General features: G+C 45.8%; 25 pseudogenes; 18 read left to right on the top strand and 7 right to left on the bottom strand.

Annotated features, from left to right (window-relative positions):
• Positions 18,114-18,433, bottom strand: Rcrg1-ps15 (Riken clone 5830469G19 related pseudogene 15; annotated as a pseudogene).
• Rcrg1-ps20 (Riken clone 5830469G19 related pseudogene 20) lies at positions 18,116-18,435 on the top strand (annotated as a pseudogene).
• 2901a1a2 (class I gene fragment 2901) lies at positions 21,177-21,655 on the top strand (annotated as a pseudogene).
• 2646a1a2 (class I gene fragment 2646) lies at positions 21,177-21,655 on the bottom strand (annotated as a pseudogene).
• Rcrg1-ps14 (Riken clone 5830469G19 related pseudogene 14) lies at positions 21,683-21,973 on the bottom strand (annotated as a pseudogene).
• On the top strand, positions 21,684-21,974 carry Rcrg1-ps21 (Riken clone 5830469G19 related pseudogene 21; annotated as a pseudogene).
• On the bottom strand, positions 26,147-26,383 carry 2641a1 (class I gene fragment 2641; annotated as a pseudogene).
• On the bottom strand, positions 29,337-29,683 carry 2661a1a2 (class I gene fragment 2661; annotated as a pseudogene).
• Positions 29,339-30,121, top strand: 2747a1a2 (2747a1a2 pseudogene; annotated as a pseudogene).
• 2795a1 (class I gene fragment 2795) lies at positions 42,147-42,386 on the top strand (annotated as a pseudogene).
• On the top strand, positions 44,364-44,561 carry 2705a1 (class I gene fragment 2705; annotated as a pseudogene).
• Rcrg1-ps19 (Riken clone 5830469G19 related pseudogene 19) lies at positions 47,200-47,508 on the top strand (annotated as a pseudogene).
• Positions 50,320-50,838, top strand: Nerg-ps12 (EST221625 related pseudogene 12; annotated as a pseudogene).
• 2927a1 (class I gene fragment 2927) lies at positions 54,628-54,896 on the bottom strand (annotated as a pseudogene).
• On the top strand, positions 54,630-54,898 carry 2781a1 (class I gene fragment 2781; annotated as a pseudogene).
• 2920a1a2 (class I gene fragment 2920) lies at positions 61,899-62,687 on the bottom strand (annotated as a pseudogene).
• Positions 61,904-62,686, top strand: 2846a1a2 (class I gene fragment 2846; annotated as a pseudogene).
• 2860a1 (class I gene fragment 2860) lies at positions 75,749-75,985 on the top strand (annotated as a pseudogene).
• 2865a2 (class I gene fragment 2865) lies at positions 80,781-80,978 on the top strand (annotated as a pseudogene).
• Rcrg1-ps30 (Riken clone 5830469G19 related pseudogene 30) lies at positions 83,629-83,919 on the top strand (annotated as a pseudogene).
• 2869a1a2 (class I gene fragment 2869) lies at positions 83,948-84,424 on the top strand (annotated as a pseudogene).
• Positions 87,062-87,370, top strand: Rcrg1-ps31 (Riken clone 5830469G19 related pseudogene 31; annotated as a pseudogene).
• On the top strand, positions 90,182-90,698 carry Nerg-ps11 (EST221625 related pseudogene 11; annotated as a pseudogene).
• 2953a1a2 (class I gene fragment 2953) lies at positions 101,131-101,914 on the top strand (annotated as a pseudogene).
• 2959a1 (class I gene fragment 2959) lies at positions 107,616-107,852 on the top strand (annotated as a pseudogene).

Here is a 117,601-nt window from a genome sequence, read left to right as displayed (position 1 = left end):
CAGACCCAGTCAGGTGATCAGCTCTGTACAAGGTTCCCCTGTTCACAGCATCCTCATAGGGCAGTTTGGGAGGCACTGATTGCAGATCATTGCTCTCTGCATCTCTGTTGTTGGAGACATTTAGGATGTGGGTGCAGACTCTGATTTCTTCCACAGGGCAAGGGAATCCATCGCCATCCCTGACAGCTGAGACAGGAGGAGTAACTCATGTTCCCTGTAGATAAGGAGGGTTTTTCTGGTTAGATCTCTACAGTCAGAGGCAGAAGCAGCAGGCTTCTGGTGGGTGTTATTTCCCCATGTAACCTTAATGAGGGTAGCACACACCTTACTCTGGTGGGACTGTGCTCCACCCAAGGGAACCAATTGAGCCTGGGGACATCCTGCCATGCAAATGTATTGCAAATCTAACCCAGTTTACTCAAGCATTCAATTTCTCATACCCAATTTGTGTGTGTGTGTGTGTGTGTGTGTGTTTGTTTGTGTGTCTGTATGTGTGTATGTGTGTTTGTGTGTTTGTGTGTGTGTTTGTGTGTATGTGTATGTGTGTGTGTTTGTGTTTGTGTGTATGTGTATGTGTTCGTTTGTGTGTGTGTGTGTGTGTGTGTGTGGGGGGGGGTTGTGGGTGTGTGATTGCTTGTTTCCTTTTGTTTTGTTTTTAGAGACAGAGTTTTTCTGTGTAGCTCTGGATCTTGTGGAATTTGCTCTGTAGACCAGGTTGGCCTCAAACTTAGAAACCTACCTGCCTCAGCCTCCCAATTGCTCAGATTAAAAGTATGTGCCCCCAGTGTCTGCCATAAGTAGATGTTTTTTGAAATTCATTTGTTTATTTGCTTACCTATTCACGTAATGTATGTGAGTACTCTGTCTCTCTCTTCAGACATGCCAGACGATGGCACTACACATGGTTGTGAACCAATATGTGGTTGCTGGGAATTGAACTCAGGACCTCGTGAAGAGTAGTCAGTGCTCTTAACCACTGAGCCAACTTTCCAGCCTGCATAATCAGTATTGTATATACCCAATTTTTAACATTGTTTTATGTGTGACACACTTGAAGTTTGTTTTCTGTTACTTTCTTCAGGTTTAGTTTTGACAACATAAACAGAGAGTACACCCGGGAGATGTAACTGGTCTCTCTGCAACTTTGTCTCTGTAAGTCAACCACTTTTTTACTTAGTGTGAGTAGAGATGTAGCTCTGAACACATTAAAACGTTGGATCACTTATAAGGTGATAAATTATGTTATGTGTTAACTACAGCTTACAATAATATAGTAACCTTTATAAGATTAAAATTTCATTACTTATACCTATTACGTTTGAGATTTACAAAGTATAATGTTTGAATTGAGGAGTCATCAGTATCAGGATAAAAAAGTTCTTTTGAGGCAGGGTCTCTCTATTATGTAGTCCTCACTTTCCTGGCACTTGCTGTGCAGACCAAGCTAGGCCAGAAGTCACTGAGATCTGCTTGTCGGTTTCCCAAGTGCTGGGATTAAAGATGAAGGGCTACATTGCCAAGAGGAGACTCTTCTGGATTCTTCCCCAGGGAAAGTGGAGATTTTTGGACAGGAGTGGCTGACTCACTGCTCAGGCCAACCTCCCCACTCTTGCTAACTTGCATAGTGTGAGAGACTTAGCTGGGGCTCTCAGAGGTTCCCAGTGCATAGCCTCCTTCTTCCTTGAGCCTGTTGCTACCTTGTCCACTTAGTTTATTCTGGATACTTAACCTGACAGTTCTGGAAGGCACCTGTTTCTCTTTCATAAGGCCATCCGGTGTTCTCATCTGGATTTCTCTTGTCCTCCACTTTGCTGGGTTGGTGGCCTCTCAGGCTCAAAGAACCACTCACATCCCTCACCAAGGCAGGCTGCCTGGGTGCCTGCATGACTGGACCCTTAAGCACTCACTTCCACCACAGGACAAGGGTCTTGGGCTTTGTTGAGGTCCTCTAGGCTAGTGTTCCACAGGCCAGAGCCCTGTCCACCAACTACCTCTGATTCTAGTCTCTGAGGTAGGCTCAGTGAAGGAGCCTGGAGACTGCTTGCTGTGAGGACCAGCCCTGAGGGAGGAACCAATTGGGATCAAGTTTAATTAATCCAGACAAGTGCCTCAGATTTCTTTTGTCCCCTGCTCTTGGGATTTCACTCCAGATGCAGGTTTATCTCTGATAAATATTTTAAGAAGCAGCCACTTGTTGGTCCCCTCACATACATCAGCAGACACTGGGCAGACAGGCTCCTTCTACAGACTGGAAATTCCTCCCCTCTGTGCTAATAGACAAATATCTAATGCACAAAATACCAGCAAACACAGACCCCTGTGTCCCGAGCACCTCCTCCTTTCTGCTCACTGTAGAACAAAGCAGTGCCTGAGGCAGATGAACAGCTCAATTCCACCTGGACACTCTATTCTGGAGTCCAGGAGGAGAAAGAGAAACAAAACAAAACAAAAAAACAGAAGAGAATCTTCTAGATCCGTTTAGAGAAAGTTAACACCTTTTGCAAATTTCAGTAAAAACGAAATAGAGAAGTTGAAATGGGGAAACGTCAGGAGGTTGGGAAGGGGAGACTGAAAGACAGAAAATCATGGAGAGAAGAGGAGGGATGGCTCAGTGGTTAAGAACAAACTTCTCTTTCTTGCAGACAGAGCTGGAAGCCCAGGATCATGGCTAATTCCAGTTCCTTGGAATCCAAGATCTTTAGCTTTTATGGTCACCTAGTCTTGAGTGCACACACAATTAGACATTACAAAAACAATTTAAGCAGAAATGTGTATTATAGGCAGACTTCACCTCATAGGGTAGACACAAGAATTTTTCCTGAGAGCCTGTTTGGAAGTTCTAGCAGGGGACATCGACTGTCTTACTTATATTCATGGAGAGCCATAGTTTTCCTCTGAGCCTGCAGTGTGGGTTAAATGCACGATTCTGGAGAGGTGAGGAAGGTAGGGGACATCCTTAGAGCTAGTTAGATCAGCAGAGTCAATCGACCCTGGTGATCAATGTGTAGACAGATATTGCAGCCAGCTTGTCCTCACAGTTACAAAATTCTTCCTTCCTTCCTTCCTTCCTTCCTTCCTTCCTTCCTTCCTTCCTTCTTTCCTTCCTTCCTTCCTTCCTCACTCCCTCCCTTCCTTTCTCTCTTTCCCTTCCTTCCCCCTCCCTTTGCTCTTCTTTCCTTCCCATACTTCCTCCTTTTCCTCTTCCTCCCTCACCCAAAGTGACTAATGGATGAAAGATTTTCTTATGGCTCTAGAGGCAAGAGGGAGGCATAACCTCCAGAACCCAGAGTGCAAAGTTGAGAGCTCAAATCTTCAGTCACCAATGAACACTAAGGACAGAGCAGACTGGAAGTGGCTCAAGGCTATGAACTCTCAAAGCTTGCCCACAGTGGCTTACTTCTTAAGGAAGGCTGAAATCTAAAAGTCCTGACTCCCAGTACTACCAACTAGGGGCCAAGTGTTCAAATGCTTGAGCCTAGGGAATGCATTTCTAGATCACTAGACAATCATGCTGCTATCGAAGCAATAGACTCATCCCTCCTGAATGGTTGGTATTACACTAGTGGACAGATCCAAGAGTGGACAGGTCTGAGGTCTGAGGGCAGGGCTTGGGTTGGGCAGTACAGACCTGTGGGTTCACTTCGTGCTGTCTTCTTCATTGTCAGATGGTTTCCAAGCCCTCACCGTCCTGTTGAGAGCAGGTGCCTAGAGAATGCCATAAAAGTCTCTGTGATTGCAAGTTACAAAGTCTAGGAGTTTATACAAGTGCTTTTGGCTCACCCTAACCTGAGGATGGGAAACATGGTGCCCAGCGCCCTCATTCTCCACTTGGTTGCCTTGCCAGGCCAGAGCCAGATCTCTTCTACTTGCCTGAGTGCTTCCACCTCGAGTACAATGAACTAAACCTCTGAAACTGTCATCAAGCCCCAGTAAAATGGTTTCTGTTGTTGTTGTCATTGTCATTGTCGTTTATGCTGCTGCTGCAATAGTCCCAGTGTCTCTTCACAGCAAGAGTACAATAACTAAGACACAGGGTGAACTTTTAAGAAAATGTATTATTGTAAAGTCTATTTAGTGACAAACTGGGAAACTTGTATCTTCTTTCCTTCTATCGAAGGTATAAAGTTGCTTTATCGAACTAAAGCTTTACAAAAAGAAGATCTCAGCTGGAGAGAAGGCTCAGAGCTTAAGAGCACTGTCTGCTCTTCCAGAGGTCATGAGTTCAATTCCCAGCAACCACATGTTGGCTCACAACCATCTATAATGAGATCTTGTGCCCTCCTGGCGCTCTCGTGCACATGCAGTTGGAACATTGTATACATAATAAATAAATAAAAAAATCTCTAAAAATCCGTCTGACTCACAGCATGCTGTAGTAACTTTTTATTTAGAGTGAGTATTCATAGATTTGCAGTTCTGCCCTTTCCTGGCATGAGATTAATCCCATCCTCTTAGGTGCTCACTGCTTTTCCTTGACAGAGATGAGCTGGAGGTATGGTCATGTCTGGGATTAGCTAATGGGCATATTGCACACATTCTGTAATATCCTCTCATTCTCTCTCAATCTCTCTCTCTTTGTGTCTCTCTCTCTCTCTCTCTCTGTCTCTCCCCCCCCCCCCTCAGTGAAGGTTGGCCCTGGGAAATTCAGATGCTTTGTCAGAGCAGTTTCAAAAGTGACCTAGGTAAATAGGGACAGAGGGCTCCTGGGTACAGACAGCAGGAACCTGAGTCCTTTCCAGCTGCCATATGAGGAAGCCATATGTCATGTGACTCCAGCTCTAGTGAAGCCTTGAGAACACACAGGAACATGAAAACTAAACTGTGACCTGGGTGAGGTCCTGAGCCAGGGTCACCAAGCACTCCTGCTGTCACACACTGTGGGAAGTGTCAGCTTGGAGTCTCCAGAGGCTGAGCTTGGCTGCTATGCTCCAGTGCAGCAGATTCCTGAGAAGTGCAGGTCTCCAACCATCTTCCTGGGGAAGCCAGAGAACTGTGGGCTGAAGCTACAATGCTCAAAGATGAGGAAATATCCTATCAGGCCTTTCTATCTGCCCTAAGCTGTTATAGGGCAGGCCTCTTAGCTTTTTATTTCAATTTTAAATATTCGAAGTAAAGTGTTGTTCACCAGGGAGGGGTTGGGCAAACCCAGGGCTGGGGACTCTGCAGGTTCCCACTTTCACTTCAGATTGTAACCTGTTTCATGTCCTTCTGCCTGGATACTGGTGATTGTCCCACAGGTTTCATCCTTATTAGGTCACAACAGCCTGGGGAACCAACCAGCTTCTCTTAAGGCACTGGTTCCAACTAGTTTCCAGTTTCCCAGAACCCAGATGGGGGAGAGGGGTCAGGGTAGCTGCTCCTGCTGCTGGCTGCCTCCCTGGCCCCAAGGCAGACCCAGGCAGGTGAGTGCGGGGTGGGAGGGGAATGGCCTCTGTGGGGTGGGTTGGGTCCTCACCAGGAAACAGGGATCACAGTGTCACACACCAGACCCCCTGCCTCTTCCCCACGTGCAACCCAAGCCTTGTGACCTGCTCCCCTCCAGGCTGGGCACCCACAGGGGGTCCCAGGTGGAGGTGGGGTCTCAAGGTGCGCCTCTCCCAGGCTCACACTCGCTGCCCTATTTCTCTACAGCAGAGTTCCATCCAGTCTCTGGGAGCCCTGATTCATTACTGTGGGGTACATGGATGGCACACAGTTAAATCGCTTGGATAGCGACCCGGAGAATCCCAGGATGGAGCCAGGGATGGGGTTGATGGCCGGCCAGGGTCAGAGTATTTGGATCCCGAGAAGCAGAGAGCAATGGCTGTGGACCAGAATTACCTGATGAATTTGAGGACAGCCCTGCACTACTACAACCAGAGGAACCAGAGAAGCAGTGAGCCAAGGCTGAGGACTAGAATTACCCTGAGAACTTGTGGACAGCCCTGCAGTACTACAACCAGAGCAAGGGCGGTGGCCGCTCCCTTTCACTTTGCACTGGAGTAATAGGACCTATGTGCCCTGTCTGAGTTTGTCCCAAACCTGAGGGACACAAGGGGACCCAAGACCTGGGACCCACTTTCACTTTAAGTGAAGGGATTCCTAGGTCTGGGCTAACCCAGGAGTCCCTAGGGCTCTCACACTCTCCACAGCTTGAATGGCTGTGACTTGAGGTCTGACCAGAGCTTCCTCTGAGGGTAATGGCAGCTCGCCTATGACTGTAATAGCTTACATCGCCCTGAAGGAAAACCTGAAAGTATGGACCGCGATGAACACGGCTGGACTGATTACAGGACACAAGTGGGAGCAGGCTGGTGCTGCAGAACTTTACAAGGCCTACCTGGAGGGCTAGCTCCTGGGGTGGATGAGCACTTACAGGGAGCACTGGAAGGAGAAGCTGCTGTGCACAGGTAAAGGGGACCAGGGATTCTCCAATCTCTGCCCTTGGGCTGGGGCTCAGTCCTGGGGAACAAGAAGCCCTCAGCTGTGGTGTTGCTGCTGACTCCTCCTGTTTTGCTCTTTGGAAATGTTACTTCCTTGGTCTTTAATTTCTTCAGTCCTTTGTGAAGTGGGGGCTTTATTCCCTTGTGTGCAGTGCAGCTGGTGCAGAATTTCTCCTGCTCTGGCCTCTGTTCCCTCTGCTGGTCCTGTCCTTTTCTGTGTCGAGAATTTATGACCATGCTGACACAGGACCTCATGAACTCCTGTGCACTGCTATTCTAGCTCAAGTCCTTCCCCACTCCATTACTAAATGGTGTCCCCTAGGTTTTCTGTGGGAAGTTTTTCAATTTTTAAGCTAAGGTCTTGAGTGATTTCAACTTTAATTTTGAACAAAGTGAGAGGTGAAAATCTAAATTCATTTCTTCAGAACAACTATCATGAAATTATATCTAGTATGGGATATTTCCCCCCATATCTTATCTTGTATGCTCTGTGGAATATTGAGAATGCATATCGTTGATAGTTCTTGTCCAAAATCTCTACCCATGGCTTTGATTTTCCTGTCGTTTTTATGCCAATTCCACCTTGTTCCCATCACTACAACTCTGCCTTCCCTGTGAGGCTGAGACTGAAACCCCTCCAGTCTGATTCCTTAGACTACGTGGCTCTGTGTAGTCTTTTGTAGTATTTTCTAAATCTATCAAATGAATGAGAATCATAAATTAGTTCATTAAGTCTGCAGGGTTCTTTAGTAGAATGGCCATTTTTATAACATTAACTGCCAGTTTTTTTGGGGGGGGCCCAATTTATCAGATACAATTTACAACCTAACAGTATAAAGCCCAATACACCTCCCTCCCTTAAAAGCATTTGAAACAAACTGTGAAGGTCCAGCGGGGAATCTTAACCTGACCTGCCATGTTGTCCTCTAACTCTGCCAGTCTTGAAGCAAGGGCTTTAGCTCCACCTTCAGACATCCTCCTGACTGATTTCCTGTCACAGTACCTTAACGTCAGCAAGGTAGACTTCTGTCCTTTCCTTGGTTTGATGGATCCCTGACCTCTTAATTCTTTCAGAGATATTTTCAATGGCATGTTTTCCCTCATGTCCTCCTCTGAGAAAACACTGTTGTGTAAGGGAAGGCTACGTGTTTTTACATTGATTTTGTGTCCTTAAACAATAGGATTTTCTTAGGTCCAGGATTTTCCCGTGATTCACCTGGGTCTATAAGTAAAGGATCCTCCTGTTTGGAACAATAGTTAATATGACTTCTTCCTGTCCTATACTGATCCCTTTTAAACCTCTCTTTTGCTTAAGACTGAAACAAGTGTAATTTCCCTCCTTGTGTTTGGCTTTTCCATCTATTATCCTTTGTAGGGCTGAGTTTGTAGAAAGATATAGGTAACTTTAGTTTTGTCATAGAATATCTTGGTTTCTCCATCTATGTTAATTGAGAGTTTTGCTGGATACAGTAGCCTGGGCTGGCATTTGTGTTCTCTTAGGGTCAGTATGACATGTGTCCAGGAACTTTTGGCTGTCATAGTCTCTGGTGAGAAATCTGGTGTAATTCTGATAGGTCTGCCTTTATATGTTACTTGACATTTTTCCCTTACTGCTCTTAATATTCTTTCTTTGTTTAGTGCATGTGGCATTGTGACTATTTTGTTATGGGAGGAATTTCTCTTCTGGGCCAAATTGGAGTTCTGTAGGCTTTTCCTCTGTTTATGGGCATCACGTTCTATGGGTTTGGGAAGTTTTCTTCTTTAATTTGGTTGAATATAGTTATGTGCTCTTTAAGTTGGGAGTCTTCTCACTCTTCTATACCTATTATTCTTAGGTTTGATATTCTCACTGTGTCCTGTTTATCCTGTATGTTTTGGGTTAGGAGTCTTTCCATTTTGCATTATCTTTGATGATTGTGTCTATGTTTTCTATGGTATCTTTTGCTCCTGAGATTCTCTCTTCTATCTCTTGTATCCTGTTGATGATGCTCGAATCTATGACTCCTGACCACTTCTCATGTTTCCTATCTCCAGGGTTCTCTCACTTTGGGCTTTCTTTATTGTTTCTATTTCCATTTTTATCTCCTGCGTGATTTTGTTCAATTTCTTCTCCTGTTTGGTTGTTTTCCTGCAATTCTTTAAGGGTTTTTTGTGTTTCCTCTTTAAGGGCTTGTACTTGTTTACTTGTGTTGTCCTGTAATCCCTTAAGTGTATTATTTGTGTCCTTCGGAAAGTCCTCCATCATCATGATAAAATATGATTTTCACATCTTGCCTTTCTGGTGTGTTTGGATATCCAGTGTTTCTTTGGTGAGGGAACTGGGCTCTGAGGATGCCAAGAAGTCTTGGTTTCTGTTGCTTGGGTTCCTGCACTTGCCTCTCACCATCAGGCTGTCTCTGGTGTTAGCTTGTCTTGCTGTTTCTGATGGTGGCGCTTGACCCTCCTGTAGGCCTGTGTGTCAGCACTCCTGTAGACCTGTTTTCCTGTTTTCTTTCAGCCATATAGTCACTCCTGGCAGCTGGTTTTCAGCTCTCAGCGAGGGCAGCAACCTTAAGACTCATGCCCATCTCTGGTCCTAGGTCCCTGTGCACAGGGGTCACAGATGACACAAGGCGTTTTCCTCTTGGATCAGTAATATGGGCAGAGAGTAGTCTCCTCTGGTTTTTCAGGAGTACCTGCACTTCTAAGGGTCCAGCTCCCCACCCTCCCCACCCCCAACCCCCCTGGAATTGGAGTGCAGGGAGCTGTTTGACCACTTCAGTTCAGTTCTTGATGCACACTAGAACCACAGGTACTGGCAGCTTACTGCTCCTATATTCCTGTATCCAGAGGCACTTAGCAGTTTCCTCTTGGGCCAGGGATGTTGGCAAATGTAGGCAGAAGTGGAAGTCTGTCCTGTAGTCTCAGGATTGTCCCCACTTCTGGGTGCTCAGCTCTATTTCCCTAGGGTTTGGGAATGGGTAGTTTTGGCATTGGGCCGTCAATGGTCTTAATCTCAGAGCCATCATTCCAGGATGTCTAGTCTTAATGAGAACATATGTAAACATTCTCGGTTTTAAGCTTCTTATTCAATGTATAATTTGAATATATATTTGAGCTTTTAGAGAACTTTTTTTTTATATTAACTTGAGTATTTCTTATATACATTTCGAGTGTTATTCCCTTTCCCGGTTTCCGGGCAAACATCCCCCTCCCCCGTCCCCTTCCTTATGGGTATTCCCCTTCCAGCCCTCCCCCCACTGCCACCCTCCCCCCAACAGTCTAGTTCACTGGGGGTTCAGTCTTAGCAGGACCCAGGGCTTCCCCTTCCACTGGTGCTCTTACTAGGATATTCATTGCTACCTATGAGGTCAGAGTCCAGGGTCAGTCCATGTATAGTCTTTAGGTAGTGGCTTAGTCCCTGTAAGCTCTGGTTGCTTGGCATTGTTGTACATATGGGGTCTTGAGCCCCTTCAAGCTCTTCCAGTTCTTTCTCTGATTCCTTCAACGGGGGTCCTATTCTCAGTTCAGTGGTTTGCTGCTGGCATTCGCCTCTGTATTTGCTGTATTCTGGCTATGTCTCTCAGGAGCGATCTACATCCGGCTCCTGTCAGTCTGCACTTCTTTGCTTCATCCATCTTGTCTAATTGGGTGGCTGTATATGTATGGGCCACATGTGCGGCAGGCTCTGAATGGGTGTTCCTTCAGTCTCTGTTTTAATCTTTGCCTCTCCCTTCCCTGCCAAGTGTATTCTTTTTCCTCATTTAAAGAAGGAGTGAAGCATTCACATTTTGATCATCCGTCTTGAGTTTCGTTTGTTCTAGGGATCTAGGGTAATTCAAGCATTTGGGCTAATAGCCACTTATCAATGAGTGCATACCATGTATGTCTTTCTGTGATTGGGTTAGCTCACTCAGGATGATATTTTCCAGTTCCAACCATTTGCCTACAAATTTCATAAACTCATTGTTTTTGATAGCTGAGTAATATTCCATTGTGTAGATGTACCACATTTTCTGTATCCATTCCTCTGTTGAAGGGCATCTGGGTTCTTTCCAGTTTCTGGCTATTATAAATAAGGCTGCGATGAACATAGTGGAGCACGTGTCTCTTTTATATGTTGAGGCATCTTTTGGGTATATGCCCAAGAGAGGTATAGCTGGATCCTCAGGCAGTTCAATGTCCAATTTTCTGAGGAACCTCCAGACTAATTTCCAGAATGGTTTTACCAGTCTGCAATCCCACCAACAATGGAGGAGTGTTCCTCTTTCTCCACATCCTCGCCAGCATCTGCTGTCACCTGAGTTTTTGATCTTAGCCATTCTCACTGGTGTGAGGTGAAATCTCAGGGTTGTTTTGATTTGCATTTCCCTTATGACTAAAGATGTTGAACATTTCTTTAGGTGTTTCTCAGCCATTTGGCATTCCTCAGCTGTGAATTCTTTGTTTAGCTCTGAACCCCATTTTTAATAGGGTTATTTGTTTCCCTGCGGTCTAACTTCTTGAGTTCTTTGTATATTTTCGATATAAGGCCTCTATCTGTTGTAGGATTGGTAAAGATCTTTTCCCAATCTGTTGGTTGCCGTTTTGTCCTAACCACAGTGTCCTTTGCCTTACAGAAGCTTTGCAGTTTTATGAGATCCCATTTGTCGATTCTTGATCTTAGAGCATAAGCCATTGGTGTTTTGTTCAGGAAATTTTTTCCAGTGCCCATGTGTTCCAGATGCTTCCCTAGTTTTTCTTCTATTAGTTTGAGTGTGTCTGGTTTGATGTGGAGGTATTTGATCCACTTGGACTTAAGCTTTGTACAGGGTGATAAGCATGGATCGATCTGCATTCTTCTACATGTTGACGTCCAGTTGAACCAGCACCATTTGCTGAAAATGTTATCTTTTTTCCATTGGATGGTTTTGGCTCCTTTGTCAAAAATCAAGTGACCATAGGTGTGTGGGTTCTTTTCTGGGTCTTTAATTCTATTCCATTGGTCTATCTGTCTGTCTCTGTACCAATACCATGCAGTTTTTATCACTATTGCTCTGTAATACTGCTTGAGTTCAGGGATAGTGATTCCCCCTGAAGTCCTTTTGTTGTTGAGGATAGCTTTAGCTATCCTGGGTTTTTTGTTATTCCAGATGAATTTGCAAATTGTTCTGTCTAACTCTTTGAAGAATTGGATTGGTATTTTGATGGGGATTGCATTGAATCTGTAGATTGCTTTTGGTAAAATGGCCATTTTTACTATATTAATCCTGCCAATCCATGAGCATGGGAGATCTTTCCATCTTCTGAGGTCTTCTTCAATTTCTTTCCTCAGTGTCTTGAAGTTCTTATTGTACAGATCTTTTACTTGCTTGGTTAAAGTCACACCGAGGTACTTTATATTATTTGGGTCTATTATGAAGGGTGTCGTTTCCCTAATTTCTTTCTCGGCTTGTTTCTCTTTTGTATAGAGGAAGGCAACTGATTTATTTGAGTTAATTTTATACCCAGCCACTTTGCTGAAGTTGTTTATCAGCTTTAGTAGTTCTCTGGTGGAACTTTTGGGATCACTTAAATATACTATCATATCATCTGCAAATAGTGATATTTTGACCTCTTCTTTTCCGATCTGTATCCCCTTGATCTCCTTTTGTTGTCTGATTGCTCTGGCTAGAACTTCAAGAACTATATTGAATAAGTAGGGAGAGAGTGGGCAGCCTTGTCTAGTCCCTGATTTTAGTGGGATTGCTTCAAGTTTCTCTCCATTTAGTTTAATGTTAGCAACTGGTTTGCTGTATATGGCTTTTACTATGTTTAGGTATGGGCCTTGAATTCCTATTCTTTCCAGGACTTTTATCATGAAGGGGTGTTGAATTTTGTCAAATGCTTTCTCAGCATCTAATGAAATGATCATGTGGTTCTGTTCTTACAGTTTGTTTATATAATGGATCACGTTGATGGTTTTCCGTATATTAAACCATCCCTGCATGCCTGGGATGAAGCCTACTTGATCATGGTGGATGATTGTTTTGATGTGCTCTTGAATTCGGTTTGCCAGAATTTTATTGAGTATTTTTGCGTCGATATTCATAAGGGAAATTGGTCTGAAGTTCTCTTTCTTTGTTGTGTCTTTGTGTGGTTTAGGTATAAGAGTAATTGTGGCTTCGTAGAAGGTATTCGGTAGTGCTCCATCTGTTTCAATTTTGTGGAATAGTTTGCATAGTATTGGTATGAGGTCTTCTATGAAGGTCTGATAGAATTCTGCACTAAACCCGTCTGGACCTGGGCTCTTTTTGGTTGGGAGACCTTTAATGACTGCTTCTATTTCCTTAGGAGTTATGGGGTTGTTTAACTGGTTTATCTGTTCCTGATTTAACTTCGATACCTGGTATCTGTCTAGGAAATTGTCCATTTCCTGAAGATTTTCAAGTTTTGTTGAATATAGGTTTTTATAGTAAGATCTGATGATTTTTTGAATTTCCTCTGAATCTGTAGTTATGTCTCCCTTTTCATTTCTGATTTTGTTAATTTGGACGCACTCTCTGTGTCCTCTCGTTAGTCTGGCTAAGGGTTTATCTATCTTGTTGATTTTCTCAAAGAACCAACTTTTGGTTCTGTTGATTCTTTCTATGGTCCTTTTTGTTTCGACTTGGTTGATTTCAGCTCTGAGTTTGATTATTTCCTGCCTTCTACTCCTCCTGGGTGTATTTGCTTCTTTTTGTTCTAGAGCTTTTAGGTGTGCTGTCAAGCTGCTGACATATGCTCTTTCCTGTTTCTTTCTGCAGGCACTCAGCGCTATGAGTTTTCCTCTTAGCACAGCTTTCATTGTGTCCCATAAGTTTGGGTATGTTGTACCTTCATTTTCATTAAATTCTAAAAAGTTTTTAATTTCTTTCTTTATTTCTTCCTTGACCAGGTTATCATTGAGTAGAGCATTGTTCAATTTCCACGTATATGTGGGCATTCTTCCCTTATTGTTATTGAAGACCAGTTTTAGGCCATGGTGGTCCGATAGCACGCATGGGATTATTTCTATCTTTCTGTACCTGTTGAGGCCTGTTTTTTGACCAATTACATGGTCAATTTTGGAGAAAGTACCATGAGGAGCTGAGAAGAAGGTATATCCTTTTGCTTTAGGATAGAATGTTCTATAAATATCCGTTAAGTCCATTTGGCTCATGACTTCTCTTAGTCTGTCTACATCACTGTTTAATTTCTGTTTCCATGATCTGTCCATTGATGAGAGTGGGGTGTTGAAATCTCCCACTATTATTGTGTGAGGTGCAATGTGTGTTTTGAGCTTTAGTAAGGTTTCTTTTACGTATGTAGGTGCCCTTGTATTTGGGGCATAGATATTTAGGATTGAGAGTTCATCTTGGTGGATTTTTCCTTTGATGAATATGAAGTGTCCTTCCTTATCTTTTTTGATGACTTTTAGTTGAAAATTGATTTTATTTGATATTAGAATGGCTACTCCAGCTTGCTTCTTCTGACCATTTGCTTGGAAAGTTGTTTTCCAGCCTTTCACTCTGAGGTAGTGTCTGTCTTTGTCTCTGAGGTGTGTTTCCTGTAGGCAGCAGAATGCAGGGTCCTCGTTGCGTATCCAGTTTGTTAATCTATTTCTTTTTATTGGGGAGTTGAGGCCATTGATGTTGAGAGATATTAAGGAATAGTGATTATTGCTTCCCGTTATATTCATATTTGGATGTTAGGTTATGTTTGTGTGCTTTCCTTCTCTTTGTTTTGTTGCCAAGATGATTAGTTTCTTGCTTCTTCTAGGGTATAGCTTGCCTCCTTATGTTGGGCTTTACCATTTATTATCCTTTGTAGTGCTGGATTTGTAGAAAGATATTGTGTAAATTTGGTTTTGTCATGGAATATCTTGGTTTCTCCATCTATGTTAATTGAGACTTTTGCAGGATACAGTAACCTGGGCTGGCATTTGTGTTCTCTTAGGGTCTGTATGACATCAGTCCAGGATCTTCTGGCCTTCATAGTTTCTGGCTAGAAGTCTGGTGTGATTCTGATAGGTCTGCCTTTATATGTTACTTGACCTTTTTCCCTTACTGCTTTTAATATTCTTTCTTCATTTTGTGCGTTTGGTGTTTTGACAATTATGTGACGGTAGGTGTTTCTTTTCTGGTCCAATCTATTTGGAGTTCTGTAGGCTTCTTGTATGTCTATGGGTATCTCTATTTTTAGGTTAGGGAAGTTTTCTTCTATGATTTTGTTGAAGATATTTACTGGTCCTTTGAGCTGGGAGTCTTCACTCTCTTCTATACCTATTATCCTTAGGTTTGATCTTCTCATTGAGTCCTGGATTTCCTGTATGTTTTGGACCAGTAGCTTTTTCCCCTTTACATTATCTTTGACAGTTGAGTAAATGATTTCTATGGAATCTTCTGCTCCTGAGATTCTCTCTTCCATCTCTTGTATTCTGTTGGTGAAGCTTGTATCTACAGCTCCTTGTCTCTTCTTTTGGTTTTCTATATCCAGGGTTGTTTCCATGTGTTCTTTCTTGATTGCTTCTATTTCCATTTTTAATTCCTTCAACTGTTTGATTGTGTTTTCCTGGAATTCTTTCAGGGATTTTTGTGACTCCTCTCTATGGGCTTCTACTTGTTTATTTATGATTTCCTGGAATTCTTTCAGGGATTTGTGCGATTCCTCTCTGTAGGCTTCTACTTGTTCTCTAAGGGAGTTCTTCACGTCTTTCTTGAAGTCCTCCAGCATCATGATCAAATATGATTTTGAAACTAGATCTTGCTTTTCTGGTGTGTTTGGATGTTCCATGTTTGTTTTGGTGGGAGAATTGGGCTCCGATGATGCCATGTAGTCTTGGTTTCTGTTGCTTGGGTTCCTGCGCTTGCTTCACCATCAGATTATCTCTAGTGTTACTTTTTTCTGCTATTTCTGACAGTGGCTAGACTGTCCTATAAGCCTGTGTGTCAGGAGTGCTGTAGACCTGTTTTCCTCTCTTTCAGTCAGTTATGGGGACACAGTGTTCTGCTTTCGGGCATGTAGTTTTTCCTCTCTACAGGTCTTCAGCTGTTCCAGTGGGCCTGTGTCTTGAGTTCACCAGGCAGGTCACTTGCAGCAGAAAAGTTGGTCTTACCTGTGGTCTTGAGGCTCAAGTTCACTCGCGGGGTGCTGCCCTCGGGCTCTCTGTGGTGTGACAGAGAAGCTGACACTGAAACATGTTCAGTCAGGGACAAGGAGTCCAGCCACATGGAAAGGCATAAATTGACCTTCAGAAAATCCAGCAGGATTGAAGAAATTATTTATTCAGGTCAACGTTAAATGTAGACTGTTCTGGTCAGAATTGATCTTGCTCATGACAGTATCCAGAGTACCTAGGGACGTAGGCTGACTGCACACCTGAAGGAATTATCTAGAGTGAGTTACGCAGGCTGGAGAGATGGCTCAGAGGATCACAGCACTGTCTGCTCTTGCAGAGGTTCTCACTTCAATTCCCAGCACTGACATCATGGCTCACGACCATGAGTAATGCGATCCTAGGCCATCCTCTGGTGCACCGAAACACAGTACACTCATACACATAAAATAAATATACTCTTATGTGGATTGCTCTCTACATGCTGCTGACGGTGGGCAAAAGATGAGGCTACAACCTGAGATTGGGCAGTGGGAAAGGAAGGCGGGCTGACAGTTTTAGAGATGGGACAGAGAGACAGAGAAGACACAGGGTTGAGAGAAGATGGGGAAGAAGGATCCACTTGACTTGAAGTAGCCACAGGTGACTATGAATATCACAGAAGAATAGAATAATACAGCACATTTGCCCCATCCAGGAGTGCAGCTGGTGTTTCTGTCAAATGAGTTTTGTGATCTTTGAGTGATCATTTTAGGTTGAGTAATTACTGATGTAAATCTGACTGGTAAATTGCAAGCCTCTAGAGTTTTGAATTTACTGGGTTCTGGGGATTCTGGACAGCAGCCACAGGGGGCATATGGCTGGAAACATAAAAGACATTCAGAGGCAGGAAAATGGAAGGGAGAAAAACCATGGTTTACAAAATCAATGAGGAGGGAGACTGCAGACTGGACTATAGCCAGCACTAGTTCAGATTTTTATCTTAAAATTTTTATTGGATATTTCATGTATTCACATTTCAAATGTTAACCCATATCCTGCCCCTCTCACTCTCCTCCCTCTCCCCCTGCCTCTATGAGGTGCTCCCAGTCCCACGCACCCACTCCCACATCAACATCCTGGGGTTTTTCTTCACAGGAACCAGGACTTCTCCTAATGATGACAGACAGTGCCATCCTTTGCTACAGAAGAGTCTTGGGCCATGAGACCCTCCATATCTACTTGTAGGTTGGTGGTTTAGTCCCTGGGAGTTCTGGAGGGATCTGTTTGGTTGATATTGTTGTTCCTCCTATGCGGATACAAATCCCTTCAGCTCCTTCAATCCTTTCTCTAACTCTTCCATTGGGTTCCCTATGCTCAGTGACATGGTTAGCTGCGAGCATCCTCATCTGTATCAATAAGGCTCTGGCAGAACCTCTCAGGAGAAATCTACTTCAGGCTCCTGTCAGCCAGCACTTTTTGGCATCAGCAATAGTGACTGGTTTATGTGGCTGCTTAAGGGAGGGATGCCCAGGAGCGGCAGATCTGGGTGACTTTTCCTTCAATCCCTGCTCCACTCTTTGTCCCTCTATTTCCTCCCATGAGTAATTTGTTCTCCTTTTGAGCAGCACTGAAGCATCCACATTTCAGTCGTCCTTCTTCTTAGATGACCTTAATTTTTAATCCAATTCTTAGTATCTGTGTACCTGGGACAAGCTACTGAACAAAGTGCCCGCTGCTCTTGGGCCCCTTCATCCCACAGTGAACTCCAGGGTCACAGCACCACATCCCTAGTGCCTAGCACACAGGAGCCTCCGATAACCACTGCCAACCGAATGCCACCAAGGACATCCTCCAGCTTGCTGGCTGTGAGAATTAAGTGAATAGTTTAAAAACACCTGTAGGACCATGGCATCTACTGCTATCTACTCCAGCCTCCCAGGGAAGGACAATACTGCTTCTCAAGCAGAGCCTGCTAATTTATGAGAAAAAAAACACTAAGAATGTACCATTAATTTCTACTGTGGCTTAGTGGGGTCACGCCTGCCCTCCTAGCAGTTAGGAAGCTGCATGAAGAACACCACAAATGCCAGCCAGCATTTCAGTTCCAGGATACAGAAAGAGACCCAGACCCCAAAACTACTGTTGTGTGAACTTCCTAGCTTCAAGTCTTATATTGAATTTTCATGTAATTCTATACCCTTTATCACAAAGGGTATATTGTTTAACTTTCTGTATTCCCAACATTTTTTGGTAGGAGGAGCACTAGAATTAAACTGAGTTCTTCTTTCCAGGAGGCAGTGCTCTACCACTGAGCTGTATTCCCAGAACTGCTTACTATTGTGAGATTAAGGTGTCTTAAAGTTTCACACACTGCCTTTGACATCTCCATCCTCTGACGTCTTACAGCAAAGTAGCTGAGGTCACAGCCCTGCGAACCAGACTCTGCTTCCTTCCTCATTTCCACTGACTTTCTATGAGTGCGTCATTAGATATAAGGTCTGTACCAAGTACACTCCATCTTGAACCCCACTTCAGCCTACTCACACACCTATGCTTTTAACACTTGGAAGACTAAGGCAGGAGAATCAGAGTTCAAAGCCAGCCTGTTCCAAAGAGAATGAGACCAAGCCTGAACTACAAGAACCTATCTGGAATTTCTAAAAGTATACAATTAAAGAAATGCAACAGAAGAAATAATTCGACAACTCCCGTATAAAAAGTTCATTAACAATTCCTCCTATTATGAGATCTGAAACTAAAAATGTCAGGATCAGAAAACAAAGCTCTGATACTGTGAGATCTTCTGTAGTCTTAGTCTCCTCTGGCCAACTAACAAGGGTGAGCTTCTCCCATGTCCTGTCTGAAACTGCTCAGTGACACAGAGCTGGGAAAGAAGTGAATACCACAGACCAATCCAGTACTAGTGACTGCAAACTGAAGCATTCACTGACTGCCTATGGCGATGCTACATTAGTCACTTTATTCTTTCAGACAAACGCAAGGACAGAAGAAAACTGTGGCACTTCTTTATCGATGTTTAAGACCATTTCTTAGGTGCTTTCGCTGCAGAGCTGGGGATTGAGCAATGATAGCAGGAAGGGGAAGGACAGAGGAAGTGCCTCTCTCCACAGCCAGGTGGGCAGGACTCCACCCCAGCCCACACTTGGACCCAACATCCTGCCTCACCCAGAGGCACCTCAGGGCAAGCAGTGGTTCTGATGCAGGAGTCCTGGTGGCTACTGAGTCCCCTTCCTGCCACTGCCCAGCTGCCCCATCTAAGATCACTGCAAATTGGTTCTGCCTTGCCCCATAAGTGATGGCTGCTGCTTATACAGCAGCTTCCAGAGGAACAACACTTACCAATTTGGAAGATCACAATTGCTGCTCTGTGCCTGTTTTTGAATTATTACATGCAACACGGACACATAAAATTAATCTTAAAAAACGAAAATATATATTTGAAAATGAAAAGAAGAATGGCCTGGGCAGCCTCTCTTAGTCTTGTAAGGTATCTTTTGTAAGACTTACAGTGACAAAATGATGAAAAATCATGTTGAAGTCATCTTTTCCACCCTACATACCCTTCACACACTGTCCACAGTGCGCCCCTCTTCCTTTCTTTTGTCTCCCTTAGATGTTGAAGAAAAGCTAAGAGGGCTACCTACCCAGAACAAACAGAGGGCTGCAGATCCCCACGCTCCTGTCACAAACACAATGACTGCAGTCTCCCAAGGTCTACGACTGGAAAAAGACCAAAGAAGTCTCAGCCTGAAGGGAGAAATATCCTAAGGGCAGAAAAAAAAAATCAAGAGTTAGGAAAGCGTCCCTTGCTTCATAGAGAAGGAAGTTCTTAAAGACAAGGCAGAGTCCAGGGAAGGAAGGAAGGAGCAGGCGTCTGCTTTGTCAGCGGGACAGTGGAGGCCACCATGATCACTCAGTATCATATCCATTGCCTGGACCTCCCCACAAGGACTTTCATACAGCTCTTTACAATTGAAAACTAAAGACCAGGTTTGTAAAATAGACAGGAGGTATGAGGGACCCTGCAGACTGACCTTAGAGGAACACCCATGTTACTAAGGGTGCCCATAGTGTCTTCTGTATAGGAAGTGAGGGTCCTGCAAGGAGGCTCAGAGCTCCAGGACAAGAAAAGGCAAGTGTATGAGAGCTGAGACCTGCTAGTCAAGGGAGATTGCAGAAAAGAAATGCTGACCTCCATTAGGAAAACTTCATTTGACAACTGTCCTGCATGGGACTTTGACCTGTCTCCACCCAAAACTGACTTTATGGGCTGGGCTTTCCCACCTCATATAGACCCCAGGTCTGCTTACCAAGAAGAAGAGGTTCTGGTTCATGGTGAACACTAGATCCTTTCAACCTGCTCTAGAACAGATTACAGGACCCTGGCTTTCTTGCAGATCACTTCCTTTACATTGGATGAAGTGCAGTGTTCAGCCTATAATATGGTTTGGTGACTAATGTTACCCCTGACAAGTGGTGATATTGGCAACCTTATTAGGAAATGGAGGCGGGAGACACCAGTCACACAGTCTTTCTCTTTTTGAACCTCCTCTCCACAGAACAATTGGACTTCCTCATATTTTGTCATTACACTAGGAGAGAAATTGCTCGAATCTCAGGGTCTTCTTACATTTTTTCCGTTGCCCACTGAGCCCAGTTGGATCTGAGTTGACCAAGCAGCCACCATTCTCTACGGAAGGCAAATCTTGGAGGGTAAGAACAACCCTGACCTACAGTCATGGGAACCCATTTCACTCTAGATCATCTTAGAATTCCCTCAACCACCAGAATCATTTTTAGTGTGATTAACTAATTAAATTTTATCTCATAAGAGTGTGTCCAAGGGGGGCTGGAAAGATGACTCAGGGTTTAAGAGCACTGACTGCTTCCAGAGGTCCTGAGTTTAATTCCCAGCAACCACATGGTGGCTCACAACCATGTGTAATAAGATCTGATGCCCTCTTCTGGTGTGTCTGAAGACAGCTACAGTGTACTCATATAAAATAAATAAATAAATTTTAAAAAAAGAATATGTTCTAGATAAACCAAGAACGTGGTCTCTGGTACTTGAAGGAGAACTCCTGTTCTAAAGAAAAACACCCTTGGAGCTTGGAGGACAAGTTCAGTAAAGCAGTGGGGACAGCACTTTCCACCACCACTGACCACCCTAGTTCTATTCCTGAGCCCCACACAGTGGAAGGAAAGAACCAGGTTCTGCACTGGATAGTGAGATCCTAAGAAAATAACCAGGATTGCTGGGTGCACTGGTTGAGACGTCTGCACAGAGCTGCCCTAATCAAAGGTGTCTTGAATCTGTGATCTGCCTGATGGAACCCTGAATGCTTCTCCTGCTGCTGAGGGCAGCCGTGGCCTGGAACCTGACCAGAGAGGTCAATGTGGTATCTGGTCTAAAGAGGGGAGAGTCTGAGGGGGTGTGCTGAGGATGGGGTGGGGTGTGCTGGGGCTGTGGTGTAGGGGTGGTAGAGTAGAACCAGGGTAGCTGCTTCCCCATGTTGCCCATGAGCCCCAGACCCTCTGGTGGAGTCTTGAGCTCTGCACCTACCCCCACTCCCAGAATGCACTCCTGCCTGTGGGTTCTGGAAGAGGTGGGAGTTACACCTTGTACTGCTCTCAGGCTCTCACTTATTTTGGTATTTTGTCACTACCCCATCACCAGTGACACATAGTTCCTGTGCGCACTGTGTCCACAGTGATGACAGTGATGCAGGAAGTCTCAGGATGGAACCTCTCACGCTGCTGGTGGAGCACAAGACTCCAGAGTTTTGGGAGCAAGAGACACACAGTGGAAAAGGTGAAGAGCAGACCTTAGGAGTGAACCTGAGGGCCCTGCTGAGTTACTACAACCAGAGCCAGGGCCAGGATCCCTCTGCTTCACTAGGTAAGGGACTGAGGGGCCTCATGACCCATGTCTGAGGTTCTTCCCCACCTTTAGGGACCAGGGGTGACTCAGGACCTGGGACCCTCTTTCACTTTCAGTTGAGAGGATTTCTAGGGAAGGATGGCTGGGCAGGCATGTCCTTGGGCTCCTGGGGGCTCCCACACAGTGGAAATCTGACTGTGACTTGGGGCCCAAAAGGAGTCTCCTACCCAGGTACCTGCAGTGTGCATACAATGGCCCCACTTACAGCACCCTAAATATTCGTTCCTATCATCAGATCTGATTCTAAGAATGTCAGGATCCAAAAACAAATCCTTGGTAATGTGAGTTCTTCTGTAGTCTTAGTTTCTCTTGTGTACTAACAAGGCTGAACTCTCCTGTCCTGTCTGAAACTGCTCAGTTACACAGAGCAGAGAAAGGACTACTAATCCAGTAATAGCGACACAAAACTGAAGCATTCACTGAATGCCTAAGGTGATGGTAGATTAGTCACTTTATACTTCGAGACAAACCCAAGGACAGAAGTAAACTGTGGCACTTCTTTATCGATATTCATGACACTTTCTTAGGTGCTTTCTCTGGAGCTGGGGACTGGGCATTGGTAGCATGCAGAGGCAGGAGCTAGGATAACCCATTTTCCACAGTCACTTTAGTGGTGGCCATGACTCCACCCCAGCCTGGGGACTGAGCTGGAACAACAGCTGCCCCACCCACCCACCCCGTGGGGGTGGGGGGCAGCAGAGCAAACGGGGCAGCAGAGCAGGCCAGGAGGCAGGGTGGGGCAGGTGATGCCTCATTTCCAAGACTCTGGCTAGCTGCTTCTTTGGGGACCAGGGTCCACTTGGCTGCTGCTGCCACACTGCTGCTGAGTCCCTGTGCCCTTGCTGCTGCTCCTGACACTGCTACATGCATTGCAAGCTGACTGCTCCTTGCCCCTTGAAAGGTCACTGCTGCTGCTGCTGCTGCTGCTGCTACATCAGCCCGGACAGTCAACACTTACAACCTGGCAGATGGTAAATCTGCTGCGCTCCTGTTTGTTAATTATTATGTGCAACACGTACAAATAAAATAAATCTTAAAAAAACAAAGTATATATTTGAAAATAACAAGAACAATAACAAGAAGCCTGGGCGCCCTCTCTTTCTCTTGTAAGGACTCATTTCTAAGGCAGTGACAAAATGCCTGAGAATTCATCTTGAGCTCAACTTTTCCACCCCACAGACCCTTCACCACCATTACACACTGCCCTCCGCAAGGCCCTCTCCATTCTTTATCTCCCTTAGATGTAGAAGACAAGCTAAGAGGGCTACCTATCCAGCACAGCCAGAGGGCTGCAGTTCCCAACACTCCTGTGCCAACCACAATGGCTGCAGTCTCCCGAAGCCTAGGACTGGAAGAGGACTGAAGAAGTCTCAGCCTGCAGGGAGAAATATCCAAAGGGCAGAAAGAAAAATCAAAACTTAGAAAAGCATCCCTTGCTTCACAGAGAAGGCAGATTTTTTTTAAAGGAAAAGAAATATAATACCACCACAGTTTCTTTGGAGACTTATGACATAAGGATCCAAGTATAGCATTACATCACCTAGAACATGCTTTGTGCCCTGGACTTCCTACACTCCTCCATCCTCAATCTCCGAACCCCTGGAATTGCAGGCACAAACCACTGTTCCTAAATCAATTAATTCTTTTCCCACTTTGGTTTTGTGAGACAGGATTTCTTTGTCATACAGAGCCCTGGGTGTCCTGGAACTCACAGAGGTCTACTTGCCTTTGGCTCCTGAATGCTGGATTATGATGATGTACCATCATGCCTGGCTCATATTAATTCTTTTATCCCCAGCTTTATTAAATTGGGTATTTCTTATTTACATTTCAAAGGATATTCATTTTTCTGGTTTCCATGCCATCCCGTAACCCCTCGACCTCCCTTCTACATGGGTGTTCCCCTCCACATCCTCCCCCCATTACTGCCCCCTCCAACAATCCTGATCACTGGGGGTTCAGTCTTAGCAGGACCCAGGGCTTCCCCTTCCACTGGTGCTCTTACTAGGATATTCATTACTACCTATGAGGTCAGAGTCCAGGGTCAGTCCATGTATAGTCTTTGGGTAGTGGCTTAGTCCCTGGAAGCTCTGGTTGGTTGGCATTGTTGTTCATATGGGGTCTCAAGCCCCTTCAAGCTCTTTCAGTCCTTTCTCTGAATCCTTCAATGGGGGTCCTGTTCTCAGTTCAGTGGTTTGCTGCTGGCATTCGCCTATGTATTTGCCATATTCTGGCTGTGTCCCTCAGGAGAGATGCACATCTGCTTCCTCTCAGCCTGCACTTCCTTGCTTCATCCATCTTATACAGTTTGGTGGCTGTATTTGTTTGGGCCACATGTGGGGCAGGATCTGAATGGCTGTTCCTTCAGCCTCTGTTCTACACTTTGCTTCCCTATTCCCTCCCAAGGGTATTCTTGTTCCCCTTTTAAAGAAGGAGTGAAGCATTTGAATTTTGGTCATCCTTCTTCAGTTTCATGTGTTCTGTACATCTAGGGTGATTTGAGCATTTGGGGTAATATCCACTTATCAATGAGTGCACACCATGTGTGTTATTCTGTGATTGGGTTACCTCACTCAGGATGATATTTTCCAGTTCCATCCATTGAGAAGGCAGTTCTTAAAGCCAAGGCAGAGTACAGGGAAGGGAGGAAGGAAGGAAGGAAGGAAGGAAGGAAGGAAGGAAGGGGCAGGTGTCTGCTTTACCAGAGGGACAGTGGAGTCTACCATGATCACTCAGTATCACATCGATTGTATAGACCTCCCCACAAGGACTTTCACAGAGCACTTTGCAATTGAAAACTACAGACTTCATTTTCAAAATAGACAGGAGGTATGAGGTACCCTGCATGATTGGCCTTAGAGGACCACCCATGTTACTCAGGGTGCCCATGATGTCTTCTGTATAGGAAGTGAGGGTACTGCATGAGGCTCAGATCTCCAGGACAAGAAAAGGCAAGGGTATGAGAGCTGAGTCCTGCTAGTCAATGGAGATTTCAGAAAAGAAATGCTGACCTCCACTAGGAAAACGTCATTGAAAACTTGGTTGCATGGGACTTTGACCTGTCTCCTCCCCAAACTGTGCTTTCCTGGTTTTCCCACCTGATATTGACCCCAGATCTGCTTGCCAAGAAGAAGAAGCTCTGGTCATCGTGAACATTAGATCTTTTAACTTGCTCTAGAAAAGCTCTAGAAAATAGGTCCCGGGAATCCCTGCAGATCATTTGCCTTGTGCTGCACCAAGTTCTGTCTATGACTGACTGTTTAGTGACTGACATGACTCCAGCAAGCTTGCTTTGTCAATCTCATTAGAATATGTGAGATGGTGTAGGCCAATCACAGTGACTGCTGAGAAATTAGCATACAAATATTCAAGAGCTCATTGGTTGGTCACCAGGTTTCCCACTAAGCTTTTTAACCTCCCCTGCTTCTTCCTTTAACTTTATGGTTTGTTATTCTAAGATAGAAAGTGCTGAAGGCTCTGGAGCTTCTGCAAATGTTCCCTTGGTCAGTGAGTTGAGCTAGGGGTGGGATGCCTGGTGCTGAGTTGGGCAGGCATGCCACCATTCTGCAGGGCTGGACAATTTGGGTGGGCAAGAATGACTCTCACCTCCAATCATGAGAACTCATGTAACCCGAGATCACGTTACAATTGCTTCAACCACCAGTCATTTTTAGTGTGATTGACTAATTAAACCTTACATTAAAAGAAAGTGTCCTTGGTAAACATAGATCTTGCTCTCAGGTGGTTGAAGGAAAACTCCTACAGCTCTAGAGGAAAACATATATGGAGCTGGAAGACAAGTTTAGTGGCTTAGTTTAGAAAGCACTTGTCACCAATGCTATCCCAGAGATCAAACCAGGTGAATGAGAGAACCAGGTTCGGCAATTTCCCTCTGAAATCCACATCTGTGCTGCAGTCAGATGATGGCTGGGAACACATGCAAAAAGACAGACAGATAGACACGCACATACACTCACATACACACACGCATACACAAAAACATGTATGTACATGGGCACATGCTCATACAGTAATGTAATTAACTTTAAAATCCAGAGTTTGGGGTCTTATGATAGGAAGGGAAAGAAGAAGAGGAAGGAGGAAGGAGATGAAGAAATAAGATTTTCCTGTAGGTCTCCTCTCAATTCCAGATTAGGAAAGGTGTGGGGAGAAGGGGACATGCCAGTGCTCTCTCCAGCATCACAGGGTCTGGACAAGTCTGATGTTGAGGTCTGGGATGGAGTAGACATAGCAAGCTATTTCCCATCTCCCTAGTCTCATGCCCCATCCCCACCCTCGGTGAAGACCTTCTGCACTGGCACTGATGACAAGTTGGGTATAATGACCGGCATTCGATAGGGAGATTCTGACAAAGCAGCCAGCTTGTCTACGGGCATGAGTTATAAAGTCTGCACAGATCCCCAGGAATCAAACCTGCCCTACATATCGAGATCTGCTTACCTGGTGGCTTCCCTGGTCCCTATCCAGTATAGCACCTGTGAGTACAAGCAGGGAGGGGGAGGAAAATGGTCTCTGTAGAGCAGAGGGGGAGTGGCCACTGGGGAAGCCACGCCCCTACGTTTCTGACCACACCACCTGACACTTTTCTACCTGTGTCCCCAGTCATGTGCAGTATTCCCCTTCAGACCCTTGCATTCCCTTGGAGTCCCTGGAGGAGGTCTGGGCCTCACCCCTACACTCCACAGGATCACACTCACTGTGGTATGTCCTCACTGCCCTGTCCTGGAGGAGCCCTGGTCCTTGGAAGGCTAGGGGGACAACAACCATTTGGTGAGCTTCCACATGGACAAGAGATTACGAACCTAGGGCTTCCTGGATATGGCAGGAGGAGCCTGAGTACTGGGAGCTGGAGATAAAGAGGGCCAAGTGTGCAGAGCAGATTTTCCTACTGGACCAGAAGACCCTGCCTGGCTCCTGAGACCAGCCCTTTGTAGTCAGCAGCTCAGCTGCAGGCAAGTTTAGTTTCTGGCTCAGCGTGGACCAGAGCATCTCAGTCCTTAGTTGCTTCTTTCCACCCTTGACACCTAGCTCTGTTCCTCCATCTCTCCTTCCAATTTTGTGAGTTCACTGTGCAAAGGCGTCTTTCCCTGGACATTCCCTTCTCTAGTGTTTCCAGAGACACTCGGTCTCTGCAGACTCCTCTCCAGCCCTCACCTCAAGGGAGCCTCCATGACTATCCTGGGCTACAGCACTGCAGGCTGCAGGGGGGAGGCAGCTTCAGTCACAGCCATGCTTCAGGATCTGCTCCTGGATCTTGTTCTGCAGCCATGGCTCCTCCCCCTGACCTGGCAGCTCATAGATGGACGAGATGTTGGGGTGGACTGACTCTACCTGCTGGATCTGAACCTGGATGACAGCAGAATTGGTCAGCCTGCACGCGGCAGTGGGTCTTCTTCTATATCTCTTTTAATTTATCAGAAAGATGGTGGCTTCATTTACAAAGCTTTCAGCTGCTTGTTCCTTCTGCATTTTCATTTGTGTTAACCTTGATGTTTCTTATTGACTGTCTCTTAATGATTCCGAGGCATTTGTACAGTATTTGGCACCTGTTAGGTTCTCTTGTGGCCCCATGGATGGACGCTCTTTTGAGGTACAGGAACTTCTCCTTCTGCACATTAAGTCTTGTCACCTACGAAGGTTGACAGTGTTTCTCGGCCCCCGACTGGTGATCTCTGAAGGGGAGTCATACACATAAAATTGTAAAAACAATACAGAGGGCCATCAAGAGAGGCTCTGTGCCACACCTGAGGACATGGGTGTGATCCCAGGGATCCACAGGAAGGAAGAAGCCAGTCTCTTGAAATGTCTTCTGAGGCTGTCACAAGCGCTTGGTGGAATGCATGCACACACCCTCACTCCCCACCATCATAAAATAATTTCACACACAACACACAAACACACAAACAACAACAAAAACAACAAAGCAAACCAGAAAAAAAACCCACCGGGTTTTGTTCCAAATATCTCTTTATGACACTTATGGGATAAAGAGTGGTGTGACCACATCCCCATCAGCCCTCACCTGCCCACCTACCCCTTCCTATATGCTAATGGTCAGGAGTAGTGTAGGCACAGAAAGGAGTCTGGCTATAGCAGAGTGAAAAGGGAGAAGGAGTCCTCAGAAGGATGGCTTGTGGCAAGACACTCTCCCCAGGAATGAACCCACAGCCTCTCCACCCCAGGCCAACCTGACAAGAGTCTGACCTTTTAGCTGTACCCTCCCTGCCCTTCAGTTCCCTTGACTGTTGATTGACTATTGGTGAGGAGGACTTGGGACTGAGGACAGAAAGATCTGCAGACCCAGAGAGACTTTCTCCTGTTTCTCCTACTTGTGGTTCATGAGCCACAATAAATGGCTTTCTTCAACTGCGAATTCGAAGCGATGTTGGAGTTTTCTCTGCAGCTGGCACTTGCTCTTGAGATTTTTCCTGACTTATTTGCCTGACTGGCAGAGAAAATAAACCAGTCAAGACTTTTTTGGACTGTGTCAATATTAGGGGAGGATTAAACTCTACATTCAATATCTTGATGCTAAAACTGTGGGGTTACTTTTATTTTTGCAAATTCATTAAAGGTTTTGCATGGGTGCACACACAGCAGAGTGGCAGCAGGACAGCGGTTTCTCTGGTGAGTGGATCTGACTTCTCAGCACTGATTAGGCTCACCTTCCACCTATCTGGAACCTGGACAGAAAGAAGGTTGAAAGAGAACTATCCCTATCCCTACTCCTCAATGAGGATCAACAGAACCTCTCTCTGATATGTTATTAAGGGCCTGCACTCACCTGGGGTGTGAACACACAGCAGACACTGAGTTTGTCTCAACAGGAAAAACCATGCATCACTTGGAGGAGCTGAGGCACCAACACCAACCTCCCCATCTGCCCTAATCTCCAGCTTTTGCAGGATTTGATTCCCTGCTGAAACACTCGCCCTCCACAAGGGTTTCTTCCTGGGTCCCTGTTTCACTGTAAAGCAGCTAGCCCTTTCTGCTAAGTAAAGTATCCTGTCCTTTTCTCTGCAGTAATTTACTGACTTTGAGTGAAATTGAGAGGAAGAGAAAGGGACACTTTGAAAAGTTATATTCATCTTTATTTCTACATTCTTCTTCTCTAAAACCTCTTCAAATATCCACTCTCCAGAAATTCTCCAAAAACAAAAAAAAAACCTTAATTTCAAAATTCCCTTTTAATTTCTAAATTATTCTACTTGTCTTTCCTTCTCCTTCTTCCTCCTAATCTTGCTCTCTCCTCCTGAATCTTGCTCTCTCCTCCTGCTTGGAGTAATAATGCCATGCAATGTCATCCTTGTTAGTTTTTTCTACTTTTCTAGAGGAATAGATTCTATGACTTTTCCAAGCATCGTTTTTTTTTAATTACAAAATTTCTCGAGAGAGAGACCCAACTGCCTGGTCAGGTGGGCACTCCTGAGGCTGCAGAGCGGAAGAGACCACCAACACTGCCCACCCCTGCCCACAACCCTGGCCCAAGAGGAAACTGTATAAGGCCTCTGGGCTCCCGTGGGGGAGGGCCCAGGAGCGGCAGGACCTCTGCCTCTTCCCCACCTGCATCCCAAGCCTTGTGACCTGCTCCCCTCCAGGCTGGGCACCCACAGGGCATCCCAGGTGGAGGTGGGTTCTCACCATGCCCTGCCCCCCCCCAGGCAGACCCAGGCAGGTGAGTGAGGGGTGGGAGGGGAATGGCCTCTGTGTGGCCCTCTGGGTCCTCACCAGGAATCTGCAATCACAATGCCACAATCCAGACCCCCTGCCTCTTCCCCACTTGCAGCACAAGCCTTGTGACCTGTTCCCCTCCAGGCTGGGCACCCACAGGGGTGTCCCAGTTGGAGGTGGGGTCTCTCGGTGCGCTGCCCCCAGGCTCACACTCGCTGCCCTATTTCTCTACAGCAGAGTTCCTGTCCAGTCTCTGGGAGCCCTGATTGATTACTGTGGTGTACATGGATGGCACACGGTTAAATCGCTTGGATAGCGACCTGGAGAATCCCAGGATGGAGCCAGGGACGGGGTTGATGGCCGGCCAGGGTCAGAGTATTGGGATCCCGAGAAGCAGAGAGCAATGGCTGTGGACCAGACAACCTGATGAATTTGATGACAGCCCTGCACTACTACAACCAGAGGAACCAGAGAAGCAGTGAGGCAAGGCTGAGGACTAGAATTACCCTGAGAACTTGTGGACAGCCCTGCAGTACTACAACCAGAGCAAGGGCGGTGGCCGCTCCCTTTCACTTTGCACTGGAGTAATAGGACCCATGTGCCCTGTCTGAGGTTTGTCCCAAACCTGAGGGACACAAGGGGACCCAAGATCTGGGACCCACTTTCACTTTAAGTGAAGGGATTCCTAGGTCTGGGCTAACTGAGGAGTCCCTAGGGCTCTCACACTCTCCACAGCTTGAATGGCTGTGACTTGAGGTTTGACCAGAGCTTCCAATGAGGGTAATGGCAGCTCGCCTATGACTGTAATAGCTTATATCGCCCTGAAGGAAAACCTGACAGTATGGACCGCGATGAACACGGCTGGACTGATTACCCGACACAAGTGGGAGCAGGCTGGTGCTGCAGAACTTTACAAGGCCTACCTGGAGGGCTAGCTCCTGGGGTGGATGCTCACTTACAGGGAGCACTGGAAGGAGAAGCTGCTGTGCACAGGTAAAGAGGACCCGGGATTCTCCAATCTCTGCCCTTGGGCTGGGGCTCAGTCCTGGGGAACAAGAAGCCCTCAGCTGTGGTGTTGCTGCTGACTCCTCCTGTTTTCCTCCTGTTTTGCTCTTTGGAAATGGTACTTCCTTGGTCTTTAATTTCGTCAGTCCTTTGTGAAGTGGAGGCTTTATTCCCTTGTGTGCAGTGCAGCTGGTGCAGAGTTTCTCCTGCTGTGGCCTCTGTTCCCTCTGCTGGTCCTGTCCTTTTCTGTGTGGAGAATTTATGACCATGCTGACACAGGACCTCATGAGCTCCTGTGCACTGCTGTTCTAGCTAAAGTCCTTCCCCACTCCATTACTAAATGGTGTCCCCTAGGTTTTCTGTGGGAAGTTTTTCAATTTTTAAGCTAAGGTCTTGAGTGATTTCAACTTTGATGTTGAACAAAGTGAGAGGTGAAAATCTAAATTCATTTCCTCAGAACAACTATCATGAAATTATGTCTAGTGTGGGATATTTCCCCCCATATCTTATCTTGTATGCTCTGTGGAATATTGAGAATGCATAGCGTTGATAGTTCATGTCCAAAATCTCTACCCATGGCTTTGATTTTCCTGTCGTTTTTATGCCAATTCCACCTTGTTCCCATCACTACAACTCTGCCTTCCCTCTGAGGCTGAGACTAAAACCCCTCTAGCCTGATTCCTTAGACTACGTCGCTCTGTGTAGTCTTTTGTAGTATTTTCTAAATCTATCAAATGAATGAGAATCATAAATTAGTTCATTAAGTCTGCAGGGTTCTTTAGTAGAATGGCCATTTTTATAACATTAACACTGCCAGTTTTTTTTTGGGGGGGCCCAATTTATCAGATACAATTTACAACCTAAAAGTATAAAGCCCAATACACCTCCCTCCCTTAAAAGCATTTGAAACAAGCTGTGAAGGTCCAGCGGGGAATCTTAACCTGACCTGCCATGTTGTCCTCTAACTCTGCCAGTCTTGAAGCAAGGGCTTTTCTCCACCTTCAGACATCCTCCTGACTGATTTCCTGTTACAGTACCTTAACGTCAGCAAGGTAGACTTCTGTCCTTTCCTTGGTTTGATAGATCCCTGACCTCTTAATTCTTTCAGAGATATTTTCAATGACATGTTTTCCCTCATGTCCTCCTCTGAGAAAACACTGTTGTGTAAGGGAAGGCTACATGTTTTTACATTGATTTTGTGTCCTTAAACAATAGGATTTTCTTAGGTCCAGGATTTTCCCGTGATTCACCTGGGTCTATAAGTAAAGGATCCTCCTGTTTGGAACAATAGTTAATATGACTTCTTCCTGTCCTATACTGATCCCTTTTAAACCTCTCTTTTGCTTAAGAGTGAAGCAAGTGTAATTTCCCTCCTTGTGTTTGGCTTTTCCATCTATTATCCTTTGTAGGGCTGAGTTTGTAGAAAGATATAGGTAACTTTAGTTTTGTCATAGAATATCTTGGTTTCTCCATCTATGTTAATTGAGAGTTTTGCTGGATACAGTAGCCTGGGCTGGCATTTGTGTTCTCTTAGGGTCAGTATGACATGTGTCCAGGAACTTTTGGCTTTCATAGTCTCTGGTGAGAAGTCTGGTGTAATTCTGATAGGTCTGCCTTTATATGTTACTTGACATTTTTCCCTTACTGCTCTTAATATTCTTTCTTTGTTTAGTGCATGTGGCATTGTGACTATTTTGTTATGGGAGGAATTTCTCTTCTGGGCCAAATTGTTTGGAGTTCTGTAGGCTTTTCCTCTGTTTATGGGCATCACGTTCTATGGGTTTGGGAAGTTTTCTTCTTTAATTTGGTTGAATATAGTTATGTGCTCTTTAAGTTGGGAGTCTTCTCTCTCTTCTATACCTATTATTCTTAGGTTTGATATTCTCACTGTGTCCTGTATATCCTGTATGTTTTGGGTTAGGAGTCTTTCCATTTTGCATTATCTTTGATGATTGTGTCTATGTTTTCTATGGTATCTTTTGCTCCTGAGATTCTCTCTTCTATCTCTTGTATCCTGTTGATGATGCTCGAATCTATGACTCCTGACCACTTCTCATGTTTCCTGTCTCCAGGGTTCTCTCACTTTGGGCTTTCTTTATTGTTTCTATTTCCATTTTTATCTCCTGCGTGATTTTGTTCAATTTCTTCTCCTGTTTGGTTGTTTTCCTGCAATTCTTTAAGGGTTTTTTGTGTTTCCTCTTTAAGGGCTTGTACTTGTTTACTTGTGTTGTCCTGTAATCCCTTAAGTGTATTATTTGTGTCCTTCGGAAAGTCCTCCATCATCATGATAAAATATGATTTTCACATCTTGCCTTTCTGGTGTGTTTGGATATCCAGGGTTTCTTTGGTGAGGGAACTGGGCTCTGAGGATGCCAAGAAGTCTTGGTTTCTGTTGCTTGGGTTCCTGCACTTGCCTCTCACCATCAGGCTGTCTCTGGTGTTAGCTTGTCTTGCTGTTTCTGATGGTGGCGCTTGACCCTCCTGTAGGCCTGTGTGTCAGCACTCCTGTAGACCTGTTTTCCTGTTTTCTTTCAGCCATATAGTCACTCCTGGCAGCTGGTTTTCAGCTCTCAGCGAGGGCAGCAACCTTAAGACTCATGCCCATCTCTGGTCCTAGGTCCCTGTGCACAGGGGTCACAGATGACACAAGGCGTTTTCCTCTTGGATCAGTAATATGGGCAGAGAGTAGTCTCCTCTGGTTTTTCAGGAGTGCCTGCACTTCTAAGGGTCCAGCTCCCCACCCTCCCCACCCCCAACCCCCCTGGAATTGGAGTGCAGGGAGCTGTTTGACCAGTTCAGTTCAGTTCTTGATGCACACTAGAACCACAGGTACTGGCAGCTTACTGCTCCTATATTCCTGTATCCAGAGGCACTTAGCAGTTTCCTCTTGGGCCAGGGATGTTGGCAAATGTAGGCAGAAGTGGAAGTCTGTCCTGTAGTCTCAGGATTGTCCCCACTTCTGGGTGCTCAGCTCTATTTCCCTAGGGTTTGGGAATGGGTAGTTTTGGCATTGGGCAGTCAATGGTCTTAATCTCAGAGCCATCATTCCAGGATGTCTAGTCTTAATGAGAACATATGTAAACATTCTCGGTTTTAAGCTTCTTATTCAATGTATAATTTGAATATATATTTGAGCTTTTAGAGAACTTTTTTTTATATTAACTTGAGTATTTCTTATATACATTTCGAGTGTTATTCCCTTTCCTGGTTTCCGGGCAAACATCCCCCTCCCCCGTCCCCTTCCTTATGGGTATTCCCCTCCCAGCCCTCCCCCCATTGCCACCCTCCCCCCAACAGTCTAGTTCACTGGGGGTTCAGTCTTAGCAGGACCCAGGGCTTCCCCTTCCACTGGTGCTCTTACTAGGATATTCATTGCTACCTATGAGGTCAGAGTCCAGGGTCAGTCCATGTATAGTCTTTAGGTAGTGGCTTAGTCCCTGTTAGCTCTGGTTGCTTGGCATTGTTGTACATATGGGGTCTTGAGCCCCTTCAAGCTCTTCCAGTTCTTTCTCTGATTCCTTCAACGGGGGTCCTATTCTCAGTTCAGTGGTTTGCTGCTGGCATTCGCCTCTGTATTTGCTGTATTCTGGCTATGTCTCTCAGGAGCGATCTACATCTGGCTCCTGTAAGTCTGCAATTCTTTGCTTCATCCATCTTGTCTAATTGGGTGGCTGTATATGTATGGGCCACATGTGCGGCAGGCTCTGAATGGGTGTTCCTTCAGTCTCTGTTTTAATCTTTGCCTCTCCCTTCCTGCCAAGTGTATTCTTTTTCCTCATTTAAAGAAGGAGTGAAGCATTCACATTTTGATCATCCGTCTTGAGTTTCGTTTGTTCTAGGGATCTAGGGTAATTCAAGCATTTGGGCTAATAGCCACTTATCAATGAGTGCATACCATGTATGTCTTTCTGTGATTGGGGTAGCTCACTCAGGATGATATTTTCCAGTTCCAACCATTTGCCTACAAATTTCATAAACTCATTGTTTTTGATAGCTGAGTAATATTCCATTGTGTAGATGTACCACATTTTCTGTATCCATTCCTCTGTTGAAGGGCATCTGGGTTCTTTCCAGTTTCTGGCTATTATAACTAAGGCTGCGATGAACATAGTGGAGCACGTGTCTCTTTTATATGTTGAGGCATCTTTTGGGTATATGCCCAAGAGAGGTATAGCTGGATCCTCAGGCAGTTCAATGTCCAATTTTCTGAAAAACTCCAGACTGATTTCCAGAATGGTTTTACCAGTCTGCAATCCCACCAACAATGGAGGAGTGTTCCTCTTTCTCCACATCCTCGCCAGCATCTGCTGTCACCTGAGTTTTTGATCTTAGCCATTCTCACTGGTGTGAGGTGAAATCTCAGGGTTGTTTTGATTTGCATTTCCAGTATGACTAAAGATTTTGAACATTTCTTTAGGTGTTTCTCAGCCATTTGGCATTCCTCAGCTGTGAATTCTTTGTTTAGCTCTGAACCCCATTTTTTAATAGGGTTATTTGTTTCCCTGCGGTCTAACTTCTTGAGTTCTTTGTATATTTTGGATATAAGGCCTCTATCTGTTGTAGGATTGGTAAAGATCTTTTCCCAATCTGTTGGTTGCCGTTTTGTCCTAACCACAGTGTCCTTTGCCTTACAGAAGCTTTGCAGTTTTATGAGATCCCATTTGTCGATTCTTGATCTTAGAGCATAAGCCATTGGTGTTTTGTTCAGGAAATTTTTTCCAGTGCCCATGTGTTCCAGATGCTTCCCTAGTTCTTCTTCTATTAGTTTGAGTGTGTCTGGTTTGATGTGGAGGTCCTTGATCCACTTGGACTTAAGCTTTGTACAGGGTGATAAGCATGGATCGATCTGCATTCTTCTACATGTTGACCTCCAGTTGAACCAGCAGCATTTGCTGAAAATGTTATCTTTTTTCCATTGGATGGTTTTGGCTCCTTTGTCAAAAATCAAGTGACCATAGGTGTGTGGGTTCATTTCTGGGTCTTCAATTCTATTCCATTGGTCTATCTGTCTGTCTCTGTACCAATACCATGCAGTTTTTATCACTATTGCTCTGTAATACTGCTTGAGTTCAGGGATAGTGATTCCCCCTGAAGTCCTTTTGTTGTTGAGGATAGCTTTAGCTATCCTGGGTTTTTTGTTATTCCAGATGAATTTGCAAATTGTTCTGTCTAACTCTTTGAAGAATTGGATTGGTATTTTGATGGGGATTGCATTGAATCTGTAGATTGCTTTTGGTAAAATGGCCATTTTTACTATATTAATCCTGCCAATCCATGAGCATGGGAGATCTTTCCATCTTCTGAGGTCTTCTTCAATTTCTTTCCTCAGTGTCTTGAAGTTCTTATTAGACAGATCTTTTACTTGCTTGGTTAAAGTCACACCGAGGTACTTTATATTATTTGGGTCTATTATGAAGGGTGTCCTTTCCCTAATTTCTTTCTCGGCTTGTTTCTCTTTTGTATAGAGGAAGGCAACTGATTTATTTGAGTTAATTTTATACCCAGCCACTTTGCTGAAGTTGTTTATCAGCTTTAGTAGTTCTCTGGTGGAACTTTTGGGATCACTTAAATATACTATCATATCATCTGCAAATAGTGATATTTTGACCTCTTCTTTTCCGATCTGTATCCCCTTGATCTCCTTTTGTTGTCTGATTGCTCTGGCTAGAACTTCAAGAACTATATTGAATAAGTAGGGAGAGAGTGGGCAGCCTTGTCTAGTCCCTGATTTTAGTGGGATTGCTTCAAGTTTCTCTCCATTTAGTTTAATGTTAGCAACTGGTTTGCTGTATATGGCTTTTACTATGTTTAGGTATGGGCCTTGAATTCCTATTCTTTCCAGGACTTTTATCATGAAGGGGTGTTGAATTTTGTCAAATGCTTTCTCAGCATCTAATGAAATGATCATGTGGTTCTGTTCTTTCAGTTTGTTTATATAATGGATCACGTTGATGGTTTTCCGTATATTAAACCATCCCTGCATGCCTGGGATGAAGCCTACTTGATCATGGTGGATGATTGTTTTGATGTGCTCTTGAATTCGGTTTGCCAGAATTTTATTGAGTATTTTTGCGTCGATATTCATAAGGGAAATTGGTCTGAAGTTCTCTTTCTTTGTTGTGTCTTTGTGTGGTTTAGGTATAAGAGTAATTGTGGCTTCCTAGAAGGTATTCGGTAGTGATCCATCTGTTTCAATTTTGTGGAATAGTTTGGATAATATTGGTATGAGGTCTTCTATGAAGGTCTGATAGAATTCTGCACTAAACCCGTCTGGACCTGGGCTCTTTTTGGTTGGGAGACCTTTAATGACTGTTTCTATTTCCTTAGGAGTTATGGGGTTGTTTAACTGGTTTATCTGTTCCTGATTTAACTTCGATACCTGGTAACTGTCTAGGAAATTGTCCATTTCCTGAAGATTTTCAAGTTTTGTTGAATATAGGTTTTTATAGTAAGATCTGATGATTTTTTGAATTTCCTCTGAATCTGTAGTTATGTCTCCCTTTTCATTTCTGATTTTGTTAATTTGGACGCACTCTCTGTGTCCTCTCGTTAGTCTGGCTAAGGGTTTATCTATCTTGTTGATTTTCTCAAAGAACCAACTTTTGGTTCTGTTGATTCTTTCTATGGTCCTTTTTGTTTCGACTTGGTTGATTTCAGCTCTGAGTTTGATTATTTCCTGCCTTCTACTCCTCCTGGGTGTATTTGCTTCTTTTTGTTCTAGAGCTTTTAGGTGTGCTGTCAAGCTGCTGACATGTGCTCTTTCCTGTTTCTTTCTGCAGGCACTCAGCGCTATGAGTTTTCCTCTTAGCACAGCTTTCATTGTGTCCCATAAGTTTGGGTATGTTGTACCTTCATTTTCATTAAATTCTAAAAAGTTTTTAATTTCTTTCTTTATTTCTTCCTTGACCAGGTTATCATTGAGTAGAGCATTGTTCAATTTCCACGTATATGTGGGCATTCTTCCCTTATTGTTATTGAAGACCAGTTTTAGGCCGTGGTGGTCCGATAGCACGCATGGGATTATTTCTATCATTCTGTACCTGTTGAGGCCCGTTTTTTGACCAATTATATGGTCAATTTTGGAGAAAGTACCATGAGGAGCTGAGAAGAAGGTATATCCTTTTGCTTTAGGATAGAATGTTCTATAAATATCCGTTAAGTCCATTTGGCTCATGACTTCTCTTAGTCTGTCTACATCTCTGTTTAATTTCTGTTTCCATGATCTGTCCATTGATGAGAGTGCGGTGTTGAAATCTCCCACTATTATTGTGTGAGGTGCAATGTGTGTTTTGAGCTTTAGTAAGGTTTCTTTTACGTATGTAGGTGCCCTTGTATTTGGGGCATAGATATTTAGGATTGAGAGTTCATCTTGGTGGATTTTTCCTTTGATGAATATGAAGTGTCCTTCCTTATCTTTTTTGATGACATTTAGTTGGAAATTGATTTTATTTGATATTAGAATGGCTACTCCAGCTTGCTTCTTCTGACCATTTGCTTGGAAAGTTGTTTTCCAGCCTTTCACTCTGAGGTAGTGTCTGTCTTTGTCTCTGAGGTGTGTTTCCTGTAGGCAGCAGAATGCAGGGTCCTCGTTGCGTATCCAGTTTGTTAATCTATGTCTTTTTATTGGGGAGTTGAGGCCATTGATGTTGAGAGATATTAAGGAATAGTGATTATTGCTTCCCGTTATATTCATATTTGGATGTGAGGTTATGTTTGTGTGCTTTCATTCTCTTTGTTTTGTTGCCAAGACGATTGGTTTCTTGCTTCTTCTAGGTTATAGCTTGCCTCCTTATGTTGGGCTTTACCATTTATTATCTTTTGTAGTGCTGGATTTGTAGAAAGATATTGTGTAAATTTGGTTTTGTCATGGAATATCTTGGTTTCTCCATCAATGTTAATTGAGAGTTTTGCAGGATACAGTAACCTGGGCTGGCATTTGTGTTCTCTTAGGGTCTGTATGACATCAGTCCAGGATCTTCTGGCCTTCATAGTTTCTGGCGAGAAGTCTGGTGTGATTCTGATAGGTCTGCCTTTTTATGTTACTTGACCTTTTTCCCTTACTGCTTTTAATATTCTTTCTTTATTTTGTGCGTTTGGTGTTTTGACAATTATGTGACGGGAGGTGTTTCTTTTCTGGTCCAATCTATTTGGAGTTCTGTAGGCTTCTTGTATGTCTATGGGTATCTCTATTTTTAGGTTAGGGAAGTTTTCTTCTATGATTTTGTTGAAGATATTTACTGGTCCTTTGAGCTGGGAGTCTTCACTCTCTTCTATACCTATTATCCTTAGGTTTGATCTTCTCATTGAGTCCTGGATTTCCTGTATGTTTTGGACCAGTAGCTTTTTCCCCTTTACATTATCTTTGACAGTTGAGTCAATGACTTCTATGGAATCTTCTGCTCCTGAGATTCTCTCTTCCATCTCTTGTATTCTGTTGGTGAAGCTTGTATCTACAGCTCCTTGTCTCTTCTTTTGGTTTTCTATATCCAGGGTTGTTTCCATGTGTTCTTTCTTGATTGCTTCTATTTCCATTTTTAATTCCTTCAACTGTTTGATTGTGTTTTCCTGGAATTCTGTCAGGGATTTTTGTGACTCCTCTCTATGGGCTTCTACTTGTTTATTTATAATTTCCTGGAATTCTTTCAGGGATTTTTGCGATTCCTCTCTGTAGGCTTCTACTTGTTCTCTAAGGGAGTTCTTCACGTCTTTCTTGAAGTCCTCCAGCATCATGATCAAATATGATTTTGATCTAGATCTTGCTTTTCTGGTGTGTTTGGATAGTCCATGTTTGTTTTGGTGGGAGAATTGGGCTCCGATGATGCCATGTAGTCTTGGTTTCTGTTGCTTGGGTTCCTGCGCTTGCCTCTCACCATCAGATTATCTCTAGTGTTACTTTGTTCTGCTATTTCTGACAGTGGCTAGACTGTCCTATAAGCCTGTGTGTCAGGAGTGCTGTAGACCTGTTTTCCTCTCTTTCAGTCAGTTATGGGGACAGAGTGTTCTGCTTTCGGGCGTGTAGTTTTTCCTCTCTACAGGTCTTCAGCTGTTCCTGTGGGCCTGTGTCTTGAGTTCACCAGGCAGGTCACTTGCAGCAGAAAAGTTGGTCTTACCTGTGGTCCTGAGGCTCAAGTTTGCTCGCGGGGTTCTGCCCTCGGGCTCTCTGTGGCGGCAGCAACCAGGAAGATATGCGCCGCCCCTTCTGGGAGCTTCAGTGCATCAGGGTTCCAGATGGCGTTTGGTGTTTTCCTCTGGCGTCCGAGATGTGTGTGCAGAGAGCAGTCTCTTCCGGTTTCCCAGGCTTGTTTGCCTCTCTGAAGGTTTAGCTCTCCCTCCCATGGGATTTGGTTGCAGAGAACTGTTTATCCGGTCTGTTTCCTTCAGGTTCCAGCGGTTTCTCAGGCAGGGGTCCTGCTGCTCCTGGGCCCTTCCCCACGGGAGCCCAGAGGCCTTATTCAGTTTCCTCGTGGGCCAGGGATGTGGGCAGGGGTGGGCAGTGTTGGTGGTCTCTTCCGCTCTGCAGCCTCAGGAGTGCCCACCTGACCAGGCGGTTGGGACTCTCTCTCGAGAACTTTTGTAATTAAAAAAAAACTGATGCTTGGAAAAGTCATAGAATCTATTCGCCTAGAAAAGTAGAAAAAACTAGCAAGGATGACATTGCATGGCATTATGACTCCAGAGCAGGAGGAGAGAGCAAGATTAGGAGGAAGAAGGAGAAGGAAAGACAAGTAGAATAATTTAGAAATTAAAAGGGAATTTTGAAATTAAGGGTTTTTGTTTGTTTTTGGAGGATTTCTGGAGAGAGGATATTTGAAGAGGTTTTAGAGAAGAAGAATGTAGAAATAAAGATGAAAATAACTTTTCAAAGTGTCCCTTTTTCTTCCTCTCTATTTCACTCAAAGTCAGTAAATTACTGCAGAGAAAAGGACAGGATACTTTACTTAGCAGAAAGGCTAGCTGCTTTACAGTGAAACAGGGACCCAGGAAGAAACCCTTGTGGAGGGCTAGTGTTTCAGCAGGGAATCAAATCCTGCAAAAGCTGGATATTAGGGCAGTTGGGGAGGGTGTTGGTGCCTCAGCTCCTCCAAGTGATGCATGGTTTTTCCTGTTGACACAAATCCAGTGTCTGCTCTGTGTTAACACACCCCAGGTAGTGCAGGTCCTTAATAACATATCAGAGAGAGGTTCTGTTGATCCTCACTGAGGAGTGGGGATGGGGATAGTTCTCTCTTCCACCTTCTTTCTGTCCTGGTTCCAGATAGGTGGAAGGTGGTCCTAATCGGTGCTGAGAAGTCAGATCCACTCACCAGAGAAACCGCTGTCCTGCTGCCACTCTGCTGTGTGTGCACCCATGCAAAACCTTTAATGAATTTGCAAAAATCAAAGTAACCCCACAGTTTTAGCATCAAGATATTGAATGTAGAGTTTAATCCTCCACTAATATTGACACAGTCCAAAATGGTCTTGACTGGTTTATTTTCTCTGCCAGTCAGGCAAACAGGTCAGGAAAAATCTCAAGAGCAAGTGCCAGCTGCAGAGAAAACTCCAACATTGCATAGAATTCGCAGTTGAAGAAAGCCGTTTATTGTGGCTCATGAACCACATGTAGGAGAAACAGGAGAAAGTGTCTCTGGGTCTGCAGATCTTTCTGTCCTCAGTCCCAAGTCCTCCTCACCAATAGTCAATCTACAGTCAAGGGAACTGAAGGGCAGGGAGGGTATAGCTAAAAGGTCAGACTCTTGTCAGGTTGGCCTCGGGTGGAGAGGCTCTGGGTTCATTCCTGGGGATAGTGTCTTGCCCCAAGCCATCCTTCTGAGGACTCCTTCTCCCCTTTCACTCTGCTATAGCCAGACTCCTTTCTGTGCCTACACTACTCCTGACCATTAGCATATAGGAAGGGGTGTGTGGGCAGGTGAGGGTTGATGGGGATGTGGTCACACCACTCTTTATCCCATAAGTGTCATAAAGAGATATTTGGAACAAAACCCGGTGGTTTTTTTTTTTTTTTCTGGTTTGGTTTGTGTTTTTTTTGTTGTTTGTGTGTTTGTGTGTTGTGTGTGAAATTAGTTTGTGGTGGTGGGGAGTGAGGGTGTGTGCATGCATTCCACCAAGCGCTTGTGACAGCCTCAGAAGACATTTCAAGAGACTGGCTTCTTCCTTCCTGTGGATCCCTGGGATCACACACAGGTCCTCAGGTGTGGCAGCAATGCCTCTCTTGATGGCCCTCTGTATTGTTTTTATAATTTTATGTGTATGGCTCCCCTTTAGAGATCACCAGTCGGGGGCCGAGAATCACTGTCAACCTTTCTAGGTGACAAGACTTAATGTGCAGAAGGAGAAGCTCCTGTACCTCAGAAGAGCGTCATCCATGGGGCCACAAGAGAACCTAACAGGTGGCAATAACTTTGCAACTGCATGGGAATCATTAAGAGACAGTCAATAAGAAACATCAAGGTTAACACAAATGAAAATGTGTAAGGAACAAGCAGCTGAAAGCTTTGTAAATGAAGCCACCATCTTTCTGATAAATTAAAAGAGAAATAGAAGAAGACCCACTGCCACATGTAGGCTGACCAATTCTGCTGTCATCCAGGTTCGGATCCAGCACGTCGAGTCAGTCCACCCCAACATCTAGTCCATCTGTGAGCTGCCAGGTCAGGGGGAGGAGCCATGGCTGCAGAACCAGATCCAGGAGCAGATCCTGAAGCATGGCTGTGACTGAAGCTGCCTCCCCCCTGCAGCCTGCAGTGCTGTAGCCCAGGATAGTCATGGAGGCTCCTTGAGGTGAGGGCTGGAGAGGAGTCTGCAGAGACCGAGTGTCTCTGGAAACACTAGAGAAGGGAATGTCCAGGGAAAGACGCCTTTGCACAGCGAACTCACAAAATTGGAAGGAGAGATGAAGGAACAAAGCTGGGTGTCCAGGGTGGAAAGAAAAAACTAAGGACTGAGATGCTCTGGTCCATGGTGAGCCAGAAACTAAACTTGCCTGCAGCTGAGCTGCTGACTACAAAGGCCTTGGTCTCAGGAGCCAGGCAGGGTCTTCTGGTCCAGTAGGAAAATCTGCTCTGCACACTTGGCCCTCTTTATCTCCAGCTCCCAGTACTCAGGCTCCTCCTGCCATATCCAGGAAGCCCTGGGTTCCTAATCTCTTGTCCCTGTGGAAGTTCACCAAATGGTTGTTGTCCACCTAGCCTTCCAAGAACCAGGGCTCCTCCAGGACAGGGCAGTGAGGACATACCACAGTGAGTGTGATCCTGTGGAGTGTAGGGGTGAGGCCCAGACCTCCTCCAAGGGAATGCAAGGGTCTGAAGGGGTATACTGCACATGACTGGGGACACAGGTAGAAAAGTGTCAGGTGCTATGGTCAGAAATGCAGGGGCATGGCTTCCCCAGTGGCCACTCTCCCTCTGCTCTGCTGAGGCCATTTTCCTCCCCTTTCCTGCTTGTACTCACAGGTGGTATACTGGATAGGGACCAGGGAAGCCACCAGGAAGGCAGATCTTGAGATGCAGGGCAGGTTTCATTCCTGGGGATCTGTGCAGACTTTATAACCCATGCCCGTAGACAAGCTGGCTGCTTTGTCAGAATCTCCCTATCCAATGCGGGTCATTATAGCCAGCTTGTCATCAGTGCCAGTGCAGAAGGACTTCACCGAGGGTGGGGATGGGGCATGAGACTAGGGAGATGGGAAAGAGCTTGCTATGTCTACTCCATCCCAGACCTCAACAGCAGACTTGTCCAGACCCTGTGATGCTGGAGAGAGCACTGGCATGTCGCCCTCTCCCCACACCTTTCCTAATCTGGAATTGAGAAGAGACCTATAGGAAAATCTTATTTCTTCATCTCCTTCCTCCTTCCTCTTCTTTTTTCCCTTCCTATCATAAGACCCCAAACTCTGGATTTTAAAGTTAATTACATTACTGTATGAGCATGTGCCCATGTACATACATGCATTTGTGTATGCGTGTGTATGTGAGTGTATGTGCGTGTCTGTCTGTTTGTCTTTTTGCATGTGTTCCCAGCCATCATCTGACTACAGCACAGATGTGGATTTCAGAGGGAAATTGCCAAACCAGTTCTCTCATTCACCTGTTTTGATCTCTGGGATAGCATTGGTGACAAGTGCTTTCTAAACTAAGCCACTAAACTTGTCTCCCAGCTCCATATATGTTTTCCTCTAGAGCTGTAGGAGTTTTCCTTCAACCACCTGAGAGCAAGATCTATGTTTACCAAGGACACTTTCTTTTAATGTAAGGTTTAATTAGTCAATCACACTAAAAATGACTGGTGGTTGAAGCAATTGTAACGTGATCTCGGGTTACATGAGTTCTCATGATTGGAGGTGAGATTCATTCTTGCCCACCCAAATTGTCCAGCCCTGCAGAATGGTGGCATGCCTGCCCAACTCAGCACCAGGCATCCCACACCGAGCTCAACTCACTGACCAAGGGAACATTTGCAGAAGCTCCAGAGCCTTCAGCACTTTCTATCTTAGAATAACAAACCATAAAGTTAAAGGAAGAAGCAGGGGAGGTTAAAAAGCTTAGTGGGAAACCTGGTGACCAACCAATGAGCTCTTGAATATTTGTATGCTAATTTCTCAGCAGTCACTGTGATTGGCCTACACCATCTCACATATTCTAATGAGACTGACAAAGCAAGCTTGCTGGAGTCATGTCAGTCATTAAACAGTCAGTCATAGACAGAACTTGGTGCAGCACAAGGCAAATGATTTGCAGGGATTCCCGGGACCTATTTTCTAGAGCTTTTCTGGAGCAAGTTAAAAGATCTAATGTTCACGATGACCACAGCTTCTTCTTCTTGGCAAGCAGATCTGGGATCAATATCAGGTGGGAAAACCAGGAAAGCACAGTTTGGGGAGGAGACAGGATTGATTTGTTTTTGGATCCTGACATTCTTAGAATCAGATCTGATGGTAGGAATTAATAGTTAGGGTGCTGTAAGTCGGCCATTGTATGCACACTGCAGGTACCCGGGTAGGAGACTCCTTTCGGACCCCAAGTCACAGTCAGATTTCCACTGTGTGGGAGTCCCCAGGAGACCGAGGACATGCCTGCCCAGCCATCCTTCCCTAGAAATCCTCTCAACAGAATGTGAAAGATGGTCCCAGGCCCAGAGTCCCCCCAGGTCCTTAAAGGTGGGGAAGAACCTCAGACATGGGTCATGAGGCCTCTCAGTCCCTTACCTAGTGAACCAGAGAGGTCCTGGCCCTGGCTCTGGTTGTAGTAACTCAGAAGGGACCTCAGGTTCACTCCTAAGGTCTGCTCTTCACCTTTTCCACTCTGTGTCTCTTGCTCCCAAAACTCTGGAGTCTTGTGCTCCACCAGCAGTGCGAAAGGCTCCATCCTCAGACTTCCTGCATCACAGTCATCACTGTGGACACAGTGGGCACAGGAACTATGTGTCACTGGTGATGGGGTAGTGACAAAATACCAAAATAAGTGAGAGCCTGAGAGCAATGCAATGTGCAACTCCAACCTCCTCCAGAACCAACAGGCAAGAGTGCATTCTGGGAGTGGGGGTAGGTGCAGAGCTCAGGACTCCACCAGAGGGTCTGGGGCTCATGGGCAACATGGGGAAGCAGCTACCCTGGTTCTACTCTACCACCCCTACACCACAGCCCCAGCACACCGCACCCCATCCTCAGCACACCCCTCAGACTCTCCCCTCTTCAGTCCAGATACCACATTGACCTCTCTGGTCAGGTTCCAGGCCACGGCTGCCCTCAGCAGCAGGAGAAGCATTCAGGGTTCCATCAGGCAGATCACAGATTCAAGACACCTTTGATTAGGGCAGCTCTGTGCAGACGTCTCAACCAGTGCACCCAGCAATCCTGGTTATTTTCTTAGGATCTCACTATCCAGTGCAGAACCTGGTTCTTTCCTTCCACTGTGTGGGGCTCAGGAATAGAACTAGGGTGGTCAGTGGTGGTGGAAAGTGCTGTCCCCACTGCTTTACTGAACTTGTCCTCCAAGCTCCAAGGGTGTTTTTCTTTAGAACAGGAGTTCTCCTTCAAGTACCAGAGACCATGTTCTTGGTTTATCTAGAACATATTCTTTTTTTTTAATTTATTTATTTATTTTATATGAGTATACTGTAGCTGTCTTCAGACACACCAGAAGAGGGCATCAGATCTTATTACACATGGTTGTGAGCCACCATGTGGTTGCTGGGAATTGAACTCAGGACCTCTGGAAGAGCAGTCAGTGCTCTTAAACCCTGAGTCATCTTTCCAGCCCCCCTTGGACACACTCTTATGAGATAAAATTTAATTAGTTAATCACACTAAAAATGATTCTGGTGGTTGAGGGAATTCTAAGATGATCTAGAGTGAAATGGGTTCCCATGACTGTAGGTCAGGGTTGTTCTTACCCTCCAAGATTTGCCTTCCGTAGAGAATGGTAGCTGCTTGGTCAACTCAGATCCAACTGGGCTCAGTGGGCAACGGAAAAAATGTAAGAAGATCCTGAGATTCGAGCAATTTCTCTCTTAGTGTAATGACAAAATATGAGGAAGTCCAATTGTTCTGTGGAGAGGAGGTTCAAAAAGAGAAAGACTGTGTGACTGGTCTCTCCCCGCCTCCCTTTCCTAATAAGGTTGCCAATATCACCACTTGTCAGGGGTAACATTAGTCACCAAACCATATTATAGGCTGAACACTGCACTTCATCCAATGTAAAGGAAGTGATCTGCAAGAAAGCCAGGGTCCTGTAATCTGTTCTAGAGCAGGTTGGAAGGATCTAGTGTTCACCATGAACCAGAACCTCTTCTTCTTGGTAAGCAGAGCTGGGGTCTATATGAGCTGGGAAAGCCCAGCCCATAAAAGTCAGTTTTGGGTGGAGACAGGTCGAAGTCCCATGCAGGACAGTTGTCAAGTGAAGTTTTCCTAGTGGAGGTCAGCATTTCTTTTCTGCAATCTCCCTTGACTAGCAGGTCTCAGATCTCATACCCTTGCCTTTTCTTGTCCTGGAACCCTGAGCCTCCTTGCAGGACCCTCACTTCCTATACAGAAGACACCATGGGCACCCTTAGTAACATGGGTGATTCTCTAATGTAAGTCTGCAGGGTCCCTCATACCTCCTGTCTATTTTACAAACCTGGTCTTTAGTTTTCAATTGTAAAGAGCTGTATGAAAGTCCTTGTGGGGAGGTCCAGGCAATGGATATGATACTGAGTGATCATGGTGGCCTCCACTGTCCCTCTGACAAAGCAGACGTCTGCTCCTTTCTTCCTTCCCTGGACTCTGCCTTCTCTTAAAGAACTTCCTTCTCTATGAAGCAAGGGATGCTTTCCTAACTCTTGATTTTTTTTCTGCCCTTAGGATATTTCTCCCTTCAGGCTGAGACTTCTTTGGTCTTTTTCCAGTCGTAGACCTTGGGAGACTGCAGTCATTGTGTTTGTGACAGGAGCATGGGGAGCTGCAGCCCTCTGTTTGTTCTGGGTAGGTAGCCCTCTTAGCTTTTCTTCAACATCTAAGGGAGACAAAAGAAAGGAAGAGGGGCGCACTGTGGAGAGTGTGTGAAGGGTATGTAGGGTGGAAAAGATGACTTCAAGATGATTTTTCATCATTTTGTCACTGTAAGCCTTAGAAAAGATACCTTCCAAGACTAAGAGAGGCTGCCCAGGCCACTCTTCTTTTCATTTTCAAATATATATTTTCTTTTTTAAGATTAATTTTATGTGTCCGTGTTGCATGTAATAATTCAAAAACAGGCACAGAGCAGCAATTGTGATCTTCCAAATTGGTAAGTGTTGTTCCTCTGGAAGCTGCTGTATAAGCAGCAGCCATCACTTATGGGGCAAGGCAGAACCAATTTGCAGTGATCTTAGATGGGGCAGCTGGGCAGTGGAAGGAAGGGGACTCAATAGCCACCAGGACTCCTGCATCAGAACCACTGCTTGCCCTGAGGTGCCTCTGGGTGAGGCAGGATGTTGGGTCCAAGTGTGGGCTGGGGTGGAGTGCTGCCCACCTGGCTGTGGAGAGAGGCACTTCCTCTGTCCTTCCCCTCCCTGCTATCATTGCTCAATCCACAGCTCTGCAGTGAAAGCACCTAAGAAATGGTCTTAAATATCGATAAAGAAGTGCCACAGTTTTCTTCTGTCCTTGGGTTTGTCTGAAAGAATAAAGTGACTAATGTAGCATCACCATAGGCAGTCAGTGAATGCTTCAGTTTGCAGTCACTAGCACTGGATTGGTCTGTGGTATTCACTTCTTTCCCAGCTCTGTGTTACTGAGCAGTTTCAGACAGGACATGGGAGAAGCTCACCCTTGTTAGTTGGCCAGAGGAGACTAAGACTACAGAAGAACTCACAGTATCAGAGCTTTGTTTTCTGATCCTGACATTTTTAGTTTCAGATCTCATAATAGGAGGAATTGTTAATGAACTTTTTATAAGGGAGTTGTCCAATTAATTCTTCTGTTGCATTTCTTTAATTGTATACTTTTAGAAATTCCAGATAGGTTCTTGTAGTTCAGGCTTGGTCTCATTCTCTTTTGAACAGGCTGGCTTTGAACTCTAATTCTCCTGCCTTAGTCTTCCAAGTGTTAAAAGCATAGGTGTGTGAGTGGGCTGAAGTGGGGTTCAAGATGGAGTGTACTTGGTACAGACTTTATATCTAATGACGCACTCATAGAAAGTCAGTGGAAATGAGGAAGGAAGCAGAGTCTGGTTCGCAGGGCTGTGACCTCAGCTACTTTGCTGTAAGACATCAGAGGATGGAGATGTCAAAGGCAGTGTGTGAAACTTTATGACACCTTAATCTCACAATAGTAAACAGGTCTGGGAATACAGCTCAGTGGTAGAGCACTGCCTCCTGGAAAGAAGAACTCAGTTTAATTCTAGTGCTCCTCCTACCAAAAAATGTTGGGAATACGGAAAGTTAAACAATATACCCTTTGTGATTACCCTTTGTGATAAAGTGTATAGAATTACAAGAAAATTCAATATAAGACTTGAAGCTAGGAAGTTCACACAACAGTACTTTTGGGGTCTGGGTCTCATTCTGTACCCTGGAACTTAAATGCTGGCTGGCATTTGTGGTGTTCTTCATGCAGCTTCCTAACTACTAGGAGGGCAGGCGTGACCCCACTAAGCTTGGGTAGAAATTAATGGTACATTCTTAGTGTTTTTTTTCTCATAAATTAGCAGGCTCTGCTTGAGAAGCAGTATTGTCCTTCACTGGGAGGTGGGAGGAATCAGTAATAAGCGCTAAGGTCCTACAGGTGTTTCTAAACTATTCACTTAATTCTCACAGCCAGCAAGCTGGAGGATGTCCTTGGTGGCATTTGATTGGCAGTGGTTATCAGAGGCTTCTGTTTGCTAGGCACTAGGGATGTGGTGCTGTGACCCTGGACTTCACTGTCGGATGAAGGGGCCCAAGAGCAGCGGGCACTTTGTTCAGTAGCTTGTCCCAGGTACACAGATACTAAGAATTGGATTAAAAATTAAGGTCATCTAAGAAGAAGGAAGACTGAAATGTGGATGCTTCAGTGCTGCTCAGAAGGAGAACAAAATACTCATGGGAGGAAATAGAGGGACAAAGAGTGGAGCAGGGATTGAAGGAAAAGTCACCCAGATCTGCCACTCCTGGGCATCCCTCCCTTAAGCAGCCACATAAACCAGTCACTATTGCTGATGCCAAAAAGTGCTGGCTGACAGGAGCCTGAAGTAGATTTCTCCTGAGAGGTTCTGCCAGAGCCTTATTGATACAGATGAGGATGCTCGCAGCTAACCATGTCACTGAGCATTGGGAACCCAATGGAAGAGTTAGAGAAAGGATTGAAGGAGGTGAAGGGATTTGTATCCGCATAGGAGGAACAACAATATAAACCAAACAGATCCCTCCAGAGCTCTCAGGGACTAAACCACAAACCTACAAGTAGATATGGAGGGTCTCATGGCCCAAGACTCTTCTGTAGCAAAGGATGGCACTGTCTGTCATCATTAGGAGGAGAAGTCCCTGTTCCTGTGAAGAAAAACCCCAGGATGTTGATGTGGGAGTGGGTGGGTGGGACTGGGAGCACCTCATAGAGGCAAGGGGAGAGGGAGGAGAGTGAGAGGGGCAGGATATGGGTTAACATTTGAAATGTGAATACATGAAATATCCAATAAAAATTTTAAGATAAAAATCTGAACTAGTGCTGGCTACAGTCCAGTCTGCAGTCTCCCTCCTCATTGATTTTGTAAACCATGGTTTTTCTCCGTTCCATTTTCCTGCCTCTGAATGTCTTTTGTGTTTCCAGCCATATGCCCCCTGTGGCTGCTGTCCAGAATCCCCAGAACCCAGTAAATTCAAAACTCTAGAGGCTTGCAATTTATCAGTCAGATTTACATCAGTAATTACTCAACCTAAAATGATCACTCAAAGACCACAAATCTCATTTGACAGAAACACCAGCTGCACTCCTGGATGGGGCAAATGTGCTGTATTATTCTATTCTTCTGTGATATTCATAGTCACCTGTGGCTACTTCAAGTCAAGTGGATCCTTCTTCCCCATCTTCTCTCATCCCTGTGTCTTCTCTGTCTCTCTGTCCCATCTCTAAAACTGTCAGCCCGCCTTCCTTTCCCACTGCCCAATCTCAGGTTGTAGCCTCATCTTTTGCCCACCCTCACCAGCATGTAGAGAGCAATCCACATAAGAGTATATTTATTTTACTGTGTTTCGGTGCACCAGAGGAGGGCCTAGGATCGCATTACTCATGGTCGTGAGCCATGATGTCAGTGCTGGGAATTGAAGTGAGTACCTCTGCAAGAGCAGACAGTGCTGTGATCCTCTGAGCCATCTCTCCAGCCTGCGTAACTCACTCTAGATAATTCCTTCAGGTGTGCAGTCAGGCTACTTCCCTAGGCTACTCTGGATACTGTCATGTGCAAGATCAATTCTGACCAGCACAGTGTACATTTAACGTTGACCTGAATAAATAATTTCTTCAATCCTGCTTGATTTTCTGAAGGTCAATTTATGCCTTTCCATGTGGCTGGACTCCTTGTCCCTGACTGAACATGTTTCAGTGTCAGCTTCTCTGTCACCTCCTCCTGCTTTCTTGGTGAGCCTGTTGACGCTCTCATGGTTATAGGCAACACCTCCATCCATCTCCTATCTTTATTTTTTTTTCTATCCACGGCTTTGTAGAAAAATCCTTCAATGACCAGAAAACACAGTAGGATAATTGGGGTCATTGTGGTAGAAACAGGAAATGTTCATGGTTTACAATACTGAAATTTCTTCCTGATTTTTCAGGGAAGAAATAGAACCCAGGATCATCCCATGAGTTCAAACCACTGAGGCTGCAAGAAGAGGGTCCAAGCCAAGGGCACAGCATACCCTGCTGATGAGAACAGAGCCTAAATATTCCCCACAGATTCCCCCTGGAGATCTGGACAAAACCATGAGAGGCTGTACATGGCTGCTGAGTGAATGCAAATCCCTGTCAGGGGTGATCAAGCAGTGGGGGTAGGGGGATAGGGTTTGGTCTCAAAACAGGGTTTTTCTCATTGGCTGTCCTGGAACTCCCTGGGTGAATCAGGCTGGCCTCAAATTCAGAGCCACCCGCCTGTGCATCCTGAGTGCCAGGATTAAACATGTGTGCCAAGATGCCCGGCAAGGGAACCCTCATTTTTATCAGAGACATGGTCCTTTCCCTATACTCCATGTCCATAAAATAAAGAATAAATTCTGAAAACATCTGAATGTGCTGGCAGTTCTGATTTTGTGTGTGTTGTGGGGCGTGTTGGACAATAAGAAATAACAGAAGGGAAGCAAAGAGAAGGACTGGAGGGCAGAGAGTAGGACACAGAGTGGTGGGCAGGAGAGTGGAGGGAGCAGAGTGGAGGGAATGAGAGTGGAGGGGTCAGAGTGGAGGGGTCAGAGTGGAGGGAATGAGAGTGGAGGGAATGAGAGAGGAGGGGAACAGATTGAGTGGGGCAGAGTGGAGGGGGCAGAGTGGAGGGAGCAGAGTGGAGGGGGCAGAGTGGAGGGAATGAGAGTGGAGGGGATCAGATTGAGTGGAGCAGAGTGGAGGGGGCAGAGTGGAGGGAGCAGAGTGGAGGGGGCAGAGTGGAGGGAATGAGAGTGGAGGGGAACAGATTGAGTGGGGCAGAATGGAGGGGGCAGAGTGGAGGGGGCAGAGTGGAGGGAATGAGAGTGGAGGGGAACAGATTGAGTGGGGCAGAGTGGAGGGGGCAGAGTGGAGGGAGCAGAGTGGAGGTGGCAGATTGGAGGGGGCAGAGTGGAGGGAGCAGAGTGGAGGTGGCAGATTGGAGGGGGCTGAGTGGAGGGGGCAGAGTGGAGGGGGCAGATTGGAGGGGGCAGAGTGGAGGGAATGATAGTGGAGGGGAACAGATTTGAGTGGGGCAGAGTGGAGGGAGGAGAGTGGAGGGGGCAGATTGGAGGGGGCAGAGTGGAGGGAATGATAGAGGAGGGGAACAGGTTGAGTGGGGCAGAGTGGAGGGGGCAGAGTGGAGGGGGCAGAGTGGAGGGAATGAGAGAGGAGGAGAACAGGTTGAGTGGGGCAGAGTGGAGGGAGCAGAGTGGAGGGAATGAGAGAGGAGGGGAACAGGTTGAGTGGGGCAGAGTGGAGGGGGCAGAGTGGAGGGGGCAGAGTGGAGGGGGCAGAGTGGAGGGGAACAGGTTGAGTGGGGCAGAGTGGAGGGGGCAGAGTGGAGGGAATGAGAGTGGAGGGAATGAGAGTGGAGGGGGCAGAGTGGAGGGAATGAGAGAGGAGGGGAACAGGTTGAGTGGGGCAGAGTGGAGGGGGCAGAGTGGAGGGGGCAGAGTGGAGGGAATGAGAGAGGAGGGGAACAGGTTGAGTGGGGCAGAGTGGAGGGGGTACAGTGTGGGGACAGAGTGAACGGGAGCAGAGTGACCAGTAGAAGAGTGGGTGAGTCATCCCCAAACCTTTTGTTCCCTTCCTAGTCTGAATCTTCCACTTTGTCCTTTCTATACTTTTTTCTCCTGCCTTCCTCTCATACGGATACAATTCAGTGTCCTGGTTTTTCATCCTGTATCTTTCCTGGTGATCCCCTTACTCCCCTGTATTTACCAAGTTCCCAGAGCTGCTCCCAGTAACCTGGAAATCCTCCAAAGCAGCTGAGCTCCTGAAGCTTTGTGCTTCCCAGCTGCCTGGGATCCCAGCACCAAGAGGTACCTGCATTGCAGTTAAACAGGGACATCATGAAAAACACGTGTGGAGTGCTGGAGTTTAAGCAGGGAATCAAGGCATTTCTCAGTTCCCCTCACCAGACTGACTTCCATGCCCCACACTACTCTTGCCTGTTAGAATAGATGGGTGGGGGTGATGGGTGATGGGTGGGCAGGGTGTGGTCCCACCTCCTAGCCAGGGACACTCTCTCTGTGGTCATTACTGTCAGAACATAATAGGTGGACCAAAAGCTGGAGGTGGGTTGTGTTGTCTGAGCCCCCAAAAGGACACACAGTTTCTCTTCTTGACAAAAACCCAGTCTCTGATGTGAGTCTTGTCCTGGGCTGTGGAGGTGCTTAACAGATACATTGGAGAGAGGCTCTGTTGATCCACATAGAGGAGAGTGGATCCATTAACCGCTCTTTTTATCCTTTTTTCAGTTCTGGTTCCAGATAGGTAGGAGGTCACTTAAATCAGCATGTCACATCCACTCACTACACAAACCCCTGTCCTGCTGCCACTGTGCTGTGTGTCCATCCTCACAAAGCTTTTACGGAATTTACAAAGCAAAAAAAGGTCATTATAGTTTTAGAATCAGGATATTGACTCTGGAGTTTAAAGCTCACCTAATAGTGACAGAATCTAAAAAAGTCTTTATCAGGAATATTTTCTCTGCCAGTGAGAAGAACTGATGAGGAAAAATCTCAAGGGTAACCCAAGAGCAGCAGAGAAATCTCCAGTGGACAAACAGACAGAATTACCAATTGAAGAAAACTGCTTATTGTGGGGAGGAAACACATGTAGGGTATAGTTGGGGAAGTCCCTTTGGGCCTGCACATCTTTGTGTACTCAGTCCCAAGCTCTCCTCACCAATTGTCAACCAACAGTGAAGGTAACTGAAGGTCAGACAGGGCAGACTGTTGTCAGGTTGTCCTGGGGTGGAGAGGCTGTGGGCTCATTCCTGGGGATAGCATCTTGCCACAAGCCATCCTTCTGAGGACTCCTTTGCCCTTTTCACTCAGCTACAGCCAGATTCCTTCCTGTGCCCACACTACTGAGTACTGTGAGTACAGTGGATGGGGTGGGGTGGGTTGGTAGGTGTGGGCTGATAGGGATGTGGTCATACCACTTTAATCCCATAATAGTCATAAAATCACATTTGAGTAAAACCTGCTGGTTTTTGTCTGCTTGCTTGCTAGTGCTGTTTTGTTGTTGTTTATGTGTTTGTGTGTAAAAACACTAGTTTATACTGGGGGTGCGTGTGTACATTCCACCAAGTGCTTGTGACAGCCTCAGAAGGAATTTCAAGAAGCCCACTTCTTCCTTCCTGTGGATCCCTGGGATCAAACCCAGGTTCTCAGGTGCAATAGCAGTGCCTCTCTTGATGGCCCTCAGCATAGTTTTCATTATCTTATGTCTATGGCTCCCTTGCAGAGATCACCAATCAGGGGCTGAGGAACACTGTAACTCTTCAAGAAGACAAGACTGAGTGTGCAGAAGAGGAATAAGTTCCTGTACCTCAGAAGGAGGCCCATCCAGGAGGCCACAAGAGAACCTAAGAGATGGTAAAGATAAGGAAAATAAGTCAGGGGTACTAACTGTAGATCCATGTGGAAAACATTAGAGACAAGTTAATAAGAAAAATTTACATCAAGATTAACACAAATCAATATGAAATTAAATATAACATTAGAAGATTAAATGCAGTTGTACAACTGGTCAGATCCTGTACAAGAGTGCTGTAATGGCGTAAGGAAACTGTTACTAGCAACTTGTCTGCATCAGACTCATACATAAGGATGAAGCACACAGAAGTCTGTAAAGGAACCATCGTCTCTTTGACAAATTAAAAGAGAAATAGAGGAAGATCAGACAGGGTATGTGAGCTGACTATTTGGGCTGTCATCTGCGCCCAAATCCAGTGCTTCAACTCGGTCCACCCCAAAATCTCCTCCATCTATGAACTGCTAGATCAGGGGGAGGAGCCATGGCTGCAGAACCAGATCCAGGAGCAGATCCTGAAACATGGCTGTGACTGAAGCCATCTCCTGCCTGCAGTGTGTGGAGCAGCTCTCCCTGGAACATGAGAGACCCATGGTGGCCCGGAGGAGCCTGCAGAGTCCAAAGTGTTCCAGGAAATACTAGAGAAGGGCAGGTCCACGGAATGAAGCTTTTAAACTGTCAACTCTCACAATTGCAAGGAAAGAGAAGGAACAGAGCTGGTTGTCCAGGGGAGAAAGCAAAAGCAAGTGGTGGACTGACAGGCTTTGGTCCATGTTGAGGTGGAAACCGTGTGGAGTCCAAAATGCGTGCTCCTGACTCATAAAGGACTGGTTGTAGTAGCCAAGCAGGGTCTTCAGGTTCACTGGAAAGTCAGATCCTCATTCTCTGCTCTCCACAGCTTCAGCTCCCAGTCCTCTGGCCCCTCCTGCTCCTGGAAGGATGGAGGACTGAGTGTTGTCAGGGCTGCACTTTCAGATTCCCTAGTTGATGTGGAAGCAGTGGAGCTGCCCCTCATCCAAGTAGCCAACTTCCAGTAACCTATTTTCCTACAGGCTGGTAGGCACATGGCTGCAAGGAAACACCACAGCAAGTGTGAACCTGGGGACCTTAAGCTGAGAGATCACAACCTCCTCCCAGGACTCAGTTGAGGTTCCCTGGCGACCAGGAGGGGAGCAGGAGGCAGGGCCTGCCATTCCTTTGGAGACTGGCAGAGGGTCTGGTGGGCATTGCAGGGACTAGGCTTCCCAGGTGCCACTCCCTGCAGAGTCTGATTCTCTCCTGACCCTGCACTCACCGGAGCATTTGTGTGTAGGGAACCAGGGCGGCAACCAGCAAAGGGAGGAACAGGGGGGCACCCTCATGCAAATCTACAGATTCAGGGCAAGGTTGATTTCTGCAGATCAGTGTGGACTTTACAACCAGTGCCCTCAGGGTCTCATGGAAGTCCTGAATACCTGCTGCTGAGGGCGACCCTGTGGTGAATGCCAGAACCTGCCTGGAAGTGCAAAGTGCCAGCTGCTGACTATAAAGGCCAAGGTAGGGATGACTGCAAGGCTCTTAGCAGAGAATGAGAGACATGGAAGGCTTCTGTGACAACCTCTCCCTTATCACCCCCTCAAAAAAAAAGAGAGAGAGAAAAGGAAAAAGAATGTGGACGGGAAGCCATTGAAAAAAAGTTTAAAAAAATGTGACAAGAATACTGACATATATTTCTACCCATTGGATGTCTTCTGTCAGATGTGGGGTGAGGAAGGAACCATCTTTAAGGGGGATGGCCACTGGGAGTTTCACCCGGCTCCAGTGCAGCATATTTGGGCAACACAGTTAGATTAGGCATTGTTTTCTTTTTTGTTTTCTGGGTGGTCATAAAGGTTGGGGGAGGTCAACTGGAAGGACTGGGAAGTGATTGCGATTGGGGTGCATCATGTGAAATTTCCAAACAATCAATAAATACATTAAGTTAGAGAAAGAGAGAAGTAAAGTCCCCCTGCGTCACTTTTTATACGATTGCATCCCGAATATCTTTCCAAAGCTGTGAGTTTGTGGGCAGAGCATCTGGAAGCTTGCTTTGATGTGGAACAAGGACAGCTGAGGTACTGGACCTTGGAATTAGCTTTTGCTAAGTGGAAGAACTGAATGCCACAGACAATGGCGCGGCCAACTGAACTAACATGCAAGTCCCAGACCCAGTCAGGTGATCGGCTCTGTACAAGGTTCCCCTGTTCACAGCATCCTCATAGGGATGTTTGGGAGGCACTGATTGCAGATCATTGCTCTCTGCATCTCTGTTGTTGGAGACATTTAGGATGTGGGTGCAGACTCTGATTTCTTCCACAGGACAAGGGAATCCATCGCCATCCCTGACAGCTGAGACAGGAGGAGTAACTCATGTTCCCTGTAGATAAGGAGGGTTTTTCTGGTTAGATCTCTACAGTCAGAGGCAGAAGCAGCAGGCTTCTGGTGGGTGTTATTTCCCCATGTAACCTTAATGAGGGTAGCACACACCTTACTCTGGTGGGACTGTGCTCCACCCAAGGGAACCAATTGAGCTAGGGACATCCTGTCATGCAAATGTATTGCAAATCTAACCCAGTTTACTCAAGCATTCAATTTCTCATAGCCAGTTTGTGTGTGTGTGTGTGTGTGTGTTTGTGTGTGTGTGTGTTTGTGTGTATGTGTGTTTGTGCGTTTGTGTGTGTGTTTGTGTGTATGTGTATGTGTACGTGTGTGTTTGTGTTTGTGTGTACATGTGTGTATGTGTGTACGTGTATGTGTTCGTGTGTGTGTGTGTGTGTGTGTGTGTGTGTGTTTGTGTGATTGCTTGTTTCTTTTTGTTCTGTTTTTAGAGACAGAGTTTTTCTGTGTAGCTCTGGATCTTGTGGAATTTGCTCTGGAGACCAGGTTGGCCTCAAACTTAGAAACCTACCTGCTTTGGCCTCTCAATTGCTCAGATTAAAAGTATGTGCCCCCAGTGTCTGCCATAAGTAGATGTTTTTTGAAATTCATTTGTTTATTTGCTTACCTATTCACATAATGTATGTGAGTACTCTGTTTCTCTCTTCAGACATGCCAGACGATGGCACTACACATGGTTGTCATCCACTATGTGGTTGCTGGGAATTGAACTCAGGACCTCGTGAAGAGCAGTCAGTGCTCTTAACCACTGAGCCAACTTTCCAGCCTGCATAATCAGTATTTTATACACCCAATTTTTAACATTATTTTATGTGTAACAAACTTGAAGTTTTTTTTCTGTTACTTTCTTCAGGCTTAGTTTTGACAACATAAACAGAGAGTACACCCGGGAGATGTAACTGGTCTCTCTGCAACTTTGACTCTGTAAGTCAACCACATTTTTACTTAGTGTGAGTAGAGATGTAGCTCTGAGCACATTAAAACGTTGGATCACTTATAAGGTGATAAATTATGTTATGTGTTAACTACAGCTTACAATAATATAGTAACCTTTATAAGATTAAAATTTCATTACTTATACCTATTACGTTTGAGATTTACAAAGTATAATGTTTGAATTGAAGAATCATCAGTATCAGGATAAAAAAGTTCTTTTGAGGCAGGGTCTCTCTATTATGTAGTCCTCACTTTCCTGGCACTTGCTGTGCAGACCAAGCTAGGCCAGAAGTCACTGAGATCTGTTTGTCGGTTACCCAAGTGCTGGGATTAAAGATGAAGGGCTACATTGCCAAGAGGAGCCTCTTCTGGATTCTTCCCCAGGGAAAGTGGAGATTTTTGGACAGGAGTGGCTGACTCACTGCTCAGGCCAACCTCCCCACTCTTGCTAACTTGCATAGTGTGAGAGACTTAGCTGGGGCTCTCGGAGGTTCCCAGTGCATAGCCTCCTTCTTCCTTGAGCCTGTTGCTACCTTGTCCACATAGTTTGTTCTGGATACTTAAACTGACAATTCTGGAATGCACCTGTTTCTCTTTCATAAGGCCATCCGGGGTTCTCATCTGGCTTTCTCTTGTCCTCCACTTTGCTGGGTTGGTGGCCTCTCAGGCTCAAAGAACCACTCACATCCCTCACCAAGGCAGGCTGCCTGGGTGCCTGCTGGACTGGACTCTTAAGCACCCACTTCCACCACAGGACAAGGGTCTTGGGCTTTGTTGAGGTCCTCTAGGCTGGCATTCCACAGGCCAGAGCCCTGTCCACCAACTACCTCTGATTCTGGTCTCTGAGGTAGGCTCAGTGAAGGAGCCTGGAGACTGCTTGCTGTGAGGACCAGCCCTGAGGGAAGAACCAATTGGGGATCAAGTTTAATTAATCCAGACAAGTGCCTCAGATTTCTTTTGCCCCCTGCTCTTGGGATTTCACTCCAGATGCAGGTTTATCTCTGATAAATATTTTAAGAAGCAGCCACTTGTTGGTCCCCTCACATACATCTGCAGACACTGGGCAGACAGGCTCCTTCTACAGACTGGAAATTCCTCCCCTCTGTGCTAACTGACAAATATCTAATGCACAAAAGACCAGCAAACACAGACCCACGTGTCCCGAGCACCTCCTCCATTCTCCTCACTGTAGAACAAAGCAGTGCCCGAGGCAGATGAACAGCTCAATTCCTCCTGGACACTCTATTCTGGAATCCAGGAAGAGAAAGAGAAACAAAACAAAACAAAAAACAGAAGAGAATCTTCTAGATCCGTTTAGAGAAAGTTAACACCTTTTGCAAATTTCAGTAAAAACGAAATAGAGAAGTTGAAATGGGGAAATGTCAGGAGGTTGGGAAGGGGAGACTGAAAGTCAGAAAATCATGGAGAGAAGAGGAGGGATGGCTCAGTGGTTAAGAACACATTTCTCTTTCTTGCATACAGAGCTGGAAGCCCAGGATCATGGCTAATTCCAGCTCCTTGGAATCCAAGATCTTTAGCTTTTATGGTCACCTAGTCTTGTGTTCACACACAATTAGACATTACAAAAACAATTTAAGCAGAAATGTGTATTATAGGCAGACTTCACCTCATAGTGTAGACACAAGAATCTTTCCTGAGAGCCTGTTTGGAAGTTCTAGCAGGGGACCATCGACTGTCTTACTTATATTCATGGAGAGTCATAGTTTTCCTCTGAGCCTGCAGCATGGGTTAAATGCACGATTCTGGAGAGGTGAGGAAGGAAGGGGACATCCTTAGAGCTAGTCAGATCAGCAGAGTCAATCGACCCTGGTGATCAATGTGTAGACAGATATTGCAGCCAGCTTGTCCTCACAGTTACAAAATTCTTCCTTCCTTCTGTCCTTCCTCCTTCCTTCCTTCCTTCCTTCCTTCCTTCCTTCCTTCCTTCCTTCCTCCCTTCTTCGTCCTTCCTTCCTTCTTTCCTTTCTTCCTTCTTTCCTTCTTTCCTTCCTTCCTTCCTTCCTCCCTCCCTTCCGTTCTCTCTTTCCCTTCTTTCCCCCTCCCTTTGCTCTTCTTTCCTTTTTCCCTCCCTTCCCACACTCCCTCCTTTTCCTCTTCCTCCCTCACCCAAAGTGACTAATGGATGAAAGATTTTCTTATGGCTCTAGAGGCGAGAGGGAGGCATAACCTCCAGAATCCAGAGTGCAAAGTTGAGAGCTGAAATCTTCAGTCACCAAGGAACACTAAGGACAGAGCAGACTGGAAGTGGCTCAAGGCTATGAACCCTCAAAGCTTGCCCACATTGGCTTACTTCTTAAGGAAGGCTGAAATCTAAAAGTCCTGACTCCCAGTACTACCAACTAGGGGCCAAGTGTTCAAATGCTTGAGCCTGGGGAATGCATTTCTAGATCACTAGACAATCATGCTGCTATTGAAGCAATAGACTCATCCCTCCTGAATGGTTGGTATTACACTAGTGGACAGATCCAAGAGTGGACAGGTCTGAGGTCTGAGGGCAGGGCTTGGGTTGGGCAGTACAGACCTGTGGGTTCACTTGGTGCTGTCTTCTTCATTGTCAGATGGTTTCCAAGCCCTCACTGTCCTGTTGAGAGCAGGTGCATGGAGAATGCCATAAAAGTCTCTGTGATTGCAAGTTACAAAATCTAGGAGTTTATACAAGTGCTTTTGGCTCACCCTAACCTGAGGATGGGAAACATGGTGCCCAGCGCCCTCAATCTCCACTTGGTTGCCTTGCCAGGCCAGAGCCAGATCTCTTCTACTTGCCTGAGTGCTTCCACCTCGAGTACAATAAACTAAACCTCTGAAACTGTCATCAAGCCCCAGTAAAATGGTTTCTGTTGTTGTTGTCATTGTCATTGTCGTTGTCGTTGTTGCTGCTGCTGCAATAGTCCCAGTGTCTCTTCACAGCAAGAGTACAATAACTAAGACACAGGGTGAACTTTTAAGAAAATGTATTATTGTAAAGTCTATTTAGTGACAAACTGGGAAACTTGTATCTTCTTTCCTTCTATCGAAGGTATAAAGTTGCTTTATGGAACTAAAGCTTTACAAAAAGAAGATCTCAGGCTGGAGAGAAGGCTCAGACCTTAAGAGCACTTTCTGCTCTTCCAGAGGTCATGAGTTCAATTCCCAGCAACCACATGTGGGCTCACAACCATCTATAATGAGATCTTGTGCCCTCCTGGCCCACTCGTGTACATGCAGGTGGAACATTGTATACATAATAAATAAATAAAAAAAATCTCTAAAAATCCATCTGACTCACAGCATGCTGTAGTAACATTGTATTTAGAGTGAGTATTCATAGATTTGCAGGTCTGCCCTTTCCTGGCATGAGATTAATCCAGTCCTCTTAGGTGCTCACTGCTTTTCCTTGACAGAGAGGAGCTGGAGGTATGGTCATTCTGGGATTAGCTGATGGGCATATTGCACACATTCTGTAATATCCTATCATTCTCTCTCAATCTCTCTCTCTCTCTCTCTCTCTCTCTCTCTCTCTCTCTCTCTCTCTCTCTCCCCCCCCCCCACCTCAATGAAGGTTGGCTCTGGGAAATTCAGATGCTTTGTCAGAGCAGTTTCAAAAGTGACCTAGGTAAATAGGGACAGAGGGCTCCTGGGTACAGACAGCAGGACCCTGAGTCCTTTCAGGCTGCCATATGAGGAAGCCATATGTCATGTGACTCCAGCTCTAGTGAAGCCTTGAGAACACACAGGAACATGAAAACTAAACTGTGACCTGGGAGAGGTCCTGAGCCAGGGTCACCAAGCACTCCTGCTGTCACACACTGTGGGAAGTGTCAGCTTGGAGTCTCCAGAGGCTGAGCTTGGCTGCTATGCTCCAGTGCAGCAGATTCCTGAGAAGTGCAGGTCTCCAACCATCTTCCTGGGGAAGCCAGAGAACTGTGGGCTGAAGCTACAATGTTCAAAGATGAGGAAATATCCTATCAGGCCTTTCTATCTGCCCTAAGCTGTTATAGGGTAGGCTTCTTAGCTTTTTATTTCAATTTTAAATATTCGAAGTAAAGTGTTATTCACCAGGGAGGGGTTGGGCAAACCCAGGGCTGGGGACTCTGCAGGTTCCCACTTTCACTTCAGATTGTAACCTGTTTCATGTCCTTCTGCCTGGATACTGGTGATTGTCCCACAGGTTTCATCCTTATTAGGTCACAACAGCCTGGGGAACCAACCAGCTTCTCTTAAGGCACTGGTTCCAACTAGTTTCCAGTTTCCCAGAACCCAGATGGAGGAGAGGGGTCAGGGTAGCTGCTCCTGCTGCTGGCTGCCTCCCTGGCCCCAAGGCAGACCCAGGCAGGTGAGTGCGGGGTGGGAGGGGAATGGCCTCTGTGGGGCGGGCTGGGTCCTCACCAGGAAACAGGGATCACAGTGTCACACACCAGACCCTCTGCCTCTTCCCCACGTGCAACCCAAGCCTTGTGTCCTGCTCCCCTCCAGGCTGCACACCCACCGGGAGTCCCAGGTGGAGGTGGGTTCTCACTGTGCCCCGCCCCCCCAGGCAGACCGAGGCAGGTGAGTGCGGGGTGGGAGGGGAATGGCCTCTGTGTGGCCCGCTTGGTCCTCACTAGGAAACAGGGATCACAATGCCACACACCAGACCCCCTGCCCCTTCACCACGTGCAACCCAAGCCTTGTGACCTGCTCCCCTCCGGGCCGCGCACCCACAGGGGGTCCCAGTTGGAGGTGGGGTCTCACGGTGCGCCTCCCCCAGGCTCACACTCGCTGCCCTATTTCTCTACAGCAGAGTTCCTGTCCAGTCTCTGGGAGCCCTGATTCATTACTGTGGGGTACATCGATGGCGCACAGTTAAATCGCTTGGATAGCGACCCGGAGAATCCCTGGATGGAGCCAGGGATGTGGTTGATGGAGCGGCCAGGGTCAGAGTATTTGGATCCCGAGAAGCAGAGAGCAATGGCTGTGGACCAGAATTACCTGATGAAATTGAAGACAGCCCTGCAGTACTACAAGCAGAGGAGCCAGAGAAGCAGTGAGCCAAGGCTGAGGACTAGAATTACCCTGAGAACTTGTGGAAAGCCCTGCAGTCCTACAACCAGAGAGAGGGCGGTGGCCGCTCCGTTTCACTTTGCACTGGAGTAATAGGACCAGTGAGCCTTGTCCGAAGTTTGTCCCAAACCTGAGGGACACAGGGGACCCAAGACCTGGAATCACTTTCACTTTAAATGAAAGGATTCCTAAGTCTGGGCTAACTGCGGAGTCCCTAGGGCTCTCACACTCTCCAAAGCTTGAATGGCTGTGACTTGAGGTCTGACTTGAGCTTCCTCTGAGGGTAATGGTAGTTCTCCTATGACTGTAATAGCTTACATCGCCCTGAAGGAAAACCTGACAGTATGGACCGCGATGAATACGGCTGGACTGATTACCCAACACAAGTGGGAGCAGGCTGGTGCTGCAGAACTTTACAAGGCCTACCTGGAGGGTAAGCTCCTGGGGTGGATATGCACTTACAGGGAGCACTGGAAGGAGAAGCTGCTGTGCACAGGTAAAGGGGACCCGGGATTCTCCAATCTCTGCCCTTGGGCTGGGGCTCAGTGCTGGGGAACAAGAAGCCCTCAGCTGTGGTGTTGCTGCTGACTCCTCCTGTTTTCCATTATTTTTCTGTTTCTTTTGAAGTGAGCCCCCTCCCCCTAAAAATCATACACTGAAATTAACCAAAACAGAGGCTGTACATCTCTGTGAATTTCTATCCAGTTAGAATAGCCCTTCTGAACCGCTGCAGACTCACTTTGAATTTTACACACTCATTACCAATTATAAACCCGGCCCCACCAGGATAAGGAAAAAGAAAGAAACTGAGAAAAAAGAGAAAGAAAAATCAATGCCAAAGGTAGAACTAGAAAACAATTGGCCCCTTTTCCTGTTCCATGACTCAAGGTGATTATGGCTCTCAGTCTCTTCCCCCTCCCAATACTGACCTTTCTTGTTGCCTTTTGGTCATGTTTTACTCTACACAGATGCACACTTGATCACACACACAGACACACACACACACACACACACACACACACTCACACACACACACACAGCATCGTTGTTGGCTATAGACCGCACATGAGGAAAGTCTTTATAAGTTTCTTCCCGAGTTTGTATGACTTCAATAATATTCTCTATGCTAAGTTCATCCATTTTCCTAGTTTGTTTGTGATTATATTGTTTAGAGCAGAATCGTGTTCTGTTTTATTTCTATAAAAAGTGGTTCATGATTCACTCGGTGGTGGGGGCACACCTAGGTTGGCCTCAATTCTTTGCTTTAGAAAATGAAGCAGCAATGACAAGAGGGTGGTCATATGTTTATGGTAGAGTGTGGGTTCTGTGGGTGTATGCCCAGGAGTAAATTGGCTAGGTCATGTCACCTTTGTCTTTCTAATCTGATAAAGAGTGGTTTCCACTGTGGCCAAATGGCAGCACCCCAACAGTGAATAGTGTTCTCTCTCTCCACATCCTCCCCACCATTTGGTGTCAGATTGTTGATGACAGACATTCTGACTGGGGTGGGGTGGTATCTGCAACAGTGGATTCATTTCCCACTTTTATTTTATTATTTTACATGTAGGAGTGTTTTGGCTGCACGTTGGCATATGCACTAGATGTATGCCTGATGTCTAGGGGTAAGGGGTTCCCTGGTCCATTTGCTCTTTGGAAATGTTACTTCCTTGGTGTTTAATTTCTTCAGTCCTTTGTAAAGTGGAGGCTTTATTCCCTTGTGTGCAGTGCAGCTGGTGCAGAGTTTCTCCTGCTGTGGCCTCTGTTCCCTCTGCTGGTCCTGTCCTTTGCTGTGTGGAGAATTTATGACCATGCTGACACAGGACCTCATGAGCTCCTGTGTACTGCTGTTCTAGCTCAAGTCCTTCCCCATTCCATTACTAAATGGTGTCCCCTATGTTTTCTGTGGGAAGTTTTTCAATTTTTAAGCTAAGGTCTTGAGTGATTTCAACTTTGATGTTGAACAAAGTGAGAGGTGAAAATCTAAATTCATTTCCTCAGAACAACTATCATGAAATTATATCTAGTGTGGGATATTTCCCCCCATATCTTATCTTGTATGCTCTGTGGAATATTGAGAATGCATAGCGTTGATAGTTCATGTCCAAAATCTCTACCCATGGCTTTGATTTTCCTGTCGTTTTTATGCCAATTCCACCTTGTTCCCATCACTACAACTCTGCCTTCCCTCTGAGGCTGAGACTGAAACCCCTCCAGTCTGATTCCTTAGACTACGTGGCTCTGTGTAGTCTTTTGTATTATTTTCTAAATCTATCAAATGAATGAGAATCATAAATTAGTTCATTAAGTCTGCAGGGTTCTTTAGTAGAATGGCCATTTTCATAACATTAACTCTGCCAGGTTATTTTTTTTTGGCCCAATTTTTCAGATATAATTTACAACCTAACAGTATAAAGCCCAATACACCTCCCTCCCTTAAAAGCATTTGAAACAAACTGTGAAGGTCCAGCGGGGAATCTTAACCTGACCTGCCATGTTGTCCTCTAACTCTGCCAGTCTTGAAGCAAGGGCTTTAGCTCCACCTTCAGACATCCTCCGGACTGATTTCCTGTTACAGTACCTTAACGTCAGCAAGGTAGACTTCTGTCCTTTCCTTGGTTTGATGGATCCCTGAACTCTTAATTCTTTCAGAGATATTTTCAATGACATGTTTTCCCTCATGTTCTCCTCTGAGAAAACACTGTTGTGTAAGGGAAGGCTACGTGTTTTTACATTGATTTTGTGTCCTTAAACAATAGGATTTTCTTAGGTCCAGGATTTTCCCGAGATTCCCCTGGGTCTATAAGTAAAGGATCCTCCTGTTTGGACCAATAGTTAATATGACTTCTTCCTGTCCTATACTGATCCCTTTTAAACCTCTCTTTTGCTTAAGAGTGAAGCAAGTGTAATTTCCCTCCTTGTGTTTGGCTTTTCCATCTATTATCCTTTGTAGGGCTGAGTTTGTAGAAAGATATAGGTAACTTTAGTTTTGTCATAGAATATCTTGGTTTCTCCATCTATGTTAATTGAGAGTTTTGCTGGATACAGTAGCCTGGGCTGGCATTTGTGTTCTCTTGTGGTCAGTATTACATCTGTCCAGGAACTTTTGGCTGTCATAGTCTCTGGTGAGAAATCTGGTGTAATTCTGATAGGTCTGCCTTTATATGTTACTTGACATTTTTCCCTTACTGCTCTTAATATTCTTTCTTTGTTTAGTGCATGTGGCATTGTGACTATTTTGTTATGGGAGGAATTTCTCTTCTGGGCCAAATTGTTTGGAGTTCTGTAGGCTTTTCCTCTGTTTATGGGCATCACGTTCTATGGATTTGGGAAGTTTTCTTCTTTAATTTGGTTGAATATAGTTATGTGCTCTTTAAGTTGGGAGTCTTCTCTCTCTTCTATACCTATTATTCTTAGGTTTGATATTCTCACTGTGTCCTGTATATCCTGTATGTTTTGGGTTAGGAGTCTTTCCATTTTGCATTATCTTTGATGATTGTGTCTATGTTTTCTATGGTATCTTTTGCTCCTGAGATTCTCTCTTCTATCTCTTGTATCCTGTTGATGATGCTCAAATCTATGACTCCTGACCACTTCTCATGTTTCCTATCTCCAGGGTTCTCTCACTTTGGGCTTTCTTTATTGTTTCTATTTCCATTTTTATCTCCTGCGTGATTTTGTTCAATTTCTTCTCCTGTTTGGTTGTTTTCCTGCAATTCTTTAAGGGTTTTTTGTGTTTCCTCTTTAAGGGCTTGTACTTGTTTACTTGTGTTTTCCTGTAATCCCTTAAGTGTATTATTTGTGTCCTTCGGAAAGTCCTCCATCATCATGATAAAATATGATTTTCACATCTTGCCTTTCTGGTGTGTTTGGATATCCAGTGTTTCTTTGGTGAGGGAACTGGGCTCTGAGGATGCCAAGAAGTCTTGGTTTCTGTTGCTTGGGTTCCTGCACTTGCCTCTCACCATCAGGCTGTCTCTGGTGTTAGCTTGTCTTGCTGTTTCTGATGGTGGCGCTTGACCCTCCTGTAGGCCTGTGTGTCAGCACTCCTGTAGACCTGTTTTCCTGTTTTCTTTCAGGCATATAGTCACTCCTGGCAGCTGGTTTTCAGCTCTCAGCGAGGGCAGCAACCTTAAGACTCATGCCCATCTCTGGTGTTAGGTCCCTGTGCACAGGGGTCACAGATGACACAAGGCGTTTTCCTCTTGGATCAGTAATATGGGCAGAGAGTAGTCTCCTCTGGTTTTTCAGGAGTACCTGCACTTCTAAGGGTCCAGCTCCCCACCCTCCCCACCCCCAACCCCCCTGGGATTGGAGTGCAGGGAGCTGTTTGACCACTTCAGTTCAGTTCTTGATGCACACTAGAACCACAGGTACTGGCAGCTTACTGCTCCTATATTCCTGTATCCAGAGACACTTAGCAGTTTCCTCTTGGGCCAGGGATGTTGGCAAATGTAGGCAGAAGTGGAAGTCTGTCCTGTAGTCTCAGGATTGTCCCCACTTCTGGGTGCTCAGCTCTATTTCCCTAGGGTTTGGGAATGGGTAGTTTTGGCATTGGGCAGTCAATGGTCTTAATCTCAGAGCCATCATTCCAGGATGTCTAGTCTTAATGAGAACATATGTAAACATTCTCGGTTTTAAGCTTCTTATTCAATGTATAATTTGAATATATATTTGAGCTTTTAGAGAACTTTTTTTTTATATTAACTTGAGTATTTCTTATATACATTTCGAGTGTTATTCCCTTTCCCGGTTTCCGGGCAAACATCCCCCTCCCCCATCCCCTTCCTTATGGGTATTCCCCATCCAGCCCTCGCCCCACTGCCACCCTCCCCCCAACAGTCTAGTTCACTGGGGGTTCAGTCTTAGCAGGACCCAGGGCTTCCCATTCCACTGGTGCTCTTACTAGGATATTCATTGCTACCTATGAGGTCAGAGTCCAGGGTCAGTCCATGTATAGTCTTTAGGTAGTGGCTTAGTCCCTGTAAGCTCTGGTTGCTTGGCATTGTTGTACATATGGGGTCTTGAGCCCCTTCAAGCTCTTCCAGTTCTTTCTCTGATCCCTTCAACGGGGGTCCTATTCTCAGTTCAGTGGTTTGCTGCTGGCATTCGCCTCTGTATTTGCTGTATTCTGGCTATGTCTCTCAGGAGCGATCTACATCCGGCTCCTGTCAGTCTGCACTTCTTTGCTTCATCCATCTTGTCTAATTGGGTGGCTGTATATGTATGGGCCACATGTGCGGCAGGCTCTGAATGGGTGTTCCTTCAGTCTCTGTTTTAATCTTTGCTTCTCCCTTCCCTGCCAAGTGTATTCTTTTTCCTCATTTAAAGAAGGAGTGAAGCATTCACATTTTGATCATCCGTCTTGAGTTTCGTTTGTTCTAGGGATCTAGGGTAATTCAAGCATTTGGGCTAATAGCCACTTATCAATGAGTGCATACCATGTATGTCTTTCTGTGATTGGGTTAGCTCACTCAGGATGATATTTTCCAGTTCCAACCATTTGCCTACAAATTTCATAAACTCATTGTTTTTGATAGCTGAGTAATATTCCATTGTGTAGATGTACCACATTTTCTGTATCCATTCCTCTGTTGAAGGGCATCTGGGTTCTTTCCAGTTTCTGACTATTATAAATAAGGCTGCGATGAACATAGTGGAGCACGTGTCTCTTTTATATGTTGAGGCATCTTTTGGGTATATGCCCAAGAGAGGTATAGCTGGATCCTCAGGCAGTTCAATGTCCAATTTTCTGAGGAACCTCCAGACTGATTTCCAGAATGGTTTTACCAGTCTGCAATCCCACCAACAATGGAGGAGTGTTCCTCTTTCTCCACATCCTCGCCAGCATCTGCTGTCACCTGAGTTTTTGATCTTAGCCATTCTCACTGGTGTGAGGTGAAATCTCAGGGTTGTTTTGATTTGCATTTCCCTTATGACTAAAGATGTTGAACATTTCTTTAGGTGTTTCTCAGCCATTTGGCATTCCTCAGCTGTGAATTCTTTGTTTAGCTCTGAACCCCATTTTTTAATAGGGTTATTTGTTACCCTGCGGTCTAACTTCTTGAGTTCTTTGTATATTTTTGATATAAGGCCTCTATCTGTTGTAGGATTGGTAAAGATCTTTTCCCAATCTGTTGGTTGCCGTTTTGTCCTAACCACAGTGTCCTTTGCCTTACAGAAGCTTTGCAGTTTTATGAGATCCCATTTGTCGATTCTTGATCTTAGAGCGTAAGCCATTGGTGTTTTGTTCAGGAAATTTTTTCCAGTGCCCATGTGTTCCAGATGCTTCCCTAGTTTTTCTTCTATTATTTGAGTGTGTCTGGTTTGATGTGGAGGTCCTTGATCCACTTGGACTTAAGCTTTGTACAGGGTGATAAGCATGGATCGATCTGCATTCTTCTACATGTTGACCTCCAGTTGAACCAGCACCATTTGCTGAAAATGTTATCTTTTTTCCATTAGATGATTTTGGCTCCTTTGTCAAAAATCAAGTGACCATAGTTGTGTGGGTTCATTTCTGGGTCTTCAATTCTATTCCATTGGTCTATCTGTCTGTCTCTGTACCAATACCATGCAGTTTTTATCACTATTGCTCTGTAATACTGCTTGAGTTCAGGGATAGTGATTCCCCCTGAAGTCCTTTTGTTGTTGAGGATAGCTTTAGCTATCCTGGGTTTTTTGTTATTCCAGATGAATTTGCAAATTGTTCTGTCTAACTCTTTGAAGAATTGGATTGGTATTTTGATGGGGATTGCATTGAATTTGTAGATTGCTTTTGGTAAAATGGCCATTTTTACTATGTTAATCCTGCCAATCCATGAGCATGGGAGATCTTTCCATCTTCTGAGGTCTTCTTCAATTTCTTTCCTCAGTGTCTTGAAGTTCTTATTGTACAGATCTTTTACTTGCTTGGTTAAAGTCACACCGAGGTACTTTATATTATTTGGGTCTATTATGAAGGGTGTCGTTTCCCTAATTTCTTTCTCGGCTTGTTTCTCTTTTGTACAGAGGAAGGCAACTGATTTATTTGAGTTAATTTTATACCCAGCCACTTTGCTGAAGTTGTTTATCAGCTTTAGTAGTTCTCTGGTGGAACTTTTGGGATCACTTAAATATACTATCATATCATCTGCAAATAGTGATATTTTGACCTCTTCTTTTCCGATCTGTATCCCCTTGATCTCCTTTTGTTGTCTGATTGCTCTGGCTAGAAGTTCAAGAACTATATTGAATAAGTAGGGAGAGAGTGGGCAGCCTTGTCTAGTCCCTGATTTTAGTGGGATTGCTTCAAGTTTCTCTCCATTTAGTTTAATGTTAGCAACTGGTTTGCTGTATATGGCTTTTACTATGTTTAGGTATGGGCCTTGAATTCCTATTCTTTCCAGGACTTTTATCATGAAGGGGTGTTGAATTTTGTCAAATGCTTTCTCAGCATCTAATGAAATGATCATGTGGTTCTGTTCTTTCAGTTTGTTTATATAATGGATCACGTTGATGGTTTTCCGTATATTAAACCATCCCTGCATGCCTGGGATGAAGCCTACTTGATCATGGTGGATGATTGTTTTGATGTGCTCTTGAATTCGGTTTGCCAGAATTTTATTGAGTATTTTTGCGTCGATATTCATAAGGGAAATTGGTCTGAAGTTCTCTTTCTTTGTTGTGTCTTTGTGTGGTTTAGGTATAAGAGTAATTGTGGCTTCGTAGAAGGTATTCGGTAGTGATCCATCTGTTTCAATTTTGTGGAATAGTTTGGATAATATTGGTATGAGGTCTTCTATGAAGGTTTGATAGAATTCTGCACTAAACCCGTCTTGACCTGGGCTCTTTTTGGTTGGGAGACCTTTAATGACTGCTTCTATTTCCTTAGGAGTTATGGGGTTGTTTAACTGGTTTATCTGTTCCTGATTTAACTTCGATACCTGGTATCTGTCTAGGAAATTGTCCATTTCCTGAAGATTTTCAAGTTTTGTTGAATATAGGTTTTTATAGTAAGATCTGATGATTTTTTGAATTTCCTCTGAATCTGTAGTTATGTCTCCCTTTTCATTTCTGATTTTGTTAATTTGGACGCACTCTCTGTGTCCTCTCGTTAGTCTGGCTAAGGGTTTATCTATCTTGTTGATTTTCTCAAAGAACCAACTTTTGGTTCTGTTGATTCTTTCTATGGTCCTTTTTGTTTCTACTTGGCTGATTTCAGCTCTGAGTTTGATTATTTCCTGCCTTCTACTCCTCCTGGGTGTATTTGCTTCTTTTTGTTCTAGAGCTTTTAGGTGTGCTGTCAATCTGCTGACATATGCTCTCTCCTGTTTCTTTCTGCAGGCACTCAGAGCTATGAGTTTTCCTCTTAGCACAGCTTTCATTGTGTCCCATAAGTTTGGGTATGTTGTACCTTCATTTTCATTAAATTCTAAAAAGTTTGTAATTTCTTTCTTTATTTCTTCCTTGACCAGGTTATCATTGAGTAGAGCATTGTTCAATTTCCACGTATATGTGGGCATTCTTCCCTTATTGTTATTGAAGACCAGTTTTAGGCCGTGGTGGTCCGATAGCACGCATGGGATTATTTCTATCTTTCTGTACCTGTTGAGGCCTGTTTTTTGACCAATTATATGGTCAATTTTGGAGAAAGTACCATGAGGAGCTGAGAAGAAGGTATATCCTTTTGCTTTAGGATAGAATGTTCTATAAATATCCGTTAAGTCCATTTGGCTCATGACTTCTCTTAGTCTGTCTACATCACTGTTTAATTTCTGTTTCCATGATCTGTCCATTGATGAGAGTGGGGTGTTGAAATCTCCCACTATTATTGTGTGAGGTGCAATGTGTGTTTTGAGCTTTAGTAAGGTTTCTTTTACGTATGTAGGTGCCCTTGTATTTGGGGCATAGATATTTAGGATTGAGAGTTCATCTTGGTGGATTTTTCCTTTGATGAATATGAAGTGTCCTTCCTTATCTTTTTTGATGACTTTTAGTTGAAAATTGATTTTATTTGATATTAGAATGGCTACTCCAGCTTGCTTCTTCTGACCATTTGCTTGGAAAGTTGTTTTCCAGCCTTTCACACTGACGTAGTGTCTGTCTTTGTCTCTGAGGTGTGTTTCCTGTAGGCAGCAGAATGCAGGGTCCTCGTTGCGTATCCAGTTTGTTAATCTATTTCTTTTTATTGGGGAGTTGAGGCCATTGATGTTGAGAGATATTAAGGAATAGTGATTATTGCTTCCCGTTATATTCATATTTGGATGTGAGGTTATGTTTGTGTGCTTTCCTTCTCTTTGTTTTGTTGCCAAGATGATTAGTTTCTTGCTTCTTCTAGGGTATAGCTTGCCTCCTTATGTTGGGCTTTACCATTTATTATCCTTTGTAGTGCTGGATTTGTAGAAAGATATTGTGTAAATTTGGTTTTGTCATGGAATATCTTGGTTTCTCCATCTATGTTAATTGAGAGTTTTGCAGGATACAGTAACCTGGGCTGGCATTTGTGTTCTCTTAGGGTCTGTATGACATCAGTCCAGGATCTTCTGGCCTTCATAGTTTCTGGCTAGAAGTCTGGTGTGATTCTGATAGGTCTGCCTTTATATGTTACTTGACCTTTTTCCCTTACTGCTTTTAATATTCTTTCTTTATTTTGTGCGTTTGGTGTTTTGACAATTATGTGATGGGAGGTGTTTCTTTTCTGGTCCAATCTATTTGGAGTTCTGTAGGCTTCTTGTATGTCTATGGGTATCTCTTTTTTTAGGTTAGGGAAGTTTTCTTCTATGATTTTGTTGAAGATATTTACTGGTCCTTTGAGCTGGGAGTCTTCACTCTCTTCTATACCTATTATCCTTAGGTTTGATCTTCTCATTGAGTCCTGGATTTCCTGTATGTTTTGGACCAGTAGCTTTTTCCCCTTTACATTATCTTTGACAGTTGAGTCAATGATTTCTATGGAATCTTCTGCTCCTGAGATTCTCTCTTCCATCTCTTGTATTCTGTTGGTGAAGCTTGTATCTACAGCTCCTTGTCTCTTCTTTTGGTTTTCTATATCCAGGGTTGTTTCCATGTGTTCTTTCTTGATTGCTTCTATTTCCATTTTTAATTCCTTCAACTGTTTGATTGTGTTTTCTTGGAATTCTTTCAGGGATTTTTGTGACTCCTCTCTATGGGCTTCTACTTGTTTATTTATAATTTCCTGGAATTCTTTCAGGGATTTGTGCGATTCCTCTCTGTAGGCTTCTACTTGTTCTCTAAGGGAGTTCTTCACGTCTTTCTTGAAGTCCTCCAGCATCATGATCAAATATGATTTTGAAACTAGATCTTGCTTTTCTGGTGTGTTTGGATGTTCCGTGTTTGTTTTGGTGGGAGAATTGGGCTCCGATGATGCCATGTAGTCTTGGTTTCTGTTGCTTGGGTTCCTGCGCTTGCTTCACCATCAGATTATCTCTAGTGTTACTTTGTTCTGCTATTTCTGACAGTGGCTAGACTGTCCTATAAGCCTGTGTGTCAGGAGTGCTGTAGACCTGTTTTCCTCTCTTTCAGTCAGTTATGGGGACAGAGTGTTCTGCTTTCGGGCATGTAGTTTTTCCTCTCTACAGGTTTTCAGCTGTTCCAGTGGGCTTGGGTCTTGAGTTCACCAGGCAGGTCACTTGCAGCAGAAAAGTTGGTCTTACCTGTGGTCTTGAGGCTCAAGTTCGCTCGCGGGGTGCTGCCCTCGGGCTCTCTGTGGCGGCAGCAACCAGGAAGATATGCGCTGCCCCTTCCGGGAGCTTCAGTGCATCAGGGTTCCAGATGGCGTTTGGTGTTTTCCTCTGGCGTCCGAAATGTGTGTGCAGAGAGCAGTCTCTTCCGGTTTCCCAGGCTTGTTTGCCTCTCTGAATGTTTAGCTCTCCCTCCCACGGGATTTGGGTGCAGAGAACTGTTTATCGGGTCTGTTTCCTTCAGGTTCCGGTGGTGTCTCAGGCAGGGGTCCTGCCGCTCCTGGGCCCTCCCCCACGTGAGCCCAGAGGCCTTATACAGTTTCCTCTTGGGCCAGGGATGTGGGCAGGGGTGGGCAGTGTTGGTGGTCTCTTCCGCTCTGCAGCCTCAGGAGTGCCCACCTGACCAGGCGGTTGGGTCTCTCTCTCGAGAACTTTTGTAATTAAAAAAAAAAACGATGCTTGGAAAAGTCATAGAATCTATTCCCCTAGAAAAGTAGAAAAAACTAGCAAGGATGACATTGCATGGCATTATTACTCCAAGCAGGAGGAGAGAGCAAGATTAGGAGGAAGAAGGAGAAGGAAAGACAAGTAGAATAATTTAGAAATTAAAAGGGAATTTTGAAATTAAGGGTTTTTTGTTTGTTTTTGGAGAATTTCTGGAGAGAGGATATTTGAAGAGGTTTTAGAGAAGAAGAATGTAGAAATAAAGATGAAATAACTTTTCAAAGTGTCCCTTTTTCTTCCTCTCAATTTCACTCAGAGTCTGAGCTGGTAAATTACTGCAGAGATAAGGACAGGATACTTTACTTAGCAGAAAGGGCTAGGTGCTTTACAGTGAAACAGGGACCCAGGAAGAAACCCTTGTGGAGGGCTAGTGTTTCAGCAGGGATTCAAATCCTGCAAAAGCTGGAGATTAGGGCAGTGCGGGAGGGTGGTGTTGGTGCCTCAGCTCCTCCAAGTGATGCATGTTTTTTCCTGTTGAGACAAACTCAGTGTCTGCTGTGTGTTCACACCCCAGGTAGTGCAGGCCCTTAATAACATATCAGAGAGAGGTTCTGTTGATCCTCATTGAGGAGTAGGGATAGGAATAGTTCTCTCTCAACCTTCTTTCTGTCCAGGTTCCAGATAGGTGGAAGGTGAGCCTAATCAGTGCTGAGAAGTCAGATCCACTCACCAGAGAAACCGCTGTCCTGCTGCCACTCTGCTGTGTGTGCACCCATGCAAAACCTTTTTGAATTTGCAAAAATAAAAGTAACCCCACAGTTTTAGCATCAAGATATTGAATGTAGAGTTTAATCCTCCCCTAATATTGACACAGTCCAAAAAAGTCTTGACTGGTTTATTTTCTCTGCCAGTCAGGCAAATAAGTCAGGAAAAATCTCAAGAGCAAGTGCCAGCTGCAGAGAAAACTCCAACATTGCATAGAATTCGCAGTTGAAGAAAGCCATTTATTGTGGCTCATGAACCACAAGTAGGAGAAACAGGAGAAAGTCTCTCTGGGTCTGCAGATCTTTCTGTCCTCAGTCCCAAGTCCTCCTCACCAATAGTCAATCAACAGTCAAGGGAACTGAAGGGCAGGGAGGGTACAGCTAAAAGGTCAGACCCTTGTCATGTTGGCCTGGGGTGGAGAGGCTGTGGGTTCATTCCTGGGGATAGTGTCTTGCCACAAGCCATCCTTCTGAGGACTCCTTCTCCCTTTTCACTCTGCTATAGCCAGACTCCTTTCTGTGCCTACACTACTCCTGACCATTAGCATATAGGAAGGGGTAGGTGGGCAGGTGAGGGCTGATGGGGATGTGGTCACACCACTCTTTATCCCATAAGTGTCATAAAGAGATATTTGGAACAAAACCCGGTGGGTTTTTTTTCTGGTTTGCTTTGTTGTTTTTGTTGTTGTTTGTGTGTTTGTGTGTTGTGTGTGAAATTATTTTATGATGGTGGGGAGTGAGGGTGTGTGCATGCATTCCACCAAGCGCTTGTGACAGCCTCAGAAGACATTTCAAGAGACTGGCTTCTTCCTTCCTGTGGATCCCTGGGATCACACCCATGTCCTCAGGTGTGGCACAGAGCCTCTCTTGATGGCCCTCTGTATTGTTTTTACAATTTTATGTGTATGGCTCCCCTTCAGAGATCACCAGTCGGGGGCCGAGAATCACTGTCAACCTTCGTAGGTGACAAGACTTAATGTGCAGAAGGAGAAGTTCCTGTACCTCAAAGGAGCGTCCATCCATGGGGCCACAAGAGAACCTAACAGGTGCCAAATACTGTACAAATGCCTGGGAATCATTAAGAGACAGTCAATAAGAAACATCAAGGTTAACACAAATGAAAATGCAGAAGGAACAAGCAGCTGAAAGCTTTGTAAATGAAGCCACCATCTTTCTGATAAATTAAAAGAGAAATAGAAGAAGACCCACTGCCGCGTGCAGGCTGACCAATTCTGCTGTCATCCAGTTTCAGATCCAGCAGGTAGAGTCAGTCCACCCCAACATCTCGTCCATCTATGAGCTGCCAGGTCAGGGGGAGGAGCCATGGCTGCAGAACCAGATCCAGGAGCAGATCCTGAAGCATGGCTGTGACTGAAGCTGCCTCCCCCCTGCAGCCTGCAGTGCTGTAGCCCAGGATAGTCATGGAGGCTCCCTTGAGGTGAGGGCTGGAGAGGAGTCTGCAGAGACCGAGTGTCTCTGGAAACACTAGAGAAGGGAATGTCCAGGGAAAGACGCCTTTGCACAGTGAACTCACAAAATTGGAAGGAGAGATGGAGGAACAGAGCTGGGTGTCCAAGGTGGAAAGAAGCAACTAAGGACTGAGATGCTCTGGTCCACGCTGAGCCAGAAACTAAACTTGCCTGCAGCTGAGCTGCTGACTACAAAGGGCTGGTCTCAGGAGCCAGGCAGGGTCTTCTGGTCCAGTAGGAAAATCTGCTCTGCACACTTGGCCCTCTTTATCTCCAGCTCCCAGTACTCAGGCTCCTCCTGCCATATCCAGGAAGCCCTAGGTTCGTAATCTCTTGTCCCTGTGGAAGCTCACCAAATGGTTGTTGTCGCCCTAGCCTTCCAAGGACCAGGGCTCCTCCAGGACAGGGCAGTGAGGACATACCACAGTGAGTGTGATCCTGTGGAGTGTAGGGGTGAGGCCCAGACCTCCTCCAGGGACTCCAAGGGAATGCAAGGGTCTGAAGGGGAATACTGCACATGACTGGGGACACAGGTAGAAAAGTGTCAGGTGGTGTGGTCAGAAACGTAGGGGCGTGGCTTCCCCAGTGGCCACTCCCCCTCTGCTCTACAGAGGCCATTTTCCTCCCCCTCCCTGCTTGTACTCACAGGTGCTATACTGGATAGGGACCAGGGAAGCCACCAGGTAAGCAGATCTCGATATGTAGGGCAGGTTTGATTCCTGGGGATCTGTGCAGACTTTATAAATCATGCCCGTAGACAAGCTGGCTGCTTTGTCAGGATCTCCCTATCGAATGCGGGTCATTATACCCAACTTGTCATCAGTGCCAGTGCAGAAGGACTTCACCGAGGGTGGGGATGGGGCATGAGACTAGGGAGATGGGAAAGAGCTTGCTATGTCTACTCCATCCCAGACCTCAACATCAGACTTGTCCAGACCCTGTGATGCTGGAGAGAGCACTGGCATGTCCCCTTCTCCCCACACCTTTCCTAATCTGGAATTGAGAGGAGACCTACAGGAAAATCTTATTTCTTCATCTCCTTCCTCCTTCCTCTTCTTCTTTCCCTTCCTATCATAAGACCCCAAACTCTGGATTTTAAAGTTAATTACATTACTGTATGAGCATGTGCCCATGTACATACATGTTTTTGTGTATGCGTGTGTGTACGTGAGTGTATGTGCGTGTCTGTCTGTCTGTCTTTTTGCATGTGTTCCCAGCCATCATCTGACTGCAGCACAGATGTGGATTTCAGAGGGAAATTGCCAAACCTGGTTCTCTTATTCACCTGGTTTGATCTCTGGGATAGCATTGGTGACAAGTGCTTTCTAAACTAAGCCACTAAACTTGTCTTCCAGCTCCATATATGTTTTCCTCTAGACCTGTAGGAGTTTTCCTTCAACCACCTGAGAGCAAGATCTATGTTTACCAAGGACACTTTCTTTTAATGTAAGGTTTAATTAGTCAATCACACTAAAAATGACTGGTGGTTGAAGCAATTGTAACGTGATCTCGGGTTACATGAGTTCTCATGATTGGAGGTGAGAGTCATTCTTGCCCACCCAAATTGTCCAGCCCTGCAGAATGGTGGCATGCCTGCCCAACTCAGCACCAGGCATCCCACCCCTAGCTCAACTCACTGACCAAGGGAACATTTGCAGAAGCTCCAGAGCCTTCAGCACTTTCTATCTTAGAATAACAAACCATAAAGTTAAAGGAAGAAGCAGGGGAGGTTAAAAAGCTTAGTGGGAAACCTGGTGACCAACCAATGAGCTATTGAATATTTGTATGCTAATTTCTCAGCAGTCACTGTGATTGGCCTACACCATCTCACATATTCTAATGAGATTGACAAAGCAAGCTTGCTGGAGTCATGTCAGTCACTAAACAGTCAGTCATAGACAGAACTTGGTGCAGCACAAGGCAAATGATCTGCAGGGATTCCCGGGACCTATTTTCTAGAGCTTTTCTAGAGCAAGTTAAAAGATCTAATGTTCACGATGACCAGAGCTTCTTCTTCTTGGCAAGCAGATCTGGGGTCAATATCAGGTGGGAAAACCAGGAAAGCACAGTTTGGGGAGGAGACAGGTCAAAGTCCCATGCAGCCAAGTTCTCAATGACGTTTTCCTAGTGGAGGTCAGCATTTCTTTTCTGAAATCTCCATTGACTAGCAGGACTCAGCTCTCATACCCTTGCCTTTTCTTGTCCTGGAGATCTGAGCCTCATGCAGTACCCTCACTTCCTATACAGAAGACATCATGGGCACCCTGAGTAACATGGGTGGTCCTCTAAGGCCAATCATGCATGGTACCTCATACCTCCTGTCTATTTTGAAAATGAAGTCTGTAGTTTTTAATTGCAAAGTGCTCTGTGAAAGTCCTTGTGGGGAGGTCTATGCAATGGTTGTGATACTGAGTGATCATGGTAGACTCCACTGTCCCTCTGGTAAAGCAGACACCTGCCCCTTCCTTCCTTCCTTCCTTCCTTCCTTCCTTCCTTCCTTCCTTCCTTCCTCCCTTCCTTCCTCCGTTACCTGTACTCTGCCTTGGCTTTAAGAACTGCCTCCTCAATGGATGGAACTGGAAAATATCATCCTGAGTGAGGTAACCCAATCACAGAATAACACACATGGTGTGCACTCATTGATAAGTGGATATTACCCCAAATGCTCAAATCACCCTAGATGTACAGAACACATGAAACTGAAGAAGGATGACCAAAATTCAAATGCTTCACTCCTTCTTTAAAAGGGGAACAAGAATACCCTTGGGAGGGAATAGGGAAGCAAAGTGTAGAACAGAGGCTGAAGGAACAGCCATTCAGATCCTGCCCCACATGTGGCCCAAACAAATACAGCCACCAAATTGTATAAGATGGATGGAGCAAGGAAGTGCTGGCTGAGAGGAAGCAGATTTGCATCTCTCCTGAGGGACACAGCCAGAATATGGCAAATACATAGGCGAATGCCAGCAGCAAACCACTGAACTGAGAACAGGACCCCCATTGAAGGATTCAGAGAAAGGACTGAAAGAGCTTGAAGGGGCTTGAGACCCCATATGAACAACAATGCCAACCAACCAGAGCTTCCAGGGACTAAGCCACTACCCAAAGACTATACATGGACTGACCCTGGACTCTGACCTCATAGGTAGCAATGAATATCCTAGTAAGAGCACCAGTGGAAGGGGAAGCCCTGGGTCCTGCTAAGACTGAACCCCCAGTGATCAGGATTGTTGGAGGGGGCAGTAATGGGGGGAGGATGTGGAGGGGAACACCCATGTAGAAGGGAGGTCGAGGGGTTACGGGATGGCATGGAAACCAGAAAAATGAATATCCTTTGAAATGTAAATAAGAAATACCCAATTTAATAAAGCTGGGGAAAAAAATTAATATGAGCCAGGCATGATGGTACATCATCATAATCCAGCATTCAGGAGCCAAAGGCAAGTAGACCTCTGTGAGTTCCAGGACACCCAGGGCTCTGTATGACAAAGAAATCCTGTCTCACAAAACCAAAGTGGGAAAAGAATTAATTGATTTAGGAACAGTGGTTTGTGCCTGCAATTCCAGGGGTTCGGAGATTGAGGATGGAGGAGTGTAGGAAGTCCAGGGCACAAAGCATGTTCTAGGTGATGTAATGCTATACTTGGATCCTTATGTCATAAGTCTCCAAAGAAACTGTGGTGGTATTATATTTCTTTTCCTTTAAAAAAAATCTGCCTTCTCTGTGAAGCAAGGGATGCTTTCCTAAGTTTTGATTTTTCTTTCTGCCCTTTGGATATTTCTCCCTGCAGGCTGAGACTTCTTTAGTCCTCTTCCAGTCCTAGGCTTCGGGAGACTGCAGCCATTGTGGTTGGCACAGGAGTGTTGGGAACTGCAGCCCTCTGGCTGTGCTGGATAGGTAGCCCTCTTAGCTTGTCTTCTACATCTAAGGGAGATAAAGAATGGAGAGGGGCTTGCGGAAGACAGTGTGTAATGGTGGTGAAGGGTCTGTGGTGTGGAAAAGTTGAGCTCAAGTTGAATTCTCAGGCATTTTGTCACTGCCTTAGAAATGAGTCCTTACAAGAGAAAGAGAGGGCACCCAGGCCTCTTGTTATTGTTCTTGTTATTTTCAAATATATATTTTGTTTTTTTTAAGATTTATTTTATTTGTACGTGTTGCACATAATAATTAACAAACAGGAGCGCAGCAGATTTACCATCTGCCAGGTTGTAAGTGTTGACTGTCCGGGCTGATGTAGCAGCAGCAGCAGCAGCAGCAGTGACCTTTCAAGGGGCAAGGAGCTGTCAGCTTGCAATGCCTGTAGCAGTGTCAGGAGCAGCAGCAAGGGCACAGGGACTCAGCAGCAGTGTGGCAGCAGCAGCCAGCTGGACCCTGGTCCCCAAAGAAGCAGCTAGCCAGAGTCTTGGAAATGAGGCATCACCTGCCCCACCCTGCCTCCTGGCCTGCTCTGCTGCCCCGTTTGCTCTGCTGCCCCCCACCCCCACGGGGTGGGTGGGTGGGGCAGCTGTTGTTCCAGCTCAGTCCCCAGGCTGGGGTGGAGTCATGGCCACCACTAAGGTGACTGTGGAAAATGGGTTATCCTAGCTCCTGCCTCTGCATGCTACCAATGCCCAGTCCCATGCTCCACAGAGAAAGCACCTAAGAAAGTGTCATGAATATCAATAAAGAAGTGCCACAGTTTACTTCTGTCCTTGGGTTTGTCTCGAAGTATAAAGTGAGTACTCTACCATCACCTTAGGCATTCAGAAAATGCTTCAGTTTTGTGTCGCTATTACTGGATTAGTACTCCTTTTCCTGCTCTGTGTAACTGAGCATTTTCAGACAGGACAGGAGAGTTCAGCCTTGTTAGTGCACAAGAGAAACTAAGACTACAGAAGAACTCACATTACCAAGGATTTGTTTTTGGATCCTGACATTCTTAGAATCAGATCTGATGATAGGAATGAATAGTTAGGGTGCTGTAAGTGGGGCCATTGTATGCACACCGCAGCTACCAGGGTAGGAGACTCCTTTCGGACCCCAAGTCACAGTCAGATTTCCACTGTGTGGGAGCCCCCAGGAGCCCAAGGACATGCCTGCCCAGCCATCCTTCCCTAGAAATCCTCTCAACTGAAAGTGAAAGAGGGTCCCGGGTCCTGAGTCCCCCCAGGTCCCTAAAGGTGGGGAAGAACCTCAGACATGGGTCATGAGGCCCCTCAGTCCCTTACCTAGTGAAGCAGAGAGGTCTTGGCCCTGGCTCTGGTTGTAGTAACTCAGGAGGGCCCTCAGGTTCACTCCTAAGGTCTGCTCTTCACCTTTTCCACTCTGTGTCTCTTGCTCCCAATACTCTGGGGTCTTGTGCTCCACCAGCAGTGTGAGAGGCTCCATCCTCAGACTTCCTGCATCACAGTCATCACTGTGGACACAGTGGGCACAGGAACTATGTGTCACTGGTGATGGGGTAGTGACAAAATACCAAAATAAGTGAGAGCCTGAGAGCAATGCAAGGTGCAACTCCCACCTCCTCCAGAACCCACAGGCAGGAGTGCATTCTGGGAGTGGGGGTAGGTGCAGAGCTCAGGACTCCACCAGAGGGTCTGGGGCTCATGGGCAACATAGGGAAGCAGCTACCCTGGTTCTACTCTACCACCCCTACACCACAGCCTCAGCACACCCCACCCCATCCTCAGCACACCCTCTCTCAGACTCTCCCCTCTTCAGTCCAGATACCACATTGACCTCTCTGTTCCCTGTCCAGGCCATGGCTGCCATCAGCTACAGGAGAAATATTCAGGTCTCCATCAGGCAGATCAGAGATACAGGACACCTTTGATTAGGGCAGCTCTGTGCAGACTTCTCAACCAGTGCACCCAGCAACCCTTGTTATTTTCTTAGGATCTCACTATCCAGTGCAGAACCTGGTTCTTTCCTTCCACTGTGTGGGTCTGAGGGATAGAACTAGGGTGGTCAGTGGTGGTGGAAAGTGCTGTCCCCACTGCTTTACTGAACTTGTCCTCCAAGCTCCAGAGGTGTTTTTCTTTAGAACAGGAGTCCTCCTTCAAGCACCAGAGACCAAGTTCTAGGTTTGCCTAGAACACATTCTTTTTTTAAAAATTTATTTATTTATTTTATATGAGTACACTGTAGCTGTCTTCAGACACACCAGAAGAGGGCATCAGATCTTATTACACATGATTTTAGCCACTATATTGTTGCTGGGAATTGAACTCAGGACCTCTGGAAGAGCAGTCAGTGCTCTTAACCACTGAGCCATCTCTCCAGCGCCCCCGGGATACATTTTTATAACATAAAATTAAATTAGTTAATCACACTAAAAATGACTCAGTTAGTTGAGGACATTCTAAGATGATCTAGAGTGAAATGGGTTCCCATGCCTGGAGGTCAGGGTTGTTCTTGCCCTCCAAGATTGGCCTTCTCTAGAGAATGGTGGCTTGCTTGGCCAACTCAAATCGAACTGAGCTCAGTGTGCAACATAAAATTGTAAGAAAACCCTGAGATTCAAGCAATTTCTCTCTTAGTATAATGACAAAATATGAGGAAGTGAAATTGTTCTCTGAAGAGGAGGTTCGAAAAAAAAAAAAACGCTATGTGACTGGTCTCTCCCTGCCTCCATTTCCTAATAATGTGGCCAATATCACCACTTGTCAGGGGTAACATTAGTCACCAAGCCATGTTATTGGCTGAGCACTGCACTTCATCCAGTAGAAAGGAAGTGATCTGCATAAAACAAGGGTCCTGTAATCTAGAGCTGTTCTAGAGCAGGTTGGAAGGATCTAGTGTTCACCATGAACCAGAACCTCTTCTTCTTGGTAAGTAGACCTGGGGTCTACATCAGGTGGGAAAGCCCAGCCGGTAAAGGACAGTTTGGGGTGGAGACAGATCAAAGTCCCATGCAGCACAGTTGTCAAGTGAAGTTTTCCTAGTGGAGGTCAGCATTTCTTTTCTGCAATCTCCCTTGACTAGCAGGGCTCAGCTCTCATACCCTTGCCTTTTCTTGTCTTGGAGATCTGAGCCTCCTTGCAGGACCTTCACTTCCTATACAGAAGACACCATGGGCACCCTTAGTAACATGGGTGATTCTCTAAGGCCACTCATGCAGGGTCCCTCATACCTTCTGTCTATTTTACAAACCTGGTCTTTAGTTTTCAATGGTAAAGTGCCTTATGAAAGTCCTTGTGGGGAGGTCTATGCAATGGATATGATATCGAATGATCATGGTGGCCTCCACTGTCCCTCTGACAAAGCAGACGCCTGCTCCTTCCTACCTTCCCTGGACTCTGCCTTGGCTTGAGAACTTCCTTCTTTGTGAAGCAAGGGATGCTTTCCTAACTCTTGATTTTTTTTTTCTGCCCTTAGGATATTTCTCCCTTCAGGCTGAGACTTCTTTGGTCTTTTTCCAGTCGTAGACTTTGGGAGACTGCAGTCATTGTGGTTGTGACAGGAGTGTTGGGAGCTGCAGCCCTCTGTTTGTTCTGGGTAGGTAGCCATCTTAGCTTTTCTTCAACATCTAAGGGTGACAAAAGAAAGGAAGAGGGACACACTGAGGACAGTGTGTGAAGGGTATGTAGGGTGGAAAAGATGACTTCAAGATGATTTTTCATCATTTTGTCACTGTAAGTCTTAGAAAAGATACCTTACAAGACTAAGAGAGGCTGCCCAGGCCACTCTTCTTTTCATTTTCAAATATATATTTTCGTTTTTTAAGATTAATTTATGTGTCCGTGTTGCATGTAATAATTCACAAACAGGCACACAGCAGCATTTGCCATCTCCCAAATCTGTAAGTGTCCTCACTCTAGAAGTGGCTATAAAAGGAGCAGCCAGCAGGGAAGGGCCTGGGCAGAACCAATTTGCAGTGCTGGTAGCAGGGGCAGCTGAGGAGCAGCAGGAGGGGGACACAGTAGCCAGAGGGACCCCTGCATCAGAACCACTGCTTGCCCTGAGCTGCCTCCTGGAGAGGCAGGATGTTGGCTCCAAGTGTGGGCTGGGGTGGAGTCCAGCCCACCTGCCTGTGGAGAGAGGCACTTCCTCTGTCCTTCCCCTTCCTGCTATCATTGCTCAATCCACAGCTCCACAGGGAAAGCACCTAAGAAAGTGTCATGAATATCTATAAGAAGTGCCACAGTTTACTTCTGTCCTTGGGTTTGTCTGGAATTATAAAGTGACTAATCTACCTTCACCTTAGGCATTCAGTGAATGCTTCAGTTTGGAGTTGCTATTACTGGATCAGTAGTCCTTTCCCTGCTCTGTGTAACTGAGCAGTTTCAGACAGGACAGGAGAGCTCAGCCTAGTTAGTGCACAAGAGGAAACTAAGACTACAGAAGAACTCACATTACCAAGGATTTGTTTTTGGATCCTGACATTCTTAGAATCAGATCTGATGATAGGAACGAATAGTTAGGGTGCTATAAGTGGGGCCATTGTATGCACACTGCAGGTACCCGGGTAGGAGACTCCTTTTGGGCCCCAAGTCACAGTCAGATTTCCACTGTGTGGGAGTCCCCAGGAGCCCGAGGACATGCCTGCCCAGCCATCCTTCCCTAGAAATCCTCTCAACTGAATGTGAAAAGGGTCCCAGGCCCAGAGTCCCCCCAGGTCCTTAAAGGTGGGGAAGAACCTCAGACTTGGGTCATGAGGCCTCTCAGTCCCTTACCTAGTGAAGCAGAGAGGTCCTGGCCCTGGCTCTGGTTGTAGTAACTCAGCAGGGACCTCAGGTTCACTCCTAAGGTCTGCTCTTCCCCTTTTCCACTCTGTGTCTCTTGCTCCCAAAACTCTGGACCCTTGTGCTCCACCAGCAGCGCGAAAGGCTCCATCCTCAGACTTCCTGCATCACAGTCATCACTGTGGACACAGTGGGCACAGGAACTATGTGTCACTGGTGATAGGGTAGTGACAAAATACCAAAATAAGTGAGAGCCTGAGAGCAATGCAAGGTGCAACTCCAACCTCCTCCAGAACCCACAGGCAGGAGTGCATTCTGGGAGTGGGGATAGGTGCAGAGCTCAGGACTCCATCAGAGGGTCTGGTGCTCATGGGCAACATGGGGAAGCACCTACCCTGGTGCTACTCTCCCACCCCTACACCACAGCCCCAGCACACCCCACCCCATCCTCAGCACACCCCCTCAGACTCTCCCCTCTTCAGGCCAGATACCACATTGACCTCTCTGGTCAGGTTCCAGGCCAGGGCTGCCCTCAGCAGCAGGAGAAGCCTTCAGGGGTCCATCAGGCAGATCACAGATTCAAGACACCTTTGATTAGGGCAGCTCTGTGCAGACTTCTCAACCAGTGCACCCAGCAATACTGGTTATTTTCTTAGGATCTCTCTATCCAGTGCAGAACCTGGTTCTTTCCTTCCACTGTGTGGTTCTGAGGGATAGAACTAGGGTGGTCAGTGGTGGTGGAAAGTGCTGTCCCCACTCCTTACTGAATTGTCCTCCAAGCTCCAGAGGTGTTTTTCTTTAGAACAGGAGTTCTCCTTCAAGTACCAGAGACCACGTTCTAGGTTTATCTAGAACATATTCTTTTTTTAAAATTTATTTATTTATTTTATATGAGTACACTGTAGCTGTCTTCAGACACACCAGAAGAGGGCATCAGATCTTATTACACATGGTTGTGAGCCACCATGTGGTTGCTGGGAATTGAACTCAGGACCTCTGGAAGAGCAGTCAGTGCTCTTACTCTGAGCCATCTTTCCAGCCCCCCTTGGACACACTCTTATGAGATAAAATTTAATTAGTTAATCACACTAAAAATGATTCTGGTGGTTGAGGGAATTCTAAGATGATCTAGAGTGAAATGGGTTCCCATGACTGTAGGTCAGGGTTGTTCTTACCCTCCAAGATTTGCCTTCCGTAGAGAATGGTGGCTGCTTGGTCAACTCAGATCCAACTGGGCTCAGTGGGCAACGGAAAAAATGTAAGAAGACCCTGAGATTCGAGCAATTTCTCTCTTAGTGTAATGACAAAACATGAGGAAGTCCAATTGTTCTGTGGAGAGGAGGTTCAAAAAGAGAAAGACTGTGTGACTGGTGTCTCCCGCCTCCATTTCCTAATAAGGTTGCCAATATCACCACTTGTCAGGGGTAACATTAGTCACCAAACCATATTATAGGCTGAACACTGCACTTCATCCAATGTAAAGGAAGTGATCTGCAAGAAAGCCAGGGTCCTGTGATCTGTTCTAGAGCAGGTTGGAAGGATCTAGTGTTCACCATGAACCAGAACCTCTTCTTCTTGGTAAGCAGACCTGGGGTCTATATGAGGTGGGAAAGTCCAGCCCATAAAAGTCAGTTTTGGGTGGAGACAGGTCAAAGTCCCATGCAGCACAGTTGTCAAGTGAAGTTTTCCTAGTGGAGGTCAGCATTTCTTTTCTGCAATCTCCCTTGACTAGCAGGGCTCAGCTCTCATACCCTTGCCTTTTCTTGTCCTGGAGCCCTGAGCCTCCTTGTAGGACCCTCACTTCCTATACAGAAGACACCATGGGCACCCTTAGTAACATGGGTGATTCTCTAATGTCAGTCTGCAGGGTCCCTCATACCTCCTGTCTATTTTACAAACCTGGTCTTTAGTTTTCAATTGTAAAGAACTGTATGAAAGTCCTTGTGGGGAGGTCCAGGCAATGGATATGATACTGAGTGATCATTGTGGCCTCCACTGTCCCTCTGACAAAGCAGACGCCTGCTCCTTCCTTCCTTCCCTGGACTCTGCCTTGTCTTTAAGAACTTCCTTCTCTATGAAGCAAGGGATGCTTTCCTAACTCTTGATTTTTTTTTCTGCCCTTAGGATATTTCTCCCTTCAGGCTGAGACTTCTTTGGTCTTTTTCCAGTCGTAGACCTTGGGAGACTGCAGTCATTTTGGTTGTGACAGGAGCGTGGGGATCTGCAGCCCTCTGTTTGTTCTGGGTAGGTAGCCCTCTTAGCTTTCCTTCAACATCTAAGGGAGACAAAAGAAAGGAAGAGGGGCGTACTGTGGACAGTGTGTGAAGGGTATGTAGAGTGGAAAAGATGACTTCAAGATGATTTTTCATCATTTTGTCACTGTAAGTCTTACAAAAGATACCTTACAAGACTAAGAGAGGCTGCCCAGGCCATTCTTCTTTTCATTTTCAAATATATATTTTCGTTTTTTAAGATTAATTTTATGTGTCCGTGTTGCATGTAATAATTCAAAAACAGGCACAGAGCAGAAATTGTGATCTTCCAAATTGGTAAGTGTTGTTCCTCTGGAAGCTGCTGTATAAGCAGCAGCCATCACTTATGGGGCAAGGCAGAACCAATTTGCAGTGATCTTAGATGGGGCAGCTGGGCAGTGGAAGGAAGGGGACTCAATAGCCACCAGGACTCCTGCATCAGAACCACTGCTTGCCCTGAGGTGCCTCTGGGTGAGGCAGGATGTTGGGTCCAAGTGTGGGCTGGGGTGGAGTGCTGCCCACCTGGCTGTGGAGAGAGGCACTTCCTCTGTCCTTCCCCTTCCTGCTATCATTGCCCAATCCCCAGCTCTGCAGTGAAAGCACCTAAGAAATGGTCTTAAATATCGATAAAGAAGTGCCACAGTTTTCTTCTGTCCTTGGGTTTGTCTGAAACAATAAAGTGACTAATGTAGCATCGCCATAGGCAGTCAGTGAATGCTTCAGTTTGCAGTCACTAGTACTGGATTGGTCTGTGGTATTCACTTCTTTCCCAGCTCTGTGTTACTGAGCAGTTTCAGACAGGACATGGGAGAAGCTCACCCTTGTTAGTTGGCCAGAGGAGACTAAGACTACAGAAGAACTCACAGTATCAGAGCTTTGTTTTCTGATCCTGACATTTTTAGTTTCAGATCTCATAATAGGAGGAATTGTTAATGAACTTTTTATGAGGGAGTTGTCGAATTAATTCTTCTGTTGCATTTCTTTAATTGTATACTTTTAGAAATTCCAGATAGGTTCTTGTAGTTCAGGCCTGGTCTCATTCTCTTTGGAACAGGCTGGCTTTGAACTCTGATTCTCCTGCCTTAGTCTTCCAAGTGTTAAAACCATAGGTGTGTGAGTAGGCTGCAGTGGGGTTCAGGATGGAGTGTACTTGGTACAGACTTTATATCTAATGACGCACTCATAGAAAGTCAGTGGAAATGAGGAAGGAAGCAGAGTCTGGTTCGCAGGGCTGTGACCTCAGCTACTTTGCTGTAAGACATCAGAGGATGGAGATGTCAAAGGCAGTGTGTGAAACTTTATGACACCTTAATCTCACAATAGTAAACAGGTCTGGGAATACAGCTCAGTGGTAGAGCACTGCCTCCTGGAAAGAAGAACTCAGTTTAATTCTAGTGCTCCTCCTACCAAAAAATGTTGGGAATACGGAAAGTTAAACAATATACCCTTTGTGATAAAGGGTATAGAATTACAAGAAAATTCAATATAAGACTTGAAGCTAGGAAGTTCACACAACAGTAGTTTTGGGGTCTGGGTCTCTTTCTGTATCCTGGAAATAAATGCTGGCTGGCATTTGTGGTGTTCTTCATGCAGCTTCCTAACTGCTAGGAGGGCAGGCTTGACCCCACTAAGCTTGAGTAGAAATTAATGGTACATTCTTAGTGTTTTTTTTCTCATAAATTAGCAGGCTCTGCTTGAGAAGCAGTATTGTCCTTCCCTGGGAGGTGGGAGGAATCAGTAATCAGTGCTAAGGTCCTACAGGTGTTTTTAAACTATTCACTTAATTCTCACAGCCAACAAGCTGGAGGATGTCCTTGGTGGCATTTGGTTGGCAGTGGTTATCAGAAGCTTCTGTGTGCTAGGCACTAGGGATGTGGTGCTGTGACCCTGGAGTTCACTGTGGGATGAAGGGGCCCAAGAGCAGCGGGCACTTTGTTCAGTAGCTTGTCCCAGGTACACAGATACTAAGAATTGGATTAAAAATTAAAGTCATCTAAGAAGAAGGAAGACTGAAATGTGGATGCTTCAGTGCTGCTCAGAAGGAGAACAAAATACTCATGGGAGGAAATAGAGGGACAAAGAGTGGAGCAGGGATTGAAGGAAAAGTCACCCAGATCTGCCGCTCCTGGGCATCCCTCCCTTAAGCAGCCACATAAACCAGTCAGTATTGCTGATGCCAAAAAGTGCTGGCTGACAGGAGCCTGAAGTAGATTTCTCCTGAGAGGTTCTGCCAGAGCCTTATTGATACAGATGAGGATGCTCGCAGCTAACCATGTCACTGAGCATAGGGAACCCAATGGAAGAGTTAGAGAAAGGATTGAAGGAGCTGAAGGGATTTGTATCCGCATAGGAGGAACAACAATATCAACCAAACAGATCCCTCCAGAGCTCCCAGGGACTAAACCACCAACCTACAAGTAGATATGGAGGGTCTCATGGCCCAAGACTCTTCTGTAGCAAAGGATGGCACTGTCTGTCATCATTAGGAGGAGAAGTCCTGGTTCCTGTGAAGAAAAACCCCAGGATGTTGATGTGGGAGTGGGTGCGTGGGACTGGGAGCACCTCATAGAATCAGGGGGAGAGGGAGGAGAATGAGAGGGGCAGGATATGGGTTAACATTTGAAATGTGAATACATGAAATATCCAATAAAAATTTTAAGATAAAAATCTGAACTAGTGCTGGCTACAGTCCAGTCTGCAGTCTCCCTCCTCATTGATTTTGTAAACCATGGTTTTTCTCCCTTCCATTTTCCTGCCTCTGAATGTCTTTTATGTTTCCAGCCATGTGCCCCCTGTGGCTGCTGTCCAGAATCCCCAGAACCCAGTAAATTCAAAACTCTGGAGGCTTGCAATTTACCAGTCAGATTTACATCAGTATTTACTCAACCTAAAATGATCACTCAAAGATCACAAAACTCATTTGACAGAAACACCAGCTGCACTCCTGGATGGGGCAAATGTGCTGTATTATTCTATTCTTCTGTGATATTCATAGTCACCTGTGGCTACTTCAAGTCAAGTGGATCGTTCTTCCCCATCTTCTCTCATCCCTGTGTCTTCTCTGTCTCTCTGTCCCATCTCTAAAACTATCAGCCCGCCTTCCTTTCCCACTGCCCAATCTCAGGTTGTAGCCTCATCTTTTGCCCACCGTCACCAGCATGTAGAGAGCAATCCACATAAGAGTATATTTATTTTATGTGTATGAGTGTACTGTGTTTCGGTGCACCAGAGGATGGCCTAGGATCGCATTACTCATGGTCGTGAGCAATGATGTCAGTGCTGGGAATTGAAGTGAGTACCTCTGCAAGAGCAGACAGTGCTGTGATCCTCTGAGCCATCTCTCCAGCCTTCGTAACTCACTCTAGATAATTCCTTCAGGTGTGCAGTCAGGCTACGTCCCTAGGTACTCTGGATACTGTCATGTGCAAGATCAATTCTGACCAGAACAGTCTACATATAACGTTGACCTGAATAAATAATTTCTTCAATCCTGCTGGATTTTCTGAAGGTCAATTTATGCCTTTCCATGTGGCTGGACTCCTTGTCCCTGACTGAACATGTTTCAGTGTCAGCTTCTCTGTCACCTCCTCCTGCTTTCTTGGTGAGCCTGTTCACGCTGTCATGGTTATAGGCAACACCTCCATCCATCTCCTATCTTTATTTTTTTTTCCTATGCACGGCTTTGTAGAAAAATCCTTCAATGACCAGAAAACACAGTAGGATAATTGGGATCATTGTGGTAGAAACAGGAAATGTTCATGGTTTACAATATGAAATTTCTTCCTGATTTTTCAGGGAAGAAATAGAACCCAGGATCATCCCATGAGTTGGAACCACTGAGGCTGCAAGAAGAGGGTCCAAGCCAAGGGCACAGCATACCCTGCTGATGAGAACAGAGCCTAAATATTCCCCACAGATTCCCCCAGGAGATCTGGACAAAACCATGAGAGGCTGTACATGGCTGCTGAGTGAATGCAAACGTCTGTCAGGGGTGATCAAGCAGTGGGGGTAGGGGATAGGGTTTGGTCTCAAAACAGGGTTTTTCTCATTGGCTGTCCTGGAACTCCCTGGGTGGATCAGGCTGGCCTCAAATTCAGAGCCACCCGCCTGTGCATCCTGAGTGCCAGGATTAAACATGTCTGCCAAGATGCCCGGCAAGGGAACCCTCATTTTTATCAGAGACATGGTCCTTTTCCTATACTCCATGTCCATAAAATAAAGAATAAATTCTGAAAACATCTGAATGTGCTGGCAGTTCTGATTTTGTGTGTGTTGTGGGGCGTGTTGGACAATAAGAAATAACAGAAGGGAAGCAAAGAGAAGGACTGGAGGGCAAAGAGTAGGACACAGAGTGGTGTGCAGCAGAGTGGAGGGGCCAGAGTGGAGGGGGCAGAGTGGAGGGAATGAGAGAGGAGGGGGCAGAGTGGAGGGGGCAGAGTGGAGGGGGCAGAGTGGAGGGGGCAGAGTGGAGGGAATGAGAGTGGAGGGGGCAGAGTGGAGGGGAACAGATTGAGTGGCGCAGAGTGGAGGGGGCAGAGTGGAGGGAATGAGAGAGGAGGGGAACAGGTTGAGTGGGGCAGAGTGAGGGGGCAGGGTGGAGGGAGCAGAGTGGAGGGGGCAGAGTGGAGGGGGCAGAGTGGAGGTAATGAGAGTGGAGGGGAACAGGTTGAGTGGGGCAGAGTGGAGGGGGCAGAGTGGAGGGAATGAGAGTGGAGGGGAACAGGTTGAGTGGGGCAGAGTGGAGGGAATGAGAGAGGAGGGGAACAGGTTGAGTGGGACAGAGTGGAGGGGGTACAGTGTGGGGACAGAGTGAACGGGAGCAGAGTGACCAGTAGAAGGGTGGGTGCGTCATCCCCAAACCTTTTGTTCCCTTCCTAGTCTGAATCTTCCACTTTGTCCTTTCTATACTTTTTCCTCCTGCCTTCCTCTCATAAGGATACAATTCAGTGTCCTGGTTTTTCATCCTGTATCTTTCCTGGTGATCCCCTTACTCCCCTGTATTTACCAAGTTCCCAGAGCTGCTCCCAGTAACCTGGAAATCCTCCAAAGCAGCTGAGCTCCTGAAGCTTTGTGCTTCCCAGCTGCCTGGGATCCCAGCACCAAGAGCTACCTGCATTGCAGTTAAACAGGGACATCATGAGAAACACGTGTGGAGTGCTGGAGTTTAAGCAGAGAATCAAGGCATTTCTCAGTTCCCCTCACCAGACTGACTTCCATGCCCCACACTACTCTTGCCTGTTAGAATAGATGGGTGGGGTTGATGGGTGATGGGTGGGCAGGGTGTGGTCCCACCTCCTAGCCAGGGACACTCTCTCTGTGGTCATTACTGTCAGAACATAGTAGGTGGACCAAAAGCTGGAGGTGGGTTGTGTTGTCTGAGCCCCCCAAAAGGACACACAGTTTCTCTTCTTGACAAAAACCCAGTCTTTGATGGGAGTCTTGTCCTGGGCTGTGCAGGTGCTTAACAGATACATTGGAGAGAGGCTCTGTTGATGCACATAGAGGAGAGTGGATCCTGTAACCGCTCTTTTTATCCTTTTTTCTGTTCTGGTTCCAGATAGGTAGGAGGTGACTTAAATCAGCATGAGTGTCACATCCATTCACTACAGAAACCCCTGTCCTGCTGCCACTGTGCTGTGTGTCCATCCTCACAAAGCTTTTACGAAATTTACAAAGCAAAAAAAGGTCATCACAGTTTTAGAATCAGGATATTGACTCTGGAGTTTAAGGCTCACCTAATATTGACAGAATCTAAAAAAGTCTTTATCAGGTATATTTTCTCTGCCAGTGAGAAGAACTGATGAGGAATAATCTCAAGGGTAACCCAAGAGCAGCAGAGAAATCTCCAGTGGACAAACAGACAGAATTACCAATTGAAGAAAACTGCTTATTGTGGGGAGGAAACACATGTAGGGTATAGTTGGGGAAGTCCCTTTGGGCATGCAGATCTTTGTGTACTCAGTCCAAGTCCTCCTCACCAATTGTCAACCAACAGTTAAGGTAACTGAATGCCAGGGAGGGTATGGCTAACAGGGCAGACTGTTGTCAGGTTGTCCTAGGGTGAAGAGGCTGTGGGCTCATTCCTGGGGATAGCATCTTGCCACAAGCCATCCTTCTGAGGACTCCTTTGCCCTTTTCACTCAGCTACAGCCAGATTCCTTTCTGTGCCCACACTACTGAGTACTGTGAGTACAGTGGATGGGGTGAGGTGGGTTGGTAGGTGTGGGCTGATAGGGATGTGGTCATACCACTTTAATCCCATAATAGTCATAAAAGCACATTTGGAGTAAAACCTGCTGGTTTTTGTCTGCTTGCTTGCTAGTGCTGTATTGTTGTTGTTTATGTGTTTGTGTATAAAAACACTAGTTTATACTGGGGGTGCGTGTGTACATTTCACCAAGTGCTTGTGACAGCCTCATAAGGAATTTCATGAAGCCCACTTCTTCCTTCCTGTGGATCCCTGGGATCAAACCCAGGTCCTCAGGTTCAATAGCAGTGCCTCTCTTGATGGCCCTCTGTATAGTTTTCATTATCTTATGTATATGGCTCCCTTGCAGAGATCACCAGACAGGGGCTGAGGAACACTGTAACTCTTCAAGAAGACAAGACTGAGTATGCAGAAGAGGAATAAGTTCCTGTACCTCAGAAGGGGGCCCATCCAGGGGGCCACTAGAGAACCTAAGAGATGGTAAAGATAAGGAAAATAAGTCAGGGAGTAAGAACTGTAGATCCACGTGGAAAACATTAGAGACAAGTTAATAAGAAAAATTTACATCAAGATTAACACAATCAATATGAAATTAAACATAACATTAGAAGATCAAATGCAGTTGTACAACTGGTCAGATCCTGTACAAGAGTGCTGTAGTGGGGTAAGGAAACTGTTACTAGCAACTTGTCTGCATCAGACTCATACATAAGGATGAAGTACACAGAAGTCTGTAAAGGAACCATCGTCTCTTTGACAAATTAAAAGAGAAATAGAGGAAGACCAGACAGGGCAGTGAGCTGAGTATTTGGGCTGTCATCCGCGCCCACATCCAGTGCTTCAACTCGGTCCATCCCAAAATCTCCTCAATCTGTGAGCAGCATCTCCTCTGTCTATGAGCTGCTAGATCAGGGGGAGGAGCCATGGCTGCAGATCCAGATCCAGGAGCAGATCCTGAAACATGGCTGTCACTGAAGCCATCTCCTGCCTGCAGTCGGTGAAGCAGCTCAGTGGAACCTGAGAGACCCATGGTGACCGCAGAGGAGTCTGCAGAGCCCGAAGTATTTCTGGAAATCCTCGCGAAGGGCAGGTCCACGGAATGAAGCTTTTAAACTGTCAACTCTCATAATTGGAAGGAAAGAAAAGGAACAGGGCTGGGCGTCCAGGGGAGAAAGCAAAAGCAAATGATGGACTGACAGGCTTTGGTCCATGTTGAGCTGGAAACCATGTGGAGTCCAAAATGCGTGCTCCTGACTCATAAAGGACTGGTTGTAGTAGCCAAGCAGGGTCTTCAGGTTCACTGGAAGTCAAATCCTCATTCTCTGCTCTCCACAGCTTCAGCTCCCAGTCCTCTGGCCCCTCCTGCTCCTGGAAGGATGGAGGACTGAGTGTTGTCAGGGCTGCACTTTCAGATTCCCTAGTTGATGTGGAAGCAGTGCAGCTGCCCCTCATCCAAGTAGCCAACTTCCAGTAACCTATTTTCCTACAGGCTGGTAGGCACATGGCTGCAAGGAAACACCACAGCAAGTGTGAACCTGGGACCTTAAGCTGAGAGATCACAACCTCCTCCCAGGACTCAGTTGAGGTTCCCTGGCGACCAGGAGGGGAGCAGGAGGCAGGGCCTGCCATTCCTTTGGAGACTGGCAGAGGGTCTGGTGGGCATTGCAGGGACTAGGCTTCCCAGGTGCCACTCCCTGCAGAGTCTGATTCTCTCCTGACCCTGCACTCACCAGAGCATTTGTGTGTAGGGAACCAGGGCGGCAACCAGCAAAGGGAGGAACAGGGGGGCACCCTCATGCAAATCTACAGATTCAGGGCAAGGTTGATTTCTGCAGATCAGTGTGGACTTACAACCAGTGCCCTCAGGGTCTCATGGAAGTCCTGAATACCTGCTGCTGAGGGCGACCCCTTGTGGTGAATGCCAGAACCTGCCTGGAAGTACAATGTGCCAGCTGCTGACTATAAAGGCCAAGGTAGGGATGACTGCAAGGCTCTTAGCAGAGAATGAGAGACATGGAAGGCTGCTGTGACAACCTCTCCCTTATCACCCCCTCAAAAAAAAAGAGAGAGAGAAAAGGAAAAAGAATGTGGACGGGAAGCCATTGAAAAAAAGTTTAAAAACAACGTGACAAGAATACTGACATATATTTCTACCCATTGGATGTCTTCTGTCAGCTGTGGGGTGAGGAAGGAACCATCTTTAAGGGGGATGGCCACTGGGAGTTTCACCCGGCTCCAGTGCAGCATATTTGGGCAACACAGTAAGATTACGCATTGTTTTCTTTTTTGTTTTCTGGGTGGTCATAAAGGTTGGGGGACGTCAACTGGGAGGACTGGGAAGTGAATGCGATTGGGGTGCATCATGTGAAATTTCCAAATAATCTATAAATACATTAAGTTAGAGAAAGAGAGAAGTAAAGTCCCCCTGCGTCACTTTTTAAAAGATTGCATCCCGAATATCTTTCCAAAGCTGTGATTTGAGGGCAGAGCATCTGGAAGCTTGCTTTGATGTGGAACAAGGACAGCTGAGGTACTGGACCTTGGAATTAGCTTTTAAGTGGAAGAACTGAATGCCACAGACAATGGCGTGGCCAACTGAACTAACATGCAAGTCCCAGACCCAGTCAGGTGATCGGCTCTGTACAAGGTTCCCCTGTTCACAGCATCCTCATAGGGCACTTTGGGAGGCACTGAGTGCAGATCACTGATGCCTGCGTCTCTGTTGTTGAAGACATTTAGGATGTGGGTGCAGACTCTGATTTCTTCCACAGGACAAGGGAATCCATCGCCATCCCTGACAGCTGAGACAGGAGGAGTAACTCATGTTCCCTGTAGATAAGGAGGGTTTTTCTGGTTAGATCTCTAGAGTCAGAGGCAGAAGCAGCAGGCTTCTGGTGGGTGTTATTTCCCCATGTAACCTTAATGAGGGTAGCACACACCTTACTGTGGTGGGACTGTGCTCCACCCAAGGGAACCAATTGAGCCGGGGACATCCTGCCATGCAAATGTATTGCAAATCTAACCCAGTTTACTCAAGCATTCAATTTCTCATAGCCAGTTTGTGTGTGTGTCTCTGTGTGTGTGTGTGTGTTTGTGTGTTTTTGTGTGTGTTTGTGTGTATGTGTATGTGTATGTGTGTCTGTTTGTGTTTGTGTGTATGTGTGTTTGTTTGTGTGTACATGCGTGTGTAAGTGTGTACGTGTATGTGTTCGTGTGTATGTATTCGTGTGTGTGTGTGTGATTGCTTGTTTCTTTTTGTTCTGTTTTTAGAGACAGAGTTTTTCTGTGTAGCTCTGGATCTTGTGGAATTTGCTCTGTAGACCAGGTTGGCCTCAAACTTAGAAACCTACCTGCCTCGGCCTCTCAATTGCTCAGATTAAAAGTATGTGCCCCCAGTGTCTGCCATAAGTTGATGTTTTTTGAAATTTATTTGTTTATTTGCTTACCTATTCACATAATGTATGTGAGTACTCTGTCTCTCTCTTCAGTCATGCCAGACGATGGCACTACACATGGTTGTCATCCACTATGTGGATGCTGGGAATTGAACTCAGGACCTCGTGAAGAGTAGTCAGTGCTCTTAACCATTGAGCCAACTTTCCAGCCTGCATAATCAGTATTTTATATACCCAATTTTTAACATTATTTTATGTGTAACACACTTGAAGTTTGTTTTCTGTTACTTTCTTCAGGCTTAGTTTTGACAACATAAACAGAGAGCACATCTGGGAGATGTAACTGGTCTCTCTGCAACTTTGTCTCTGTAAGTCAACCACATTTTTAATTAGTGTGACTAGAGATGTAGCTCTGAGCACATTAAAACGTTGGATCACTTATAAGGTGATAAATTATGTTATGTGTTAAATACAGCTTACAATAATATAGTAACCTTTATAAGATTAAAATTTCATTACTTATACCTAATGCGTTTGAGATTTACAAAGTATAATGTTTGAATTGAAGAGTCATCAGTATCAGGATAAAAAAGTTCTTTTGAGGCAGGGTCTCTCTATTATGTAGTCCTCACTTTCCTGGCACTTGCTGTGCAGACCAAGCTAGGCCAGAAGTCACTGAGATCTGCTTGTCGGTATCCCAAGTGCTGGGATTAAAGATGAAGGGCTACATTGCCAAGAGGAGCCTCTTCTGGATTCTTCCCCAGGGAAAGTGGAGATTTTTGGACAGGAGTGGCTGACTCACTGCTCAGGCCAACCTCCCCACTCTTGCTAACTTGCATAGTGTGAGAGACTTAGCTGGGGCTCTCAGAGGTTCCCAGTGCATAGCCTCCTTCTTCCTTGAGCCTGTTGCTACCTTGTCCACTTAGTTTGTTCTGGATACTTAAACTGACAGTTCTGGAAGGCACCTGTTTCTCTTTCATAAGGCCATCCGGGTTTCTCATCTGGCTTTCTCTTATCCTCCACTTTGCTGGGTTGGTGGCCTCTCAGGCTCAAAGAACCACTCACATCCCTCACCAAGGCAGGCTGCCTGGGTGCCTGCTGGACTGGACCCTTAAGCACTCACTTCCACCACAGGACAAGGGTCTTGGGCTTTGTTGAGGTCCTCTAGGCTGGCATTCCACAGGCCAGAGCCCTGTCCACCAACTACCTCTGATTCTGGTCTCTGAGGTAGGCTCAGTGAAGGAGCCTGGAGACTGCTTGCTGTGAGCACCAGCCCTGAGGGAGGAACCAATTGGGGATCAAGTTTAATTAATCCAGACAAGTGCCTCAGATTTCTTTTGCCCCCTGCTCTTGGGATTTCACTCCAGATGCAGGTTTATCTCTGATAATTATTTTAAGAAGCAGCCACTTGTTGGTCCCCTCACATACATCAGCAGACACTGGGCAGACAGGCTCCTTCTACAGACTGGAAATTCCTCCCCTCTGTGTTAACTGACAAATATCTAATGCACAAAAGACCAGCAGACACAGACCCACGTGTCCTGAGCACCTCCTCCATTCTGCTCACTGCAGAACAAAGCAGTGCCCGAGGCAGATGAACAGCTCAATTCCACCTGGACACTCTATTCTGGAGTCCAGGAGGAGAAAGAGAAGCAAAACAAAACAAAAAACAGAAGAGAATCTTCTAGATCCGTTTAGATACAGTTAACACCTTTTGCAAATTTCAGTAAAAACGAAATAGAGAAGTTGAAATGGGGAAACGTCAGGAGGTTGGGAAGGGGAGACTGAAAGACAGAAAATCATGGAGAGAAGAGGAGGGATGGCTCAGTGGTTAAGAACACACTTCTCTTTCTTGCATACAGAGCTGGAAGCCCAGGACCATGGCTAATTCCAGCTCCTTGGAATCCAAGATCTTTAGCTTTTATGGTCACCTAGTCTTGAGTGCACACACAATTAGACATTACAAAAACAATTTAAGCAGAAATGTGTATTATAGGCAGACTTCACCTCATAGGGTAGACACAAGAATCTTTCCTGAGAGCCTGTTTAGAAGTTCTAGCAGGGGACCATCGACTGTCTTACTTATATTCATGGAGAGTCATAGTTTTCCTCTGATCCTGCAGCGTGGGTTAAATGCATGATTCTGGAGAGGTGAGGAAGGTAGGGGACATCCTTAGAGCTAGTTAGATCAGCAGAGTCAATCGACCCTGGTGATCAATGTGTAGACAGATATTGCAGCCAGCTTGTCCTTACAGTTACAAAATTCTTCCTTCCTTCCTTCCTTCCTTCCTTCCTTCCTTCCTTCCTTCTTTCCTTCCTTCCTTCCTTCCTCACTCCCTCCCTTCCTTTCTCTCTTTCCCTTCCTTCCCCCTCCCTTTGCTCTTCTTTCCTTCCTTCTTTCCTTCCCATACTTCCTCCTTTTCCTCTTCCTACCTCACCCAAAGTGACTAATGGATGAAAGATTTTCTTATGGCTCTAGAGGCAAGAGGGAGGCATAACCTCCAGAATCCAGAGTGCAAAGTTGAGAATTCAAATCTTCAGTCACCAATGAACACTAAGGACAGAGCAGACTGGAAGTGGCTCAAGGCTATAGACTCTCAAAGCTTGCCCACAGTGGCTTACTTCTTAAGGAAGGCTGAAATCTAAAAGTCCTGACTCCCAGTACTACCAACTAGGGGCCAAGTGTTCAAATGCTTGAGCCTGGGGAATGCATTTCTAGATCACTAGACAATCATGCTGCTATCGAAGCAATAGACTCATCCCTCCTGAATGGTTGGTATTACACTAGTGGACAGATCCAAGAGTGGACAGGTCTGAGGTCTGAGGGCAGGGCTTGGGTTGGGCAGTACAGACCTGTGGGTTGACTTTGTGCTGTCTTCTTCATTGTCAGATGGTTTCCAAGCCCTCACCGTCCTGTTGAGAGCAGGTGCATGGAGAATGCCATTAAAGTCTCTGTGATTGCAAATTACAAAGTCTAGGAGTTTATACAAGTGCTTTTGGCTCACCCTAACCTGAGGATGAGAAACATGGTGCCCAGCGTCCTCATTCTCCACTTGGTTGCCTTGCCAGGCCAGAGCCAGATCTCTTCTACTTGCCTGAGTGCTTCCACCTCGAGTACAATGAACTAAACCTCTGAAACTGTCATCAAGCCCCAGTAAAATGGTTTCTGTTGTTGTGGTTGTTGTCGTTGTCATTGTCGTTGTTGCTGCTGCTGCAATAGTCCCAGTGTCTCTTCACAGCAAGAGTACAATAACTAAGACACAGGGTGAACTTTTAAGAAAATGTATTATTGTAAAGTCTATTTAGTGACAAACTGGGAAACTTGTATCTTCTTTCCTTCTATCGAAGGTATAAAGTTGCTTTATCGAACTAAAGCTTTACAAAAAGAAGATCTCAGCTGGAGAGAAGGCTCAGAGCTTAAGAGCACTGTCTGCTCTTCCAGAGGTCATGAGTTCAATTCCCAGCAATCACATGTGGGCTCACAACCATCTATAAGGAGATCTTGTGCCCTCCTGGCGCACTCGTGTACATGCAGTTGGAACATTGTATACATAATAAATAAATAAATAAAAATCTCTAAAAATCCGTCTGACTCACAGCATGCTGTAGTAACATTGTATTTAGAGTGAGTATTCATAGATTTGCCGTTCTGCCCTTTCCTGGCATGAGATTAATCCCATCCTCTTAGGTGCTCACTGCTTTTCCTTGACAGAGAGGAGCTGGGGGTATGGTCATGTTCTGGGATTAGCTAATGGGCATATTGCACACATTCTGTAATATCCTCTCATTCTCTCTCAATCTCGCTCTCCCTCTGTCTCTCTCTCTCTCTCTGTGTGTCTCTCTCTCTCCCCCCCGCCCCCCCAATGAAGGTTGGCTCTGGGAAATTCAGATGCTTTGTCAGAGCAGTTTCAAAAGTGACCTAGGTAAATAGGGACAGAGGGCTCCTGGATACAGACAGCAGGAACCTGAGTCCTTTCCAGCTGCCATATGAGGAAGCCATATGTCATGTGACTCCAGCTCTAGTGAAGCCTTGAGAACACACAGAAACATGAAAACTAAACTGTGACCTGGGAGAGTTCCTGAGCCAGGGTCACCAAGCACTCCTGCTGTCACACACTGTGGGAAGTGTCAGCTTGGAGTCTCCAGAGGCTGAGCTTGGCTGCTATGCTCCAGTGCAGCAGATTCCTGAGAAGTGCAGGTCTCCAACCATCTTCCTGGGGAAGCCAGAGAACTGTGGGCTGAAGCTACAATGCTCAAAGATGAGGAAATATCCTATCAGGCCTTTCTATCTGCCCTAAGCAGTTATAGGGCAGGCTTCTTAGCTTTTTATTTCAATTTTAAATATTCGAAGTAAAGTGTTATTCACCAGGGAGGGGTTGGGCAAACCCAGGGCTGGGGACTCTGCAGGTTCCCACTTTCACTTCAGATTGTAACCTGTTTCATGTCCTTCTGCCTGGATACTGGTGATTGTCCCACAGGTTTCATCCTTATTAGGTCACAACAGCCTGGGGAACCAACCAGCTTCTCTAAAGGCACTGGTTCCAACTAGTTTCCAGCTTCCCAGATCCCAGATGGGGGAGAGGGGCCAGGGTAGCTGCTCCTGCTGCTGGCTGCCTCCCTGGCCCCAAGGCAGACCCAGGCAGGTGAGTGCGGGGTGGGAGGGGAATGGCCTCTGTGGGGCGGGCTGGGTCCTCACCAGGAAACAGGGATCACAGTGTCACACACCAGACCCTCTGCCTCTTCCCCACCTGCATCCCAAGCCTTGTGACCTGCTCCCCTCCAGGCTGGGCACCCACAGGGCATCCCAGGTGGAGGTGGGTTCTCACCATGCCCTGCCCCCCCCCAGGCAGACCCAGGCAGGTGAGTGCGGGGTGGGAGGGGAATGGCCTCTGTGTGGCCCTCTGGGTCCTCACCAGGAATCTGCAATCACAATGCCACACCCCAGACCCTCTGCCTCTTCCCCACTTGCAACACAAGCCTTGTGACCTGTTCCCCTCCAGGCTGGGCACCCACAGGGGTGTCCCAGTTGGAGGTGGGGTCTCTCGGTGCGCTGCCCCCAGGCTCACACTCGCTGCCCTATTTCTCTACAGCAGAGTTCCTGTCCAGTCTCTGGGAGCCCTGATTCATTACTGTGGTGTACATGGATGGCACACGGTTAAATCGCTTGGATAGCGACCTGGAGAATCCCAGGATGGAGCCAGGGACGGGGTTGATGGCCGGCCAGGGTCAGAGTATTGGGATCCCGAGAAGCAGAGAGCAATGACTGTGGACCAGACTTACCTGATGAATTTGAGGACAGCCCTGCACTACTACAACCAGAGGAACCAGAGAAGCAGTGAGGCAAGGCTGAGGACTAGAATTACCCTGAGAACTTGTGGACAGCCCTGCAGTACTACAACCAGAGCAAGGGCGGTGGCCGCTCCCTTTCACTTTGCACTGGAGTAATAGGACCCATGTGCCCTGTCTGAGGTTTGTCCCAAACCTGAGGGACACAAGGGGACCCAAGATCTGGGACCCACTTTCACTTTAAGTGAAGGGATTCCTAGGTCTGGGCTAACTGAGGAGTCCCTAGGGCTCTCACACTCTCCACAGCTTGAATGGCTGTGACTTGAGGTTTGACCAGAGCTTCCAATGAGGGTAATGGCAGCTCGCCTATGACTGTAATAGCTTATATCGCCCTGAAGGAAAACCTGACAGTATGGACCGCGATGAACACGGCTGGACTGATTACCCGACACAAGTGGGAGCAGGCTGGTGCTGCAGAACTTTACAAGGCCTACCTGGAGGGCTAGCTCCTGGGGTGGATGCTCACTTACAGGGAGCACTGGAAGGAGAAGCTGCTGTGCACAGGTAAAGAGGACCCGGGATTCTCCAATCTCTGCCCTTGGGCTGGGGCTCAGTCCTGGGGAACAAGAAGCCCTCAGCTGTGGTGTTGCTGCTGACTCCTCCTGTTTTCCTCCTGTTTTGCTCTTTGGAAATGGTACTTCCTTGGTCTTTAATTTCTTCAGTCCTTTGTGAAGTGGAGGCTTTATTCCCTTGTGTGCAGTGCAGCTGGTGCAGAATTTCTCCTGCTCTGGCCTCTGTTCCCTCTGCTGGTCCTGTCCTTTTCTGTGTGGAGAATTTATGACCATGCTGACACAGGACCTCATGAACTCCTGTGCACTGCTGTTCTACCTCAAGTCCTTCCCCACTCCATTACTAAATGGTGTCCCCTAGGTTTTCTGTGGGAAGTTTTTCAATTTTTAAGCTAAGGTCTTGAGTGATTTCAACTTTGATGTTGAACAAAGTGAGAGGTGAAAATCTAAATTCATTTCTTCAGAACAACTATCATGAAATTATATCTAGTATGGGATATTTCCTCCCATATCTTATCTTGTATGCTCTGTGGAATATTGAGAATGCATAGCGTTGATAGTTCATGTCCAAAATCTCTAACCATGGCTTTGATTTTCCTGTCGTTTTTATGCCAATTCCACCTTGTTCCCCTCACTACAGCTCTGCCTTCCCTGTGAGGCTGAGACTGAAACCCCTCCAGTCTGATTCCTTAGACTACGTGGCTCTGTGTAGTCTTTTGTATTATTTTCTAAATCTATCAAATGAATGAGAATCATAAATTAGTTCATTAAGTCTGCAGGGTTCTTTAGTAGAATGGCCATTTTTATAACATTAACACTGCCAGTTTTTTTTTGGGGGGGGCCAATTCATCAGATACAATTTACAACCTAACAGTATAAAGCCCAATACACCTCCCTCCCTTAAAAGCATTTGAAACAAGCTGTGAAGGTCCAGCGGGGAATCTTAACCTGACCTGCCATGTTGTCCTCTAACTCTGCCAGTCTTGAAGCAAGGGCTTTAGCTCCACCTTCAGACATCCTCCTGACTGATTTCCTGTCACAGTACCTTAACGTCAGCAAGGTAGACTTCTGTCCTTTCCTTGCTTTGATAGATCCCTGAACTCTTAATTCTTTCAGAGATATTTTCAATGACATGTTTTCCCTCATGTCCTCCTCTGAGAAAACACTGTTGTGTAAGGGAAGGCTACGTGTTTTTACATTGATTTTGTGTCCTTAAACAATAGGGTTTTCTTAGGTCCAGGATTTTCCCGTGATTCCCCTGGGTCTATAAGTAAAGGATCCTCCTGTTTGGACCAATAGTTAATATGACTTCTTCCTGTCCTATACTGATCCCTTTTAAACCTCTCTTTTGCTTAAGAGTGAAGCAAGTGTAATTTCCCTCCTTGTGTTTGGCTTTTCCATCTATTATCCTTTGTAGGGCTGAGTTTGTAGAAAGATATAGGTAACTTTAGTTTTGTCATAGAATATCTTGGTTTCTCCATCTATGTTAATTGAGAGTTTTGCTGGATACAGTAGCCTGGGCTGGCATTTGTGTTCTCTTGTGGTCAGTATTACATCTGTCCAGGAACTTTTGGCTGTCATAGTCTCTGGTGAGAAATCTGGTGTAATTCTGATAGGTCTGCCTTTATATGTTACTTGACATTTTTCCCTTACTGCTCTTAATATTCTTTCTTTGTTTAGTGCATGTGGCATTGTGACTATTATGTTATGGGAGGAATTTCTTTTCTGGGCCAAATTGTTTGGAGTTCTGTAGACTTTTCCTCTGTTTATGGGCATCTCTTTCTATGGGTTTGGGAAGTTTTCTTCTTTAATTTAGTTGAATATATTCATGTGCTCTTTAAGTTGGGAGTCTTCACTCTCTTCTATACCTATTATTCTTAGGTTTGATCTTTTCACTGTGTCCTGAATATCCTGTATGTTTGTAAAATTCCATTTTACATTATCTTTGATGGTTGTGTCTATGTTTTTTGTGGTATCTGTTGCTCCTGAGATTCTCTCTTCTATCTCCTGTTTCCTGTTCATGATGCTCGAATCTATGACTCCTGACCACTTCTCATGTTTTCTATCTCCAGGGTTCTCTCACTTTGGGCTTTCTTTATTGTTTCTATTTCCATTTTTAACTCCTAAGTGATTTTGTTCAATTTCTTCTCTTGTTTGGTTGTGTTTTCCTGTAATTCTTTAAGGGTTTTTTTTTTTCCGGAGCTGAGGTCCAAACCCAGGGCCTTGCAATTGCTAGGCAAGAGCTCTCTACCACTGGACTTAATCCCCAACCCCTCTTTAAGGGTTTTTTGTGTTTCTTCTTTAAGGGCTTCTACTTGTTTAATTGCTTGTCCTGTATTCCCTTATGGGATTTACTGGTGTCCTTCTTAAAGTCCTCCATCATCATGAAAAAATATGATTTTCAACTCTTGCTTTTCTGGTGTGTTTGGATATCCAGTGTTGGCTTTAGTGAGAGAACTGGACTCTGAGGCTGCCACCTAGTCTTGGTTTCTGTTGCTTGGTTTCCTGCACTTGCCTCTCACCATCAGGTTGTCTCTGGTGTTAGCTTGTCTTGCTGTTTCTGATGGAGATTTGACCATCCTGTAGGCCTGTGTGTCAGCACTCCTGTAGACCTGTTTTCCTCTTTTCTTTCAGCCATATAGTCACTCCTGGCAGCTGGTTTTCAGCTCTCAGCGAGGGCAGCAACCTTAAGACTCATGCCCATCTCTGGTCCTAGGACCCTGTGCACAGGGGTCACAGATGGCACAAGGCGTTTTCCTCTTGGATCAGTAATATGGGCAGAGAGTAGTCTCCTCTGGTTTTTCAGGAGTGCCTGCACCTCTAAGGGTCCAGCTCCCCACCCTCCCCACCCCCAACCCCCCTGGGATTGGAGTGCAGGGAGCTGTTTGACCAGTTCAGTTCAGTTCTTGATGCACACCAGAACCACAGGTACTGACAGCTTACTGCTCCTATATTCCTGTATCCAGAGGCACTTAGCAGTTTCCTCTTGGGCCAGGGATGTGGGCAAATGCAGGCAGAAGTGGAAGTCTGTCCTGTAGTCTCAGGATTGTCCCCACTTCTGGGTGCTCAGCTCTATTTCCCTAGGGTTTGGGAATGGGTAGTTTTGGGATTGGGCAGTCAATGGTCTTAATCTCAGAGCCATCATTCCAGGATGTCTAGTCTTGATGAGAACATATGTAAACATTCTCGGTTTTAAGCTTCTTATTCAATGTATAATTTGAATATATATTTGAGCTTTTAGAGAACTTTTGTAATTTAAAAAAAACGATGCTTGGAAAAGTCATAGAATCTATTCCCCTAGAAAAGTAGAAAAAACTAGCAAGGATGACATTGCATGACATTATTACTCCAGAGCAGGGGGAGAGAGCAAGATTAGGAGGAAGAAGGAGAAGGAAAGAGAAGTAGAATAATTTAGAAATTAAAAGGGAATTTTGAAATTAAGGGTTTTTTGTTTGTTTTTGGAGGATTTCTGGAGAGAGGATATTTGAAGAGGTTTTAGAGAAGAAGAATGTAGAAATAAAGGTGAATATAACTTTTCAAAGTGTCCCTTTTTCTTCCTCTCAATTTCACTCAGAGTCTGAGCTGGTAAATTACTGCAGAGATAAGGACAGGATACTTTACTTAGCAGAAAGGGCTAGCTGCTTTACAGTGAAACAGGGACCCAGGAAGAAACCCTTGTGGAGGGCGAGTGTTTCAGCAGGGAATCAAATCCTGCAAAAGCTGGAGATTAGGGCAGTGGGGGAGGGTGGTGGAGGTGCCTAAGCTCCTCCAAGTGATGCATGTTTTTTCCTGTTGACACAAACCCAGTGTCTGCTCTGTGTTCACACCCCAGGTAGTGCAGGCCCTTAATAACATATCAGAGAGAGGTTCTGTTGATCCTCATTGAGGAGTAGGGATAGGGATAGTCTCTCTTCAACCTTCTTTCTGTCCAGGTTCCAGATAGGTGGAAGGTGATCCTAATCAGTGCTGAGAAGTCAGATCCACTCACCAGAGAAACCGCTGTCCTGCTGCCACTGCGCTGTGTGTGCACCCATGCAAAACCTTTAATGAATTTGCAAAAATAAAAGTAACCCCACAGTTTTAGCATCAAGATGTTGAATGTAGAGTTTAAAGCTCCCGTGATATTGACACAGTCCAAAAAAGTCTTGACTGGTTTATTTTCTCTGCCAGTCAGGCAAATAAGTCAGGAAAAATCTCAAGCGCAAGTGCCAGCCGCAGAGAAAACTCCAACATTGCATAGAATTTGCAGTTGAAGAAAGCCGTTTATTGTGGCTCATGAACCACATGTAGGAGAAACAGGAGAGAGTCTCTCTGGGTCTGCAGATCTTTCTGTCCTCAGTCCCAAGTCCTCCTCACCAATAGTCAATCAACAGTCAAGGGAACTGAAGGGCAGGGAGGGTACAGCTAAAAGGTCAGACTCTTGTCAGGTTGGCCTGGGGTGGAGAGGCTGTGGGCTCATTCCTGGGGATAGTGTCTTGCCACAAGCCATCCTTCTGAGGACTCCTTCTCCCTTTTCACTCTGCTATAGCCAGACTCCTTTCTGTGCCTACACTACTCCTGACCATTAGCATATAGGAAGGGGTGGGTGGGCAGGTGAGGGCTGATGGGGATGTGGTCACACCACTCTTTATCCCATAAGTGTCATAAAGAGATATTTGGAACAAAACCCGGTGGGTTTTTTTTCTGGTTTGGTTTGTGTTTTTGTTGTTGTTTGTGTGTTTGTGTGTTGTGTGTGAAATTATTTTATGATGGTGGGGAGTGAGGGTGTGTGCATGCATTCCACCAAGCACTTGTGACAGCCTCAGAAGACATTTCAAGAGACTGGCTTCTTCCTTCCTGAGGATCCCTGGGATCACACCCATGTCCTCAGGTGTGGCACAGAGCCTCTCTTGATGGCCCTCTGTATTGTTTTTATACTTTTATGTGTGTGGCTCCCCTTCAGAGATCACCAGTCGGGGGCCGAGAATCACTGTCAACCTTTCTAGGTGACAAGACTTAATGTGCAGAAGGAGAAGCTCCTGTACCTCAGAAGAGCGTCATCCATGGGGCCCCAAGAGAACCTAAAAGATGCCAAATACTGTGCAACTGCGTGGGAATCATTAAGAGACAGTCAATAAGAAATTACATCCAGGTTAACACAAATGAAAATGCAGAAGGAACCAGCAGCTGAAAGCTTTGTAAATGAAGCCACCATCTTTCTGATAAATTAAAAGAGAAATAGAAGAAGACCCACTGCCGCGTGCAGGCTGACCAATTCTGCTGTCATCCAGTTTCAGATCCAGCAGGTCGAGTCAGTCCACCCCAACATCTCCTCCATCTGTGAGCTGCCAGGTCAGGGGGAGGAGCCATGTCTGCAGAACCAGATCCAGGAGCAGATCCTGAAGCATGGCTGTGATTGAAGCTGCCTCCCCCCTGCAGCCTGCAGTGCTGGAGCCCAAGATAGTCATGGAGGCTCCCTTGAGGTGAGGGCTGGAGAGGAGTCTGCAGAGACCGAGTGTCTCTGGAAACACTAGAGAAGGGAATGTCCAGGGAAAGACGGCTTTGCACAGCGAACTCACAAAATTGGAAGGAGAGATGGAGGAACAGAGCTGGGTGTCCAGGGTGGAAAGAAGAAACTAAGGACTGAGATGCTCTGGTCCACGCTGAGCCAGAAACTAAACTTGCCTGCAGCTGAGCTGCTGACTACAAAGGGCTGGTCTCAGGAGCCAGGCAGGGTCTTCTGGTCCAGTAGGAAAATCTGCTCTGCACACTTGGCCCTCTTTATCTCCAGCTCCCAGTACTCAGGCTCCTCCTGCCATATCCAGGAAGCCCTGGGTTCGTAATTTCTTGTCCCTGTGGAAGCTCACCAAATAGTTGTTGTCCCCCTAGCCTTCCAAGGACCAGGGCTCCTCCAGGACAAGGCAGTGAGGACATACCACAGTGAGTGTGATCCTGTGGAGTGTAGGGGTGAGGCCCAGACCTCCTCCAGGGACTCCAAGGGAATGCAAGGGTCTGAAGGGGAATACTGCACATGACTGGGGACACAGGTAGAATAGTATCAGGTGCTATGGTCAGAAACGTAGGGGCGTGGCTTCCCCAGTGGCCACGCCCCCTCTGCTCTACAGAGGCCATTTTCCTCCCCCTCCCTGCTTGTACTCACAGGTGCTATACTGGATAGGGACCAGGGAAGCCCCCAGGAAGGCAGATCTTGAGATGCAGGGCAGGTTTGATTCCTGGGGATCTGTGCAGACTTTATAACTCATGCCCGTAGACAAGCTGGCTGCTTTGTCAGGATCTCCCTATCCAATGCGGGTCATTATAGCCAACTTGTCATCAGTGCCAGTGCAGAAGGACTTCACCGAGGGTGTGGATGGGGCATGAGACTAGGGAGATGGGAAAGAGCTTGCTATGTCTACTCCATCCCAGACCTCAACAGCAGACTTGTCCAGACCCTGTGATGCTGGAGAGAGCACTGGCATGTCCCCTTCTCCCCACACCTTTCCTAATCTGGAATTGAGAAGAGACCTACAGGAAAATCTTATTTCTTCATCTCCTTCCTCCTCCTCTTCTTCTTTCCCTTCCTATCATAAGACCCCAAACTCTGGATTTTAAAGTTAATTACATTACTGTATGAGCATGTGCCCATGTACATACATGCATTTGTGTATGCGTGTGTGTATGTGAGTGTATGTGCATGTCTGTCTGTCTGTCTGTCTGTCTGTCTTTTTGCATGTGTTCCCAGCCATCATCTGGTGGCATTTGGTTGGCAGTGGTTATCAGAAGCTTCTGTGTGCTAGGCACTAGGGATGTGGTGCTGTGACCCTGGAGTTCACTGTGGGATGAAGGGTCCAAGAGCAGCGGGCACTTTGTTCAGTAGCTTGTCCCAGGTACACAGATACTAAGAATTGGATTAAAAATTAAGGTCATCTAAGAAGAAGGAAGACTGAAATGTGGATGCTTCAGTGCTGCTCAGAAGGAGAACAAAATACTCATGGGAGGAAATAGAGGGACAAAGAGTGGAGCAGGGATTGAAGGAAAAGTCACCCAGATCTGCTGCTCCTGGGCATCCCTCCCTTAAGCAGCCACATAACCCAGTCACTATTGCTGATGCCAAAATGTGCTGGCTGACAGGAGCCTGAAGTAGATTCCTCCTGAGAGGCTCTGCCACAGCCTTATTGACACAGATGAGGATGCTTGCAGCTAACCATGTCACTGAGCATGGGGAACCCAATGGAAGAGTTAGAGAAAGGATTGAAGGAGCTGAAGGGATTTGTATCCCCATAGGAGGAACAACAATATCAACCAAACAGATCCCTCCAGAGCTCCCAGGCACTAAACCACCAACCTACAAGTAGACATGGAGGGTCTCATGGCCCAAGACTCTTCTGTAGCAAAGGATGGCACTGTCTGTCATCATTAGGAGGAGAAGTCCTTGTTCCTGTGAAGAAAAATTCCAGGATGTTGATGTGGGAGTGGGTGGGTGGGACTGGGAGCACCTCATAGAGGCAGGGGGAGAGGGAGGAGAATGAGAGGGGCAGGAAATGGGTAACATTTGAAATGTGAATACATAAAATATCCAATAAAGTCCAAGGTAGGGATGACTCCAAGGCTCTTAGCAGAGAATGAGAGAAATGGAAGGCTTCTGTGACAACCTCTCCCTTATTACACCCCTCAAAAAAAAAAGAATTTGGAAGGGAAGCCATTGGAAGAAAACTTTAAAAAATGTGACAAGGATACTCACATATATTTCTACACAGCCGATGGCTTCTGTCAGGGGTGGGTGAGGAAGGAACCAGGTATCTTTAAGGGGGATGGCCACTGGGAGTTTCACCCGGCTCCAGTGCTGCATATTTGGGCAACACAATAAGATTAGGCATTGTTTCCTTTTTTGTTTTCTGGGAGGTCATAAGGATTGGGGGAGGTCAACTGGGAGGAGTGGGAAGTGAATGGGATTGGGGTCCATCATGTGAAATTTCCGAATAATCAATAAATACATTAAGTTAGAGAAAGAGAGAAGTAAAGTCCCCCTGCGTCACTTTTTATAAGATTGCATACTGAATATCTTTCCAAAGCTGTGATTTGAGGGCAGAGCATCTGGAAGCTTGCTTTGATGTGGAACAAGGACAGCTGAGGTACTGGACCTTGGAATTAGCTTTTAAGTGGAAGAACTGAATGCCACAGACAATGGCGCGGCCAACTGAACTAACATGCAAGTCCCAGACCCAGTCAGGTGATCGGCTCTGTACAAGGTTCCCCTGTTCACAGCATCCTCATAGGGCACTTTGGGAGGCACTGAGTGCAGATCACTGATGCCTGCATCTCTGTTGTTGGAGACATTTAGGATGTGGGTGCAGACTCTGATTTCTTCCACAGGGCAAGGGAATCCATCCCCATCCCTGACAGCTGAGACAGGAGGAGTAACTCATGTTCCCTGTAGATAAGGAGGGTTTTTCTGGTTAGATCTCTACAGTCAGAGGCAGAAGCAGCAGGCTTCTGGTGGGTGTTATTTTCCCATGTAACCTTAATGAGGGTAGCACACACCTTACTCTGGTGGGACTGTGCTCCACCCAAGGGAACCAATTGAGCCTGGGGACATCCTGCCATGCAAATGTATTGCAAATCTAACCCAGTTTACTCAAGCATTCAATTTCTCATAGCCAGTTTGTGTGTGTGTGTGTGTGTGTTTGTTTGTGTGTGTGTTTGTGTGTATGTGTGTGTGTATGTGTGTGTGTTTGTGTGTGTTTGTGTGTATGTGTATGTGTGTGTGTTTGTGTGTGTATGTGTTTGTTTGTGTGTACATGTGTATGTAACTGTGTACGTGTATGTGTTTGTGTGTATGTGTGTGTATGTTTGTGTGTGTGTTTGTGTGTATGTGTATGTGTATGTGTGTGTTTGTGTGTGTATGTGTGTTTGTTTGTGTGTACATGTGTGTGTAAGTGTGTACGTGTATGCGTTCGTGTGTGTGTGTGTGTGTGTGTGTGTGTGTGTGTGTGTGATTGCTTGTTTCTTTTTGTTCTGTTTTTAGAGACAGAGTTTTTCTGTGTAGCTCTGGATCTTGTGGAATTTGCTCTGTAGACCAGGTTGGCCTCAAACTTAGAAACCTACCTGCCTCGGCCTCTCAATTGCTCAGATTAAAAGTATGTGCCCCCAGTGTCTGCCATAAGTTGATATTTTTGAAATTCATTTGTTTATTTGCTTACCTATTCACGTAATGTATGTGAGTACTCTGTCTCTCTTCAGACATGCCAGACGATGGAACCAACAGGTCAGGAGTGGCTGACTCACTGCTCAGGCCAACCTCCCCACTCTTGCTAACTTGCATAGTGTGAGAGACTTAGCTGGGGCTCTCAGAGGTTCCCAGTGCATAGCCTCCTTCTTCCTTGAGCCTGTTGCTACCTTGTGCACTTAGTTTATTCTGGATACTTAAACTGACAGTTCTGGAAGGCACCTGTTTCTCTTTCATAAGGCCATCCGGGGTTGTCATCTGGCTTTCTCTTGTCCTCCACTTTGCTGGGTTGGTGGCCTCTCAGGCTCAAAGAACCACTCACATCCCTCACCAAGGCAGGCTGCCTGGGTGCCTGCTGGACTGGACCCTTAAGCACTCACTTCCACCACAGGACAAGGGTCTTGGGCTTTGTTGAGGTCCTCTAGGCTGGCATTCCACAGGCCAGAGCCCTGTCCACCAACTACCTCTGATTCTGGTCTCTGAGGTAGGCTCAGTGAAGGAGCCTGGAGACTGCTTGCTGTGAGGACCAGCCCTGAGGGAGGAGCCCATTGGGGATCAAGTTTAATTAATCCAGACAAGTGCCTCAGATTTCTTTTGCCGCCTGCTCTTGGGATTTCACTCCAGATGCAGGTTTATCTCTGATAAATATTTTAAGAAGCAGCCACTTTTTGGTCCCGTCACATACATCAGCAGACACTGGGCAGACAGGCTCCTTCTACAGACTGGAAATTCCTCCCCTCTGTGCTAACTGACAAATATCTAATGCACAAAATACCAGCAGACACAGACCCACGTGTCCCGAGCACATCCTCCACTCTGCTCACTGTAGAACAAAGCAGTAACCGAGGGAGATGAGCAGCTCAATCCACCTGGACACTCTATTCTGGAGTCCAGGAGGAGAAAGAGAAACAAAACAAAACAGAAAACAGAAGAGAATCTTCTAGATCCGTTTAGAGACAGTTAACACCTTTTGCAAATTTCAGTAAAAACGAAATAGAGAAGTTGAAATGGGGAAACGTCAGGAGGTTGGGAATGGGAGACTGAAAGTCAGAAAATCATGGAGAGAAGAGGAGGGATGGCTCAGTGGTTAAGAACACACTTCTCTTTCTTGCATACAGAGCTGGAAGCCCAGGACCATGGCTAATTCCAGCTCCTTGGAATCCAGGATCTTTAGCTTTCATGGTCACCTAGTCTTGAGTGCACACACAATTAGACATTACAAAAACAATTTAAGCAGAAATGTGTATTATAGGCAGACTTCACCTCATAGTGTAGACACAAGAATCTTTCCTGAGAGCCTGTTTGGAAGTTCTAGCAGGGGACCATCGACTGTCTTACTTATATTCATGGAGATTCATAGTTTTCCTCTGAGCCTGCAGCGTGGGTTAAATGCACGATTCTGGAGAGGTGAGGAAGGAAGGGGACATCCTTAGAGCTAGTCAGATCAGCAGAGTCAATCGACCCTGGTGATCAATGTGTAGACAGATATTGCATGCAGCTTGTCCTCACAGTTACAAAATTCTTCCTTCCTTCTGTCCTTCCTTCCTTCCTTCCTTCCTTCCTTCCTTCCTCCCTCCCTCCCTCCCTTCCTCCCTCCCTTCCTTCCTTCTTTCCTTCCTTCCTCCCTTTCTTCCTTCCTTCCTTCCTTCCTTCCTTCCTTCCTTCCTTCCTTCTTTCCTTACTCCCTCCATTCCGTTCTCTCTTTCCCTTCCTTCCCCCTCCCTTTGCTCTTCTTTCCTTTCTCCCTTCCTTCCCACACTCCCTCCTTGTCCTCTTCCTCTCTCACCCAAAGTGACTAATGGAGGAAAGATTTTCTTATGGCTCTAGAGGTAAGAGGGAGGCATAACCTCCAGAATCCAGAGTGCAAAGTAGAGAACTCAAATCTTCAGTCACCAATGAACACTAAGGACAGAGCAGACTGGAAGTGGCTCAAGGCTATAAACTCTCAAAGCTTGCCCACAGTGGCTTACTTCTTAAGGAAGGCTGAAATCTAAAAGTCCTGACTCCCAGTACTACCAACTAGGGGCCAAGTGTTCAAATGCTTGAGCCTGGGGAATGCATTTCTAGATCACTAGACAATCATGCTGCTATTGAAGCAATAGACTCATCCCTCCTGAATGGTTGGTATTACACTAGTGGACAGATCCAAGAGCAGACAGGTCTGAGGTCTGAGGGCAGGGCTTGGGTTGGGCAGTACAGACCTGTGGGTTCACTTGGTGCTGTCTTCTTCATTGTCAGATGGTTTCCAAGCCCTCACCGTCCTGTTGAGAGCAGGTGCCTAGAGAATGCCATAAAAGTCTCTGTGGTTGCAAGTTACAAAGTCTAGGAGTTTATACAAGTGCTTTTGGCTCACCCGAACCTGAGGATGGGAAACATGGTGCCCAGCGCCCTCATTCTCCACTTGGTTGCCTTGCCAGGCCAGAGCCAGATCTCTTCTACTTGCCTGAGTGCTTCCACCTCGAGTACAATGAACTAAACCTCTGAAACTGTCATCAAGCCCCAGTAAAATGGTTTCTGTTGTTGTTGTCATTGTCATTGTCGTTGTCGTTGTTGCTGCTGCTGCAATAGTCCCAGTGTCTCTTCACAGCAAGAGTACAATAACTAAGACACAGGGTGAACTTTTAAGAAAATGTATTATTGTAAAGTCTATTTAGTGACAAACTGGGAAACTTGTATCTTCTTTCCTTCTATCGAAGGTATAAAGTTGCTTTATGGAACTAAAGCTTTACAAAAAGAAGATCTCAGGCTGGAGAGAAGGCTCAGACCTTAAGAGCACTTTCTGCTCTTCCAGAGGTCATGAGTTCAATTCCCAGCAACCACATGTGGGCTCACAACCATCTATAATGAGATCTTGTGCCCTCCTGGCGCACTCGTGTACATGCAGTTGGAACATTGTATACATAATAAATAAATAAAAAAATCTCTAAAAATCCGTCTGACTCACAGCATGCTGTAGTAATGTTTTATTTAGAGTTAGTATTCATAGATTTGCAGGTCTGCCCTTTCCTGGCATAAGATTAATCCCATCCTCTTAGGTGCTCACTGCTTTTCCTTCACAGAGAGGAGCTGGGGATATGGTCATGTTCTGGGATTAGCTAATGGGCATATTGCACACATTCTGTAATATCCTCTCATTCTCTCTCAATCTCTCTCTCTCTCTCTCTCTCTCTCTCTCTCTCTCTCTCTCTCTCTCTCTCTCTCCCCCCCCACCTCAATGAAGGTTGGCTCTGGGAAATTCAGATGCTTTGTCAGAGCAGTTTCAAAAGTGACCTAGGTAAATAGGGAGAGAGGGCTCCTGGGTACAGACAGCAGGAACCTGAGTCCTTTCCAGCTGCCATATGAGGAAGCCATATGTCATGTGACTCCAGCTCTAGTGAAGCCTTGAGAACACACAGAAACATGAAAACTAAACTGTGACCTGGGAGAGTTCCTGAGCCAGGGTCACCAAGCACTCCTGCTGTCACACACTGTGGGAAGTGTCAGCTTGGAGTCTCCAGAGGCTGAGCTTGGCTGCTATGCTCCAGTGCAGCAGATTCCTGAGAAGTGCAGGTCTCCAACCATCTTCCTGGGGAAGCCAGAGAACTGTGGGCTGAAGCTACAATGCTCAAAGATGAGGAAATATCCTATCAGGCCTTTCTATCTGCCCTAAGCAGTTGTAGGGCAGGCTTCTTAGCTTTTTATTTCAATTTTAAATATTCGAAGTAAAGTGTTATTCACCAGGGAGGGGTTGGGCAAACCCAGGGCTGGGGACTCTGCAGGTTCCCACTTTCACTTCAGATTGTAACCTGTTTCATGTCCTTCTGCCTGGATACTGGTGATTGTCCCACAGGTTTCATCCTTATTAGGTCACAACAGCCTGGGGAACCAACCAGCTTCTCTAAAGGCACTGGTTCCAACTAGTTTCCAGCTTCCCAGATCCCAGATGGGGGAGAGGGGCCAGGGTAGCTGCTCCTGCTGCTGGCTGCCTCCCTGGCCCCAAGGCAGACCCAGGCAGGTGAGTGCGGGGTGGGAGGGGAATGGCCTCTGTGGGGCTGGCTGGGTCCTCACCAGGTTACAGGGATCACAGTGTCACACACCAGACCCTCTGCCTCTTCCCCACCCTCATCCCAGGCCTTGTGACCTGCTCCCCTCCAGGCCACGCACCCACAGGGGGTCCCAGGAGGAGGTGGGGTCTCACGGTGCCCCGCCCCCAGGCTCACACTGGCTGCCCTATTTCTCTACAGCAGAGTTTGTTTGTTTTTAGAGTCCTTTTTTTCTTTTTTTAGGACGTAGAATGTCCTTATCTTTGTGTGCTAATGCCGATTCTGTACATTTCTTCGTATAATTTACTGAATATATGCTTTGGGTTGCTTTGTGGAGCATGCACCCTTCCTACAGCCTAGCTTTTCCTTTCTCTTTAGGGATGGTCCTGGGAGCACTATTGGATTTCCGGGATAAAATTTTTTTTTTATTATTTTTTTATTTTTTATTTTTTTTTATTTTTTTTATTTTTTATTAACTTGAGTATTTCTTATATACATTTCGAGTGTTATTCCCTTTCCCGGTTTCCGGGCAAACATCCCCCTCCCCCGTCCCCTTCCTTATGGGTATTCCCCTTCCAGCCCTCCCCCCACTGCCACCCTCCCCCCAACAGTCTAGTTCACTGGGGGTTCAGTCTTAGCAGGACCCAGGGCTTCCCCTTCCACTGGTGCTCTTACTAGGATATTCATTGCTACCTATGAGGTCAGAGTCCAGGGTCAGTCCATGTATAGTCTTTAGGTAGTGGCTTAGTCCCTGTAAGCTCTGGTTGCTTGGCATTGTTGTACATATGGGGTCTTGAGCCCCTTCAAGCTCTTCCAGTTCTTTCTCTGATTCCTTCAACGGGGGTCCTATTCTCAGTTCAGTGGTTTGCTGCTGGCATTCGCCTCTGTATTTGCTGTATTCTGGCTATGTCTCTCAGGAGCGATCTACATCCGGCTCCTGTCAGTCTGCACTTCTTTGCTTCATCCATCTTGTCTAATTGGGTGGCTGTATATGTATGGGCCACATGTGCGGCAGGCTCTGAATGGGTGTTCCTTCAGTCTCTGTTTTAATCTTTGCCTCTCCCTTCCCTGCCAAGTGTATTCTTTTTCCTCATTTAAAGAAGGAGTGAAGCATTCACATTTTGATCATCCGTCTTGAGTTTCGTTTGTTCTAGGGATCTAGGGTAATTCAAGCATTTGGGCTAATAGCCACTTATCAATGAGTGCATACCATGTATGTCTTTCTGTGATTGGGTTAGCTCACTCAGGATGATATTTTCCAGTTCCAACCATTTGCCTACAAATTTCATAAACTCATTGTTTTTGATAGCTGAGTAATATTCCATTGTGTAGATGTACCACATTTTCTGTATCCATTCCTCTGTTGAAGGGCATCTGGGTTCTTTCCAGTTTCTGGCTATTATAAATAAGGCTGCGATGAACATAGTGGAGCACGTGTCTCTTTTATATGTTGAGGCATCTTTTGGGTATATGCCCAAGAGAGGTATAGCTGGATCCTCAGGCAGTTCAATGTCCAATTTTCTGAGGAACCTCCAGACTGATTTCCAGAATGGTTTTACCAGTCTGCAATCCCACCAACAATGGAGGAGTGTTCCTCTTTCTCCACATCCTCGCCAGCATCTGCTGTCACCTGAGTTTTTGATCTTAGCCATTCTCACTGGTGTGAGGTGAAATCTCAGGGTTGTTTTGATTTGCATTTCCCTTATGACTAAAGATGTTGAACATTTCTTTAGGTGTTTCTCAGCCATTTGGCATTCCTCAGCTGTGAATTCTTTGTTTAGCTCTGAACCCCATTTTTAATAGGGTTATTTGTTTCCCTGCGGTCTAACTTCTTGAGTTCTTTGTATATTTTCGATATAAGGCCTCTATCTGTTGTAGGATTGGTAAAGATCTTTTCCCAATCTGTTGGTTGCCGTTTTGTCCTAACCACAGTGTCCTTTGCCTTACAGAAGCTTTGCAGTTTTATGAGATCCCATTTGTCGATTCTTGATCTTAGAGCGTAAGCCATTGGTGTTTTGTTCAGGAAATTTTTTCCAGTGCCCATGTGTTCCAGATGCTTCCCTAGTTTTTCTTCTATTAGTTTGAGTGTGTCTGGTTTGATGTGGAGGTATTTGATCCACTTGGACTTAAGCTTTGTACAGGGTGATAAGCATGGATCGATCTGCATTCTTCTACATGTTGACGTCCAGTTGAACCAGCACCATTTGCTGAAAATGTTATCTTTTTTCCATTGGATGGTTTTGGCTCCTTTGTCAAAAATCAAGTGACCATAGGTGTGTGGGTTCTTTTCTGGGTCTTCAATTCTATTCCATTGGTCTATCTGTCTGTCTCTGTACCAATACCATGCAGTTTTTATCACTATTGCTCTGTAATACTGCTTGAGTTCAGGGATAGTGATTCCCCCTGAAGTCCTTTTGTTGTTGAGGATAGCTTTAGCTATCCTGGGTTTTTT

This window comes from Rattus norvegicus, chromosome 20 (assembly GCF_021556685.1).
Source record: "Rattus norvegicus strain SHRSP/BbbUtx chromosome 20, alternate assembly SHRSP_T2T, whole genome shotgun sequence".
Lineage (NCBI taxonomy): Eukaryota > Metazoa > Chordata > Mammalia > Rodentia > Muridae > Rattus > Rattus norvegicus.
Note: the sequence above shows the minus strand (reverse complement) of the source record. Positions and strands in the feature narration are given on the sequence as shown.